Source organism: Marmota marmota, unplaced genomic scaffold (genome assembly GCF_001458135.2).
Source record: "Marmota marmota marmota unplaced genomic scaffold, marMar, whole genome shotgun sequence".
Lineage (NCBI taxonomy): Eukaryota > Metazoa > Chordata > Mammalia > Rodentia > Sciuridae > Marmota > Marmota marmota.
In genome coordinates, this window is record NW_025999998.1 from 8,137,485 (window position 1) to 8,281,663 (window position 144,179).

At 37.0% G+C, this 144,179-nt stretch overlaps 1 protein-coding gene and 1 non-coding gene across 2 annotated transcripts; both read left to right on the top strand.

Annotated features, from left to right (window-relative positions):
- Nucleotides 1-341: 341 nt before the first annotated feature.
- Nucleotides 342-414, top strand: Trnat-ugu. Its single transcript has one exon. It is a non-coding gene; the product is annotated as a tRNA-Thr (tRNA).
- A 42,512-nt stretch (nucleotides 415-42,926) lies between these two features.
- Pum3 (pumilio RNA binding family member 3) lies at nucleotides 42,927-79,223 on the top strand. Its single transcript, XM_015492879.2, has 18 exons — nucleotides 42,927-43,068; nucleotides 48,272-48,363; nucleotides 49,395-49,610; nucleotides 52,474-52,609; nucleotides 53,206-53,281; nucleotides 55,267-55,360; nucleotides 55,604-55,670; nucleotides 56,683-56,857; nucleotides 58,214-58,317; nucleotides 59,457-59,535; nucleotides 61,445-61,543; nucleotides 62,276-62,329; nucleotides 65,581-65,661; nucleotides 72,210-72,352; nucleotides 72,969-73,191; nucleotides 75,324-75,411; nucleotides 76,110-76,200; nucleotides 79,079-79,223. Exons 2-18 carry the CDS (start codon nucleotides 48,279-48,281, stop codon nucleotides 79,209-79,211), a joined length of 1,944 nt encoding a protein of 647 aa, XP_015348365.1. The 5' UTR covers nucleotides 42,927-43,068; nucleotides 48,272-48,278; the 3' UTR covers nucleotides 79,212-79,223.
- The last annotated feature ends 64,956 nt before the right edge of the window (nucleotides 79,224-144,179 follow it).

A 144,179-nucleotide genomic window follows, 5' to 3' on the forward strand; every position in this document is an offset into this window, starting at 1 on the left:
GATGTGATTCTGCAATTTGTATACGGGGTAAAAATGGGAGTTCTTAACCCACTTGAATCAAATTGTGAAATATGATATATTAAGAACTATGTAATGTTTTGAACAACCAACAATAAAAAAATTTAAAAAAAATAAAATAAAAATAAAAATAAAAGAAAAGCACCCCATAAATTAGTAACTTTTGAGTCCTACCTCCATTTGTTCATCCAAGAACAAGGTTTGTACCAGAAAACCACATGGAGACAAACCTGGCCAGGGCCAAACCCTGGTTTGCATAAAGGCACAAACAACAAGGTCTGAGGGAGGGCTTGTTGGAGGTCAAGTAATAATGTAAGGGGGCTGGGGTTGTAGCTCAGTTGGTCGAGTGCTTGCCTTGTATGCACAAGGCCCTGGGTTCAATCCCCAGCACCACCAAAAAAACAAAATTAAAAAATTCTGGGCTGGGGATGTGGCTCAAGCGGTAGCACGCTCGCCTGGCATGCGTGCGGCCCGGGTTCGATCCTCAGCACCACATACAAACAAAGATGTTGTGTCCGCCGAAAACTAAAATAAATAAATAAATATTTTTTAAAAAAAAAAGTAATAATGTAAGATGGTCAAGCCCTCCAGTCACGTGTGACAGGCTATGGAAGGAGGGGCAGATGACTTTCCTTTTTCTTTTCCTCCCAGTCAGCCACAACATTAATTAAGCAGAGGAGAGGGCTTAAACAGGTGATTCTCCTGTAGAGTCCAGATTCTATTTCTTTACTGGGCTCTTTCCTGGTGTCTGGGCTTCAGCATCCTAGTGGAGATGTCAAATAAATGACAGAATATTTAAAGAATTTGGCATAGAATGGATGCTCAAGTAAGTGTTTGATAATGGAATGCCCTATTTCCATCTCCCATTTCAACTTTAACTTCCTGTTGCAATAAGTGAGGTGTGTGTGTGTGTGTGTCTGTGTGTGTATTGGGAAGAAGAATAAAATAAGTGATGTTACCCATAGGAATTATTAGGAATGTAGCACCTAAGTACATTACTTTTTCTCAACTTGCTTTTTGTTCTGCCCATTTTTAGGACACCATTGGACCCTACTGAAAAACAAAAGCAGAAGACTCATTTTTTTTTTCTTTTGGTTCATCCCCGATACTATATGAGCATCAGTGACATAATAAATATATCTCAAGATCAACAAATTAATGAGTTACTAAAAATTAACATTCACCATTGCACAAAATATAAAAGTTTTTCTTCTATCCTTGGGTGGGGGGTGCTTTATTTTGAATATTAAGCATTTGAAAATAAAAAAAAAAGATCTAACAGTTGTTTCTAAAATTGTGCAAGAGAACAAAACCACTTCAACAGAAAGGGAAAGCTCTCAGGTAATTGGATTTTAGACCTCAGTCAGGCCCCCATGGTCTGTCACAGGATCTTGGGTCACATTATGCTAGGCAGCAGGAGTGTACCACTGACTGGGTCTGGGACAGTTGCTGCCTCTAGGAAGCTAACTCTGTAATGGGAGGAAATTGGGCACCAAACGGTTAACTGTCCAATTGAGGATATCATCATAATTGCAGCAAGTGACATGAAGAAGAGGTAGAGGGTGCTTGTAAAGTGTTACTGGGAGTCCCAATGCAGAGTTCATCTGTAAACTCCGCCAGTACCCCAAAGCCAGGAACAGCAGATGCAGCCTTGGAGCACCAGAAGGAAACTGGTGTCTCTTTTAAAGGAAGCGGAGGCACACAGCTTCCCATGGGGACTTGAAATCCTACATCAGTAAGAACCCTGGGTGGACTCCCCCTTTTATGCCACCTGGATAACTCCATTATTTGTCTGTGACCCCCCTCATACTTTATGTACAAGCATGCATTGTTCACAGTCCATGATAATGATAGGGCATAGACAGATGTGAGTGTTGGAAACATAGATTAAGAAAATAATTCTCTAAAATGGGCCCACTGTGTTGATCCCCACATGCTTTCACTCTTAAAAAGAAATTGACCTGTAGCCTTGCATGACTTAAGTCCACAGGATGCGTTACATTCCATAGCAAACTACAAGTTGTCTTCAGGAGAAATGTTGGCCCAAAATAATGTCAATAAGACCACAAGTTACCCTGAAGGGGAGACTTTTGTGACCCTTACACAGATCAGATCCCAGATCTCAGGGAGATAAGAATAATTCCCCCTGACCATAAACTCTGAAAGAACGGGTTCCAATTAGAATCTGCCAGCATGGGCCAAAGTGACCTAGAATGGTCATGGCAGTAGGGATTTGAAAGTCTGATGTCATACTGCTGTCACTCAAATAATCAAAAAGTGGACCTGGGCGGGACTCTGGAAACTTTGCTGGGACCCACAATAAAATTGGGGAGACATGTTGTCCCTTTCCTCTCTGAGAAGACCCACTCTTTCCTCTGAGAGTACTCCCTTTCCCCCTTTTCCCTTCCCATAAACTCATGCCTGTTACTCTGAGCAGCATATCTGAAATCTTTCTGACCTGATTGCAAGAGTTGGGCTTTGAAGTGGGGCAGGGGCTCTGTGCTGACTCAGTTTTATGGAAGGCCACAGCCCTGTAACAGTAACAGTGTTACAGAATGAGTGCTGGGTGACCATTTGATGAATGAGTGAGTCCTATGTAGTCCCACAGAGCTTATCATAGGTCCTAAATAACTAGGCTTATGATCAAACTGCCATAGTCAAAGATCATTTGTCTCCCACACCAGCATCACAAACCAATCCTCTGTCATGTTCACAGCTTTGTACAGAATAGTTGATCCTTCTTTCCCCAAATACTAAATTCTCTTGCTTTCCTCAACTTCAATATGTCTTAAATTCCTCCTTTTTTTCCCCAACAAATTTATTAGGTCTTTATCATGTGTCAGGCTCTGTTCTCAGTCCTGGAGAATAACAGAGAATGAAGTAGGAACAAGCTCCCTAATTTTATGTTTCAAGAGAGTCTCGTAGCAGACATCAAAACAGTAACCAAGTAAGGAAATAAGTTTTCTGAAAAAGGTAAACATAATAATATCTACCTGATTGCAAGCCTTCCTATAAAACAATAGTACTCAAGACCCTGCTTATACTAATAAACATCAGACACATGCATCAAGAGCATAGAGGTCAGAAGCAGACCCTAACGCAGATAGTCGATTGATTTTTGGCAAAGTTGCAAAGAGAATTCAATAGAATTCAGTGAAAATCTTCCAAAAATGATGTGAAAATCATTGATATCAGCATACAGTTTAGAGAGGAACTTCCATATCTCATAATATCTATAAAAATTGGCTTTAAAGAGATCATAGATTGAAACTAAAACTTCTAGAAGAAAACATCAGAGAAAATCTTTGTGGCCTCGATTTAGATGAGGAATCCTTAACTATGATCCCCAAAACTCTATGGAAAAGGGGGAAAAGATAAATTAGTTTTGATGGAATATAATTAATAACTTATAATCAAAATTGAGAAATTATAATATTTGAAAGACACATGAAAAGAATGAAAGCACAAGTTACACACTGGATGAAACTATTGTAAATGACAAATCTGAAAAAAAACAAAAAAAAAACTTATGCCCCAAATGTAAAAAGAACATGTGATGGAACACTTTCCCAAGAAGAAGAAAACAACTTAATGATTAAAAGGGAAGAGGATGAAAGATGTGGACAAAGATTGCACACAAAAAAATGACATAATAGTAAATAAGCACATGAACAGAGCTCAGGCCTATTAATCATTGTGCAAATGCAAGTTAAAACCACAATGAGATGCATTACATACCTATTAGAATGGCTAACAGTCTCTAAAAATCTGTCAATATAAAGTGCTGGTGAAGATATGGAGCTCTGGAATTCTGGTACAGCCACTTTGGAAACACTTTGACAGTTTTTTATGTAAATATTTACCATATGACCAAGGAATCTCACACCTAGGTCTTACACAGGTGGAATAAAAACTTACCTTCACACTAAACACTGTATTTGAAGTTTTGTGACAATTTTATTTGTAATCACCAAAAACTGGAAACAACTGAAATAACTTCTAAATGGAGAATGTTTGTGGAAGATTCATGTAATGGAATAACACAATGAAAAGGAATGAAGAACTGATACTTATAACAATATATATTCATTTCAAATACATTGTTCTCGGTGAAGGAAGCCAGATTCAAAAGACTCCATACTATCTGATTCCATTTATATGTAATTCTGAAAAAAGAAATGGTGGCATCCAAATAGAGAGTTGTAAGGAAAGAGGAGATATGCATGAAGAGACTTCTAGGAAAGAACAGTAAGAACAAGAGCCTAAGGCAAAAGAGCCCATTGACTAGCAAATATAAGTCATAGTTTATCTTTTGCTATAAACCTATAGAAAAGAAAAAGTTCTTTTATTTATTTATATATAACAGTGGAATGCATTACAATTCTTATTATACATATAGAGCACAATTTTTCATATTTTGGTTGTATACATAGTATATTCACACCAATTCGGGTCTTCATACCTGTACTTTGAATAATAATGACCCATCACATTCCACCATCATTAATTACCCCTTGCTCCCCCCTTCCCCTTCTACACCTCTGCCCTATCTAGAGTTCCTCTATTCCTCTGATGCTCTCTCTCCCTATCCCACTAGGAATCAGCCTCCTTATATCAAAGAAAACATTTGGCATTTGGTTTTTTGGGATTGACTAACTTCACTTAGCATTATCTTCTGTAACTCCATCCATTTATCTGCAAATGCCATGATTTTATTCTCTTTTATTGCTTAGTAATACTCCATTGTATATATATGCCACATTTTTTTATCCATTCATCTGTTGAAGGGCATCTAGGTTGGTTTCACAGTTTAGCTATTGTGAATTGTGCTGCTATAAACATTGATGTGGCTGTGTCCCTGTAGTATGCTGTTGTTAATTCCTTTGGGTATAGACTGAGGAGAGGGATATGTGGGTCAAATGGTGGTTCCATTCCCAATTTTCCAATAAATCTCCATACTGCTTTCCATATTGGCTGCACCAATTTGCAGTATCACCAGCAGTGTATGAGTGTACCTTTTTCCCCACATCCTCGCCAACACTTATTGTTGTTTGTATGCATAATAGCTGCCATTCTGACTGGAGTGAGATGAAATCTTAGAGTGGTTTTGATTTGCATTTCTCTAATTGCTAGTGATGATGAACATTTTTTCATGTTTGTTGATTGATTGTATATCATCTTCTGAGAAGTATCTCTTCGGGTCCTTGGCCAATTTATTGATTGGATTATTTGTTTTCCAGTGTCTAGCTTTTTGAGTTCTTTATATACCCTAGTGATTAGTGCTCTATCTGATGTGTGAGGGGTAAAGATTGCTCCCAAGATGTAGGCTCTCTATTCACCTCACAGATTTTTCTTTTGCTGAGAAGAAACTTTTTAGTTTGACTCCATCCCATTTATTGATTGTTGATTTTAATTCTTGTGCCTCAGGAGTCTTATTAAGAAAGTTGGGGCCTAATTCCACATGATGGAGATTAGGGCTTACTTTTTCTTCTATTAGTCTCAGGGTCTCTGCTTTTATTCCTAAATCCTTGATCCATTTTGAGTTGTTTTGTGCATGGTGAGAGATAGAGGCTTAATTTCATTTTGTTGTATATGTATTTCTGGTTTTTCCAGCACCATTTGTTGAAGAAGCTATCTTTTCTCCAATGCATGTTCTTGGCACCTTTGTCTAACATAAGATAACTGTAGTTTTGTGAGTTAGTTTCTGTGTCCTCTATTCTGTACCATTGGTCCACCAGTCTGTTTTGGTGCCAATACCAATCTGTTTTTGTTACTATTGCTCTGCAATATAGTTTAAGGTCTGGTATAGTGATGTCACCTGCTTTACTCTTCCTGCTAAGGATTGCTTTAGCTATTCTGAGTCTCTTATTTTTCCAGATGAATTTCATGATTGCTTTTTCTATTTCTATGAGGAATGCCATAGGGATTTTGATCAGAATTGCATTAAATCTGTATAGTGCTTTTAGTAGTATGGTCATTTTGATAATATTAATTCTGCCTATCCAAGAACAAGGTAGGTCTTTCCATCTTCTAATGTCTTCTTTGATTTCTTTCTTTAGGGTTCTGTAATTTTCATTATATAGATCTTTCACCTCTTTAATTAAGTTGATTCTAAGTTGGTTTTTTGTTTGTTTGTTTGGTTGGTTTTTTTGTTTTTTGGTTGTTTTTTTTTTTTTTTGAGGCTATTGAGAATGGGGTAGTTTTCCTCATTTTCCTTTCTCAGGATTTGTCACTGATTTACAGAAATGCCTTTGATTTATGGGTGTTGGTTTTATATCCTGCTACATTGCTGAATTCATTTACTAGTTCTAGCAGTTTTCTGGTGGAACTTTTAGGGTCTTCTAGGTATACAATCATATCATCAGCCAATAGTGCCAATTTGAGTCCTTCTTTTCCTATAGGTATCCCTTGAATTTCTTTTGTCTAATTGCTCTGGCCAGTGTTTCAAGAACTATATTAAATAGAAGTGGTGAAAGAGGGCATCCCTGTCTTGTTCCAGTTTTTAGAGGGAATGCCTTCAATTAAGAAAAAGTTCTTTCAGTGAACAAAAATCTGGATCATTGGCGCAGAACTGAATTTAAACTAGGCCCGATCAAACTTACTAAATATAGTGGATAAAAATAGATTTTAAGGCTGCCCATAAAAATCTCCAGGCAAGGTATTGGGGTGGGAATAGAGAAGGGAGGGGAAGAGAAAAGGAAAGAGAAGTGAAAGCTGACTTGCTTGCTTATAGCTTTGTCTCAGGTCGGAACTTCATTACTTCACTGTTATAGAGTCACCTTCTCTATTGTAGGTTTGCTTTGAAGACAGTAACAACCAAGCAATAAGTAAAAGGAATGTCTGTGAAGTCTGTCAGCCTCCAAGGTCATACTTCACCTTTTATGCATTCTAAACATTTCAAAGATGTTTATTCTTATTTATTTTTTGTTTTGTTTTATTTTATTGCTCCATAACTTTAAAATTTGCAACCTCACTTTTTATTGACAAACCTGTTTCTTGTGGATTCTTGGACTGGCTCTTTACAGCTTGATGCATTTGCCTGGAAAACATATTTGAGATTCTTTTCTCTTTACAGTAGCCCCTCCCTTATCTACAGAGGACCTGTTTCATAATCCCCAGAGGATGCCTGAAACTATGTATAGTTCCAAACCGTCTATATACTGTGGTATTTCTTTTACACACAAACCTATAAAAAGATTTAATTTATAACTTAGGCACCACAAGAGATTGACAACATAGCTAATAATAAAATAGAACAGTTGTAACAATACCCTATAGTAAAAGTTATGTGACCATGGTCTGTCTCTCCCTTTCTCTCAAAATATAGAATTTTACATTTCCAGACTACAGTTGACTATAGGTAACTGAAACCACAAACAGGAAAAGTGTAGCTAGAAGAGGACTGCTGTATCATTATTCTAGCGAATCCAAGAGCTTTGCTTTAATTTTTGAAGATTTTCAAAGAAATTTGACAAAATTCTACCTCACATCCGTATGTATGTATATAGAGATGATTGACATAAAAGCATGTTAGAAGTGAACTTCTATTTGCAATTTTAATATCGCTACTTTTGCCCATTTTTTCAACAAATAAAAGCTAGTTCCTAGCTGGGCAATGTGTTAAGAATTTTTGCCTTATTCGTGTAATGAAATAATACGATGTCAGAAATGTCCTTCAAATTGGCAACAGTTGATGGTTCTGTATGTTGTTAAAAATAAATAAATAAATAATAAGGCTTCGCCAGTTCTTCTTGGTTTACAGTCAAAATGTGCAGTGTGACTCCACTGAGGCTTCTCCTTTAAGACATTTGTTATGTTTCATACATCAAATGGGGATGAAAAATGATCTTTCCAAAGAGCAGGTTTTCCCCTGCCCAGACAACCCTTATGGAAATGGATATCACATGAGCACACAGTCTGATGAAAGCCACCAAGCAACCCGCTGGCTCTGTAAGGAGAGCTGGGATAAACAGTGGCTACCTATTGTCATCAGTGAGTCTGTCACCCAGAGCGTTCAGCTTCCACTCTGGTACTGAGCTCATTCTGATCACTCAGTTTGAAACAGTCTTCCCCTCTGTCCACACGGAAAGGCTGACAAAACTGCCAGGCTCCGGATCAGTATATACCTCTCCAGCACACTGTGCCGACCACCCCACACTCACTAAAAGTAGCTTTCCCATTTTAACATATCCTCAGACCCTTCTCATCTAGGCCTTTCTTGCCGTATTCTGTCACTTCATACCCTACACACGCACATCTTTTTCTATTACACTTAAACTCCCTTCATTTTTTAAATTTCCCACAATGCTAACCGTATGGATAATACATTGAAAGTACTCAATAAATGTACATTGATTAAACAAATAAGTTTACCCTGAAGTTGAGAGTAAGTAGAACTATGAAATCAGGCCTAACACTATTCAATTTGTCTTTCCAGTGTGGTAGGCAGAAAATATAAACCTTGAATTACAGAAATATAATATGGCTGTCACTGCTGCCTCTACCCACACCCAGGGCAGACATTCATAATCTAGCCCAGAACTTTTTTCCCACTGAACCCAGATGCCGCCTCAGCTCAACACTCTAGGAAGCCATTACCAGTTTATAAAAGTGGGCATAAGTGAAGAATCTACGGCATTTAAGGACCCCAAAAATGATATATTTTTTCTCTTTAAATAAACCTGAAAATATGTGATATTTATAGATTTTTAACTTTGCTGAAGCACAAATTTGATATATACTATAAGGCGGGGTAGCAGAATAACTGACTTTTTTGTTAATTACTCAAATGATGCATCTCCATATATGCAATAATTCTCCTAAACTATTTGTTTAAAATTGCTATTTGTGTTTTTTATCTAAGTTTTGAAAATTTAAGTAAGTTCCTAGTAAATGTTTGCATAAAATGATATAATTCTAGGGCAGAGTTTATTTCAGTAGGGTATTTAATAATTACTAATAATTTCAACTTTGTAGCTACAGAATTTGGAAACAATGGGGATTGATATTAAAGTGTTAATTTATTGTATTTTATGGGGAAAATTATGTTACTGTTCTAGCTGAAAATTAGTGACCTCGAAGCACATCTTTTTTGAGGGGGTTAATTTTGTGTCAACTTGACTGACTATACCAAGGGTTCCAGAATAACCATTATTTCTGGTTAGACCTGTGATGGTGTTTGCAGAGGAGATTAGCATTTGAACTGGTAGAGTCAGTAGACTGCCTTAAACATCATCCAGTCTGTTGAAGGTTTGAATAGAATAAGAAGGTGGAGGAATCCATCCCTTTTGCTTCCTGCCAGCCTTCTTGAGAAGGGACATGAGTCATCTCTTGCCCTTTTTCTAAGATTTATACCATTTGCTCTTCTGATTCCCAACCTTGGAGGTGAACTAGAATTATTATACCACTGGCTTTCCTGGGTCTGCAGCTTGCAGATAATAATGGGACTTCTCAGCCTCCATCACTGTGTGGGCCAATTCCTCATTATAAAGCTATTCTGTACAAACAGAGACACACCACACACACACACACACACACACACACACACACACACACATCCCTGCATATCCCCCACAGGACCTAGTGTAGAGACTTACACATAAAAAATGTTCAAGAAATATTTATTCATTGTAATTTAATTTTCACTCTCAAGTCCACTTAATTGGAGAGGTCAACAGTTTGCCATGCTCAAGGCAGGCAGATAATGCATTTCACATTGATCTTGTAATCAAATGAATTCCTAAAAACTTCCGTTGCCATGAAAAAAAAAGCATGAAATTACACATTAACATAGGTCATTCCAAAAGCTCAAACTTATTAAATTGTTGGTGTCTTGCACTCAGCACCCTTGGAGGTAACATTAATGTCACATTTTTATTATGACTTGACATTTCCACTATATTCAAAGAGACACTGCATTCAAAGAAATTCATCAAAGAGCCATAGAATAGTGCAGGCCCTATAATTTGCGAGACTTAGTTCAAAAAGAAGATGTGGATTTGCTGCTGGAGTGGGTAAGTCATGCTTCCCTTTCTGTATGCCTACTGCTGCCCTAAACTGCGTGGACAGGTGACCTTCCAAGAGATTGCAATCTCCCAGAGCCTGGATGGGGGTGGGCAAGAGGGCCCAACAGAGTTGCATATTGAACATATTGTAGTACTGCCAACCCCTACGGAGACTGGCATTGTCTTGCCACATCCTGTGATACAGCAGGACACCTGCCAACCCTGACTTTTCCTGTGCCTGTGCCCAGTACACCCACCCCACTGTGGGCAGAATACAGCAATAGATCTCCAGCTCCTTCACACAAAATGACCTGACTGCCACAGCAATCAAGGGGCAGGAAAAAGGAAAGGGAGCCAGACAGAGCCTAAGGTTTGACATGTGGATGAAACGCATTTTAGAAAGGTGGCACAGAGGCTGCACACTATGAGCCAAGGCTTAGACCCCTGGTTTGTGCTGCCCTGGCCCATCATACGTACAAACACAAATTCAAAGATAAAATTAAGGATTTTAAGACAGTGATGGCGGAGCATGAAACCACAAACCCTTCCAAGCTTGGGACCCTATGTTATTGTACTGATCATATGTCCTGGCTTGGGTGTGTGGTTTAAACCTTGTTTAAACTGAACAATACATTTGTGGAGAAGATAAACCCCATTTTAAGAAATGGTGTCACACAAAGGATAAGGTTAACTAATGGATAGGGGAGAAACTGGACAATGAGGAGGGTAGCTGCTCACTGTGTAAGTGCTCATCTCATGACTCCACTCAACCTTTCCTCCCCATGACATATGCCAAAGTGACTTTGGACTTCATCCTGCAGGCAGGTACCACAAAGCCATTGACTCCACTCAACCTTTCCTCCCCATGACATATGCCAAAGTGACTTTGGACTTCATCCTGCAGGCAGGTACCACAAAGCCATTTGGCATTTCTAAAATGGAGGAATGACATAATGGGGTTTGCATCACTGATAGATCTTTGTGGTGACAGTGTGGAGGTGGGAGTCAAGGAAATAGAGACTCCAGGCAGGCAAGTCATCTAAATTCTTGATCAACTATTGCTGAAAATGGCCTTATAACATGGTGGCTGAAGGATTGGGCTCTTTGGCTAGACACACCTGTGTTCGAATTCTCAATCTGCCATTTTCGAGTTGAGTGAATTTGGGTAAGTTGCTCACCTTCTCTATGCTTGGTTTCTTTATCTGCTGAAACAAAAAATAATAGGGTTCTTGTGAGGGTTGAGTGAAATAATACATAGGACTCTTGTGAGAACTGAATGAAATGATGTATATGAAGCATTTAGCACAGTGTCTGGCTCATTAAACTTTGCCTCTGTGATTATCATATGAAATGGATTATTTATTTCTCTTCCTAGTTCCACATTGATGCCCTTTCTAAAGCTGCTGTGCTTCCAAGATAGAGGAAGACAGACACGTGTTTGACCACCCCCATCACCAGTCTCTCCCTCCTTAAGAGTAGAAAGGGCAACCGTTTATTCCCTACTTTATAATCTCATTCTTCTACTTAGGGGCAGCTGCCTCAAAATCTAACTGTCAGATATAAAGTGACATCTGCTTGGCTGGTGGAGTCCCTAATAAGTGAAAAGAATTTGAAAAATCCACTTTTAGTCCATCATTTAATTATAAGTGTATTGTCTTACTAAAGAAATCTCATTCATTTCTTCATGCATTTGTCCTCTTTTGCCCTTGATCAAAAAGGATGTAGAAAGGAAGAACAAAGTGATGATTTAAGGAAGAAATAAAAATGCATTCATTTAATATTTGCAATATACAGTACTCATTGAAAAGAATTCATCACTGTTATTGTAACTTAATAAAGAAGGTAATTAATGGGTATTCTACTTACAGGTAACTTATCAGGATACAGTTTAGAGGAGAGAAAAAAAGGAAATTATTTATTGGAGGCTCCAGAGGCAGCTAGCACTGTGTCCCAGGTGTTGAGGAAACCTATAAATTAGAGTAAAAAAATATATTTATCAAGACAAAAAAAATCCAGGACCATGTTCAACCAAGAATGGAGACGTTAACAAATGTGAGATCTGAATCCCATGTTCCAAGTTTTCATGGGTATGAAGAAAGGGATGGGCAAGAATCAAATTGAAAACAATTGTGGAGAGCTGTTCTGGCCACTCGCATGGCCAGGCCCACTGAGTAATGGTCAGATGAGAAATGGGTGTGCTGCTCTTTCTGTTTGGTCCTCATGGTCAAAGAAGTTGATGTTCAACTAGGACAGGACATGGAGATTCCAGTGGTCCCTGGAGAGATACTACTTAAATTTTAATGTTCACAAGTCACTGGGAGATCTTATTAAAATACAGAGCATCACTCAGTAGGCCTGGGGTGTTTCTTGAGATTCTGCATTTCTAATAAGCTCCCTGATAATGCTGGACTACACTCAAAGTAGCAAGAAAATGTACTCTGTTGAAATATCCTGTTGGGACTCTCACTACAACTGACTTTTTAAAGTTGTCCTCTTTTACCAAAAGTCATTATCATATTCTTAAGCCTGAACCCCAGAGCTATAATTTCAAAACAGTATGGGCACAATTTTGATCTTGTTTAGCATATCAGCTTACCTATCAGCATATTGTTGACTGCCAAGCACTCTGTTCTGATGCAAGCCCTGGGAACACCAGGAAGACCTGGTTCCTTACCCTCAAAGGAACAAAAATCATCAGTCAATACTCACCAGCAATCATTTATTGAGCACCTTGTATCCTTAAGAGAAGAGATCACAGAGGGAAGACAAGAACCACTGAAACTTTGTTTATCCTAAGTCTAAATTTTATCATAAGTAAAGCTGGATAGTAATAAATAACTTACTTCAGGAACTAAATAAAATAAATCTAATGTCCCTTCTAGTCTCTCAGTTGGTGAAGAGTTGGCATACCCTTCATTATTAGAAAATGATGAACTCTATTAATAAGCTGGTAAATGGGATGTAGAATGCCTTGGAGGTTGGGATTTAAGCAGCGGTGCTCAGAGAAACATCACGGAAGTGCTCATACTTGCACTGATGAGGATCCAGCTTTAGAAAGGTTTATAGGAAAAGTACTCAGATGGAGAAAACAGTAATTTGAAAGTTTGAAGCAGAGGGTGATATGCTTAGATTTCTCCTGTGTACAATTCCCTCTGGTTACTTTTTCTAATTGGGCTGTACGTGGGCAAGGATGGAAACAGGAAAATCAGTTATGAGGCTGTTGCAATAGGACAAATGAGAGATAGGGCCTTGAGAAGAGGTTTTTAGTAGTGAAGATGCCAAGAAGTGATGAGATTCAGGATCTATTTTGGAGACAGTAATAGCAGTACTTACTGATAGATTGGCAGTCAATAGGAGAGGGAAAGAAGAATCAAGGTCAACTCCTGGGTTTTTGATCTGAGAAATTTGGTGCCATTTACTAAGATATAAAAGACTAGAGGAAGAGCATGCTTGGTAGGGATAATCAAGAGTCCAATTGTGAGCATTGGGGTTTGAGATGACCATTTGCCATCAGTGGGGCTATGGAGCAGACAGACATGTACATCTTGAACTTAGAAGATTTATCTGGAGAGTTGAGACCATACTGATGGCAATGAAAGCAAAGTCCTGCATGAGATTCCTTTGAAGATAGTGTAGAGAGCCAGGAGAAGAGAACTCTACCATTTAAAAGTTCAAAGTTGGGTCCAGTGTTGCATGCCTATAATCCCAGCAGCTCAGGATCAAGAGTTCAAAGCCAGCCTCAGTAAAAGTGAGGCACTAAGCAACTCACTGAGAACCTGTCTCTAAATAAAATACAAAATAAGGCTCAGGATGGGGTTCAGTGGTCCTTGACTCTGAGTTCAATTCTCACTAACCCCCCCTCAAAAAAAAAGTTAAAGAAAGGAGAAGGGATCAGCAAGAAAGACTGTTTTACCCAGTAAGGTGGGAGGCCTGCGTTGGCATGGAACAAAAGAAGAAACTGTTTCAATAAAGAGACACGAACAATTTGTGTTAGATGTTGCTTTGGGGTTAAATATTCTGGGTACAGAGATTTGATCATGGGAACAACTAACACAGAACTTATCAGTGACCTTAACAAGAGCCATATCAGGGCTTGTGACAAAGGGAAAAGATACATCGAGTTAGATCTAGATGGCTCTTCCTCAGAGTTTTGGTGTCAGGAACAGTAAGAAATGTGGTGTTGTAGCTGAGTCCCTGTATCAGAATCTCTGCCTCACAATGTGTGTGGCATCTCATGCTCTCCAACTCTGGCTGACTTAGGACCACAACTTGGTCCTTATAGACTATATGTGGGCTAACATCTATTCCTGAATCTGAACTCTAGGACTGGGATCACGACGAGTACAAACAAAAGGTGAAAGAAGATAAATAAATCTTTCTTCTAAAACCAGAAAGGCTCTATGCACCTGATAGCAGTCAATGACAATGCTGCCTCCCCAAACAGCATGACTATCATCAGGATGATGAGTGGTGATGATAAGAAAGTGAGAACCCTCACATCAATAACCCTCAAAAACAAGGTGACAGATGCTTGCAATGCTGGGAACCATTTAAATTTAATTTTTGAATTGTCAATGCAGTCACATGGTTCAAAATCCAAAAAAGTAAAAAGTATGAACAATGACATCTTGGTTAGACTCCCATTTCCCAGCCTTCCGGTTCACTTCCCTAGAGAAAACCACTGTATTTAGTTTCTTGTCCAGTCTTCCATGCATATATGCAAATGCATACATATCCGTCCCTCTCTCTATCTTTTGGCAAAATTGACTCTATGCCCTACATTCTACTCCACATCTACAGGAATTCAATAGCATGAAGAGAAGTGGATTTTTGTAACTTCACCTAAGAGTCACCAAATTAATGATACATATTTTGAGGAGAAAGCAGTTGTTTATTACATAGTAGTTGTGATAAATGGAGTCCAAATTGAGTCCTGATGGGTCTGGGAGTGCCTGTTGAGTGAGATTGACCTATGAGGTGGCAGAAGATATCTGGAAGAATAAAGGTAGGAGATTCAACACTTATGCCTAAGCATTCTTACTCAAGTTCCCAGGGATGCCACGGAACTTTGCCATCACCAATGTATTTGCTTGCCATCATCCCCTCCCTTCTAGCACTTCTGGGAAGGCCCTACTCTCCTGCCAGCATACCCACGGGTCTTTGACTGGCTGGCTCTGAAGTTAATCAGCTGCCAAGATCACCACCTGTCTCCTGTCAAAATTGGCTTCGTATTCCAAATGCCTCTCTCTTGGCTGACCATCCTTGCAATGCCTCCACCAGAGTTTGTCATGTCACCAGGTCCCCATGCTCCTGGTTTGAAGATTCACCCTTAGCTGCATGCCTGAGCCCCTCTCTAGGAGGGGTCATGTGCTTCTTGAATGTGAACCAATTCTAACATTAAAAAAAAATAGAACCCAGTTTTTTAAATGACCATCTGACATGCCAAGTGAAGTGAAACTCATTTTCAGATGATTCCCAGCTGTCATAACAGTGTTGCGCTTGAATGGCTCAGTCATCACAGAGGCAAGGAGGGCAATTTTATTTCACATTTGACCTGATAACAGGAATTGTGATTAGAAGTCATCTGGAGATACTTAGAACAGCTACTTGTAATTACACCAATTAACACGTGTACATTGCTTTATTGTTTGTGAAGCAATTTTGTGTGCGCTGTCAAAATATGTAAGACAATGAGTGTGGCTCCAAGGAGAGAACAAAAAACTGAAATATTTAACTACCTAAGCTTAGAAACAGGGAGGGAACAGACAGGTTTCCACAACAGAGGATGTCAAAGCAGACCACAGAGCTAAGCACAGAAGAGGAAGCATTACCAATGCCAAACCCAGAGGGGCGGAAATGAAAACTCTGCCAACTCAAGAATCTGAGATAGACTCTTCATGGGAGGAGGGTCAAGCCAAAATGAGGTCCTGGAGTATTCAAGACCGAGGACTGCTGAACCACTATTTGGCTAGAGTAGTTGTTTCTTCTTTTCATTTATAACATGGGTAATGCATAGCTAGCTTTGTGTTAAAATATAGCAACTGTGAATAAACCAAAAGAGAATGCCCAGTATCTTTTCTGGCCACATTCTTGGGAAAGTTGTCTGGCATTCATCTTGGCTGATTCCCTCATTTTTCTGCTTTTTCCCTTTTCCCCAAGGTGCTTAATGCTTCCTTCTCTGACCTGCTTCTTCTTCCAGTGGCTTAGGAATAAATATTTTCCTAACTATTGATGGCTCAGCAATGAACTTAACTAATGATACGTGCATTTGCTAAAGAGTCAGTACTCATAGTTGTCTTTTGTTTCAGAAGCTGAATCTCATGATACATCCATATACATTGTAAAAGAATTCAACCTGATTAATGTGATGGCATTGAATGCCATGCAAAATCAATCATGAGTCACCATATCTGGTGATTTTGTTTTGCCAAAATCTTGTGGTTTTTAATAAATCTTTTTATTTTGGTGCTGTGCCTAAAGAGTCTGCAGTGACTGGCTTGCATGTTTCAACTCTGTCACTCCATTTGCCAATTAGTTTCCTTGCATGCAGTAGATACTCAATACACATTTACAGAATGATAGTTCTCTTTCTTAGAATGTGGTAAAGCTCTACTGCGAAACTGGTGTTTCACATGAACCCTTTTAATATGAAGCCATGTTCAAATGACAAGAGCTTAATTGCTGAAGATTTTCTCCCCTTTGAAAGTAAACTTGTGAGAGCATGTGAGGGTTAATGGCATGACTGAAATGTGATTGTGCGGAGGTTTTGCATGTGTGCATTATTACTTTTATTCCTAGAGTGTTAGCCTTTCCCAGCATGGAACCCTATTCACCAGGGGCAAGCTCTTGGGATTCTTTCTTCTCTGACAGTCTTCCCCACAAGACTCCCAACCTCCAGAAGTTGTATCCATTTTAAAATGGTTGTATCCAAATGCCTTGGTGAACATTGGTCTCATTTCTCAGAGAAAACAAGACTCCTACCATCCTGGGCTGGACATAAGGTGGAGATGAATTTTCCAGAATGAAGACCGGGGTGAACAAGGAAAAGGAATGAGGGCAGGAACCATGACCAAGGAGATTAAGCCTGACCTAACATTTCTGAAACATGCTTAAGGAGATTCCTCTGGGAAGTTCTAATTATGTGAAGTCTGAAGTCACTCCAAGCCCTGTCCTTGACAGAGATGAGTTGAAAAGCAGAATGGGCACAGGAAGCAAGAGAGGAAAAGAGGTGTTGAATTAGAGGAAGAGCAAGAGGAGAGCAAAGAGGTGTTGAATTAGAGGAAGAGGAGAGGGAAATGGTAACTGGAATCAATGGAAATGGTAAAGATCTATCAATACCCTTTTACTCAGGTGGCTGAAAAGAGTATCACCCAACACTCTATCCATCCACCCATCCATCCATCCTATCCATTTACAAAAAGATTTAAACTAATTCCAAAGGATAAGTTATATATAGTTGTGTAGTACAAAATGTAATTGTGCAAAATAACACAGAAATACAATAATGAAGAAAAATGGATCTGACAGAGGCTGACCACACAAGTTGCTACGGCTAGAACACTGTGCCTACAGGACTGCCTAAAGCAATGAGAAGCACTGGCAGAGAGTGTCTTGCTACACCTGGGGTTTGGGTCTGCCTATGTCTTCCTGTCCAGATCTGCCTCTGGTTATGTCTTGCTTGGACTTGGTTGTACCGGTTGGGCCTTGTGGGGTGGCTTCTGTATGCAAGGAGGCAGAGGAAGCCAGATTGAATGTGTGTGTTTTTGAGTATTGTGTATGTTAAAACCCAAATGCAAAATTTGTTTCAGTTGCATAAGGCAAATTAACAGAAAGAACCTGCCTCACTATAGGGAGGAAAAAAAAAAAAACTTGTCAGAGGTTATAAAACAGCAGCATTAATCTTTTCAGAGCTCAAAAAAATAACAATTTTTAAAACCTTTCTTTTCAGAGTTTAAAGAAAAAACAGATTTAGAAGTATGTTGACAGAGCCTATGAGGCTCTTTTCTTATCTGACATCTCCCTCTACTGACAGTGCCTTCTCTCACATTTCCTTTGCAACCCAGCAGGGAACTCCTTTGAAAGTGACATGCCCGTGAAATGCCTTTGAGTCCTTACTCACAGATTGGAGAAGGGCCAAGTTTTGAGGGGAAGGATCATAGGTCCATCTGGGATGTGGGGAATTGGAGCCATCCAAGTTCAATCAGCAATAGGGTACACATATCTGCAGCTCAGGAGAGAGACCTCAGACAAAGATAGAAGGGAGAGAGTGGTCACTGGGAGTGGATGAAAGAAAAGAGAAGGAGGACAATGCTCTAACCTTGAGTCTCTAATGCATAGATGCTGGGCAGATGGGTAGGAGCAAAAACAACACAAATTCAGATCCATTCATTCCTTCCTCTGAATACCTTTCTTCAGCATTTCCTAGTGGGGGCCATTCATCTTTAACTGGTACAAGCCCAGTGGTAGGAAAAACACTCCTTCATTGTTGTTTGACGAGTCTTATTGTTAAAAAGCTATAATTTTTGTGAGTTGGAATCTGTTTCCCCACAATTCCCATGCTTTTTTCTCATTCTGCTGTTCAGAGTGATAAAGATAGAATCTGTCACCTCACACATTTACCCAATAGATGTTTCCCCCACAGGAATCCCAGGAAACAAATATGGTAAAATAGTTAAGTTCCCCAATTCAACACCTATTCCCTACACTTCCCCCACCCCACTAGAAGCCCTTGAGAACAAAAACTGTGTCTTATTCCCTTGCTCCCAGCCTCCAGCCACCCTTGAGGGAGGCTTTCTGATTGGTAATTGCATCTCAAGCATAAACTGTTTATTTGCATCGAGTGAATGAGCAAGATGCCATCATCATCTCCCTTTACAGATGAGAAACTGAGGTTCTTAGAGATATATCACTATACAAGGAAGGCCACATAGCCAGCGATGAGATAGGTCTTTCTGATATCAACGACTGTGCAGTGAAGTGAATGTGATTTTACCCCTTTTACTCCTAGACAGATGTAGGTATAGAAAAAGCCTACAGTAGTGTTCACTATACGGGATCAAATGGTAACAATACCTACTTGAAAACTGACAAATTGGGGTCAAGAACTTACAGAGAGAATAACTCAGGCCTCATCTCTAGACCCCAGCTTCTGTTCTTCCTTGTCTCAGTACCAGCTCTGGTAGAGCAGCCCTTCCCCAGCTTACTGCCTCAGCCTAGAAGTGCTGGCTATGACTCTTCCAACAGACTTCGCCTGTGGTCAGCCTCCTTCAGCCCTTAACACCAAGTGCATCACCCATACAAGACTCCTAGTCCCCAAGCTTTAGCCAGTACTTCCAGCTCCCATTATTCTGAATTTCCCTCCACGGGCAACAGACTCCTGACAGCTATGTTTTGGTACACTTGGATCCCCACTACCAGCTCTGGAATCTCAGGTAAGTTATTTAACTCTTTCAATCCCGAAGTTTCTTATCTTTAAAATAGGAGTGAGAAATTTGTTTGAAAGTATGTTATAAATTAGCTAAATGACCAACACATGGCCTGCCCTACACTATATCTACTCAAAAGTAATAGCTCTTATCTGTCTGTGGATAGAAACTGAAAACTCTGCTCCTGGAGAAGATAAACAATCAGACAAAATTGAGACAGGAGAGGAAGAAAGAAGTTACAGGGATAAGAGAGCAAATAAAATGCACAGAAGGCATAGGATAAAGATTCTCTTTAGTTCCTGTCTTCTAATGGATGGTCAAGAATCTCGGTCTTGCATTTGGCAAAGAGATGTGGGATTTGGGAGGCTTTTTTTCTTTAGAGAGGTGGGGATAGAGACAGATGGAGGAGATATAAGGAGTGCAAGGTCTTAAGGAAATGAAGGCAGTTGTTGATGACTAACTGTAAAGTTTGGAAAAGAAAAGAAAGCAGAGGAGAGGGGCACAATCTGAGAGTAATGAGTCAATGTCAAATAGGTGATAAATAAATGCTCACAGAAGCAATGGCTGAGCATCACAAGCCATCCATGGATTGCATGTGGGTCACCACACATTGAAGCCTAGTGGATAGAAACATCTGGCATCTGTGAATGACCAGTGGACAATTGCCCAGGGACATTGTGAATTTCTATCCGGCTCTGCCATGACCCACAGAGCACCCGAGATGGGTGTGACCTGCCAATATGACAATCAACCTGCTGACTATAAAACATCACAAAGCAAGACTCTGCCCTTGAAACCTTATCCCTGCCTTTGATGTACCCCCTTAAATAAACCACTGGATCCATCTTTCCTCTGTTTATTTCCAGCTCTTGTGTGAACTGGGTGTATCTGGGGCTTCACTTTTGTAAATACATTTCTCTTTGTATTTTGTTCTTCACTAATTATTTTAGACTTTAAGTTTTCAAGTGGCTTACACCCTCCTCGGCAGGAAGAAGATTCCCCCCCCCAGAGATACTGGCTGTAGCCCCAATTAGCTGAGGGAGCAAAGTGAAGATGGTTGGTGTTGGCTTAAGCATTTTTGATAATGTTGACATAGCTGGGTCTGATATCTATGAGCCTTGTCCATAACAATAGTGGAAGAAAAGTTGGAGAATTATACAGTGTTCAATCAATAACAAAGCACATCTGAGGGCTAAGAACATAAGGTAAAAACCCCAGTAGTGTGCACCTGTAATCCCAGCTATTTGGGAGGCTGAGGCAGGAGGATCATGAGTTCAAGGTCATCCTGGGCAATATAGCTCACCCTGCCTCAATTAAAACAAAAAAAAATTAAGTAAAAATCATTTTAACTGCTACCACCTATAGCTCACAAAACTGCCAAACTCTTTCTGTTTGTCCACTACTTATGCAAGATCTAAAACAAGATGTGTGTTAAAGAAGACCCAGGTAGACCAGTTTTGGAGTGGAGATGTACAATGCTGAGTCTGAGTATTTCAATCCACAGGGGAGCATCTCCTTAGATTCTCTCCCTTGAGTTAACTGGAGGCTGGATGGAAACCAATGCATCTGTTTCCTTCAGCCTGTTTCCTGGATTGAGACCTCCACTCACTCAGTACTGTTGATTGGATCAAAATAGCCTGTGCTCCTCAGGGGTGGGATAATGAGTACCTGACTGATCATTTACTCTAGAGTAGGACTTCCTACATTTTAATGTGCATGAGAATCATCTGGGGATCTTGTCCAAAACCAGACTTTCGCTAACTTGATGTGGGGCAGGGCCTGACAGGCTCTGTCTTGATGCTGAGCCTGCTGAGCCTGCTGAGCCAGAGTGCAATGAATTTACTGAAGGAGCAAGGTTGTAGCACATTGGACACTGTTGTGCCCATATCCACCAGATGACGTTTGGTGGGAAACTGAGACACTCTTGTTATCAACTCAACTTTAGGACTGATTTTTTCTCTTTCTCTAACTTCCCTGCGCTACCCCTCCCTGGGAAAATACAAAGAACAAGAAAATTTAGTATTAGCAGATGCTTGCAATTCTGAATTTATAGCTTAAAGGCATTTTTCCCCAGTTTTCTTTGGGGGGAAACTGTCTTTTGGCTCCCAGAAGCCATGAGTGGGTTTTTTTTTCTTTCTTTCTTTCTTTTTGACCTTCATGGTTTGGCACAAACCCACTTTTATGATTTGGCATTTCCTCTGTGGATAAACTTTCTGGTTTTGGAAAAAGCCTCCTTTTTTTATGAGGCACTTTTAACCTGCAGGATCTCCATTTAACTTAATTGGCATATTTATGTATTGAGATGGGTGCCTAGAGGGCTTGGGCCACAGCATCTTTTGTATGAATCGAAAAAAAATGAAATGAGCTGTTCACACAGTTGTGTGCCCTTCAGTCATGGAGTGCGCTAAAAGGCTCATCATTTACAGGCTGCGAAAGCTCAGGAAGATCAATAGGCATAATGCAACCTGCAGCCATTTAGAAAAGCAAAACTTGGGGTTTTCAAAGCCCAATTACTTCAGGAGCTTGGCCATTACCAATTCTCAGTTAAATCCTTCCTGGGCCTTCATTCTGGTGTTAAGGAATGGCCTCAACTCTGGATTAATCATCCTCCGAAGGCTAAGCCAAGAGCCTTCTCCTGAGGGTCGGACAATTTGTAAGCTCTGGGGAACTGACTGCTCCTGGCCAGCCCCCTCTGATCATAAGCTCAGCTGCAGACTGTCACTTTTCAGGTCACTTCTAAAGCCCAGCATGCTTTGAAGGCAAGTGTGGGAATTGATTCTTATTAGTTTAATGTAGCTATGGCTAATGGCTTATAGATTTTTATATACTCTGGCCCTGCTCAGCATGTCTATTAAGACTCTATTAAGGTTGACAGAAGAGAGAGAAGGTCAGAGGGCCCGGGACAAATTCATGGCTTTCTGCAAGTCAGGCTGAGAAATGTCTCCTTAACAAGAGTTCTTATGACCTCCTGGAGAATTTAAAGAGAAGAGGGGCCTTTTGGTGGGTACCAGGGGAATTTGTCACCCAAACTCAAGAATGCTTGTCTCACTAGGGCCAAAGGTAGTATTAGGATGCACAAATACCCTGCTGGGTTGAACTGATGAAAATAGAGACAGCTTCCTTTAGAGGTTTCAGCTCCTGCCAAGATGGCTGTAAAGTAGGTTGAATGGCAGTCCTGCAAAAGATGCATCCTGGAAACTGTGAAGGTGAACCTGTTCAGAAAAAGGATCTTTGCAGAGGTAATTGAGTTAAGGACCTCAAATGAGATCACCTTGGATTTTCTGCAAAGGCTGTATATCTGATGACAAATATCCTTACAAGACGACACTGACATAAGGAAAAAGGCAATGTGAAGACAGAGACAGAGATGGAAGCAAAACATCTGCAAGTGAAGGAGCACCAAGGATTACCAGCAAAGTCCAGAAACTAGTAGAGACAAAACCAGTACTGCTATCACCTTGATATTTGGACTTCTGACCTCAAAAACTGTAAGAGAATAAATTTCTGTTTTTTAAAGCCACCTAATTTCTGGCAATTTCTAACAGTCCTAGGAATCTAATATAACAATCAATTATTCAGGCTGCTGGCTCCTTCCTCTGTAATCAATCCTGGAGAAGTTCTGGAACCAAAAAGAAACATAGGCTCTAGAAATTAGCGATAAGAAAAGTACGAGGTACTCCTAAGGAGACAAAGCTGTGTTGATTTGTGCTAGCACAGATAAATGGCTGCAGCTCAGAGAGAGGGTGACCCGGGGCAATCGTGCAAAAAAAGTTGGAGGAAAGCTTATTAAATTCTGTACATGCCTCTCTCCTAGGTGATTTGGAGCAATCATTAACTGATCCTTTGCTGCAGAAATCCCTGCAATTGTCCAGATGTTCTCTGCCAATATCCAAAGAGTGATGGGCACAGTCACCACTGCCTGAAAGGGGCAGAGAATTGAATAAGAGGAGGCAGGGCTCTGCGCAGTCAGTTTCCACTCCTCTCCTCCTCTTCCAATCCCAGAACTGTTGCTGGCCTGCAACCTAGGGAGAAAAGCCTCCCCCGCCACACACACACAGAGCACTTCTCCCTAGGATTTTAAAGGTATGATCCTGACTAAGAGAATTGTCTGGTGAGATGGGAGCAAACCACAAAAACTAATGGTTGTCCTGTAAGAACCCAGGGACCATTTCTGGAACTCATCTCTCTCCCATATCCTCCGACTCATCTGAACTCACACTGATGAGCCCTTCATATTCCATTTAAAGCAGAATTGTGGGAACAAAAATTTAAAATACACATGAAAAAAAGTTTGTGATAAGGGAATATGTTAGGTATATGAACAAATAACAAGAAATCAAAAAAACAACATCATGGTTTAGATATGAGGTACCCCCTGAAAGGTCATGTGTGAGACAATACAGGAATGTTCAGAGGTGGTATGATTAGATTGTGAGAGTTGGAACATGGTCAGTGGATTAATCCATTTGACAGAGTAATAATTTAAATGGACTACTATACAGGGTTGTGACTATAGGCAGGTAGGCTGTGGCTAGAGGAAGTAGGTCCCTGGGGTTGTACCTTTGGAATTTATATTTTGTCCCTGGCAAACAGAGCTCTCTCGGTCTCTCTCTGATTCCTGGCTGTCATGAGCTGAGCAGCTTTCCTTCCCAAACTTTTCAGTCACGTTCTGCCTCTCCTCAGGCCCAAAGCTATGGAGTTGGCTGACCATGGACTGAATCTCTGAAACCATGAGACAAAAATAAACGTTTTCTCCTCTAAATTGTTCTCATCAGGTTTTTTTTTTTTTGTCTCAGCAAAGAAAAACTAACAGAAAGAACTAAATACAAGCTCTAATTCTTAAAATAGAGAATATAATACATGGAATAAATGTGGCACTGAGTGGTACCACTCTAGTAGTACCAGGAAGAACCCTGATTCCTCTAGATCATCTTCTGGCACCTAGGCTTCTTTCCAGGAATTGTGTCACTTTACTTAGATCCTTGCTGGGAAGGAGCTAGAAAGAAAAGGTTCTGGTTGACACAGGTACCCAGAAAGAATAAATTCATTACTAGAAACTACAATGTAGGTCTGAGGAATTTAGAAAGAACTGTACTTCTAATCAAAAGGAGGCAGCTCTGAGAATTCATGGTTATTAGCCTTACACGCTACTCAGACACCATCAATATATCATTAGTCACAACTTCCCCTGTGGGTCCTCCCCCCTCCTACCTCCTTGTTGCTAGGAATGTTTTCAAGATAGGTACATTAATATAATTTATATTTAAAGCTTTACTACTTGGGCTGGTGGGATTTCTTATGCTTAAGAGATTCCATTTTTGTCTTTGGGGACATTGTTTGAAAGAATAAGATGCTTAATCTCTAAATTTCTTCTATCTATCAATATTTCCTTGGGGATGCTCAAGTTATATGTTGAAGTGTAGCATTCTTACAAGTTGACTCAGAATAGCACAGACTTCTGCAAAATTTATCCCATTTTCCCTAATGCTAAGTAATGTCAATATTCTTATGTAAAGGTAGCATACATATATATATATTAGTTTATAAATGTTGATGATGGTTTAAATGAATTAGGAGAGTTGCAGGCTTTGTTAGCAATACGGATTTTACTTGAAATAGAGGCTTGATAGAAAACTGAAGAAGAAAAGATACAAAAGCACTGACTATATAGAGAAAAGAGACCAAATGTTAAAAGGGAAGGGAGGAAGTGTTGGGAGGAGAGAAGGAGGTCGTGACTAGGATCAACAAAGAAACTGAAGCTGATATTGGTGTGATAGAGATGAAGGCATGTTGGCAGTCTGTCACTCTGCTGTTTTATGTCATCTTATTTAAATCCACACAAAATGTAAAGTTAGTTTGAATGATTCATTGAGTTCATTTGTAAATGAGATGCTATGACATTGAGGATAGCTATTCTCTATTCTTTTACCATCAATTAGCTATGTAGAAAGATTATTTTTTAATGAAAGAAACTCAAGGGTAAATTTTTGAAAATTCAACTTGTCAGACCCTGAAAGTACAAGGAATTACACAAGCAAGTCTGTTATTATAAAATAGATTTGTATGAGGGCTTTTGACGAGCAAAAAATTAGTAGGAAGACAAAGGAGAGAAAGAAAAGAAACTAAGTGGATCTGTGTTTTCATTACTGAAGATTTGGTAGAAAATCAAAGGGCAAAGAGCAGTGTGGACACTCCTGAAGAACGATGGCAGAACTTGCTCTCTCCAATGTCAAGACTAATCAAACTGCTGAAGACACTGAGGCACAGAGGTGCTGCAAGGACGGACAGGTAGACCAAAGTGGTACAAAACAGAACACCCAGACGTAGCTTCACACACACAAATGACCACACAATTTATAACTAAAAAAATCACTACAAAGTCATAGAGAAACAATAGCCTTTTAAAATAAGTAGTGCTGTAACAACTTAAGAATATTTGTTCTTAAGTGAAAAAAAAAAGGAAGAAACAGTGGGAGGGAGGGAAAGAAGGGTGCATCTTGATTCCTACTTTGAACCCTATTCAAAAACCAATTTTAGAGGGTTAAGGATTTAAATATGAAAAGCAAAACAATGAATCACTTAGAAGACAACAGAGTGGCATATCTTTGTAATCTTGAGGTATAAAAATATTAAATAGATCACAGAGAGCACTAATGAACAGACTTTTAAAATATTAAAGCTTTTGTTCATCAAAGGACACCAATAAGGAATGAAAATGCAAACCATTAAATGAGAAAAATATTGTAGCACATGACACTAACAAAGGGCTTTTATTCAGAGTATATGAAGAATGCCTGTATACAAATAAAAAGATTACAGTTCAGCAGAAAAATGAATTTAAAAAAAAATATACAAAAGAGTTAAACACTTAACAAATGAGGGAATACAAATCAAAATGTGCTCATTTTCACTAACGTAGAGGGAAATAAAAAACCAAAGCCACAAGGAGATGTCGCTCTCCACTCTCTAGATTTGCTAAATTAAAATGTCTAAGAATATCAGATGGCACTGAGAAAATGGCGAAATTCGAGCTCTCACGAATCACTGATGGGGTATAAATTTGTATATGCATATCAGAAAATAATGTCATCAGTAAAGTTTTAGATATGTCTTCCTCTGGATTTAGCTATCTTTCTTCTAGAAAATATCAGAATAGGTTTACGAGGAGGAATGGAGAAGGATGTACAGAACAACATTCTCACAATGTGAAAGACTAGGAAAAATGATCAATGAGGAAAAATTGAGAAATAAATTATGGAAAATGTATATCATGTCATCCCATACAGCACTAAAAATCAACGAACAGCTATATACAACAATGTGCATAATTTTTAAATGTTGAGCAAAAGAAGTTAGAAAAAAAGTGATTCCTGTGATTTTATTTTCATAAAGGTCAGAAATGACAGAAACTGGATGAGGGACATATAGCTCAGTGGTCAAGCTACTTGCCTAGTACGCACAGGCCCTGGCTTCAATCCCCTCATCCCTGTTAAAAATGGCAAAAACTAAGGTATAGTGTTGAGGGATGCCTACTTACATGACACAAGTAAAGAAAAACAAGAAAGCCACGAGCATAAAAATGGGGAGGGAAGTACGTGATCAGGAAGGACCCATAAGGACTTCTCAGGTGCTGAAAATCTGTATTTCTTGACATAGGCATTAGTTACCCATGGATAGGAGGTCACATAAGCTATTCATTAAACTACATTAAAACACAAATTTATGTTTAACACATTTTTTGTTTGTGTGTCTAATTTATTTCCAAGGAACAATTAAAAGGAAAAAAATAAAACTACCGGACACTAAAAAAAAGAAGAGTCCCAATTTGGGCAGATGAATCTGAAGCAGAGGGGAGATGTGATAGATTGATAAATGACCTCTTCATACTTCAAATAACATACCTGATGCTTGTAGATAGTTGGTTTCTAGTTTTGTTAATAGGTTGAAAAAAATCGCATCATGGGTCCCTACTGGGCAATAATGGTTGTGGTGATTGTTTGTGGCAAAGACATTTGACTTTCACAAAAGTTGTATTTCACATTAAATATCCAACTTAGATCAATTCTTCTCTAGTCTACATGAAGAGACAGGAAATAGGCGGCTCAGGACAGCATTTTTTAAATAGCTAACTGGAAAATGTGTCCATCAAAGTTAAATTGATAGATTATGCTAAACTCTGCCTAAATTAGGCCACAAACTAGAAGCTGCACACAGCAATCTGGACCCCTCTCTTTTTCAAATGTTGAGTGAAAGAGGAGAGATACAAAAGGACATATTTTTCATGATTCTTTTTTTATTAGTGCATTATAGTAATACATATTATTGGGGTTCATTTTGACATAATCATACAAGCATGGAATGATTTGTTCTACTTCAGTTCCCAGCATTTCCCCTTTCCCTCTCTTCATCTCCACCCCAGTCTCCTTCTTCTATTCTATTGATCTTCCTTCTATTTATGTTTTTTTAAATTAGTGCTTTATCAATAGACACAAAGATGAAATTCACTGTGGTATATTTATACATGTACATAGGATAGTTTGGTCAATTTTATTCTACCATTTCTCTCTTTTCCTGTCCCTTCTTCCTATTCCTCAACCCCCTTCCTCTGCTCCATTGATCTCCCTTCTATTTTTCTGGGATTATCTTCACTTCTTCATTTCTTTATTTCAGGTTATTTTCCACATGTAAGAGAAAACATTCAACCTTTGTCTTTCTAAGTCTTGTTTAAGTCACCTAGCAGCATGTTCTCCAATTCCATCTATTTACCAGCAAATACCATAATTTCAATTCTTTTTTGTGGTTGAGTAAAACTCCATTGTGTACATATACCACATTTCCTTGATCCATTCATAACTGCTGAAGAATACTTGGGCTGGTTCCATAACTGAGCTATTGTGAATTGTGCTGCTATAAACATGGATGTGGCTATATTGCTATGGTATGCTGATTTTAGTCCTTTTGAATAAATACCAAGGAGTGGGATAACTGGATCATATAGTGATTCCATCTTTAGTTTCCTGAGGAATCTCCATACAGCTTTTCAAAGTAGTTGTACTAATTTGCAGTCCCACCAACAATGTATGGGTGTATTTTCCCCCCACACCCTTACCAGCATTTATTATTTGTATTCTTGATAATTGTCATTCTTACTAGAGTGAGATGAAACTTCAGTGTAGTCATGGTTCCATTTTTAAGAAGTCCAAATACATGCAAAACCTAAAATTTAGTGTTTAAGGGTACATATTTAATGATGAAAGTGTGAAAAAAAGCCAGAAATTGATAGTGAGTATATTATGGGTGGGCAAAGCAAACCAGAGCCTCACATGTGCTAACCCATTCTAGGATACTACCATAAATAACTATGCTGAATAATTTGATTCTAGACTCATAGCATCTCACGATTAAAGATCACTGAGCAGAACTTTGTTTTTTTTTTTAATTTCAAATTTTAGAAATGGCAAGAAGTAAATAGTATCAGAATAAAAAATAGTCCTTTTAATTGACTAAACTTGGATTCACAAATCATGTTACCTATATCTTTCTAGGGATTTAGTAAAAATTGTGTAATAGACTCTCACGAATGTGACAAATTTCTACCCCATCTACCACCCATCCAGTCCTTGAGTTTTCTTTCCTAAATCCATGAAAAGTGGTGCTAGTGGCTATCTATGCTTGAACATTTGGGGGAAATGAGAGTTCACTGCCTCCTAATAACATTTCTTTAGTTTTGAACACGTGACTGAACCTTCTGATCAGAAGGCTGAACCTAATTCCACTTGTTTCCCTTTTGCTTTTTGTTACTAGATGCAATTTACCTGCTGTCAAACCATGCAGTCTTCTGATTGTCAACTGCAGGATGTGAGCAACATACTTTTCCCCTTCCTCCCCCTGCTCCTCAAGCCTAAATACCCCAGGTCTTGTTTGCACTTTCTATACATATCATGTCCCACATCTTCAGCATCCTTGCCACTCTGACTATGGTGGTCCAGTTTGTCTGTATCTACTTTTAAAACATGATATTCTAAACTGAGCACAATTTTCCAGGCAGCCTGCCTAGCACAGAGGGAAGAGTAAACCCACCATCCATTTTATTCTAGACATTATACTTCTTTATTCAAAGTAGCCCAAAGTTGCCCAAATCAACCTTCCGATTCTTATTAACCCATTCAATGAAAACAAGTTTATACTCCACTGTGATCAAGACTGCTTGCTCATAGAAAGATGGGATGATGTAGCTTGTAAACTGATGATAGGACAGTATTTATTTTTTAAGTACTCTGAATGTACCTAATTTGCATTTAGGCTGTGTTATGGTTAGAAATTAAGTGTTGCCAAAAAGCTTATGTGTTAGATAATATAAAAAGGTTTAGAGGTGAAATGACTGGGCTATGAGAGCCTTAACATAATCAGTGAATTAATCCACTGATAGGGATTAACTGGGTGGTAACTGAAGGCAAGGAGGGTGTGGCTGGAGGAGATGGGTCATTGGGGGGCCTGCCTTTGGGGCATATATTTTGTCCTTGTTAAGCAGAGGAAGCAAAGGCGCTCTCTCTCTCTCTGTTGAGAGCCACAGTTTAGTCGGAATGATGCCTGGCATTTTGCTAGAGGGAATGGTTGAAAGGTGACCCTGCTCCAGGATTAGGGCGGCTTGGGAGGAATGGTTGAAAGGTGACCCTGCTCCAGGATTAGGGCGGCTTGGGATTCCGGGGATCCTGCTGCCTTGGGCACCCGCTAATTTGGAGTTCCGGTTGAGTTCTCTCTGGGTTCCGGGAGAATCGGTGCGCAGAGCCCGGTGGAGGGAGTGTGTTCCCGGGAAGTGTGTGTAGAGTGTCGGTGAGAGTTCGGGAATAAAGAGTTGCTGTTTGAACCTACAAGGCTTTGTGGCGGCTCGGTTATTTTGTGCCCAGCCAGACTGCGGCATCTCTCTCTCTCTCTCTCTCTCCCTCCCTCCTTCTGCTTACTGGAACCATGTCCCCAGCTTCTCTCCTCTGCCACACCCTTCTGCCATCATGTTCTGCCTCACCCCCAGCCTTTAGGAATGGTGTTTACTATCCAGGGTCTGAGACCTCTAAAACTGTGAGCCCCCAAATTAACTTTTACTCTTCTAAAATTATTCTTGTTTGGTCTTTTTGCCACTAGAAAAATAGCTGACTAAAACAGCCTGCATCTCTCCAATTGTCAGAAAGCATACCATTAGTGAAGTCCCCAAATATCTTTCAGAGGACTCACACAGGGTCTTGATATACTAAACTAGTCCAGTAAATTCTAGAGGGCAGAGAATGGGGCAGGATGCAGTAACTGTGCTGGGATTTGTTCTTGCTGGCTGCTCCATGGCTCCCTCTATTGATACCAGTATCCTGGTACCCAGTAGGTACCAGAAGTCCCACCAGCATCAGTTCAGTGATCTCATTTGCATGTTTCTTCAGTAAACTACACCTTGATTTGCCTGGGCCATGAGGCACAAAGGAAAAATAATTAAATATCCTTACTCATTTGTACATTGTAAGAAAGTAAGACAATTTATGAAAAATTAAATTATTAATAATAAAAATACCAATTTTCATCCGTACCAAGGAAAGTTAGTTAATTATATCTAGGTCTCTTACTCCATTCTATATTTATATTTATATATCATTTGTCATATTCTCTAGTAAGTTTAGCTAAGTATGTATATCTATTCTATTTAATATTTAATAGAAATTTACTCATAACCCACAAAAGCATTTTTCAAAGAGACAATATGAAATTCAGTTATTTTAATAATTCAAAAAGAGAAGGAAACATTTGTTTTCATTAAATGTTATCTAGTTTTCATAAAAAGGCAAACTGTATTTACAGAAAATTAAAATATGTATGCATCTTGAATTATTTGTACAATTGCCAAAGCTCATTTTCTATTTTCACTCTTCTAACTTTTAAGAAATAACCTTTACAGACTAACATTACACTCCATTGAAATCACCCCATGAAACCCACCCATGGTGATTTTGTACTTCTAGATTCAATGCAAGACAATAGAGGGAAAAAAAAAAGTCTGAAAAAGTGAAATTTGAGAATTATTGACATTACTGTTCCTTTTCAATCTGCTTCATTCCTTTAGTAAGTATTAATTCATCACCTACAACATTCCCAACTCTGTGCTAGGCACTAGGGAGACTGAAGCTAAAAAGCTAAATCCCTGTCTTATGAAGCTTGCGTGTTAGTGAGGGAAACAGAAAATAACAAGGTAAGTACACAAGTAAATAATGTCAGATAAAGAAAAGAGCTAAAAAGGAATAAAGCAGAGTAGGGGAGAGAAAGTAATGGGGGACAAAGAAGGATATTTTATCTGATGTAGAGATGCAGAAGCTCCATGTTTTCTATGACTCTAACTACTGGAGTTGGTTGGCTTTCAACAATGACCACATCTTCCATCTTTTTACTCCACCTCTGGAGGGATAATAAAGAAGAGAAGCAAAGGGCAAATGACTAGGCAGTATTCCTGAGACCGAGTGACTTTGGATAAAGCATAAATGGAGGAGCAAAGAGGTTCCAGGAAGTGGCTTTGGCTTCAGACAGAAAAGAAGAAAGGGGAGCCTCGAGGAAAAGAATGTGGGAAGGAAACCTTAGCACTTCAGAGGCATGACAAGAACAGAAGAGTGGGAGAGGAGGAGCTGTGGCTGTGAACAGGAGGGGTTGGGGCCCGAGAAGGATGGAGAGGGAAAGGATGTGTCACATCCCTCTAATTAAGCCATTCCAACCTGGCCAGCTTGAATGAGGCTTTGCTTCCTTCAACTGGCAAAATGAATGACAAATGTCTCAAAAGACAGAATTATAACAATTCTAGTTTAAAGGTCTTAAGTGGCTTTTATTTATGATTCTAGAATCCAGAAACTCTGGCAACTTGCACAGGTTTAAAGACTTACAGGGTGCCACATGGTCAGAGGGCATCAACAGACAGAAAACGGAAATGCCCTACAGGAAACAGAAGTGAGGTTGCCGGAGGCTTGCTGCGCTATAAAACAGCCTTTGCCTTATTTGAACAAGGGCCACCAGTTGATTACCTGTGCTGAATGAAGATTTGAGGCTGTTATTGGCTGAAGCTCAGCTACACATTACCCAAGTATGCTCACACCTAGGCTTTCATTTAGTTTACATATGAAGAAGTTAGGCTGAAGTTATTTAAGTAAGGACCTGTGTCCAGGCATTCTCAGGCCACATTTGATTTAACTGATCCATTAAAAGGCATTGAACGTAGGGTCTTGGAATATCCAAGAGGTCCAAAGACCGAATCCATGAACTGGACAGGGAAGGGAAGGAAGTAGAGAGACAGAGAGAGTGCAGAGAGAAGGGGGGAAAATGTCTTTATTTTTATTAAACTCTAACTAAAATGAAGCAGTTTATCAAATAAAATCATAGGCCACCAACATTATATAACAATTGTAGATATCTTGAAATCCTGTCAGAGTTATTTCAAAATTACAATGGACAGGAGGCCTACTCTTGGGTTTTATTAATTACTGCCTTAGTAAAGATGCACATATATTGCTGTTATCTCACATTTTCTTAAATATTCTAACAACCATGTTTCAGTATGTTTGGCTTTTTTTGTAATTCAATGCATTCTATTTTATGCATTTAAGAACACAAGGGTGAGAAGGACTTCAGAGGCCTCACCTGAGTGCCACAGGCCTTAGAACCCCTGTATTGAACTACTGAGGTGTGGAAAGAACAGAATCCTTCAAGTCATCCTTTGTGGGGGAATCCTGAGAACAGACAGAACTACACTCACCCCTTACCTCTGTGGCTGTAGGCACCTGGCTTTAGAAAAGATAATTATGCCTCACTTTGAATCCTGGGGTTCAGTACTATCAGACATTTCAGGGATAATACTGCCATCTGGTGGCCAATGGTCTTCTTCCTGGACATACTTCTGTTTGTTTTGCAATTAGAAACAGTCGCAGCAAATCACAGTGGCATTTCCAGGGTTGGTGAAGAGCTCTTCCCCATTTCTTCCTGCTGCTTGTGCTCAGTCTTGTCAATTTCCATATTTCACGGATTCACTGCGTGATATAATGCTCAAGCTGGGTTCTGTGGAAACACATTTTTTTTAAAAATTATTATTCGTTCTTAGAAATGTTCAGCAGGGGGCAGTGGTTGGCAGTATTTGAATTCTGATTATCACAGAATTCTATAATGGGGAAGGTCCCTCTTCCCTCAGAAGAGCATTTTGATTTGTGATGGTGCCTGAATAGTTTCAAAGGCAAGGTGTACACAGATAGGAAGGCTGTGGGGTGTCCATCTCTCTGCTCACTGGAGGCCTAAATGGGAGTTGATCCCAGTAAACGCTTGGAACTCCTAACACACAGATCACGGATTTTCTTTCACATTTTGCTCGACTTGCCCTTGATCGGTCAGCGCTGGTGCTGGTTCCTTACCTGGGCCCCACTAGTTTTCTGTCTCCTCTGGGCCATTTTTCACAACTTCTGTTTCCTCCTCCAGATCCAAGCCGCAAGCTTTTTCTCTCAGATTTTTTAAACAACCTCCTTTCCCTCTTCTTCCACCTTGCCCTCTTCACTTCATTCCACATGGCACTCAGAATTATCCTGTAAAAACACACTCAGATCATAAATTTCATATCTTCCTTGTCAGAGTAAAATTGAAATTCTTCATAGTATCCTACAAGACACTATGATCAAGCCTATGGGTAACTCTTTAATCTCGTTGCCTCCTACAGCAACATTGGCCTTCTTCATGTTCTTCAAACAAGTGGGACACACCTGTGCCTCAGGACATTTACACCTGTTCCTGCTGCCTAAAACACTGTTTCTCTAGGTACTAAAGGGCTCACTCTCTCAATTTTAGGCCCAGAGACTTTGCACCCCTTCCTTCCCAATTTAATTTTCTCTATAGTACTTAACACCATCTAACATATTATGTTTTTTACTTATTTTTTTGTTGTCTTCCTTCTGTTGCTAGAATATAACCTCCTTGAGATAGAGATTATTGTCTCTTCAGTTGGTTGTAGCATCCTTGGTGTCTAAAAAGGTGCTAAGTCACAGGGTAGAAAATAAAATGTCTGTTGGTTGAAAGGCTCATATATCCTGCCATCAGAAGATCATGCTCCACCTGTTGGGTAGACTGCTGTGAGCTCTGCCCTGCCCCCATGGACTCTCTTGGATCATTCTCAAGTATATCCTGGGCAATGTCAGGTTTATTTGATGCTTATAGTGTTAAAGAAAGACCCCCAAATCAAAGTGACCCAAATCTATTTCTCATGTGCAGTTTGAGCCAATCTTGGGATGCACCCAGGATCATCAAAGTGCAGTTTTGAGTATGAAGAAGTAACAATATACAAAATGACAACATTTCTATAGAATGTCTATAGTTTACCCTTGAGAAATTTTTTATTATTTCTGTAAAATATATTTTTATTTTTAATTGACACATAATTGTACAGTGAAACATTTCAATACATGTACATAATGTGTAGTGATCAGAGTAATTGGTATATCCATCACCTCAAACAATTTATTATTTTTATGTGTTTGGAATACCCAGAATCTTCTCTACCAACAATTTTAAATATACAATTAACTGTTGTCCACCATAGCCACCCGACTGTGTTATAGAATGTTGAAAGTTGTTCCTCCTATGAAACTGCAATCTGTACCCATTAACCCTCCATTCTCTTTCCCTCCTCCTCTCACCTTCTCAGCCTTTGGTAACCACTATCCTACTATCTATTTCTATGAGATCAACAGGTGGCATTTGTCTTTCTGTGCCTGACATTTCTTAACATAATGTCCTTGATATAATGTCCTCAGCTCCTCCGTGTTGCTACAAATGGCAGAATGTTTATAGCTGAATAATATTCCATTGTGTATATACACATTTTCTCTACCCAGCATTACATTGATGGACACCTTGGCTGATTCCATATCTTGGCTATTGTAAATAGTGCTTCAATGCACATGGGAGTGCAGATGTCTCTTCAGTGTACTAATTTCATTAATTTTGGACATAGACCTACTAGTGGGATTTCTGGATCATATAGTAGTTCTATTTTGAATTTTCTCAGGAAACTCCATACTGTTTTCAATAATGACTGCACAAATTTGCATTCCAACCAATGGTATGTTAGAGATCCCTTCATCCCACAACTGTGCCACCAGTTGTTATTTTTCATCTTTTTTATAATAGCCATTCTAACTGGGATGAGATGTTATCCCATTGGGGGGTTTCTTTTCCCTGATTATTTGAGATGTTGAGCATTTTTCACATACTTGTTGACTATTTGTATATCTTTTTTTTGAGAAATGGCTACTTAGGTCAGTAGCCCACTTTTCAATTAGAGAGTTGGCAGTAAGATGGGTTTTGAGAGTAGATTATTCCCCACCACCTAGAAAGGGGGACTATAATCCAAGTGTGGGTACATGAGACACACATGAGCCAAAGTGCAAAGTTGCTGCCTGTTGCTAAATTTTTCACCATTGATGGCCTGGAGAACATGGTAAAGGAACTGCTGTAAAGGAGCACTCTTGCCAGTGTGACAATTCAGGCATGTGAAAGTTACAGGGTGAGGGATTCAATACATTTAAGGGCAGTGGAAGTGGATGATTTTCTACACACCGATAATGAGAAGCAGGATGCAGTTTATGATTAAAGTCTAATGGGAGAGCCAGAGGCATTTTTAATAGTTTAGAAATGGGATCCTAACTCCTTCAAGGATAAAGGACAACATGAGGAGCAAGCACAAGATTTACAGTCATGAATCTCCAGTTTAAATGCTAAGCCAAAGTAATATGTTGCACTGAGATCAGCATCCTAATTGGGCAAACTTGAGACTGAAATAGGGAATAGAGAGAATATGGCTCCAATGACTGCCCTGAACACACAGAGCTTTCTCCTCCCTCCTTTACAAGATTTAGACTACCCCCAAATAGGAAGATGTTGCACAGGCTTCTCCCTACATTGTAAAGCCCTCCCCTGACCAGGTGTTGCCCCCATCAACTTTCCTGGCTGCCAGGCCAGTAACTAGGATTAAATCTCAGTGGCATGCTAGGACTGATGAGGGAGAAAGATATTATACCACAAAGGACTTTCAAGAATTGCCCAGCTTGCATTTTTAAAAGTAGAAGGGTACCCAGGGACTGGATTATAAGGGTGCTCTACCAAGGGTTTGGCAGGTAAAAGTGAACATTCAAGGATACATTGACTAGGGGTTATATTCTAAGGGCATGAACTTAGCACCCTAGGGAGGTCCCTGAAGGACAGGGCAAACACATTGTCATGTGGCTTCCAAAGTCTGATAAAAGCAGTGCCCCAGCGCTGAGCAAGGGTGAGATGCTCGAGTTGCCATCACAGATGGTAAAAGTGAATGAAAAAAAATAGATGGAAAATAAGATCAGAAACAGTTCACATTCCTTGGAATGAACAGCAATATTCATTTACAGTTTTTCACTAGGGCTATGTTAGTTCGCCCACCCTCTGTCTTAATATAGTCCAAAGAAATGTGGACCATCTGGACACCCCACAGCATATCACATTGATCTGTTACATCAATAAAGAGATGGCTGGGCTGCAAGAGACCTTGGTAAGAAACATGTGTTTTAGAGGGCAGGAGACAAACTCTATAAAGATTCAGGGATGGGCCACTTCAGTAAAGCTTCTAGGAGTCGTAAGAGAGTAGACACAAAACACAGACATTTTCACATGCTAACACCTATTGAGAAGCATTTGCTAAGGAGGAGACATTGAATAATTAAGCAGACAAGTCAGCCAGTTGGCGTTAGTGAGTCTTCAGAGTTGGGCATGATGGGTACATGAATGTAGTGACCACAATGGTACAAGCAGGGAATGAACAGCATAAACTTTCACTTTAACATATCAAATAAAATTGCTGCTTCCTCTAAATGTAGAAACTTCCAACCACAGAAAACAATGCTGAGCCCCTCATATGAAACTATTTTCCAAAGAGACCCACAGGCCACTTGGTGGAAAGTTAATGACATTGTACTCCTTTTGTTATGGAAAACACAGCAGTTTCTCCTTGTAGGAACCAAGTGCTGCAAGTGTAGGCTTGCCTTTTCTACCCTCAGAGTCTCCACCAGCATCAGTATACAGAAGCTCATGAAATACTTGATCCATAGACATAAAACTTCCAAAGAGGGGATATGCTCACAGCAGAGAAGGTGCAGGAGTGGCCCTATGGGCATAAGATTCACAGGTCATACCACATATTGCATCACCAGAGGCAGCCGGCCTGGTAGAGCATTGTAGTGGCCTGCTGAAAACACAGCTGAATTTTGAAGACAATAGTCTTCAAAAATGGGTACTATCTTCCAGAAAAGAATAAATAAATCAATATCAGAGGTGTCTTAATAAGCACGCATGGGTCTAGGAACTGAGGGATAGATGTGGGAATGGTCCCACTTGCCATCCTCAATTTGCTTGCCCAGCATAGATGGGAGGGGTGGACTCTGGCAGCCCTGGGTGTGACCTGCTCCAATCTCCTTTCAAGAGAGATCTGCTGTGAGAGGAACAGCTGACTGGCAGCTTCTACCTGCCATGACTTCCAGCTGCATGGCAGCACTGTACTGAAGCCATATCCTTCCTGGGTTCCTCCCCTCCAATGACTGTGCAGGGGCAGTAGAAGGAGGTCATTCCTAGCCAGTTTGAATATCCTCCTCTCAAAGGAAATCTTTACTCTGGAGTTCCAGGCTGGCCTAGCCAAGACCTTCTGAGAGTTTTACTGTAGTCTGAAGACTTTTTACCACATCTTCCTTCCATCTCTCCCTCCACAGTTGTCAGATGCATATCACAGTCTGAGACTCTCCCCACTGACTCCTTTCCCCTACCCACTTGTCCTTCATTCGTTTTTCTCACAATAAATCTCTGGGCCTCTTAATTCTGTCTTGGAATCTGCTTTCTGGAGAACTCAAACTGATAAAATGAGTTTGGATAACTCAGTTAATATTTTTCTTAATCTTAAAAGGAAGAAGTAGGGCCAGGGTTGTGGCCAATGGTAGAGTACTTACCTACCACGTGTCCATTGGGTTCAATCCCTAGCACCACATACAAATAAACAAATAAAATAAAGGTATTGTGTCCATCTACAACTGAAAAAACATTTTTTAAAAAAGGAAGAGGTAAGTTGAGTAGGTAAATAGGTAGGGTTAGGTCATTATGCTAATGACCAAATTAAAATTTCTATAGTTTACTTAAAAGCAAAATGGGAAGAATAATTAGAAAATACTGATTATTCTTTTCATATTTGAAAAGACAAGTTTCTTATTTGTTAGCCTAATAAAATATATGCTTAGTTATGCAGTCTTTATTGTTCATAAATTAAGGAAATCACAAGATAAAACTAATTGTTATTTTCCAAAGGAAATCGCTCATATTGAGCCTGAAAGTAAAATTTAAACAAAAAGGTAAGCTGTAAACATGTTAATTGTTCTTGTTCTAGATTACAAAAACAGCTTGTACTTGCCTACAACTTTACAAAACCACGATATGATATAAATGTTCTATGTATAAATGATAATTTGTGAACTTTAAGGGATATTAACTAATTTTTATTTTGTTTCTCTGTTACCTACAATCAGATAAACTCTTATCCTGGTCATACAATTTTTCTGCTGCTCTCAAGAGAGTCACCAAAGAAAGAGTATTAGGGTGAGGTTAATTTTGTGTTTACTAGACAGCAACCAGAACATTACGAATGCTCAATTAATGTTTAGACTATATTAGTGCATTTTTTAGCAAATTTATGGTATTGAAAGAGCATAATGTACCCTATTCAGAAGCAGTTCTTTTTTACTAAGAGAAAAATTGTTGGCAACTGCTCTGTTTCCATGGATTTATCATTCTAATAGATCCTGAAAATAAAACCCAATCTTTGCCAAAAACTTATTTATGCTTTATATCAACAACATGCCCTTTATCTGTGCTTATGCATTTGGGAATAGAAAAACAACCTCAATTAGTTAAAAATACACTAATTAGAACTGATTGTGGGGAGGGGAATATGTGGGAGCTGACACTAACATATTTTGTTTTTACAAAAAATAGAAAATTGCACAAAATTCTAAGGAATTGAAAAAAAGAAGCAAACATCTTCCAGAATATATTTGGAAGCATATATTTCAAATTTTCAATATCTAATAGTATTTCATCAATAGGAAACTATAAGCAACAAGAAAGATACAATTATGTCTGAGACATTATACTTACACAAACAAGTGTATTACACATTTAATTCTTAATTTTAGTGACTGCAATAAAAAGAGGGGTTGTGAGGTTGCAATATTTAATTCCCAAGTTAGTTATAAAATCAAATCAACAACTTTAACCCCATTTTTTAAACAAGTAGCTCTTAATTTTGGCTGCATATTAGCAAGACATGGGGAACTTCCCAAATTCTCAATACCAATACCAATATTTTTACAATCATAAAAATAATGAGAATTACTAATATCTTTATAAAAAGCATCTACAGGTGATTTGAGATGCTATCAAGATTGAGATCCATCACCTTGGATATTACAGTTATTTTAACTTTTAAACCATGTTTGCTTAAGTTACACATTAAATCTCTGCTGCTGTATGGAAGAATATTTACCAAATGACCTTTAATTTTATCAGAGTACTCTAAAAAGAATGTAATCCAAATTCTTGGTTAATATTATATCTGATGGTCTTTTTATCTTGGAAGTGGCCAGGTAAGACAGTTATAGGCACTGAAAGAGAAGGAGATCCCTGCTGGGTCTTTTCCTTCTGGAGTGAGGACAGAGCCATATTGGAGGACAAAAAGTAGATTTCATCCCTTTTCTCATTCGCTAGCCCCAATCTCTGATATAAATCCTGAAACTCAGGAGCACATCTGGCAGTCAGAAACCAACAGATGTGATAATGAAAAGTCAACATGTTGAGGATGGTAGCTGAAGATAGAAACTGCAAGATCTTGGGACTTTGATAACATTATTGAGTCACTGAATTAGATCAACTACCTTCAGAATTTTTGTTGTGTGAAGAAAGTAATTGCTCTAGCCACTATTAGCTGAACTTTCTATCACTTGTAGTCAAAAGCATTTCTAGTGGATATATCTTGATTCTCTCTACCATGAATCATTCAACATTTACTATTGACTAAGAATCTCATGTATATTATCACTTTGGGGCCATACAACAACCCAAAATATAAGCATTATTATATCCATTTTTATATATGCAAAAACTGAGGCCCATACAAGTCAACTCTATTTTCTGTTACCACACAAATTTAGAATTGTAAGTCAGATCCACTTGCCAATGCTCTTAATTGCATAGCACTAGTACTGTCACTAACTTCTTGGATGTGTATAAATCTAATTACTCTAAATCTAACTGTATTCCAATGCAAGAAGAGCATCTTATGCTTCTAGGAATCCACGTAGTGGATTTAGATCAGTAGATATTTGAATAATTGGTGGGCCTACTGGATTAAAATCAAAATTACAGGATACATCTTCTTTGTGCTTTTCTGTACACTGCAAGACACTTTCTGCTTGCTCCAAACAAACAAATTAACAACAACCTTACCCAAACCAAATTTTTGACAGCACAGAAGACTTGGTAAGAATCTTATTAATAACAACCTAGGGCTTTGGGTATATAACTTTTTCTTTTCCCTGGTGAAAGGCAAATAAAAAGTATGTTTTTGGTGTATTATTTTTAAGGGAGCCACTTGGGTGTGTCTATGAGGCTAAGGGTGGTACTTTCTGTAGAGTAGAAGACACAAATGTACCCCCTTCCCAGGATAATGATGTAGGGTGTATTTTGATTTTTAAAATTTTAAATTTGTTTTAATTAGTTATACATGACAGTACAATGCGTTTATGCACTTTGATATGTCATACATAGATGGGATATGATTTCTTATTTTTCTCAGTGTACATGTTGTAGACCAGAATTTGCTTATCAGAAGTTTCAAGGTATTTAATATCCCACACTATTACATTATTTACCCACAGGTACTGCTGGTGGATCTCCTGTAATTTTGTTCCATATTCTCTTCTCTTGAGCACTTACCAAAGAATTAATGGATTAGAAAACACAATCAAGAGGCAGCCATGTTCAGTTTAGTCAGGCTCACAGGATCAATGCTAGTGTTTCCCCTTTTCTCATGAGAAAAGACCTACTTCAAAAATTTTTTGATGAGACTTAAAGTGAAATATAAAGATACTTGTAACAAAGCAGACAATACGTACTTATTAAATATCTATTGCTAAGGAGTGGGATAGGTGCCTGGGAAGTAAGCATGACACCTGTCCTTGAAAGCAATCTTGGGGACTGCTTTCATTCAATCTCAAGCTAAATGAAAGGCAAAAAACAATGAATTGGAAGACAGCAAAATCTTGAGCTCTATACACCTGGGATCAAGTTCCAATGCTTCAATTTTCCAGAATTGAAGCATTGGAACTTGTAGTGAGTTGCATGGTCTCCAAAAGATAGGTCCATGTTTTAATCATAAGAACCTGTAAAAGTGGCCTTATTTGGAAAAAAAAATTTATCTTTATATTAAATACTTTATATTTATTTGTATATGAAATTAAGGACTGTGAGTTCATTCTGGATTATTCTGGTAGGCCCTAAATCCAATGAAAGTGTTCTTGCAATAGAACGAGAAGGCACATACACAGAAGAGCGGGCCATTTGAAGACAGAGGGAGATGGAGTCATACCACAAGCCAAGGAAACACCAGAAGCTGAAAGAAAGGATTCACCCCTAATCTTTTCAAAGGTACCTGGCCTCAACAGCTTGATTTCAGAATCCTAGCCTTCAGAATGTTAAGAGAATAAAGTTCTGTTAATTGATACGAATAAGTTCGTTATGTCCATTTCTTCGTCTGTAAAATAGGTGTAATATTCTGTTTTTTGAAGTAGAAAAGGGATATGCAGGATTCAGACACGAGAATATTTTTAAAATGGCAAGCATTTATAGAGAGCTTTTCAAGTTCATTCACTGTCTTAAGCGTCCTGCACGTGTGACGCATTTCTATTTTACTGATTAGGAAACCAAGCAAAAAAATTAATAATTCGCCCAGAGCCACACAGCTAGAGAACGGGGAAAAAGGGGGGGGGGATTACAATTCAAAGCCAACTCCTAAAATAGATTTTTTTTTATACTCGGCGTTGAACTACTCAAAAAAGATTAAATCAACACACTCTAAAGATTAGATACTTTAAGATTAGTTCAGACTACAGCATGGACCGCCTGTTCTCAACAGTGTCAGATCGCGTCTTCAACAATCTGTCAGCCCTCGCGAGAATCCCGTTTCTTCCCGGGTTACGGACGCAACGGGGTTAATAACGTCACTTTCGGGCTCCACTGACGCGCCCTCCGCCCGACGGATCCTTTCGAGGGCCAAAATCCGTGTGTGTGTGGCGCAGCCCTAGCTCCCGGAGATGAGCTGTAACGAAGATGGACCAATAAAGAGTCGGAATTTTCGTGTTTCTCGCTAAGCTCCACCCCTTAACCCCAGCGCCCAAAGCGGAAGAATACAATACAAAAAGCGGCCCAGGGGGTGGGGCAAGCCGAGGAACCGGAAACGACGGTCGGTAATTGACTAGGAGAGCTGCTTCAGCCCCACGTGCACGGTGAGTGTTGCCGACTCCCGAGTTCTTTTTAGGGGTAGGGGTTCACTTGCTCCGCGCTGGAGTCGGGAGGGTGTCCCTGGACACCTAGCGAGGGCACAGGTTGGTGACCTCTTGCCCGCTGAGCAGTTTTCTGTGACCCTTTTGTAGGCTGGGAGTTTGGGCATTGAAGAACTTGGAGAGGAGGGCAGGGCTACGAGCTGTCTTCCCACCACGTTACCCTGAGTGCTGATTTAGACTGAAGTAGTTTTAATTTAAAGTCATGGCCTGTGATATTTCCCGTCAGCCTTCCGTACCATGTTTGACAGACATCCATTCTGCATTCGATTAGTGCTGGGTGCTGAGGTTACAACCTGAATGTACCGTGGCCGGTTGTAGGCGCTGAGGGATAAGGGAGTCTCAAGAAGTTATCCTTAATCCGAGAACTAAAGCAGGACGGGAGACAGCCCTTAGATCTTAGAGTACTTTAAGCAGAGGCAATTACGGTCTGTCCCTAAATGAGAGCTAGAACAGTGAAACAAGATAAAGTTAGAGGAAGGGTGCATGAGCTTTTGCAAAGCTTTTGTTTCTATACTGTTTGTATCCTTGTGTGAATAAAACATTGAAAGCTTTAAAAAAGCGGGGGAAACATGACAAGCCTTGGTTTTCGTTAGAAAATGTATTTAATTTGGAAGTTCGTTAAGGACATTTTTGATGTTCTGCATTTAAGAGTAGTGGTAGCAGAGAGAAATCAGGAGTTAAAGGTATTTTAACGGGGAATTTAAGAGAACTTACTAATGGATTGTGAGTCCTCAGCATTGAAATCAAGGAGATTGGATGAAATCATCTGGGGTCAAGTGTGAAGATAGTGGGGTTCACGAGGACAAAAGACTTGAGGAATGCCAGTATGTAGAGTTTGGATATTAGATGTTTACCACTTTCAAAATACATTGCTGGGCCTGCTGAGGGCAGTGAAGAAAAGTAGGTCAGATATCCCTCTACCTCCTGGAAATCTCTGATACTTGGCTAAGGCAGAGGGCTCTCAGCCACTGGCTCCCTTAACACTTTGTATATAATTATATTGCAGCACTTTTAAATACATTGTGTGTTAGTTTTTTGCTTTTTGTCCATTAGATCACACTGTGGTCCCCCTGTCCCAGTATTTTTTTCAGCCCAACAGCTTTTTAGCAGTGGTTTGTAGGTATTCAGTAAGTTTCTGTAGAGGAAAAGTAGAACATCCATGAATAAATTTAAAGTGTTAAATTTTGAAAAGACCATAAAATGTATATCCATAGAATAAAAAGGAAAATGATAAAGGAAAGAGAGGAAACCATATGAAGAATGTATAAGTAAATGTCGTTTAAGCTGGATTTGTAGGATAGGTAGGGGATTCTGTTCATAGAAAAAATCGCATTTAAGTTCAGATCCTGAAAAAGAATTGGGTATAAGTTTGGTTCTTGTGTAGTATTTGGGGTGAATTAGAACCAAATTTTGAGTAGTTATGAATGCCAGTTTGAGACTTTTTTTCCTTGTAAGCAGTGGGAAATTTTCAAGCTATGCAAGTATTGAAATGTTATGAAATCAGTGTATTAGTGGAAGATTAATCAAGAAGCAGAGAGTGAATGTGGCAGATTGGATATAAGGGCAAAACAATATAAGCAAGAGAGAACAAAAGTCTAAATGGGATAATAGAGGGAAAGAGGAAAAGGCGCAATTATGAGAGACACTGGAATGTGATTGGTTATAAAGTACAACACTCTCAAATGTATTTTGCTAAATGAAAAAAGCAAGACCCAAAAGGTTACATATTATTTGATTTCATTTGTATGACATTTTAGAAAAGACAAAACAGATGAAGGACCAATTAGTAGCAGCCAAGGAAGGGGGCAGGTGTTGATTACAGAGTGGCTGTACAGGGCACTTTTATAGAGTGATGAAACTGTTCTGTATGGTACTGTGATGCATGGCTCTATCCATTTGTTAAAACCCCCAGAAATGTACACTAAAAAAGTGAACTTGAGGGCTGGTGTTGTAGCTCAGTGGTAGGGCGCTTACCTTCCATGCCTGAGGCCCTGGGTTTAGTTCCCAGCACCACATAAAAATAAACAAATAAAAATAAAGATATTGTGTCAATCTACAACTAAAAAAAAAAAGTGAACTTGACTATCTGGAGGGTTAACAAATCAACTGGTATTTCTTGGGTGGAATGCAGATAATGAGAAATGAATTTTATTATAAACCTATAATGTCACTGAAGACGGAGGGTGATTTAAAGACTTTAGAAAACAGTATTTATGAGGAAAAGACAAGAACTATACATCAACAGTGCAATAATTAGTATATTTTTTTAATTCATGGGATACAATTTAGCAATATTAAACCTACTTTACATTTATATTAGGGTTGAACAAATTTATAAATAAATTATAGATCCCGGGAAGCTGACTTCTTAGAGGAAGAAGTTAAAATTTAACAAAGGGGTGTACCAGAATAAAACTTCTGGTATTTGACCAGAGTTGGAAACATTAGTATGAACTTTACATTATTTTAACAAATATAGAAATATAGGTATATATGAATACATGAGTTAATAAATGCATATCTATTATCCAGCTTTGTATGCTGAGCTGAAAAGACCTAGAAGAAATGACCCCAGCAACGGCAAACACTTGGCAGTTAGTTCTTGGTTTTTAAATATCATTCATAATAAAAGGAACCAGAATTCAATAGAGAAATGGCTACTTTCAAGAAGGACAAAGAAAATATGAGTCTATAGCAAGTGCCAGGAAATAAAGACAGTCTTAAAAAGAAAAGGAAAGACAGACCATATTAGAAGGATAGAAGCAACCTGTAATACTTCCCATTGGCCAAAGCTGCAGCTATTTTTGAGCAATAAAATAATGTTGATATTGGGTTATACCTAAGGAATAGAATAAATATCTGAGACCATATTGATACGAATAAATAAGTAGCCGGGCGTGGTGGTACATGCATGTATAATCCCAGCAGCTTGGGAGGCTGAGACAGGAGGATGGCAAATTCAGTCAGCCTCAGCAAGGTGAGTTGCTAAGCAACTCAGTGAGACTCTGTCTCTAAATAAAATACAAAATAGGGCTGGGGATGTGGTTCAGTGGTCAAGTGCCCCTGCGTACCAATAAATAAATAGATGAAAAAGATAGGACAGATCTTCTCTTTAGGAGAATTTGAATTAATGAGGAAAACTAAAATTAGTGAACAAAATTTTAAGAAGACACAGACATTTGTATAGTTTCAAATATCTTGCCCAAAATATTAATTGCTGTAGTAGTTTAACATATGTCTATAAATTCTTTGCTATTCCTCTCTCAGAACTGGAGCTTAATTTCCTTCTCTTTAATTTCCTAGATGTAATGGCTTATAATAGAGTAAAGAAAGTGAAAGATAGTAACTTAACCTTAAAGAAACTTGGCAAACACTACTTGACAAAGTGGTCAAGGTTAACATGATCACTAATAAGTCATATTGATGTCTTGTACCTCTTGTTATGGTACTATGAAGAGAGTCCTTCTTTGTGAGGCTGAGGAAGGAGGACCACTAGGTTTAAGTCCAGGTTTAGACTGTTTCAAAAAAAGGGTTGAGGAAGAATCTTAGTGGTAGAACATTTATTTGCTTTGGTTCAATCCCCAATACTGGAGGTTGAGAGGGGATCGGTAAACTCGGCCTAATCATTAGAAAGCATCAGTCAAACCCAAATGAGGCATATTTTACAAAATACTAAAGGAGACATTATGGCTAAATTTAGTGTATCCTGGAACAGGATATTACAGAAAAATGGTGGAATACATAATTAGTAGTGTTTAGCTTAATTAGTAGTGTTAATGTTAATTTCTTAGTTTTGATAAATCATCACAGTAAAAAAATGTTAATTTAAGGTAAGCTGGACAAATGATAAGTGGGAACTCTTTTCAACTCTGTAAAACTAAAATTATTTAAAAATACAAATTAAAACAATACACAGGGAAAATGTGTAATGAATTTTTGGAAAACCACATGCACTTAAGAGCTAAGAAATGCTGGTATGGGTATGATGGTGATAGCCAAGTGATAGTGACCCTGCTGTCCTACATGCCCTGAGGAAGCTCTATAAGTCAGGAGCCATCCGTGTTTTTAGAATCTTATTTGTAAAATTTAGATTAGAACAGCATCTTCTACTCTTCTCTCAGAACTAGAGCATTCCCTGGAAACTTGCTGTTCTCTTAAGATGGCTCCAAGAAAAAGTGGTTCAACTAGGTTAGGAAAATGCTACATACTTTAGCTTTTACATGAACATGGATAGTATGTTACCAAATTAAAGAATCTGAAAAGCCTTTTCTTACAGACTTAATGTTTCTCAAATATATTTCAATCCAGAATGGGTTTTTCTTACACTATCAGTATCTTGAGAAATTAGTTCTTGATATTTGCAGGAACCTTGTCCTGTGCACTGTGAGATTTCCTTCACATGTTATCTGTTGGACATATTTTTTTTAAATGAAACATTAATAAATATTTTAACATAATCTTATTTTGGAGTTCACTGTAAGTTACTTAGGTGCCTCTAAAACAATCTCAAACATTGGTCAGTAACCTTTATTTTAACTACATTAGGAACATAGAGATCTTTCAGAGAATCATTTATTTTCTTTAATTATATTTGGATATGTGAAAAATACAGCCTGTTGTTTTTTCCGAAAGGGTAGAGACTAAGAAATCAAATGGTAATATTGCCAATAATTCATCACAAGTCTTCTCAGGTTATAAAATGCAGGTTATATTTAATGTTCTGTTTTTAACCAGTGCTGTTGCTAACTGTTGCTTGCAGATACATAAACAATAGCTAGGGTGTGTATTTTTAGACTTTATGTTGGTATCTTGTTGGTTGGTTGGTTTTGGTACTGGATACAGGGTCTTAAGTTGCTCGGGGTCTTGTTAAATTGCACAGGCTGACCTTAAACTTGTGATTATCTTGCTTCAGCTTCCAGAGTCATTGGGATTATAGGCATGCACCACTACTCCTGGCCTTTTGGTCATTTTTAAAGTCTTGGAAACAGTGATGGGTAATTGCTAGACTTGTGTGGGTACCTGTGTTTTATCTGGGTGATATTTATACTACATCTGAACTCAAGGACTAAATATGGCTATTACTACTTAAATGACTTTTATTTGATTATAAGCAATTCAGTGATTCATTCTGGTTTTTGTCTTCCAGAGTTGCTATGATGGAAGTCAAAAGGGAAAAAAAATTCACAGGAAAGGGTACAAAGGCATTGCAAGGAAAAAACAGATTTCATAAAACCAGAGGTAAGATAGCTGTACCAAAACATCCTTCTCATGTGGTTGTTTTGACCATTATAATTGAGGGGATGGAAGGATATGTAGCAGATTCCAATCTGCATTCATATACTAGAATTAGGATTGAAATAGGAAGAAATGGGTGTTATTGTTTATGAGTTAGCATGTTTCTCATGAAATTTAGAAATTATAAAATTGCAAGAATAATTGAGGAGTGCTTTACTCTTGAAAGACCCCTTCTCTCAGCTATTGTTGCTGTTGCTTCATTTTATGCACACTCGTTCACTATATATTTTATTTTAATGTTTGGTAAATTGAGGTTGGTTAATATGTACTGTTGACTAACCAAATACTTGAAGCTTCAGAATTGTGAATTGTGATGTCTTTCTTATTCCATCAGGTGTCAGTATTGGGAAATAGAAAAGTTAAGGGCTGTGAACTTAATGTTTGCTGAGAAGTCTTTTATTTCCTTGTAATAGTCTTAAGGCGTAGCTGTTGCTATTTGCATTTCACTTGATTGGTACTTAATTTGCAGGCTTTGTTGATTCCATGTTTGTATCGAATGATTTTATTATAGGTTTTAAGATTATTTTCCTCAGTGGAAACTAGAAATTTTGAGAAATTGACATTTTAAATTTTTTATTTATATGCTCTCTAAATTTCAAGCATGTTAATTTTATTCTTAGACACCTGTTATGTTATTGTACTATTGAAAATTATCTATAAAGATGAACACTAAGAAATATAACAAACCAACAGCAGTGGTTACCTCTCGGTAGTAGAAGTATAGATGGTTCTGATTGTACATTTCTCTACTTCCTAGGTTTTTATAATCAGAGAATGAAGTTTTCACATTTTGGTTTGATTATTTAAATCCTACTTTATTCAGAAGAGTAAATTTATATAAATGTATACTTGTGAGTAGGACAATTATGTTCCACTAGAGAGCATATAATTCTTTGTAGCAGATATAATACAGTAGATAAAAGAAATCTTGTCCCAGAATAATTAAGGTAATAATTATTTGTTGTCACCACTAGATTCTAGTTCTTCAAAGGCATTCCCCCAAAAAGGTAAGGATAGTGGACCTAAAATCATATCTAAGAACTTTGAGAAAAGTGCTACAAAACCTGGGAAAAAGGGTGTGAAACAATTCAAGAATAAACAACAAGGGGACAAAGGACCGAAGAACAAATTTCAGCAGGCAAATAAATTCAACAAAAAGAGAAAATTCCAGCCAGACAATAAAAGTGATGGTAAGCACCATTTCTTCTAGCAGTCCTTTTTATTTATTTTTATTTTATTTTATTTTTTGGTGCTGGGCATTTAACCCAGGGATGCTTTACCACTGAGCTGCATCCTAGCCCATTGAGTTTTATTTTGAGACAGGTTCTCACTAAGTTGCTGAGGGCCCTCTAGGTTATTGAGACTTGCTCAAACTTGTGATCCTCCAGTCTCTTCCTCCCAAGTCGCTGGGATTGTAGGCATGCATCACCACACCCAGCATCTAGCACAATCTTTGCAGAGCCTTTCCTTGCCAGAGGTAGCATCTGGACCATTGTGCACAGGGACTCTGGACAAGTTCTAGAGACCTTACTTCTTGCTCCTTAAGTGGAACCTTAAATAAAACATTCCTTTCTGTAGGCCAAAATTATTTTTTAAATTCATTTATTCATTCAACAAATATTTGAGTTTTTGATCTTTGTGCTAGGAGGTGGGGCAGAATGATCACCATCATCAGTAAAGATTCCCAACTAATCAAAAAAATTAGTCTTTAAGAACCAGTTGTGTCCTAGCTACGTGTCATCCTTGGCAAAAAGGCCTTGGTGAACAAGGGATTTATAGACTGCCCTTACAGAGCTTAGCCCAGTCTAATACAGTCAACCCATTAGATGGCCCAAGTCTAGTCGCAACTTCAGAGAGGGTGTAGTGCACACATGACATGATTTTAATTGGTTTAGGACGAGGTGTTCATTGTAGAAGTGTTGACAGGGCTTCTGTTTGTCATTAAAACAGACTACTAGTTTTTTTCCTCACTATTTTCAAGGGATCATTTCTGACCCAGGGCTTTGCTCTTTGTTGTACAACATGCCCATATTGTGCATTGTCCTGTGCTGGTTACATGTACAGACACATGCATACCTTCTTTGCACCTTTATGAGAATTTCTCTGGTGCATTTGAGTCTTTTTTCTCTAACACAAAATATATTCTAATATTGCTTATTTTCTGTGAGCTGAGATTACTGCCTTTTCAGGTCAGTTCTCTATCTTTGGACTTTGCTATTTATTCCCAAGGGCTGCTCATTAGAGAGACAGTTGTCTTAAGACAGGAAGGTGAGAAAGAAGAAGTGGAAGGAAATTTCATTGTTTCTCATCAGGCCTGCAGGTTCCTTTCCCACTCCAGCCTCTTTCTTTTCTATTTACCTTTCTTTGCATCTCCTCTACTCCCCGTAGTTCCTGTTCCATCTTCTTTTTCCTTTTTCCTTCTCTCTCCTAGCCTGGGTAGTAAGTCTGAAATCTTCCTCTCCTTAATAAAGTTCTTGATACCTGCATTTGAAATATATATACATTCATTTTTATGATTAAGATCTTGCTGTGCTATGGCCCTGTTTGAGGGACATATTCTTAATGTCTTAAAATGAAGTTCTTGATTTTATTTTCTCATATTTTTATATGAATAATAGAGATATGGGGTACTAGACATTTTCAGAATTTGTATATCTGTTGAAAACCCAGCATGGCATGTCAAGAGTACCCAAATGTTTGTGAAATTAAATTAGTAATTATCAGTAATTATCCTACTGTGTAGTACATGATGTCTTACTGTTAATTGTAAATATGCTTTCCATTGCCACTAATCTTCCATTACCAGACAGGGAATAAACAAATAGTAAAGGAAGTAATTAAATACATTGTAGTAAATTGTATATAGTCATTAAAAGTTAGGTTTTTGATGAATATTTAGTTTCATTGAAAAATGCTGAGAGTATAATGTTAAAACAGAAAGATTCTGAATTTTTAAAGATTTATTTAAATCATACATGGGAAAGGGGCAAGAAAGAATAAGCTGTTGTTTTACCTAGATTTTTAGCATTGCTGGGGATTTTTTTTTTTTATTTCCCAGATTTTTGTAATGAGTATATCAGAGAAAGATATTTATAATAACTAATTTCCAAAGTCTTATCTGTAGGATTTTCATGTAAATGATACCCATTTTGTTAAGATTTTTTTTGTTTATCCTTATTCAATTTTTGGTTCAATTGATAAGATACTCAAATTTTGAAGACCAAAGAAAAATCATCATAGAAAGAAAATTAAATTCGACATTTATAGCATCATTCTGTGTGTAGAAAAAGAAATTTTGATTATGCATTGTAATAAGTAAAAGGCAGTGAAGAGTTGTCTCTGGATTTGAATACTGTCTCTACCACTATGGTTGAATGGCCTTGGACACATAACATAATTAACTTTCTAAACCCTTTGTTTCCCCAACACAGAAGAGTGGGTATGGGGATAATAATTGTACCCATCTGGCAGTAGTGTTTTAAGAATTATGTTGACTTAATAAGCATTTGTGCTCAGAAGAGAGGTTGTTTGTTTGTATCGCTGGGGATTGAACACATAGCCTCACATACAGTAGGCAAGCACTCTACCACTAATCTACATCCCCAGCCCTTGAACAGTGAATTTTTTAGGTTTTTTCCTGTTTTATTTTGGACTAATTGTTTTTATTGAACTAATTTTGTTTCATGGAAACAATGTGTTCTCATTATAAAGTCCAATGAGATTAATGTTTTAAAGTAGAATTTTATTTTACAGTCAAAAAGATGTTAAAATTTACCAATTGTTTTTATAATCTTTTTAATATCCTTTTTTTTCTCTCACCAGGTACCCTATTAAGAATCAATAAAAAGCTATTAAATGATTGGTTTTAAAACATTTAAAATATACAAACTGCTCAAAAAATGCAGCAATAAATAAACAAATAAATATTTCCCCCCTTCTAGCTTCCATAATGAGTATCATCCTGATTAGTGATTGTCCTTTGTATCTAATTTGTATTTGTTTATGGTACTCAGAATGTTAAATGTAATTGGAAATAATTTCTATAACATCTAGAATCAGCAACTAAGAAACCTAAATGGGATGACTTCAAAAAGAAGAAGAAAGAACTGAAGCAGAGCAGGCAGCTCAGTGACAAAACCAACTATGATATTGTTGTTCGAGCAAAGCAGATTTGGGAGATCTTAAGAAGGTAATGTACCTAATAGCATCCTCATTAGTCCCTTTGAGACTATATGGAGAAGTAATAGCATGCCTTATAATTAGAAATGTCCTAAAATAAATGATGTAACACTTATGTTATTTGGGAGTACTAGTAACATTCCAGTAGGAGGCATCAGTGTTTGGGTGTCTGCTTATGCAGAAGTGTGTGGAGTCATTAGGACAGTGTCAGATACGTTTATGGGAATATATGAGAGTCAAAATGGATTTGACATCTTTCCTTGGTTTTCTGAGAAATGAAGGATACTTTCTTATTGGCTAGGTTTTGAGATACTTAAGTATTTGGTATCATAGACTTATTTTATTATTTTCTTCCCTTCTAAAAGTTCTGGTTGTTAAGATTTAGATTGATCCATAAAATTATACCTTGTGAGATGAGTTTCTGCCTCTGAGAAAATTACTTTTGTCTGACTGCTCTGGAATGGTAATTTTAATGTCAGAGGTTTGCTGCCTTCAAAAAGAAAATTATGTTAAACCTGATGAATGTATATTCGTATGGTGTTTAATTCTATATGTTTAAAATAAGTTCTTCATTTAACTGTGTGTTCTCCCTCTTCTCATTTATAGAAAAGATTGTGACAAAGAAAAAAGAGTAAAGTTGATGAGTGACTTGCAGAAGTTGATCCAAGGGAAAATTAAAACTGTAAGTAGTGCGTACTCATGCATGCAATTTTAAGCCATCAGAGTTGTCTCACTCTTAGGGAAGGGCAGTTAACCATTCATTACAGGGGAACTTTTCATTGTTTCCAGTTTATTTGGCTAAAAATTTCAACTGTCTTTCATAACACTGGCTAAATAAGAATTAATACAGGTTGCATAGCTCTTATCTGAAATGCTTAGAACCAGAATAATTTTGGATTAATTTTTTTCATATTTTGGAATTTGCATATACATAAGAAGATATCTTGGTGATGGAATCCAAGTCTGAATACAGAATTCATTTATGTTTCATTAGACACTTTATATATACATAGCCCAAAGGTAATTTTATGTAATATTTTTAGTGAGGCTGAGTTAATTGCAACCCATTGTCACTTGGGGTCTAAGTAGTTTTATATTGTTGCTCTTCAGTCCTGTTTTGTAATAAAGTTCCATTGATTCTTAGATTATAAGGCAATATATTTCAATAATTTGAGGGGAGACTGAAGGGATAGTCTTTGCCAACCCATATGCATAGGTCTAACATGCTATATTACAGCTTGAGGAAATGTTTTAAAATGTCTAGTCTTCAGCTGTTTCTTTCTTATTAATTCTGTAAGATCCATAGGATGGAATAGCCAGCCCCTCAGCTTTGTCTGTAGTCTTCTATCCTTAGTTTATAAATATTTTATACTCAGAATTCTTTGTCAAATACCCTTAAGTCATTGTAGCATGGTAATGTACTTGGGAGTTAGTCTGGTGCTCAAATTCCACCTCTGTTCATTGAACTATTTGTACCTTTGGACAGTAATAATAACCTATTTATCTATTATTTACTATGAGGAATTGTGCTAACACATGCACACATTGTTTCATTTAACTTAGTCATTATTCCTTTTGTACATTTGATACATATGGGTCTCAAAGTAGTTAGTTTTTTCCCCAAGGTCACAGGGGTGGGTAGCAAGTTCCTTAACTTCTTGTAACCTTACCTTTCTCATCTATAAAGTAGGAACAGCAGCTCATTCTTAAATTGCTTTGAGATCTAAATAAGAAAATATTATTAAAGCAATTGTATAGGTCAGATAGTAGATACTCAGTATATATAGTAAGGTAAACAACTTTATTTTTAAAAACAAGGTTTATTGTAAACAACTTTATTTTTAAAAACAAGGTTTATTAGAGATGTCTAAAATCTACCTTAAAGAAATTTTAAAATCTCTTGTCTATGTTGGAGATGTATCTCCATTGTTTAATTTTTTGACATTAAAAATTTTGATAGACAAAGTAAACAACACTTTGAAAATAGATTGCTAATGTAGCATATTCGAAACAGTCTTGCGTGACTGGTGTTTTGTGGATGTTATTGTGGAAAATTGATCAATGAATTCTTTAATGGCAATCTAATGTAGCCAATACCTGTAAGAAGGAATGGTTTGGAGAATGTGAAAATAGGATTAATTTTATAATGTGATTGCCTATATGTAGCAATGTTTTTACATCTTTTTATTTAGCAACACTTTTATATTGATCTTATATATCTACTTTTGGTTCCCAAAGCCAAACATTCTTAGATCACTTATGTAAAAATCATAAAATAGTAGAGTTTTTATACCGGAATATCCCTCTTTTAGGGAAGGTAACTGTCAGAAAAACAAAAACTATAATCTATATAATCCTTAGATGATTTTTATTTGGTGTAGATTTAATTATAATGCTAGGCATATTGCAAAATGGGTTAATTTATCATTGCCTCAGTTTCATTATTAATTATACTTATCAAGTACAATAGGCAACAAAACCTCAAATGATGTTTTGCATAATTAAAATAAGTATTTTTACGCCCAAATAGTCAAAAATTTGATTTAATCTGTGAATATGCTACTTTTTTCTAACAAGGAATTTTGATAGCAACAAAACAAATAATAAGAAAGAAATACAACTCTTCAGAGAGAATTAGTCTAAAGACTCCAACTGTTTTTCCTGCAGATTGCTTTTGCACATGATTCAACTCGTGTGATCCAGTGTTACATTCAGCATGGTAATGAAGAACAGAGAAAACAGGCCTTTGAAGAATTACGAGGTATTGGCTGTATATTGAAGTTATTTTTGTAAATAACTCACTTGTTTTCTCTTGGAATATCTAAGACTCCTAGAAAATAATTCTGTGGAGGTACCCTCTATAGGATCATTGTTGTTTTTATTTGTTCTTTGCCTGAGACAAACAGTTGTAGTCATAGAATTGTGCATTTATTTAGCTTTTCCCCTTGTTTTTGGAAAACTGAAATGAGGATATCAAATCATTATAGGGTATTTTGTTTTTCAGGTGACTTGGTTGAATTAAGTAAAGCCAAATATTCCAGAAATATTGTTAAGAAATTTCTCATGTATGGGTAAGTTGTGTTATTTATAAAATACGTTTTTTCTTATTTTTTACTGCGCTCAAGTGTTACTTATGAAGTCTGTGGTCATATTAATATCCCTCCACAAATGCCTTTGAAGTTTTACAGGTATACCACCTTAGAAACAGTTATTGAAATTAATGTGAAATTTTGGTATTGCTGTTCCTATTCTTAAGAGACTATTTTTGTGTCTTGAAGCTCCATTAGAAATGGAATAATTAACTTGTAATTAATCAGCAGTATTTAAAGGGTAGAGAGTTGGAGCAGCAAATGAGTAAACTCTTGAAATATGATAAGTGGGTTAGAAAATGTCAAGATAGGATTTCCTAAATTTAGGTGGAATTAGTGTTTGTCTTGGCCAATCATTTTGGGTGTAATAATGTCCCAGAATGTGGTAACCAATAAGAAAAAAGGTGTAACATGACAAATGTATTCCTGACTGATTCAAATGTATTCCTGACTGATTATCAGCAGCTTAATTGTATTAGGATAAGTCCTGTTTTAAAAGAGAATCCTAGAATATGTTTTGTTCCTATCTTTCTGCATCTTTGACTTACTGTTTCTTTTTTCCCCTACCCTACTTTTTTTCAAGTTCAACAATTTAATAGGAACTGACATTTATTGGGCACTTACAATGTGGTGCACACAGGGCTTGATGCTTCTTAGTTCATTTAATCCTTACAGCAGCATCATTTCACCTATATGAATGGAAAGGCTGAGGTTAAAGAATTTGTTCAGGATCTTTTGAGCCAGGTGTCAGTCCTAGAAAGTCTGGTTACTCAATCACTTAAAAGCCTGAAGTTGAAATACAAGGCAATTAGATTTTCCTGTCATAAGCTTTTTATTTATTTTTAATGAGATCCCTCCCCCCCACACACACACATACATAGAGTGATTAGTCAGCCTCAGGAGAAGTAAATTATATTTTATTGTCATCTAGCTTTTTCCTTTTATCTCATATACACACACACACACACATTATTTTTTCCCCCATGATTTTTAGGAGTAAACCGCAGATTGCTGAGATAATCAGAAGTTTTAAAGGCCATGTGAGAAAGATGCTGCGTCACGCAGAAGCATCTGCCATTGTGGAGTATGCATACAATGACAAAGCCATTTTGGAGCAGCGGAACATGCTGACCGAGGAACTCTATGGAAATACATTTCAGCTTTATAAGGTGATGTTTCCATAAGGCTTTTTCTTGTGTGTTTATTTGTTCTGTGTGTTGTCCTTAACTTCTAGTGCCTTGTTTTCAGAAGGCATTTTTACTTTGGATGCTCCTTTAATATACTGTCTCTTTTCTTGTAGATGATTTTGTCTCTAATATAGTGGACAAGTGATCACACTTAAATTTTTTTCTTCCAGATGTTATCTTTAAATCTCCTTCAAATGAAACTACTTTTGTTGCTCTATTCCTAATGCTCTGTGTGTAATGCTTAATTAAGTACTTTCATTTCTGAATCAGACTGAGGTCAAAGATTCTTAATAGTTAGCAAAGCTTTAGAACCACTCTCTATCCAGCTCTGGCTGAAGGGCATTGGACTCCCTGTTATTGCCTTCTCCCACCTTTCTTCATGATGTTGCATTACCCTTCTCCAGATGGTCTAGAGAAGGAGGGGAGTAGAGGTAGTCCACTTTGGATAGAGTGCAGGGACTGAATCTAAGACTAGGACAGCTAGAAGGTCTGTTGTAAACCATGGGACATTAATATATGTTTATCTGAGGGATATGGATTGATTACTGGTTTCCCTGCATTAGGCAATTATGTTCCTGAGTTGAACTTATTGTTGTTTTACTTTCGTAATACCTCACTTTAGGACTATGCAGCTGCTAAAAAACACAGGACAGCAAGATTTGTGATCTACTTGATCTTGTGATTAGACACGTTAGGTCTTAGCAAGTGTCTGTTGGCTGGTTGGCATGATTGATGGTTTAACGTGGCTCTTTGTATCTGTGGGTTCTGCATCCGAGTAATGAACCAGTCACAGAATGAAAATATTTTTTAAACGATGAATCTATACTAGATATACATAGATATTTTCCTTGTCATTATTCCCTAAACAATTGTAACAACCATTCATACAGCATTTACATTTTACATTGTATTAAGAATTATAAATAATCTGAAGATGATTTAAAGTATATAGGGATCCTCAAGGGTATTTATGTATTTTTATTTATATATATATATTTGTATATAAAATGTTACTACATATACATACGTGTGGGAGGGTTATAAACAAATACTATGCCATTTCATGAGATTTGAGCATCCTCAGTGTTTTGTGTCCACAGGGGTTTCTGGACCAATTCCTTATGGATACCAAAGATGACTAGACATTGGTAGTTGTGCAGTCTCTGAATCAGATCAAGAATTATTCCATGAGTGTGTATACAGGAAAGCTTGAGTTATGCACATATGGAACACCTTACATTTACTTTAAATTTATTGAAAATAGCTATAATTGTTTTTTTTGTTTGAAATGAAGAAACTTATTAATTTCAGAGGGGTTTGACTTTTCTTTTGTTACAGTCAGCAGATCACCCAACTCTGGACAAAGTATTGGAGGTACAGCCAGAAAAATTAGAGCTTATTATGGATGAAATGAAACAGATTCTAACTCCAATGGCCCAAAAGTAAGAAAGATGTTTTGTATTTTCTTAATACATTTGAAAAAGATATTTGAAGGAGGAAAGTTTTATATAACCCTTGCCCCCCAAAAGGTGGGTATTTCCCCTTTACTGTTATTAATCTGTCCTAAATTCAAGTTTAAAACTTTTGTTTGGAGCCTGTCTTAGTATGAAAGGGCATCATTTTTTCGGATATTACATCCTGTAAAAGGATAACATAATAATGGTTTATAAATTTTGTTTAAGCAACAAAACATTTATTCTCAAAAAACTGTTTTATGGAATATTATATGTTATATTGAATAGTTTCACAAACGTAATGTTATTTAAATTGGATTTTAAGACTTAGAGGCCTACGACATGACCTTCTTAGAATTGGTAACATAGCACAATGGTTGGGAGTGTAACTTGACTGCATGAGTGGCTCCTGCTGTCCCCTCCCCCACAAATACTAACTGTAACCTTAGACAGTTTAACCTCTCTGTGCGTATCCATATGGTCAAATTGGGATACTAATAGTATATATGTCATAAAATTTTATGAAGATTAAATGGGATAATATTTCCAAAGAACTCAAAACAGTTCTTTGCCCATAAAAGCAGAATAGTTTGTTATCTGTTTGGGTAAAGTATGTGAACTTACGTTTTTGGTGCCTGAACATCAACCTCCACTTTTACCTGAGTTCACCAAATGTCACACTATGGGGCATTGATAAAATATGGTTGTTGCTATTTCTCTCACTATTTGGTTCATTCAGGTTTCAGTTCTGCTAATATTTTGTGAAACTAATTTATTTTGAAGAGTGCTTTCAGAAAGAAAACAGCTTTAAAAAAAAAAAATAAAGGTCTAAATGTGGATTTCCAATCATGTTTCCAGAACTGAGGGAAATAGAGTTGTTATTTACAAAGGTAGAACAAATTTTGAACGGTGATATAATCTTTGTTGATAAAACACTAGAAATTTGTACTTAGGTCAATATTATAATTTTTTTTTTTTAAATCTTAGTACTGTTGAAACATACAATCAATTTCATATTTAGTAAAACCATCTTATTTAGATTATTTTAGTTTCAAGATTGCCTGTCTCTATTTGGCTTTTTGCCAGATCTGATGTTTTTTGTTTTTGTTTTTGTTTTCTGTTTTCAGAGAAGCTGTGATTAAGCACTCATTGGTTCATAAAGTATTCTTGGATTTTTTTACCTACGCACCCCCAAAACTCAGATCAGTAAGTTCTTGGGTTTTGTTTTTAAACCAAAGTGTAGAAAAAAAGTCATGTAGATATTTTAACACATTGCTTTGATATACACACTCCTTTGGAAATTTTAGAGTTGCTTTCTTATTTAGAATAGATGATTCACTAAACTTCCCTTGAATAAGCCTGCTAATTTGTTTTACTTTTTGTCTAGAAAAATGATAGAACTGACCCTAGTTTTATTAATACGATTGAATTTTTATATTTTAATTATAAACCAGAGGATATCCTCCAATAAAGTAACTTGGGAGGAATATTTTGCATTTAGGTAGTTTTTAAACTCAACTGTGCCGGTACCAAAAAAAAAAAAACTTGCTGACATTAAAAGGTTAGTTTTAATGTAAAACTAAATGGCCCATGAAAACCTGGACCTTAAATGATAGAAGGAGAAAGAACAGAGAGTGAAGGTAAATTGCACTGCCCTTCAAGTTAGTGAAGGGAATACAAATGAGAGTTCATTTAGTTTCCTGAATTTTGCTTGCCTCATCATTCGGTGAGCTCATTGTCCATTTTGTCCTCATTTTCAGTCACACGGGATAACTAAAATAATGAATCTGGCTTCTTTTAACAAATATGCCAGATTACATATTCATAGGAATTTTGACCCTGTCAATTAGCACGCAAAATAATTTCTCAACAGTAGGTACTCTCCTAAGCTCATTGTGAAGTGACCATAGCAGCATCTTCTCTTTGGGGGATTTCTGTTTCCCATAGAACACAGTATCTCACACTTGTGTGTTTTCTGAGATAGGACTGAATGTTCTGTCTGGCAAAATGATCATTTGAATATATTCAGTGCTGGAAAGCATTTATCTTTTTAGTGTTGAGTGTGTTTAAGGAACAAAAAAAATTGGAACGGGATATAAAGAAATGAATAAAGGATCTTTTCTGGCACCGGGGGCAGTTTTCAAATGAGAGACTTAAAAATATATCATTGGGGATATTGGAAGCATAACTGGAATATATATATGACTTTCCAACTTGATAGGTATGATGGATGAAATCTGTGTTCTAGAGGTTTATCCCGGGAAAGGATTGTAAGATAGTACAGAGTGAAATTGTTTGTTCCTTATTGATGAAATTAGGCAACTACCTTTCCATTTCCTGGCTCGAGGCTTTGTATTTTGTTTAAAGTTGGAATAGGCTAAAATGAGGCCCTGCAGCTGTTAGCTGCCAGATCTCATTTACAACTTGTGCATAGACTTTGAAGATATGAGTAAGAAGCTGTATACATTGAAAATGAATGCTAAAGATTAAATTAAGCTAAGCTACCTCATAAAAAAACTAAATGATTTTTCTACAAAAGTGTCGTTTATAGGTGAAGACCTAGCCTAAATTTTTATAATATAGAGATTAATTTTTCTTTGGGAAATGCTATTTGTTTATGATAAAGAATCAATATGATTTCTGGAGATAATCTAGTGATAAACTAAAAAAAAGGAAATGTCTTTGTTAGAATGAGTTTCGATTCTATTTATTACATACATGTCTCTTAGGGAAGAGCATTTTATTTATTTTCATTGTTCTGTTTGAAACTCCCTTATCGCTGCCACCTTCTAGACATTTTTTTCTTGGAAAATCATTTACAATATATTATGTTACCCATATTACCTGTAACATTTTTTTTTAAATAGACATTGGTAAAAGTCAGATATGTTGTTTAATAAAAATTGCTTGCCAGCAGTATTTGCTGCTTTGATAGAAAAGGATGTTTCTAGAATGAGGTTGTATTTTTGTCCGATTGTCTACAGAATTAAAAATTAAATTGTTTGCTACCTGTGCTCTCTTCCTTTTATTTTCTGTGCCTGACTGTTCTGTAGACAGATAAAACAGCAAAAAGAAGGAAAAATAAACCAATGCCCTGACAGCATTTGTTCCCTAGGAACTGATTGAAGCCATCCGCGAAGCAGTGGTATACTTGGCACACACACATGATGGTGCCCGAGTCGCCATGCACTCTCTGTGGCACGGCACACCCAAAGTAAGTGTTGTCAGTCAGGGCCATGTCTTACCTGCAGGCTGGACTTGCTTATTCATTGATTGTCAATCCCCTCTAGTCTTTCCCCAGTTATGCATAAGCATTTTATTATCAAGTTGTGTCTCAAGGCTTCACAGGTGTTTATCATCTTTAGGCCTAGTATTTCTTCTCTGCTTTAGTAGAAACCTTGAGCTTTGTTGAAGATAAGAAAGAGTCTGTCAAGCAAGTAAACACAAGAGGTTTTGGTATCTGTTAGACTCTCTCATTTAATGATCATATGTGATGGAGATAAGATAGTGAACAGTCACACTTGTGAGTGTTAAAACACTTTTACTGTGAGTGTTAAGTACTTTGAGAAAAAAGATAAAGATCCATATTACAGAATTTTAATGGAAATGACTTATTTATGCCTTCAAAAGAAATTGTATTATTCTATCTTTTCATTGAGATCTCTCAGGTCTTACTGTAAAAACTGGTTCATTAGGGTTGTGTTGTTTGCAACTTACATGTTTTGGGTTCCCTCTTTATGTCTAAATGGACTGTCAACTATAAGTCTAAGATTTACTCTGAAAGGAATTATGTATGTTGCAATTTTTCATTCTGTTTGCATAATTATTATTTTCATTAAAGAAGAGTATTCCACTCAAATGAAATCTTAATATATAAAAAATTTTAACTATGAAATAGGTTTAATCTATTACTAAAGGTTCATTGAGGCAATGTTTCCTTTTTAAGGACAGGAAAGTGATTGTGAAAACAATGAAGACTTATGTTGAAAAGGTGGCTAATGTAAGTACAATAAAAGTACATGTTTCTTTTAATTATTTTTAGTAGTAAAATGAATTTATGTCTTAAAGAAAAATTGAAAAATTAAAAAAATTTATCAAGAAAATTATTTTATTATAGTCTTTTTGTATGCATATTTTCAAATGATTATTTGTAAAAATTAGAATTCGAACCACATGTCTCTTTTCTCTCTCTCCTCTTTTTTTGTTTGTTTTGTTGTTGAAGTACAGGAGATTGAATAGAACCTTGAACATGCTTAGGCAGGGGCTCTTCACTGAACTGCATTCCCAGGTCCCTAAACCCCCAGCCCTCTTTTAAATTTAACATTGTATTGTGTCAGTTCCCCATTTTTACTAGATATTTTTTTTTAAGACTTGATGTTTACTAGGTCTCATTAATGAATTTGTTGAATCATGTTAATAAAATGTGAAAATTATTGCCTTGATTAAGGTATCTATGTTTATATCTATCTCAAGGTAAATAATGTCAGTTGCCATTCAGAAACTTAGTATCAGTGTTTGTTACCACCCCCAAAATTAAAATCATCTCCTTTTTTTCTTAGAATAAATTTGCAGTGTAGCCATGGTGGTTTTGCTCCTTAGAATCCCCTGGAGATGTAGTGACAACCTTCTAATGAAATTAGTGGACACAAAATAATTGCCTCAAAACTAGTGTTTGCATATATTTAGATATTTTCTGCATTGTTATTATAGAATGACACTATAACTAGAATTATGTGATAGTAAATATAATTTTAATTTTTGAGTTATATATTTAATGACTTAATTCATCAGTAAAATTCTAATTAAGTGGTGAATCAAAAATATTTCATGACCAACTACTTTTTTCAATGAAAAATCCAGTGGGAACTATAATGTGTGCTGACTTCATAATATAGCAAATCCTAATTCAAACATAAAGGTAATGCTTGGTGATTGTGTACTTACCTATTGTCTTCTATAGGGTTGGAGATTAGAAAAGTTAAGTTTGAAACCATTCAGAAGGCATTCTATATGGTATTCGCTCTCTTGAGCTATTTCTGCAATATGAGAGTATTTTCTGATTCCTCAGTCATTATTAAGTAATTTAATCTTCACATATGACATTTTAATTTGCATACTTAAATTAGAATTGAGTAAAAATAGAATGAATAGAAAGTTCTAAACTGTATTAGTAGTAGTAAGAGATTTTTAAGTAATCAAGTTAATTAGAATGTTTTAATTTTATAGTTTGGTTATTTTAGGTAATGCAACAATTAAGTTTTTTGAGAACCTAATCCTACTATGACATTGGGATATAATAGAAATTAATAATCCAATGTCTTTTAATCTCTTAGAATAACCTCTGAAATGATGATATGAGCTAATAATATAACTCATGGATTTGAACCATCCATTATTTGTAAATGTAATTTAATTTCTAAATATTGAGGATTTCTTGGTATTCTTTATTATTTTAATCCTTTAAATACATTGAGACTTGTTTAATTGTGTCTTAAAAAGAATTTATTTTGAAGTTGTTTGTGGTATTCTATAACTGTTAGATCAAGGTGGGTGATAGTGTTGTTCAGAATAATCAGTGTTTTTACTGGTTGCTATTTTCTTTTTTAGTTTTCTTAGCTACTGAGCAAAACATGTTAAAACCTCCAAATATGATTATGGAATTGCTTATTGCTCACTTATACTGTTAATATATATAACATCTATGCATATTAATCATATAATTTGAACAGAAATCATCATTGATCAATGTAATTCTGCCTTCAAAAGATAGTATGTCTGCCTTTTAAATTCAATGCTCTACAGACTTCTTCTGTATTTACCCAGAAATATTGGACTCTTGGTCAAGCTTATGGGTGTATGACTTCAGAAAGCTGAAACTAATGATTTTGTACCATGTCTTGTTGTCTCCTTCACTTAATTTGTCTTAGGGACCATCTTATTTCAGTATATGTGTATCTGTAGTTGTTACCTTTGTATTCCAAAGTTGAGCCACTTTGCATTCTCACCAACATAAAAGTGTGCCTGCTTTACCTCAACTTGTCTGTTATCAGAGGTTTTCAACATTGTCTATAGGATAAGTGGACAATGGTGTTTCCTTGTTTTAATTATTGACCTTAATTATTCCATTAAGGCATTATATTTTTTAAGCCATTCTGTGAAAGGACTTTCGTTTTTTGCTGTTTTAGTTGATTGTTGATCTTTAGATCGTAAATATGTTAGATCTTTGGTGTTTTTCTCCAGTTTGTTTTTACATCTGTGTATTTAGCAAATTCCTCATTGTTTCTAATTAAAACAATGTCATGTTCCTCAGATCTTGCTATGAATCTGTGCTGGCTATTATAAAAAATTGATTCTCCCTAATTAAAACAGACACATACAACATTGATATCATCATCCGTGATACTAACAAGAATATGCAACAAGCTTTTAAAACAGTGCTTTGTTTTGGTTTTATACATAAAGTAGGAGTTCTTTAAATGTTTGGAGGGCTATCAACATTGCAGAAATAATTGTATTATTTCAAGAGGAGATTGTTGTAAAAGCCACAATTGTGAATTTACATGGGTCTTGCTTCCATACTTCTTTTAAAGCAAAAAGTTTTGTCTTATTCTCATATCATTAAGTAAGTGTACCTTTATAGTTTGTTTTGTAGTTTACTTATATTCTAATTGTTGAGGATTATTTTAAGAAAATTTGTGATCTAAATACAATTGGAGAATACATGATTAAAAAGATTATAATCCTTTATCCCAGAGATGATTATTAGAGTATTTTGCCTTCTAGAATTTTCTGTCATGTATTATGAATTGTGTGTGTGTGTGCAATTACATGTAAGCTTATGTATTTTTGTGTGTGGTTTTAATATTCTCTGTGTGATAACTCCCCCCTCCCCAACACACACATAGTGTTAATCTTATCACTTGGACTTTCTTTTAAGTTTGATATTCAGATAGCTATTCATTAACAGGATACCTATTTAGACAGGTATTGTATCCTGGTTAGTCTGGAGCTCTTTGGCAATGAAGGATATGGTTTTCCGTTTCTTTTTTCTTTTTCTTTTTAATCAATCATTTCTTAAGAATGTAATTAACTAGGTCCTGATAAGAAAGAAAGTGCATTTGAATGGCTTTTATTCATGTTGTGTTAGGTAAATTGTCCCTGTTGGTAGCCTTTATATAATGACTCCATAGATGGAGTAAGAGGAAAAATCTTTGCATTTTTTTAAGTTTTACTACCTTTCAATTTTTACAGGGACAATACTCTCATTTGGTTTTACTGGCTGCATTTGATTGTATTGATGATACTAAGCTTGTGAAGCAGATAATCATCTCGGTAAGTAATTCTGATGGTCTTAGATTTAAGTTGCATTGATATACCAGTTGTGGGTATATAACTTTGATTTCACACGTGTAGTGTTAAACAGAGTTTTCACCTGTACTTCTGCCGGTATTTTTTTAGTTGTCTCAACTAAGTCTTATTTTGGAAATTTGCTCTTTTCCTATATGAATCATAATCTTGTAACTTGATATTAATACTGTTTAAAATATTTAAAAGACTGTGGTTAAGACTTGACTTTTGTTTTGGATTAGGGTAACAGGTTTTTTTTGTTGTTGTTGTATTTTAAGACTATATTAGAGATTAAAAAATGAAAAATCAACAAAGCAGTGCTTAGATTTGATCAGAAATTAGTTTTTGAGGTAATTTGTCAATTTAACACTCTCTTCCTATGGACGGACTGTCTCTCTACAATTATCCAGTTTACTAATACATCTGTTCTGGATTGATAGAGAAGAAAAATTCATAAAGCTCACTTAGTCTTGGTGCTTGTTAAAACTTTCATGGAAGCTTTTGTATAATTAGATTAAAAGTTAGGACTAAAATTAAAATATTAACTTCATTTTTACATTTCAGCAATTCCTCTAATCTGGCTTAATGACCATAAAGTGATTATGCTCAAGTACAGTTTATTAGCTCTAAACTTTAACATGCACATAAGAAAAACCAAACTGTTCTTTTCCAAAAGTAAAAGTTGAATTCTAAACTATTTTTATTCCTCTATTCTTCTTCTGACTTCTGCTTCTATGATCCTCTTGTATCTTCTTTTCCTTTATTTTTGGAATGCAGTTGATATTGAGTATATGGTATGATTGAGATGGGGATAAGAAATTACAACATTGGTAGCACTGACCAGACTTGGAAATGTTTTAAAAATAAAATAGTCTGTATAGACACAGGTTATTCATCTGAAAATTATACATACTTTTGTGTTTGGTACACATAAATGGGGATCTTGGAGAAATCCTGGGGACACATGGTACTCTTGGCAGAAGAGAAGAAGCACATGGATTATCTAGAGAGTTTACCTGTTGTCAGGTGGTGGTGCTGTGTCCTCTCTTAGTAGCCCATTTGCACCAGTAGAACTGGGTACAATAGAAAAAGTATATCAGCCACTGGAAAGGAAAGAGATTTTTTTTTTCTTAAATGCCAGCTCTAAGTCCCAGTGTGAATTTCTCATGCCCTTGCTGTCATTTTCCAACTTTGTTCTTGACTATTTTAAGATGGTGATGACTTTCTTTGAGATAGGATTGTGGGAAGAAACAAATTGGCAAGACTTTCATGTCACAGACTGAGTATTTTGACATGTTCCTTGTGGCTTTATTACCCTTTTGACTCCAATCAATAATGATTGTTTTTCATTCCTGTGACAGAAATGTGAGGCCATAGAATTGGCTAATGAATAAAGTTGTTTCACAAAAATGGAAACAGGCTGGGCTATTGAAAGTTTGCTTTTGTTTAATATTTTTACCACAACTAAAATTTGCATATCTGTTCCAAATGGATTTCAGGAGAAACCAGACTTCCTTCAGAATTTCCCAGAATCACCTCTTTAATTTTTTTTTCCAAAGATTAATCTCAAAGTTGCTATTAAAACAGTTTCAATTCCTTGTGCTTATCAGTCCAATTCCCACAACTATTTAATCCGCATTCTTGATGACTGTCCCTCTTAGGGCAGCTTTCCCTGCGTGGCTCGACTGCTGACTCTTGCTTCTAACTGACAAAAGCTCAACAGGCTCTGTGTATCATTAAACTGTGTAGCTGGTGATAAAACTGGAATGCTAATTGCTCTTGCATTTCTCCACCCCACCAATCATCACAAAACTTGTTGCAGAAGGCAGTGCTTTTTAAAAATAACCAAGAAAGCCAAGTGTTGTTAGGCACTCTATTCAAAGTACTCAGACTTCAGAAATGTCAGGTTGAAATCACGGCCTGGTCAGATAGCCTTCCACTTTTCAAAATGGATACAAACTGATTCTTACCTGCTTTGCCTTCTGAAACATACATATTTATTAAAACCTGAAGTCATTGGTATGACACACCTGGTGTTACAACAATATTCTGTGAAAAGGAAATAAGTACACTAGCCAGTTGCTGTTTAATGGCTGTAACTTAACTATTGTGAGTTTCATCAAGCCTTTTTTGTAAATGGCCAGATAGCGATTATTTTAGGCTTTATGGGTCTTATATGGTGTCTGTCTCATTTTCTTGTTTGATTCGGTTTTCCTTTTTAACAATCCTTTAAGGTGCAAAATCTAGTCTTTGCAGGATATACAGAAATAGGCTGCAAGGTGGATTTGAACAAGACCTGAATTTGCCCACCTTTGTCCTTGGTCATTTATTTTTCAATGCCAGGTAGTATTCTATCAATCATGGATATATGGGTAATTTTCTTTTTCTGGTGATAGATGTTTAGTTTTTTCTTTTTAATAAACTATTTTTAAATTCTTATTTATTTTTGCTAGTGCAGATAATTCCATTAATAATCATGTCTATTTTCTTGCATACGTTAAAAGTCTGTGAAGGCATTTACTTACCAGAATTGCTGAGTTGACAAATTTACTACAGATAGAGTGTTTTAGTATTTTCCACCCAGCCACTAAAAAAAAATCACTATATATTGTATTGTACAGTGTTTTTAAAAATAGCCAAGAAAGCTTAGTGTTGCTAAGCATTCTAGTTAGAGTGTCTGGATTTACTGAAATGTCACATCAAAATCATAGTCTGATAATCAATCCTTGTTTTCTGTTAAGATTAGATATCAGTCTTTGATCTCACAGCCAGATCTGGTCTGCCCATCCTGTCAACTACTATTTTCTTTGGTTTTTCTACCTATTCATTTAGTAGTTAATTGTGATCTGACACAGGGCTCACAACAGGAAAAATGTCCATTGACTAAACTGGTAAATGAATAAGGCAGACCAAGTATGAGAAAGAAGGTAGAGGACTGAGCGATGAGGAGATCACCTGCCCTGTCCAAAGTGATGGCAACCACTCACCTAAGCCTCTGATAATGAGAGCTCTAAGGTGATAGACCTTCCCAATTTTGTTTTTGTTTTCTTTGTAATTAAGATAAAATACACATAACACAAATGTGCCATCTAAGCATTTTAAGGATACAGTCAAGTAGTATAGAATATACTCGCATGGTCGTACAACCAGTCTCCGTGACTTTTTTGTGTTTCAGAACTGACTGAAACCCTATGCCCAATCACACAGGACCTGCTGTTTTTTTGGTTGTTTTTTGTCGTTGTTGTTTTGAGGGTAGCCAAACCATGAACTTTGATATAAAAACACGATTTTTTTGGTAACAAAACACTTAGACTGCCTGATAATACAACCTTCTCAACACTTCAGCTGGTATTCATTATTTAAGTTTATTTTGAATTCTATTAACTTTTTTTGCTTCTGCTAGATTTTAGCTTCTTATGGATAATGTAGCTTGCATTTCTATTTGTCTCCACACAGAAACATATACCAGCTTCTCAGTAATTTATGTCTTTTTGCATTTCTGTCCTTAACAGAAAATATTTGTATGCTCTAACTCTCCTTCCTGTGTGCATCTTTGATTTTGACCTTTACCCTTTCTCTTTAAAAGAGAATAGGCAAAACAAGAGTGCCAAGAAGTCTGGCAGGGGCCTAACACTTGGAGTTCAGACTGGCCAAAGGTGTCTTTGGGTAGAAATAGTTTTGGAACACAAGAAACTAGAACTTCAAGAAACAGGAGGGAGGTCTTTTGTTCTTTCCCGTGCTCTTTATTTTTTGAAGCATAAGAAAAATAAGTTACAAAAAGTGGTCCTTATTGTATTTTCTCTTAAGTTAACTCTTATAAAGCATAAGCTAAGCCAAAGTGAAAATCAAACTGTCATTGTTTTCATTTCTCTTTGAGAGTGAAAACCTTTGACTCCACTAGCTTTATTTAATCTCCATAGTTGGGGATGCTATATATTCAGTGGTGTGTTTTAAATATGAAAATAATTCTTTTATAGCAGATTGAATGGTGGGTTTTCTGTTTTGCTCATGGTAATAGCCCATGGGTCAGGGAGGTGGATCATTTCCTTTACAGATAAGGGAATTAATGGGCAGGGAGGTCAAAGGATTTGCCAAAGGCTTCCAACTTGACTTGAAGACTCCAGAGATCAAATTAAGCACACAATCAGCTATGCCGTAGCCATCTCTTACCTGTTTATCTGTGTTAAGGGTATTCTCCAGGCAATGATCTAGAAATCTCTGATTTGCAACACTCACATACTGTTTTCTTTGTATTTTTCAAATATGTATAATTTCAGAGGTAGGAAAAAGTATCATGAAGGCAAAATGGAGAATTAAATACTACATATTTAAGTAAATGTTTTGAGTTTCACAAAATTTTGTTATAAATATTACATATTTTCAAGATTTTAATTAAACATGAGTTTAAATTCTAAATTTCTTAATTACGAACCAAAAGGCAGTAAAGATCAGTGAATTCAGAGTCTAGTCCTTGAATATATTTTTGCGTGGATTTTATACGGTTCTTGAAGTCTAGCTTCTGTGTTCCAAAACTATTTCTGCCCAAGCCACATATATTAGGTCAGTCCAATAGTAACCATTATAGTTGTTTGTTGTATATCCCCATGCTTTGTTTTGACACTTATGTCACCCAAGTTTTAAAGGTATTAACTCTAGAGGTTTCTGTTATTTTTAAAGGACAGCAAAGGGTTGTTGTTTTTGTTAAGACTGTGGAAATTGACCCAACCATTGTATCATTCTTAACCCCTATCTTGAAATGAATTAACAGATTAAAGAGCAGATTTTTAAAAGACAAGTCTCCTTGTCTGAGTTGATGGAAGTTTAAAACAGATACCTGAGGATATACTAGAGGTCCCCCCTACCCGCCCACATGGGGCATCGAATGCCATCATCAAAAACACATATAAAAAAGCTCGCTATTCTACAATAAGTTTGGAAATTTTTTTGGTTCATCTTCCCTTGCATTATGGAAATTTTAAGTTCATTTTCTCAGGGTGATTGAAATTATATATCCATTTTGAGGTGGTTAGATTTATTGAATCTATTCTGAAAACTTGTATGTTTTATGTAGGAATCATTATGATGTGACTTAAACTTCTTGAGAAGTAGTTAGGAGAGCTAAGTGAGGATTGGAGTCATGTTAAACAGGCACTGTGGTGTGAATGTCATTTAACGTGATAGATGTACAGCTTTCAACAGTGTCTAGCTCCTAGTGGCACTTAACAAGTGTTAGCTACTATTACTAATTATCAGAAACATACTTTTATGCAAAAATATGAGGGAAGTTTGGGATTTTTTAAAAAAGGAACATAGTACATGGAAATCTGGAGTTTCATCATCAACCATGGAATCTTGACTTTTTCTGTATTGTGGCCTCATGGTTCATAACTTACTTGATTTAGTTTCCTTCTTGCACTAAAATTAGTAATTTTATCATAATAAACAGACATATTGGAAAAGAGCAGACCTGAATATGATTTTATAAATAAGTCCTCTTCAAAAAAGATTATATGATTTCTTTGAAGGAGACTAGATTTAGAGTCAGGGTACTAGGACTGATTAGGGCCCTAGTAATGATTCTACATGGCCTCTGGCAAGTCATATTTCTCCCTTCTGAGTGCCTCATCTGTAAACATGGCCAATGGAACTGAATTCTTCCTTTGGCCTCAGCCACTTCTAAGAATCTTTGGTACTGAGAAACGTGCATTTGCATATAAAGTTTATTACAAGAATGTTAAGGGTGGGGGAAAGCAGATGTTCTCTCTTTGTGTTTTCTCTATCAAGAATAAAGGAATTTTTAAACAGTGACTTTCTGTCTTTGAAAACATCAGCAGATTTGCGTAGGCCCTCAGTTGAGATGGGGCAACGTTGCTTTTGTCACTTCGATTGCAGCCACTAGAAAAGGAAGTTCCTGTGCCTGTGTATATTGACTGAAAATACTGTACAGGGTAATTTGTAACTACTCAGTGGAGTCTTTCTGGATTTACTTTCCCTTCCCACTCTGTTCTTGTTTTTCACTATAATAATTAAATAGCCTTCATTCACCATGAATGAGCAACCTAACTTTAAAGGCTTTTATCCATTTTTTTTTCTGTTTTACAGTTTTTGTATCTCCCTCATATAGTCTCAGCAGAGAAGTTCTGAGAAGGATGTTCTTCATTGAGGCTATGGTTAAGTGTAGCTACAAATTAACCATCTACTCAGTGACTCAAACAAGAACTGTCCCTAGGAATAGGCCTAAGAAATACTGGTCATAATGAATGAAGATAACTACTTTAAATATATGTTTTTAAGTCCTTGGTCTTGGTCAGTTAATATAAATGGATTGTTTAGTGATACTACTCACAGTAGAGAATTGACTCTGTGCTCCAAATGTGAATCTCTGTGTTTTAATGTGACAGTTCAGAACTCACTCCACATTTTCCATTAAATACACGGGAAAATAGTCATATGTCTATTCTTCATTACCATTCAAATCTCAACCTTAATTTATAGATATACATAAAGGTTTTTTTTAATTTATAATTTTATAGGAAATTATCAGTTCCTTGCCAAACATAGTAAATGACAAATATGGAAGGAAGGTCCTTTTGTATTTACTGAGTCCAAGAGATCCTGCACATACAGTACCAGAAATCATTGAAGTTCTGCAAAAAGGAGATGGTAATGCACACAGGTAAAAATTAGTAGAATGCTTTGAGTCCTTCTTTCCTTTCTTTGACTGTTCATGAAATCGGAGTAGTCTATGCTTCCAGAAATATATAGTCACACATCCATACCCTATCTTTTACTCTATCTCTTAAAAAAACCCAAAAGGTGAATTTTATTTTAATCCTGTAATTTTAACAGATTCTTAAAGTTCTTAACTTGACAAGGAAATAAAAGTGTCATGCCAAAAGAACACCTCTGAGCCCTGGCACATAGTGGGTATTCGGGTGCATGGTTTGTTTCTTGTTTTCTTTATTTTCAGAACTACTGTTACTCTGGTTTTGAGTACCCAAGGAGAGGAGTAGAGTCCATACAGTAGTCTTAAGCATGTGTTAGCTTATGGAATAATCCATTGTTGTCTGGGAGTTTGGGCTTTTGTTTGAGTGTTTTGTTGTTGTTGTATTGCATAAACTAAGCTTCCAGCCTCAAATCACCTGTTGTCTGTATGCTCAGTAGAATTGTCAACAGTTACAATAGATTGTGACACAGACTATGATAATTGCCTAAGGATTTTGTGATAATAAGATTACTATTTCCTTTGCTAATTTTCTTACCATAATACTTCATTCAACATATTCCTATAGTAAGAAAGACACAGAGATCCGCCGTCGCGAGCTCTTAGAATCCATTTCTCCAGCTTTGTTAAGCTACCTACAAGGACACGCCCAAGAGGTGGTGCTAGATAAGTCTGCATGTGTGTTGGTGTCCGATATTCTGGGATCTGCCACTGGAGATGTTCAGCCTGCCATGAATGCCATCGCCAGCTTGGCGGCAACAGAACTACATCCTGGTGGCAAGGACGGAGAGGTAATGTGCTATTGTAAGAGAGGCATGAAAGTTGCGGGGGCTATAAAAACTCAAGTCAGTTCATCACTACAAAGAGTTTTAACAACAATTAATCCTCCTCACACTGACAGTACATTTGAAAATTGGGAATTCAAAACGACATGCCTTTACAGTACTTGTATTTCTTAGAAATGTATAATGATTCATGTTAGCTGCAGAATAAAAACAAAATCTTAGTATTCTAAGTGAAAACTGTGAAGGACAACTACAGGTTTTAGGGAATTTTGTAAGAGCCACCTACTCCAAGAAGGTTTTCTGAAGGTAGGGAAAGCTAAGCTGAAACCTGAAGCTCATCAAGAATTAGTAGAAAGAAGATTCCAGGCTGAGGGAGCACAAGTGCAGCAGTTTGAAAACAGGAAGGTGGGGTAAGTAATGGAAATTATCAAGCAGAGGAAGAAGAAGGCAGAGGCCAGGACATACTGGGCCTATGTGTTGGGCTGGTTTATAAGCTCCCAAAGCTTCTAACATATTTATGGTAAACCTGTTTTGTGAGGCAGTGGCCTCTGCTGTCGCCTAGAGTTACAAATCCTTGATCTCAATCCTCACGGTGGCCTTCCATTATTATCCCTAGTATTACAGTTTTAAGATTAAAAAAAAAATAGATTACTTAAGTTCTTTGCTTTGAATAAATGCTTTAAAAGGTATTCAAAGATGAAATGACAGGGTCTTTGTCCTTAGAGCCTGGTGTCCATTGGTGAGACATATAAGCAAGGTGTTAAAGTAGTAAAAGTCAATTCTCATATTGAATTATGTTCAGGATGTGATGGGAACTAAATGTAACATCTGAATTTTAGTCTATGTCCAAGGACTTTTAACTAGTACTACGGGTAGTTGCTCTAGAAAGGAGTGTTTTGGCTTAAATGATAAGTTGCCTCTTGGTAGCAGTTAGATAGTTAATTACCTAATAAAAGTAGTGCCTCACAATGCCAGATTCCACCTTCCTGACTCACTCTAACATCTTTGCAGCTATTCTTGCATTGCATTTGCTAGCATTCACAATCTTAGCCCAAGTCCACACATCAGGGTCCCAAGCAGGAAGGAAAGAGCAAGAGCAATGAGTCTTCCTCTTGGGTCTGGCAAGTTCCTAGTCTTTCTTGACATTTTATTGGCTAGAACTAGATCACATTCATTTGTGGGCCAATCTCTGGCAGAAACAGTTTGGATGAACAGAACTGCTTCAGACCAGTCAGGAGGTATCCCCTGAAAGTAAAAAGGGAGCTTTAGAGAAGGTGGGTGGCTGGGTGAGGTGTTAGCAGGAAAGAAAGCTGACAAGGGAGGGGCTGTTGAGTGAACAGTTGAGATCCTTTTCCATAGCAGCAGTTATATTGTATTCAGCTTTAATTCCCTCTAATCATCTAGACCAAAGCCTGGCATTTGGAAATGTTTTGTACCAATATGTATTTGGTTCTGAATGAAAACGATGCCATGTATTTAGTGTATGTCATACTTCTGATGCATAGAATTGGGAAGGAGAAGTGCAGCCCTGGCCTTTGCCCTCCTGAAGCAGTTCATATTACCAAGTGGGAATGAGCAGTGTGTAGCGGAAGTTTCTCTGTAAGGAGATTGTGCCATTGTTTCCCATACTTCATACGCAGAGCCCCCAGATGGAAATGATTGGTGTGGCCCTTTAAAAGGAGTCATGTTGAGCTAAAACAGTTTTTCTTGACCTGCTCAGATCATTGTAGTCACATGTATTTAAACACCATTCATCATTCAAAATTAGGTTTCAGTGTTTCTGCTGTGGTATTCTGTTTCAGAGGTTTATTCTCACCTCAGAACTACGAATTGCCACTGGAGAGGTGATGAACATGAATTTAGATGAGTGTAGTAGTGGGTGGTGTGGTTTGGACTAGAATTCAGGAAGCCAAATGTGCCCTGCTCTGCAGGGGCTGCATTCTTGCATAACTAAGTTCATTTCAGCCTATCTCTGGTGCCTCTAGCTATAAGAATATTCTAGATAAAGACTTCTTAAGCCTTGTGGAACTTGAAACTTGACTTTATCCTTACCTACATGTAGTTGTATAGGTTGAATCTTGGGCCAAGGTGTGGGTGAAAACAGATGTTTGAATTAGCCTCTTCTTGATCCCCTGTAGCTTCATGTTGTAGAACATCCTGCAGGACATCTAGTTCTGAAATGGTTAATAGAACAAGATAAAAAGATGAAAGAAAATGGAAAAGAAGGTAAGCCATGCAACTTGTCCTTTTCTTGCATCTTATGTGGAATTTCTATAATTCCTCACATCCCTGAACTTTACACTGGCCCAGTAAGTTCATATGAAGTTTGTCAAGTGTTTAGAAATGATGTCTGTGAATAAAAACTTGTGTCTGAGAATCCTGTAGTTTTTTTTTTTTTCCTCATTCCCACCCTCCCTCATGCTTTCTCTCTTCCCTCCTCTACTACTTTAGATTTTTAACCAGACTTGGTCATTGCCCTGAATGCCATTCTGTTCCTGGCAGATAGTATAGCATTACCCCCAATGAAAAGGCCTAGTTTTTAATCTCTAGTTTTGAGAAAAGAATAAGCTGAAGAATATTATCCTCATCAGAGAATTTTGGACATCTGCCTGTTTATTTGGCATTGAATGTGTGTGACCAAAGGGCAAGCCAGTCCTTGGCACTTTTTAAATAAGCTTTATAGCTGCTTTGTAGAAACTCATCTATAAAGAGAACAGCATCTTGTATTTGAAATGTTGTATACTATTCCCCTCTTAGTCCTGTCTTTAACCTGACCTTTTGTACTGTATTCACATTCCATGTGGTATTTAAGCCACTTTTTCCCTACCAGATGAATAGTTTTGGCTATGAACTGTCTGAAAAAGGTGGTGTCGTGAATTAAGACGAAAAAGTGAAGTTCACTAAGTTTCAGTATATCTTTATAGGATGTTTTGCAAAAACACTGGTAGAACATGTTGGTATGAAGAACCTGAAGTCCTGGGCTAGTATAAATCGAGGTGCCATTATTCTTTCCAGGTAGGTATATCGTGTTTCTTCTGTGCTCAGGACCCAGTCATACAAAGGTACACTTCCTTCCCCTTTACCTCACAGCTCTAATACTTGTTCCTAGTAATCTGGCATTAGTCTTTACTAATTAGTCCATAGTCTAGACAAGTAGATCAAATATTAGAAAGCAAATGTTGCTTTTTCAGTTGTCCTTAGGATTTCTTTTACTGCCATCTTTTGGATATCAGAGATCATAAAATGATGACACTCACAAGGCATCATATGATGGTTTTGACCAAGACATAATTTATTTATTTATATGTATATATATAAACTTTGTAAGTAATTTGTGTCCCTTAGGAAGCAGTGACAAACCTGTTGTTTTTTAAGTCATGCCTAACTTTACATGTAATTTTCTTTGTTTTTAGTGATTCTAAATGGATTAGGAAAGCATTTGTTTCTAAAATCTGCATGCTAATTTTTTTTCTAATTTAAAATGAGAGAAAAATGATGATGCATGAATCTTGTGTATTATTCCCTGGATTTTGCTTAGTTTATAATTTACAGGTCATTGTTTTTCCAGGCTTTTTGTGCCCATATGAAACCCTCTGTTTAAAGCATTTGTTTTATAAGATTTGTGTGTTACTTTGAGGCAGTCACTGTTGATTTTTCCCCTGCTGTGCTGCCATGGTTTTGGAAAACAGATACTAATCCTAGATTGAATCTCCTACCATAATTCATTTGTACTCGCTTTGCAGTTTAACAATATTTTTTATAGATGTTAGGTTAAATGTTTCTTCAGTATATAATTTGATCTTGTGCACATATACTCTCAACACACACATTCATAAAAGCCTCCCTTTTTTTTTTTCTGGTTGATTAGTACCCCTAAGTACATGAGTGTTTCATGTAGATCATTTTGTTCATTTCTCATTAATGTTAGTTAATTTTCTAGTTGATGTTGAACGGTCAAAATTCACTACCTTAAACACGAACTTTTTGTTATTAATTTCTTTACCAGACATTTGGAAAGTTAACACCTACTGACACGTTCTTTTCGTTACTCTCAAATAAAAATTTCATTGATACTATGAAATTAATTTATAAAGGTACTTATTAGAGCTCCTCTTGAGTAGATTTCAAACATAAGAATACTACAGGTTTATCATGGGGTACTATTTGGAACTAATACAGGAAGACATGAAAGACTTGAGGTTCTAAACTGAAGTCGAACTATATGTAACTTAATTAATACAATTATTATTTTTCAATATTGCAGTATTTTATTTATTTGATAAAATCTCCTGCTTATTTATATTTTACTTAAAACTTGTGATTTGGAAATCTTGATGTGTTTCGTTGTTGTAGTTGTTTATTGATGTTTGTCTTTTTGGTGCTGTACCTTTTTATAGCAAATGAAAAAGACTTATTTTGAGTGGAAAGAGAGAATCAGCCTTGTATATTAGCAGAACAATAACTCAGGGAAGCTGACCTTCCCATCATGTAAGAGCTTTGGCTCTAGATAGGCTGCCTGGCCTCCAGACCCAGATTATAGGTAGCCTTGGGGAAAATATTGAACTTTTTTGGTTTTTCTTAATTGAAAATGAGATTACTAATAATTCTAAAGCTGTTATGAAAACCATGCATATAAAATGCCTGTCATTATGTTTACTGTGTTAAATGTTATCTTGTATTAGTGGTGTACATTATGTAACTATTTAGCCAATATGTATAAAATTAAAACACCAAATGAGTCACAAATCCATTAAAAGGGTACTTCACTTTTCATCATTTTCAATTTTTCAGATGGCAAGTAGATTGCTTGTCTCCCACCAGCAGTGGAATGCTGCTTAATGCTATTAACTGGCCCTCCTCTTTGCTGACATGATGAAAGTTATTGGGTTCTGGGACTTTTGAAAATACCAAGTAATTTCTTTCTAGACTATGTTTCAGAGGCTAGCATTTACATGTGGTCCTGAAGAAGCAGGGGAAGAACAGAAAACTTGGGCATGTGTTCTGTGGTGAGGTGCCTATAACTTGGCCCCAGTAAAAAGAATGGGCCTACTGCTACTAGTCTCCAAGCTCTATTCACTTTGGTGGCAGAGCACTTAAACAAGGTTTCAGATTATTTTATTGAGTGGATAACATTTATTGTTTGCTAAGTGCCAAGATAATTTGAGACTCAAAATAGAACCCTGTAGGGGTTTGGAGTGTAACACAGTGGTAGAGTGTGTACTGAGCATGTGCAAGACCCTGGGTTCTATTTCCACACCATAAAGAAACAACCAACTGAAAAGGGTGGGTTCTGTTGTTAATCCCATTCCACAGATCAGGAAACTGAATCCTAGAGAATTTAAATATCATGCTTTTGGTTGTGTAGTTATAACATTTCACCCTCAGGCATTGAAACTCTTTCTCCTTAACTGCATGTTCTAGAGCTCAGTGAGAAGGCTCACTGTCTCTTACCTTTCATGACCCCACTTAGGCTTCCTGTATACCCATTCAATTGGGTTAATTAATCTACTTATCTTTTCTTGGCCATAAAATTTAAAAAAGGAAAGAAAACACAGGGACTCTGCTCTTGAGCTTATAATATAGATAGGAAAGAAAAGATAGAAGGCATGAGAATAATTTAAGGCAGGATATAATCAAATCCTGTGATAATCAGAGTCATTTAAGTCTTTGCTTGAATGACTCTACCTGCAAGATTATAAAACATTCTTATATGGTTTTAGAATATATAGACTACTGGCCCTATTCATCTGGTGAACAAAAAAAATTTAGAGTGTATATAGTTAGAAGATTCAACTCAACATTAGTGAAATATTTTATACTGTGGGTACTGGTAGTATTGCAAATTATCTAGGGGTGAAATGTAACTATTGTTAATTTTTTCTTCTGTCTTCAGTCTTCTGCAGAGTTCTGACCAAGAAGTTGCAAACAAAGTCAAAGCCGGGTTGAAAAGCCTGATTCCCACGTTGGAAAAAAACAAAAGTAAAAGCAAAGGAATAGAAACTCTACTTGAGAAACTGACTACGTAGGTGGAAAGAGTTTAAAAAAAAAAAAAAAAACAATGGAATCATTTTTTCCCATTCTCTTTTCTCTTCCCAGCACAGAAAAGAATGGCAAGGGTCCACCTTTTTGTAATTTGGGAGCTCTGTACATTTGTTTGTTCTTTGTATAAGAATATGTTTATATAAAATTATTTCTAAAAATGGTCTTTATTTTTTAAATTGCAGTTCTCTCATTTTGAGTAGTAAGCAGATCACAATGTGTGGCAGTACTTAGAAAGTTTAGAAATCCTATGTGGTTATATGGTGGGACCAAATATGTATAAAGTGTGGTTGAATGAGTTGGTTCAGGGGAGAAGACACCTTCAATGAGCATGTACTTAGGCTTCCTGGAGCAGTTGAGACTTGAGAGGACCATTGGTGCCAAAGCAAACCAGAATATGGAAAAGAAGAGCCAAGGGTGTCTTTGGTGGGATCAGTTAGATGGGAATTAATGGTTTTGAACTGAAGTGTAGGAAGCCGTGGGGGACCCTTTAATGAGGCCATTCTAATTATTCTGTGGACTGAGTTCCATGTTAAGTTTCCTTTGAAAGCTACTTCGGTAAATTAAGCTCATTACAGGAAATGTGCTAGATGAATTAGAGGATCACAGTGGATAACAGTGTTAAGGTAAGGGTCACTGGGAATATTTCCCTGTCTCTGGATTTGGGTCTTATAAGTAAATAAGCTCCTTGTGATAAGACATTCTACCTTTGGATTGGCACTAAAATAGTCAAAAGTCTATACAGTAAAAGGCAAAAAGATACAAATTTGTTCTAGTGCAGAAGTCTGAGTGCAAATAGCATGTCTGAATGTTAATACTATAGTTGGCTCTGAACAGCAAAACTTACAAGGGCAGGTAGGTCAGTGGGGCTCATGGGGCTCATGTAGCCATGCTGCTTTCAGTACATGCCTTGATCCTGTCTCAAGTAGTCTGATAAAACAGGACACCCAGTCATGCCTGTCAACTGCAGTTTACACTGTTGGAGAAGTGAGTGCAGCTTTCCTGTCCAGACTGTGGGGTCCCAGTAGTGCTCCTAACATAAAGCTGCGTAGACTTCATTACCCTCTCTCCTGCCAGGGTTTATAAACCCTTCTCAAAGAACAGAAGAGCGGATACCTATAATTTTTCACACGAATTTCTTCCTGACTACCACCTTCTGAGTCTCAGGGTATGGGGTGGGGCAGCTGGGAGAATTGGGCATTGTGTGAGGAGGTGAATAGGGAGAAGGCTACATTACAGCTTGCCTTTTTCTAATATATTGTGATTTATGTTCATATACAGGGCCCATTCAGAGGCTGGGGGCAGGGCTATTTTTTTTTCATCTTTGAATGTAAAAATATAAAATAACAAATAATTTAAAAAGTACTTTTGTAAAACATAAAAAGTAGCCACCTCTTCCACCCCCTCCTCAATATCCCTGTCTTATCCTCTCCAGAATGATTTCTAGTTGTTATTAGCTGTGCCGTTTCTAAATATCGTATTTTTATAGTGTATATTTTTAATCTTTCAGTTTTAGATGTTGTCTTCTGGCTTCCTATGATAAAAAAATACAGATTAAGAACTTTACCACCACTAATCCTCCCCTTCCCCCTCACTTCCCAATAGAACTGCATCAGTCAGAAGATTTATGATATTACATCTACAAAAATTGTTAAATATTGAATCAAGCAGTGAACTTTCATTTCTTCTGCCATTTTATTTTTCCTAGAATAAATCATTGTCTCATTTGTTTTCATTTACATAATTTTGAATTTTTTTTTTATAACCAGAATCGCTTAAACTTCCCTCATAGGCTCCATTAGCAACTACAGGATGGCCATTTTCCTCTCTTCTTTAGCCTAGTGAGATGCCCTTGTTTCTATTTCTTTCCATGTGGATTAGCCATCCTGTTCCATGTTTCCCAACTAGTGTCTCAAGTGGGTTATAAATGTGAGATTACTTGCCCAACTATACACCTGTTCCCTTGTTTTGTGCAGAAAAGCACTGGTGTGAATTAATCCTGGGGCTGCATTCCTTAAGTCAGTGATTGATTTAGGAAGGAGCTCAGCCGGTTAATTGGGAAAGAGATGGTGTTCCTGGGAAAGGTTTCTAAGACCCTAGCCCCGTAGGAAGAGTCCCTTCAGTGCAACCAGTGCCTGAGCTGTTGCAACATCTTGCAACCGAGAGAAAAGAGAGCTAGAAACAGAGCAAGAGCTAGAAATAATCTAGAACTTTGATATTTAACTACTACATAAATCAACTGAAGCTGTGCTAGACGAAGATCTGGTTATATAAGAAAATAGACCCCCATTTTTCACCTAGGTAATTGTGAATTGGATCTTTAGAAACTTATGTCTAAAAGCATGCGATCTAACTGAATACTACATGTCAGTCAATTAACATTTCCACTTCCTGTTGGAGACCTGTCCCCCGCCCCTGCCCCCAGCTTTCTGGATGTCCTAAAGAACGGGCTATATGTCTAGCAGCATCTTCCCGCTCCTTGCCTTCATTTTCTCTGGTTTGTTTGATGCCATGCATTTTTCTTTCTTGCTCAATACATTTAATTGAATGGTCACAGGTTCTTACACATTCCAAATGCAGAAATACATGTGAGGTAACATTGTAAAGCCCTTCCAAGTCTAAAGGTATATTCTACTCTTTCATACCCAGATACCTAGTTTAGCTGGGTATAGAATTCTAGCTTTAAATTAATTTTTTTTAATAATTTGAAGCATTGGGTTTTTTGTGTGTGCAAATCTGCACACACAATGTGCAGAAATGCAGTACCATGTTATCAGTTTCATATGTGGCCTTTTGGGGAGGGATAGACTAATCTTGAAATTTACACTATTATTTTAAAAATCATCAGCCTTCTTATATTTCAAGATTGTGTGGTATGTCATGTATGTCTGCTTTTCATTCTTCATGCTGGGCCCTTGGTAAACTATTTTTAATTAGAAAAGCCAAGCACTTCTATCCTGGGAAATGATTTTGTATTGTTTCTTGGATTTTTCATACCTTTTCTCCCCAGTTTTCATTTGTCTTTGTTTCAGGAGTTCCTGTATTTGGATCTTGAATGGTGGTCTGAAGCTCCAGTTTTCCTCCTTTACTCCTATTTTTTTATTTCTTTGGTTTTTTTGTTTTGCTTTCTGGGTGAGGTGTTTATTTCTTCCCCTTTGTCTGCCAGCCCTTCCAGTAAAATGTCTTGTTTCTTGGATGTAGTCAGTATCTTTATGTCTCTGGGAATGTCATATTTTCTGATTGTTTTGTTTTACTTTGCTTTGCCCCTTTTCTGTTGTCTGCTCTTTTCTTTTTTCTTTTTTTGTCTTGGTGTTTGAGGCTTTGCGGGAGAGGTTTCTGGCTCTCCTTGTATGTTGTAGACACTTGAAACTGATGGGAAGGAGGCAGGCTTTTCTTGTTCTCTCTGTAGGCTATACTGTGTGGGTTTCTAGCTGTGGATCCTGCTGTTTTGCTGTAGTCCTCTAGATGTCAGTATTTGTACCCTCCTGAGAGCAAACCACCTGCAGCCCATGTTCCAGTTGCTTGGCACTCAAGTGTGCAAGTTTTAATGAATCAAGTTGCTTCCATTATAGTTTATAGTTTCTCTTACATTGTCTCATACGTGGAGTCCTCTTGTCTTGTGCAGTTGGACCAGCATAATTCCCCAAAATATGCCACCAGATTCTGTCAGTGTGGAGGGTCAAAGTTTGGACCAGCCCCCCAGATTCCTCCACCAGGATATGGCACATCTTGTACCTGGGATTCCGGGTGCATCGTCCTGAGAATTGACTTGCTTCTCTGCATGCACTGGTTATTCAGCTTTCCATTCTGCCACTTTCCCCAGTGCTTCCTGTTCTTCCAGATAACTGTTGCCATTGTTCACCTACTGATAGTTTCTTTCCTGTTTACTTTGTTCCTGTGAGTTTATATCATTTTAATTTTTTTAGTTATGTCTGATTCTTTCTGGAAGGAACAAATAAATTTAACAATATTCCATTTTTAAGCAACCGTCTAAAAATGACTTTTAACAAACTAAAAACAATAGAACTGGTTTGTTTGGGGGGCTTGTTTTCCAAGGAAGAGCTTATTGGATTTGAAATATTCTTAATTTGAAAACAGTTTATTATAGTCTTCACTTTGCATCAACTCCACTCTTTTTTTCCAAGGGTCAGATGTCTACAAGGAACGAAGGAAGGGAGATCCATTTTCCTGTAGGTCTGACATAATAAACATTCACATTGGAATAAGGACCCCTTGGAGGATATGATCCAAACTCAAAGGATTGGTGCTTTAAAATAGGAGATGGCACTTCTGTTTTTGTTCTCAGGGCAGTTTTGAAAAGTTATATCTTAATTTAGCAGATGAGTAAGCCTTGTAAGGATTAGGAGGTGTGTGTATTTGGAATAATGGTTAAGAGAACACAAGCTCTCAGAGCTGCTGCGCTTAGAAGAGAGCCAGTTAACAAAAGCTATTTCTAGACCAAAACTAATGAACTAAACAAACATAAAATACTACCACTTAAGCTCTTGTCGCCTCTCATATTGCTTAACTTAAGGAAACAAGCTTAAAATTATCTTCATTTTTTTCTAAATTTGAAACACCACCGAGGTACCCCAAATCTCCAAACTTTATTCTCTGATTTTTAAGATTTTCAGATGAACAGGGTCAAACAGGAGGTGCAGTGTGCTCATTGACTTACCTGTCTTTTGTGAATAGTAACTAGATGGCTGCTCTGCATTCCAAAGTGTGCAGACACTGCTGTGTACATGTTCTCAAAATGGTGCCTTGGAATACAATGCTAATGTCTCTCCTTCTGTCCCTATAAAAGAATGGTGTTTGGAGTCTTTCATAAAAATGAAAATGTTTCATTCATTTATAAAAATGTTTAATCCAATTGTAAGCTTGGACCGTGCCTTTGCTGAATGGAAATGGGTAGATAGAGCTGCAGAATGTGGGAAGGAGGAATTTTGGCCCAAGCTTCCCTGTTTTTAGGGAGTTAATCATAACTTGGTAGGAAATGATTAGCTCTTAGTAGTGCCTGATACGTGACAGCTACTTGAATGGAAGGTGATAGGAGTCTGGTGAGGTCATGAGAATCATCTGACTTTGTGCTCTTGATGGCTATAATTAAGCATAATGAGTATTTAAAAATTTAAATGACTTCCAGATGCTTGAAAACAGACTTTCCTTTTAGATAGAAATTCTGCATTGAAAACTCATTCAGATTGATACATCTAGCAGTGAAGACGTAACTGCCTTGTTGCTGCATTCAGCTGGAGGCAGTAATGGGAATCTTAAAGACCAGTATAACAGCAGGAAAGCATTTTTGAGGAAATAGACAAGATGTAGGTTTTTCTTACCAAAACAACTTTTCTGCCCTATCTATTGCTCAATATCTAAGTCTAGTTCTAAATATAGATCTGATCAAATTCACTCTGCTGGTAATAATAATTCAATAGACGTTTTTTTCTGGCTGGCACCCCTCTGGGGGTCGTTCTCCCACATTTCAACATTGATCTTATTTGGGGGAGACCTTTCAGCCCATGAATCATGACTCAGGTCTTCCTAATCTCAACACCATTCCTATAGCCACAGTGATTAGTTAATTTATGGTACTCTGATAAATAAATAGCATCAAATCAGGGTCTGGTGGGGAACTCCAACCAGAACATTGAGAGTTCTGGAACTTCTTTGATAAAAATAGTGAAAAATGTTGTTTCTTCTCCCAGAATCCCAAGCTCCTCAGACCCTGGTCTGGAGCAGCCTGCCTGTATATTTCTGCATTTCATCAAATTTGTTTCTGCCTATTTTTTTTCACATTTTAATAAATCAGGTTGTATATTAATGTGACATCAGTGGCATATTAACATGACCATTGTTTGATTGGCAACTTTTTTCGTTAGTGATACATAAAATAATTGTGGACCTTAGAGTTAAAAGTATATTTATAGTTGATAAAATACAATATTCTGCTTTCTCCTTCCTTTAAGTGTTTTCCAGGGTCTGTGTAAGCCTGCTTTGTTTTTCACCCCTCTAGAGTTTTTATTATTGAACCCTCCTTAGAGGTGAGCAAGGTTAGGATGAACTGTCTTCTGCAACACATTTGCACATGAATTACACTTCTTTGGAAGATGAATATCGGGTAAAATGAGAGGTAATATGGAACACAGTATGGTTTGAAGCCTCACTCTAGCCAGCTTCAGTAGGCAAGTTACATAACCTCTCTGCTTCAGTTTCCTCATTTATAAGATGAAGATAATATTTCACATCTTTGTAGATTAAACAAGTTTGTATGTAAGTACCTAAGCTGGGCCTGGCACAGTCAGGACTGCCTCTCAGGGCCAGACTTCCCTATGGGTAAGTAGAACCATGGGAGATTTGGGGGTTACCCCAAAGGCCCCTATGACAACTTATAAATCAAAATTCTGATCCTTCAAGTTTTTACTATTGAATATTTCCAAGGCTCCCACCCCTACACATACCACAGTCAAACATGAGCTAAGCTGTCATTTTTAGCTAGGATTAAGAAAGGTTTGGCCTGGCACAGTGGCACACGCCTGTAATCCCAGCAGCTTGGGAGGTGAGGCAGGAAGATCAGGAGTTCAAAGCCAACCTCAGCAAAAGCGTGGCACTAAGCAACTCAGTGAGACCCTGTCTCTAAATAAAATACAAAATAGGGCTGGGGATGTGGTCGAGTGCTCCAGTGTCTTTGAGTTCCATCCCTGATACCAAAAAAAAAAATGGTTTGCAGGCCCTTTGCAATCACTTCTGCCCGCAGGTTAGGAAGCAGAGGGTAAATATATTTGAGCCCAAATAGTTTCCTAAAATGCAAGTGACTGTGGCAGGAATAGCATCTTTAGCTGTTCCCTGCCATAAAACCTTCCTGTGAAGTCTCAGCTTGCTTGAGAAGACGGCAGAGAGCTAGACTTGAAAGAGGGAGGTTTTTTCCTTAGGAAGGAGAAAGGGATAAATTGAGGTCACTTACCTAGTCCAACAAGTTATGTACAGCAAAGAAGTGGGGGGCTTCCAGTTGTATACTGGTCGTGGCCTCCAGAGATTTGAGTCTGTGCCAGGAGAATGGACTAATTCGGTGGTTATTTTTAGGTGAAATAGCCTTGGACTCTTGGAGAATGTGAAAATTACTTGCGCTCTGCCAACTTGCTAGGCAGGTGATCTTGGTTTTCAGTTTCTTCATCTACAAAGCAAAGCATCTATGTTCCCTAATTTGCACAGGGTTTCCCTGCGGTGCGAGTGGTTAAGAGCAAGGTGAAAAACCCCTGGGGTTTGCTTTCAGAAGTTCTGATTTTGCAGCTTGGCCCAGGTTCTGACCAGGAATGTGGGCAAGTCCTAGTCTTCAGAAACTCCAGCTTCCTAATTGTGGAGGTAGGGATAATACCTAAAGTCTCAGGGCTGAGGTCAGAATCAAATAAGATTGTACATGTGAGGCAACTTGTAGAACTTCATAGGTTTTTGACTCTAGATGGATCAGATGTTCCCTGACTTTTTTTTTTTTAAGAGAGAATTTTTAATATTTATTTTTTAATTTTTGGCGGACATAACATCTTTATTTGTATGTGGTGCTGAGGATCAAACCCAGCGCTGCACGCATGCCAGGCTAACATGCTACCTCTTGAGCCACATCCCCAGCCCTTCCCTGACTTGTTTTGCTTTCACATTTCAGGGTTGTGGTTTATAGAGTAAAAACAAAAAGAACAACAAGCAAAAGCCTCTACTACTAGGTAAAATTATGTAAAATCCAAACAAAAAGATTTGCCCTATATAAAGACATCCTAAAGCACTATCTGCAGAGCCACAGGACAAGTTTCTTTGCAGGGAGGGGCTATAAGTTTTATCTTCCTGTGGAATATTACCTGGAGTTGATCTAAGTTTGACCTCGTACTCCTGTAGTCTATCTTTCATTGAATGTGTGAGTGTGTTTGTGTGTATAATTTTACTCTGCTGTATCTTCCTTTGAACTAGCTTTACCTTCCTTGTTTTCTCATTAATGAGTTGCATAAATCTTTATATTTGTACTTTTGACATTGGAAACTTGCTTTTTGTTTTTATATTGCACTTTAGATATAATTATGTTTTGTAAAGTTTTAGTACAATAAAACCCAGGAGATTTGTTCACTTCAACAGATAACATTAGGTGATGGATGCCTCTTTCGTTAGTAGGAAAGGCAGACTCTAGTTGCTATTTTGTTGTCACCTGCAATCATGATGTTACTATTCTGTGAAAAGCTATTTTGTTATGTTTAGATTGCATTTTCAAGTTTAGTTTGTCTTAAAAAAAAAAAAAAAGCTTTTGAGATGTACAATTTTAGTTACTGCATAACATTAAGGCCTCTTACCAGATTGAGAATTTTTAGTGAAATTTTATAATTAAGCAAAGTGAGAGACTGATGGAAGAACTTCCCCTCTAACTGGAAGACAGCATCAAGTAATTTTGCCCATAAACAGTTTTGTTGAGAATTGCTTGAATCAAGAAAAGCTGTGAAAGAAAAGGCAGACAACACAATAGGAAAGTTTTTTGCAAGTTGTAAGTGGGCAAAAAGTAGTGCTACTTCTGTGAAAATGAGCAGCAAGTTAAAAAGCTTCACAAGAAGCTTCCTAAAGCAAATTTCTGCCAAGATCAGAAATATAGTAAAAGACATGAAATTTCAGCAAGTGAAGAGGAATAAGTTTGCAGCCCATGTTTAAGTCATCAATAAAAATCAAATGCAGAAAATAACTATGTCCTTCATGTGTTATCTCTTTAAATCTGTTTTCTTTTTTTAATTTATTAGATATCATACTTCTCTATGCGTAATTTATAAATATAAAGTCAACTCTGTAGATGCAACTACGCAGGGATTCAAAAACAAGTGTTTATACTGAATATTACACAGATTTTTTTTTCTTGTCATTTTCCTCTGAATAGTACAATATAAGAATTTATATAGCATTTACTTTGCATTAGATGAGTAAACTAGAGGTGATTTAAAGTGTAACAGGGGATGCACTTTGTTATATGCAAATACTATTCCATTTTATGTAAGGAATTTGGGCATCTGTGGATTTTGTCATGATTTCCCCAGTGGGTCCTGGGAATTGGGGGATGGATGTATTTCACCTTCATGACCCCTTCAGTGGTACAGATGCACCCACTATCTTCATTCTGTCTCTTGCTTTCCCGTGGGTATGCCAAGAATTTGGCCAGTGGTGCAGGATGAACTAAGGAGACAAAGGATGGGCAGTTCAGGCCAGTATCCTCTGCTAATGAGAGCTGAAGGAGTATATACCCCTCTCCAACCTGGACTGCAAGGGTGAGAGAGATTTTCTGACTTTTCCCATAGCAGCAGGTAATACCATAATTTGAATCTGTCATACTATAGATACTACATTTGGGATAAAATGAGAGACAGCCTGATAAAAAGCTTATGAATCTGACTTGGGAATTTTGATATAGTGAACAGATCTATTCTAGTCATCACCTAGCCAATAAGCCAATGGTGACCCAAGACGAGATATTTAATCTTTCTTGGTCTTTATTCTATCCTCCATAAGAAGGAAAGCTTGGAAAATCTCAGGTGGTTCTTCACGTAAGAGACTTGAAGTCCCAGCTTTCCCCTAGGTGCAACAAGAGCTGCGTAGGGCAGAGCAGAGATCCATCACCTGGGCTCCAACTGAAGTGTCCCCAATTACATCTGTTTACTGTGTTCAGATTTAGAGGGAGACTTCGTTTTGTAACAGGGTTTTGCTGTTAAAAACAACAAATGGGGCTGGGGATGTGGCTCAAGCGGTAGCGCGCTCACCTGGCATGTGCGGGGTGCTGGGTTCGATCCTCAGCACCCCATGTAAAAATAAAAGATGTTTTGTCCACTGAAAACTAAAAAATAAATATTAAAAAATTCTCTCTCTCTCTCTCTCTCTCTTAAAAAAACGAAAGTAAGGAAACCTCCAGTGTTGTCCCTAGATGAAACAGTTCTCCATTGCCTGATTGCAGTGACCTGCATCCTGTCCTTGGTCCTTTTCCTTTCTGCCAACAGTACTGGAAAGGAAATGTTAGGCTGGAGGCAGATTTCCCATGATGCCAACAAGTCCTAAACATCATAGCCCCTCCCTTGCTGGGCATTCCAAAGCCCACTTTTTAATTTTTTAAAGAAAATTTATCTAAAAATTCAGTCCCCAGAAACCCTGGATTTTCCTTGCATTAACCCTGTGCTTCTTGATATGTAGGCTCCCTGCAGACCTGTTTAGTGATCTGAAAACACATCTTGGCAGCAACTCAGGAAGCTGAGACAGAGGGTCATAAGTTTGAGGTCAGCCTTAGCAACCCTGGCTCAAAATAAAAAGGACTAGAAGTGTAGCTTAGTGTAAAGCATCCCTTGGTTCAGTGTTCAATACAAGGAGGAAAAAAAAAGCTTTAAAATCCTATCATAGAATAAGCCAGCCATTTGAAGTGAAATGGGGGTGGTTTTGGAAGCTCACCTTTTCCAAGTGATGGTGAAACCAATTTTGTTTGTTCTTGCTAATGAGGACAGATATAAACTATCAGTCATTAGCAAAATGTTCATCTCCACCACCAACACTTTCATCAGAATGTCATACCCAAGAGTCCAAGAAATGCATGCTCTGGAGATAAAACTGCCTGTGTTGAAATTCTGCTCCATCACTTTCTATTTAGGTGACATTAGGTACACTAACCAACTTCTTCAAGTCCCAGATTTTTCATCTATAAAATGAGAATCAATCCCCCATAAAGTTGGAAAGGTGAAACAAAATAGTGTTGCATCATGCACTTAACACAGTACTAGACTCATAAAAAGCACTCACAAGTTAGTTTTCTGTATTATCATTGTTGGGTGATTAGTTAAGGCAGAAACTATTTCCTCAAAACCTCAGAAACAGAACCTTGATTTTTTTTCAGCTTTCTTCACAGAGAATGCTTTTTGCTAGTGAGATATAAGAGAAAGTATTGTGCTTTGCAGAAAGTCCTGCTAAAGGAGTCTGAATGCCTTTCTTTCTCCGTCGTCTTTTCAACCTGAATGTAATGGTTGGAACTCCAACAGCTATTGGATCCTGTGGATAGGTTTGTATCCTAGGGGTGAAAGTGGTGAGCAAACAGCTGGGTCCCTAACTTCATGGAATTGCTATACCAACCGTAGACTGTCTAGTTTTCAAATTATTTTAGGGTAGTGGTTCTTAAATCATTTGAAGGACTTGTTAAAACAGATTTCTGTACCCCCAAAGTTTCTGATTCAGTAGGTCTGGTTTGCAGCCCAAGATTTTACATTTTTTATAAGGTCCCTGGAGATGTGGATGTCCTGGTCCAAGACCACATTTTGAAAGTTGATGTTTTATGTCTTAGAGAAATAAACTGTCTTCTTTAAGTCATTACTATTTGGGGATTATCTGTTATTAAAAGATGAATTTAATACATTATTTAAGTTTTATAACTCACTCTCCCTGTTCTGGTAAGTGGTAAAAAGCAAAGTGGTTAAATGGTACTCAAAGTCAAGCAGAAAGCCAAGGTGAATTGCATATTGAATTGTAGTCCTCTGCACCATTCATTTAACAAATGAATATATAGTAGGCTCACCCTTACTATGTGGTAGGCATATACAAATATACTCATAACCAATGACTGCAAGAGAGAAGTAAGCCAATGATTTCCTTCAGTTTGGAAATGGGGAGAGGCACAAGAACACAGAATGGAGGTCCTTAGAGACCATTAAATGCAGTAGTGAGCAACCCTCCCTGCATATTAGAATGACCTGCAGAACTCTGAAATACTTCTACCTGGACATTGCCTCCAGAGATTTTTATCTCAGTGATCTTTTGCAGATCTGGCACAGGATTGTTAAAAGTTCCGTTGATGAATCTAAGATGCATCTAAGGTTGACTGATTTAGCCCAACCCAGAGAGGTTAGGTGGCTGCCCCAAAATGACTGACATAGAGGGTCAGAGGCAGGTCTGCTGCCCAGTGGAATGCTCTTCAGGTGCCCAGCTGATTCTCAACCTGCCTGAAGCTGGGTGTTTTGCCAGGTTAATTCTCCCTCACGTGTAATTATCAGTGACACGGGATGTGAGGTGCTGTGAGCCTGTGTCTGTGCTCAGCCCAGGGATAGCTCAGCTCAATGCAGCTCATCAGTTTCCCTAACAAGATTCTCCTTGGTGACAGCGAAACAGATCATTTTAATTAGCATTAGATAATGAATTTAAACTGCATTGCAGTAATTCCAGATTCTCCCTTAACTGCCCTAAATAACATCATGCAGGAGGTACTCTTGTGGGATTTATTGTTAAAAAATATCAGTAGTAAGAACACAACTGAAAAGCCTTTTGTGGGATTATTTTCCCTGACTTTTCTTTGAATGTACACTGTTGCAACTGCAGAGGCTTTGATGTTATCTGGCGTCTCTGCTCCTTGCCTTTGTGCACATCCTCTGATTGACTTGTCCCTGCTGGTACAGGAAGTGATCTGTCTCCTAAGGCACTCCATCCATTCTGAAGGTCTTTTCTTATGCTCAGCTGACAATGTCCCTGTACCTTCCACCTTTGTTCCCAATTCTGTTTTGAGAATTAATTCTCTGCCCTTCTGTGTCAAGGGAACAGGGAAACATCTCTGGGGGTACCAGGCAGGATTTGAATAGATGTTGTGTTTGGGATGAATACTGCTGCTGTTAGGGCTGTTTCTGAAGGAACTAGGAAAATAATGCATTGTCCCTGTGGCCCTGAAATATCTTGCAAATAGGTTCCCTTCTCCTGACATTTCTATGGAATTGGTAATGGATATTTTTGATTCATGTTTCTCTGAAAAAAAAAGAAAGGAAAGGAAAAATCTTGACCACTTTTAAGCCACTAGGCCATGAGCATGCTCATCTTATTGTGATTATCAGTGTCTCCCAGGCCATGTTCTGATTTAGTCAGGGGCTCTGCCTTCTTGTCCTACCCTGCCAAACCTCCCTGTGGACAAGCTGTTTCATCACTAGGCCTTGGTTAGTGATGGAATCCATGGTAACATAAGTTAGTAATATGAAATTGCATGAGCTCAAAAATTCTGGATTCCCATTTTGTTTCTTTTGAGCATAAATTTCATAAAGTGAGACAACGAAGGAGACAATCAATGGATAGCCTTGTTACCATAGTCTTAAGTCAGAGGCCTGACTCTAAGGTCCCAACAAACCACGTGTGGCCACTCCAAAAACCAAACAGAAAAGGTAATGGTGCAAAACAGGAAGAGAACTTTAATCTATATGACCATGCTGGGAAGACAAAGTTGGCAGCCACCATCTCAGCCCAAACTTCAAGGTGTTGACAGGAGTTTTTAAGGTTTAAATAGAGAAAAAACTGGGGCAAGGAGTGAGAGGTAGGCATAATAAGCAGTTTTGGTCAGACTGCTTTTCCAGTTGATCATTATTTCAGTTCTGATTCTACAAGGTAGCTCCAGAGAAGTGTTTATTGCTTGAGGGGGTTGATATTTCCACTTGCTGCTCAGGATATTTATCAGACCATGATCCTGGAAGGGGGAAATTCAGTTCTCATGAAATGACCACTTCTGCTTTGGGGCACAGTTTCATTATGGGGTGATTTATAGGAAGGTGTAGCACAACTCCTGAAGACTCCAGGTACCACTCCAGGGGTCTAAAACAGGATGCTATAAAAGCTGAGTCAAATGTCTCTGCAAATCTCTCAGTATTGAAGGGGGATGCGATAAGTTATGTAAATTCAGGGCTAATAAACCTTGTATTACTAGTTTTAAAATGAATATTCCTTAAATGTAGATGTTAACATGTCTACTGAAAAGCTGAGCAGGATCAGACCCAAAGTTTAAAGTAATAAAGGAGACAATTCGAGATGAAGTCACCCTTTCAGGGTACCGTTTCAGTTACCCATTTATATCTGCAGGCCTAAGTGAAAAATCATTGCATCTAGCAAAAGCAGCCTAAGTTCCTGTAATAACTTCTGTAAATGCCAAGATATAAGTATTAATTTTATCTAGTTCTTTGCTTTAAAAAATAAAAATTTTGAAGTTTGGAAATGCTATACAGTTGTATCCCATATTTCTTCAAGTTTGAGTGGCTCTGACGCCAACTGGTATATTATCAAACAAATTTGATGCTAATCACTCAAAGTAATTGTCAGACCCCACAGACTCAAGGTCATGACTACCAGCAAGACGCTCTGACTTCAGATGACAGCAATATCTGAATCTGGCTACAGTTTCAGAGATTTCCACAAAAAGTGATACCATATACCAGAGTTGGAGACTTCTGACGAGTGGCAATAGAAATGAAACCAAGCCAAAAAAGTACAAAACACAGGCAAAGCTTTAATGGGATGCGGTGGGGAGGAGTTACCTCAAGGAGAAGGGAGACAGACTAGGGAAAGAGATATGAAGTTGTTCCCCAGATAAAGGAAGGGACAAGGCTTTTATCAGGTTGCTGGTGTGGCCTATGGTCTGAGTAATTATTATCTCAATTTTAATATTGTCAGGTGGCTCTGGAGAAGTCCTATGGCTTGAGGGGACAATCTCCATTTTTAGTTTGCAGGGTTTTTATCAGACCCTTGATTCTGGATGGTTTGCAGTTTGGTTTCCTGAGGTGACTGCTCCTGCTTAGAATTGTAGTATCATAGGGTGAACTGCTTGTGAGGCTCTACTGTTCCTGAAAGGTGAAAGGTAAAACTGTGACTTTTAGGAGTTGCTCCAGCAGATCTGGAACAGGATGTTATAAAAGCTGAAAGTTCCTACAAATCTTGAAAATACCATAGTTACTCTTACCTGGGTTTTGGGGTTTTTCTGGGTCTGAAGAGGGGGGGTGCTAGATAAATTTAGAACTAGTAAAACAGAAGCATTCCAGGGACTCAGGAGGCTGAGGCAGGAGGAAGGTCAGCCTTAACAACTTAGCAAGAACTTATCTCAAAAAAAAAAAAAAATGGACTAGGGTTATAGCTCAGTGGTAAAGCACCCCTTTACCCAGTAACATAAAAAATCAAGCCTCAGCACCAGGAAAAAAAAAAAAAAGGCTAATAAACCTCATACTAGCAGTTTTTAACAGACATTCTGTAAGTGATTAGCATCCCTGTATGCTGAGTTGAATGGAAATCTGACCCAAAGTTTAAGGCAAAAGAGACAGTTGCAGATGAAGAAAAAAGATGTCAAGCCTTTATCCTATTAGTTACCTATCAGGCACCAGCAGATCAAATTGAAGTCAGAGCTTTTCATCAAAGGAAGTCTCTCTACATCCCTGCTATAATTGGTTTTTGTGGTATTTTAATGGGTAATAGGTCATGAGTTAAAGCCTTGGGAATGTATCTACCCTTTGTCCCTGTGGTCCCTGACTGTCTCAAAGGAATACACCTAGAGCGAGGTCTGAGAGGGTACCAAACATAGACTTCATACCACCCTGCTGTGGAGCCAAGGTGCATCATCATGCAGCACATTGATAGGTTAACCAACTAGCAAGTTCCACTCAGTTCAAGGTGCAGGCTTCTTACTGGGGTTTCAATATGTAGGCGGACTGATGGGATCATTGGCCATGTGACAGAATTCAGTCCCCAGCCTCTACTTTCCTGGAGATTAGGCCCAATATCCCATCCCTTTTATGTCAGAGATCTTTATGGTAATCAGCTTCCATCCAGAGTCACCTTATCTTTTCCCATAAATTCATGTGCTCCAAGTGGCTCATGACTAACAAAGACACTTCTATTGATTGGGAAATCCAAGTGTTTACCAGGAACTGCATACAAAAGCTAGCTAAATTCTTTATTAATGAGATCTTTCAATTAAATGTGCTTTGGAAAGAGTGAGGTGCTGTCAACAATGTATCTCCTGTTACACTCCATCAATATGTGCCCTTAAGTGAATGTGAAATAGGAGACTTGGACCAGTGCATACCCCATGCAACCTTTCACAGGGGTGTATGATGATAGTATTTAAAAGATTGCATTCATTTTTATATTGTTAATTATACATTTTTACATATATATCACATGACCCAAATCACAATTCATATACCATACTTAATAGGTAAGTTTCAAGGCAATTTTGGCCATAAGTGATTTTTGCCTTATTCTTTGACTTTGAAGTGTAACTTTCATGTAATATCCTCTTCCACTATATAATATCCCAAGCAGACTCTTCCAACATTCCAGAAGTTTTGACATCCAAACCTTATTTGAACATTTTTGGTGACAGAGAGTTCCCTGATTTAAGAGTCAACCCAACTACTGGGCATGGTGGCGCATGCCCCTAATGCCAGTAGCTGGGGAAGCTAAGGCAGTTGGATTGCAAGTACAAAGCCAGTTTCAGCAACATAGTGAGGACTTAAGCAACCAAGTAAGATGCTAACTCAAAATAAAAAATAAAAGGTCTAAGCGCCCCTGGGTTCAATCCCTGGTACCAAATAAAAAATTTTTTAAAAAGAGTCAACCCATCCCATTGTTGGGTAGCCCTCATGATTAAAGGGTAGTTTCTTATCTTGAGCCTAACTCTGCAAGTTGGTCCTGTGACTCTCCCATCTAAAGTCACACAGAGGATCTCTGTTAGAAGTGATCACTTTCAGTAATTGAAAACACAAATCCTATATCCTCTAAGTCTTCTCCAAAACAAACTTTCTCTTAGTTCTTCAACTGTTCTTCACAAAATCTTCTAATACGATTTTAAGAAACCCTCATCAGCCTTCTCTTGGATATTTAATATCCCTTGTAAAATACAACGGCAAGAACTGAATACAGTATTCCGGAAGTGGTAAAATGATTATAGCGTAGCTGCTGCATTTCTTAATTTTGTATTCTGTGTCCATTAATGTAATTATCCTAAGATTATACTTGTCAAGCTGGAATTCTAATTCCTCAATTGTTTTCACAGATCACGGAAATGCACTTGGTGGACACATGTTGTCTTTGCCCCCATTCTGATAATGGCATCATAATTTTTTTTCTTGGCCAGCCGCTTCCTTACTCTTAGTCTCTATATCCAGATATGGGAATGTGATCCAGGATTGAATAGTTAGAGCATTCTTTTCCCCTCACCAAAGTGACTGGATCTTTTGCTTAAACTATTGGGAAAGAGGGGTCCTTTTTCCAGGAGAGTTATAATGCTGCTGTGATGAAAGTTACTACAGAATGAAGCCAACATGAAGAAAACAGGAACATAGTAAAGGCAGGGAGAGGAACTGGGTTTTTTTGACATCATTCAAGCCTAACTTCCAACTGTTCCTGAAGCCAGATTTAACCTGGACTTTTCAGTTTGTCAAAAATCAAGTTAGAAAAATTAAAAAGCTTAATGTCATATAGTAAGAGAAAAAGTAAGCCTCAGTCTAGGCGACTTCAAAGCAAAAGTGATAATGAGCTCAGTGTGTAACAGTTCCAGAGCTGATAAAGCACAAATGGCAAAGTACATTCATTGTTCCTTGTCATGATTGACTACCTGAAGCTCACACTCCTTTTTGGGTAGCAATGCTACATAAGCTCACTTGTCTACAGCTGATTGGCTAGGAGTTTGAAGGCTCTCATTGACCTAGGAAAGATTTAATTTTGTTTATGGTCAGAACTTGCATTTCTCAGAGATAAGGACAGTTTTAAGTATGTGACTGAATGTTTGTTCTAGGGTCATCTTCAAACTTTGGTCTCTAAAATGTTTATCTTTAACAATCTCCCTGCTTTTGGTCATTTTCTCAGTTGAACTAAGAATGTAACTAACCATTGTTAGTCTCTGCATATATTTTCTTTTTCTGTGTTCCTCTAAAGATTTCATGCTAGAATTCTAGTGGTGGTTTTTCTGATGATTCAAGTTTATGTAGTTTCTTTCATTCAATTCTCAGGGAGATTATCTGATGAGCAAATGGCTTCTGACAAGCATTTAAGCCTCTTGCAGAATACAATTTAAAGGGATATTATCAAGATTACCAAGAGTATGAATAATACCCCAAGCCAAGATTCCCAGGAAACAAGTTTTAACCATTTAAACAGATCAGCCAATTGGGCTTTCCTTATTAGATGGAATATATGGATTTGACTTTTAAGGTTTCTGAGATTCAGGACTACATTTCCTGAATTATTGACATAAAACAGCATGTTTATTTAACAAAAACATGAAGCTCCTCTTTGTTGAGAACTCTTCTATTTTGGAGTATACCTGAAGCTAAATTGCTCACTTCAGACAGTATCACTTAAAGGGAATTTAAGGTATCATTAAAACTTTTTCTAGAGTTTCAGATATATTATTAAGAGATTTTTCTAATTCAGTGACTCAGTAGAGAGAAGAATGCTATAACAAAAGAATGAAATACAGAACTTCTTGAGTTTTGAAATACATGAGAACTTATTTATGGGTTGGTATTCTAGCTACAAATGATCCAAAATTAAAAATTTGACTAATATTTAGAAAGTTGTTATTTGGGGTAAGAGATAACCCATACCATAGTATTCAGACAATTTGGGTGGAAAACCTTTGTATATGTTATTACAGCATGAAATGAACAACCCAATATTGTAATAGAAGGGGTTAAGGTGAATCCCATTATCCCCAACCAAAAGTAATATGATCCCATTATCCCCAGCCAAAAGTAATATGAATATCACAATTATTTTCTTCATTTTGGCATCTGCACATTGCCATTTTGAATGATTGTACAGCAACATAAAAAAAATTTATGAGTTTGATAAGCAATTAATTCTATCAACCAAGATAAGATCTTTCCATATATATCATGAGTATTGATTTATCTAGTGTACAAAACTATTATCTACCTTATATAATGGCACCACATAGGCATTCCATTTACCCAGTTTCCACTGAACCAAAGTATGGTTTCAGTAAGTTTCTTAATGGCGTACATGATAGCATCATTGTCATTTTCTATTCATGATTCCATTTTGGATCTCCATTATCTGAATCAAACCAAAAGATCTGAGTACAGAGTTTGAGACCATACTGAAGATAGAATCCAGTACCATGAAGGTTTTCTGCACCTAGAGATAAGTTACCAGTAACAAAATTAATGAGCCATCCTTGGCTTCCAATATTTATCCTCAATACCAAACCAACTGGCCATAAGCATTAGTTGAATGACATACTTTGCAAAGGGAAGGCTGTCATACCTCTTTATAAAGCCATGGTCCTGAATTGATCACCCAGCTGTGTATGGGAACTGGCTCTAGCATTAATTGTGATTCTTTCCAAGCATTTAGATGGCTACAAAACTAGTAATTATCTTGGTTAATGAGGGAGGCTATGTTTTGGATAGTAGACAGTACAACTTGGGTAGTAAAAGTCCCTAACAGAAGTAAAAATATGAATTCAAATATTTCATGTTACTTTGTGAAGTAATAGGAAAACAATGACTACCGGAAGTCAGAATAAGTTCTGAAAATATGAAAGGGAGTCTAATGGTATGGTTGTGTGCTACTCAGCAAAAAATTGTCCATATCATGTTGTCTGTTCTCTGCTGCTAGGGAAAACTTTCCCTTGGATATTTTTAATTTAAAGTCTGTGATGGTTTGATAAATACAAGAGTCTTAGGGAGCTCTTTTCAGGTCACAAGTATGGGCCTACGGTTTGAAACTGTACTTTAACTGCTGTATAAGAGATTAAATGAACCTAATAAGGTCTTTTTCAACAAGGCTCAAGTACAGTTTTTTCATTGATATCTTTTCCAAAATACTCAGTCACTGGATTCTAATATGTGGGACACAAAGTCTTCATCAGATGGAGGTTCTTAGCTTCTTTACCTGTTATAAAATGGATGTTGAAATATTGAATTTGTGCTTCACAATATTAGGCCATATCAGAGTGTATAAGAACTAGATGAACATGCAGTTCTATCATTAAGTGCATGGATTCGTGCAGTAACAATTTTATAAGAAGTTAATTTATAGATAAAGGTTACACTTAGGCCAAGCTAATCTTGGGTTTCAGTTAGGTTTTCCCATTTTAATTTTTGAATGCTATACACACATTCAGCCTTTCATAAGAATGAATAGGAACAATGATAATGTCATAGTGTTTGAATAACATGTGTAATTATTTTGCAATTTTTCTAGTAAAGTGAGCTCTTCTATCACTGGAAATTTGGTTGGGATTCCCCAATCTTCTAATAATTTTTGATCAGTGCATTTTAGTTATATAGAATAATTGGTTCACCTTGTGGCATATTTGTATGTACGTATAGCATATTTTGATATTATCCCCCTTGTACCCTTCTTTCCCTGCCCTACCCTTCTTCTTTCCCAGTTCCCCTTCCTCTTCTCTAATATTCTCCCTTCCTCTTTCTTGTCATCTTTCTTTTCCCTTAGATTACACATAAGAGGGAAAACATGAGATTTTTTTTTCTTGAGTCTGGCTTATTTCACTTAAGATCATGATCGCTACTTTCATCATAACTTTTTTACTATAATAAGTGCATCAACCTTTGACCACAGAAAAGCTCCTATGTGTCCCCAAATACACATATTATTACAAGTACACATGGATAATCAGCTTTTTGTTCTGTGACCAAAACACCTGAAAAGAACAACTTCAAGGAGGAAGTTCATTTTCGCTCATGATTTCAGAGAGTTAGACCATTGTTGGCCAACTTCATTGCTCTGGGCCCACAGTAAAGCAGAGCATCATGGTGGAAGAGCATAGAAGAGGAGTAGTGCTCTGTTCATGCTGGTCAAGAATCAGAGAGGAAAAGGGAGGAGACAATGAGGCAAGATATAGTCTCCAGTGGCACACCTCCAGTGACCAACCAGCTCTAGCCATGCCCCACCTACCTAGAGTTATCACTCAATTTGTAGTCCTTTCAAATTATTAATCCATAAAATGGATTAATCTACTAATTAGGTTATAGCTCTTATATTATAATTAATTCACCTCTGAATATTCCTGCATTAACAGGAACTTTTGGGGGACATCTCATATTCAAACCATAACACCCACACTGATGAGTGAGTGAATGAAATCCATCTACAAATGTTCAAATTGTCCTACAAGTGGAAGAGTTTTTCTTGGGGGTCACTTAACCCAGAATTATGGGCTTAACAAGTCAGGTGTTGATTGTATTACCTGTCTAGCCACTTTGGCAATTATCTAGCAATAACCCTACCAATAAATATTGGTATATTTTTTTATTGTTTATATCATGATGTCAGTACCATGATGTACTACTGAATTCAAGAGTTTCAGGAAAGGAAGTTTTAAGGATTCTGGAAGTAACCAGTAGTCATCTAAGACTCTTCATCTTGAATTAAACCTATATCTTTTATTATGCAAATCTTATTTCATTTCAGGATCATCTCATTATTTATTAAACAAATTATCCTAAGTGATTGATTTGGACAAACTTTATGGAGTTCATTCATGTTACAGGGTTTTGGTATGTTAGATGCCTTTTCAGTTGTAGCCTTAGAATGAATATTAGCCCTAGCATTTTCTTGATATTCTGTTTGAGCTTCAACTTTTATGATAGCACTATGTGAAGGTCATATTAATACAGAAAGAAGATCAGCAACCTGAAGTCCATTTTTTTATAGGTATGCCATTTGGTGTTAAAAATCACTTATTCCATAACATATCAAAATCATACCAAAAGTTATACTTGCTATTGGTATAGATATAGTCTTTTCTGTTGCCAATAAACAGGCATGAGTGAGAGCAAATAAATCTGTAAGATGGTTTTAATTAAGGTGATTAAGCTCTTCTTTTTTTAATAAGTCATGCTGGGTTATGAAATCATACCCAGGTTGGTATTTTCCTTTAGAAGTTTTAGTATAGGCACAATGGAATATTACTCAGCATTAAAAGAGAATAAAATCATGACATTTGCAGGTAAATGGATGGAGTTGGAGAATAGCATGCTAAGTGAAGTAAGCCAATCCCAAAAAAACCAAAGGCCAAATGTTTTCTCTGATATGTGGTTGCTGATCCATAATGGGGAAGGGTGAGTGGGTGGGGGGACCATGGGAGGAATGGAGGAACTTTAGATAGGGCAAAGGGAGGGAGGGGAAGGGAGGAGGCATGGGGGTAGGAAAGATGGTGGGATGAGATGGACATCATTATTCTAAGTATATGTATGAAGACACAAATGGTATTACTCTACTTTGTGTACAACCAGAGACATGAAAAATTGTACTCTGTATGTGTACTATGAATTGAAATGCATTCTACTATCATGTATAACAAATTAGAATAAATAAATAAATTTTTTTAAAAGAAATTTTTGTATAGAAACCATAAATACAGAGTACCAAATCTGACTAGTCAATGGTGTTTCTTGTAAATCTAGTGTAATAGTCAAATTTTGGGAAACTAATTTGACACAGTGTGATACAATCCCTTTATTGAGCAAACCTAAAAATTTAGTAGCATTCAGGTAATTACAGTAATAATATATATAATAAAAATATAACGTGATTTTTAAGAGATTGAAGCAGAATCTCTTAAGATGTTAGTCTGCTAGTTAAAAAAATATTAGTTACTTTCATTATGTAATAGTTTTCTACAACATAAGGCAGCTACAGACATAAAGTATTTCACTAAGTGCATTTCAGGGAGGATTCTACAATTTTAGCAGCCAAAGCTACTGTTCTTAGACAATATATATATGCTCTCTACTGGGTCCAATTATATAAACCTAAAGGTCTATTTTTTCCTCCATATTCTCAAATAAGGATACCTAAAACCTGATTGTTTCTTTCATAAACAAACACTATGGAAGGTTTAGAATAATTTGGAGGTCCTAATGTGGGAGGTGTTTTCGTCAGCTTTAACCATGAACAAAAAACCTGTCAAGAACAATTTTAAAAGAGTAAAATTTATTTGGCATTCATGGTTTTAGGGTTCTCAGTTCATAGACGGCCAATTCCATTACTCTACATCTGAGGTGAGACAGAGCATCATGGTAGAAGGGCAAGGAGAAGGAAAGCAGCTCAGGACATGGCAATTAGAAAGTGCTCTGCTGCTCACCAGGGACGAAATATAAATCCCAAAGACATGTCCCCAGTTACCTACCTGCTCTAGTCACATCCTATCTCTGCCTCTAGTTACTACACAGTTAATCCATTTTGGTGGAATAATCTACTGATTAGGGTAAAGATTAAGCATACTTGCTATTGGTGTATAGTCTTATAACCTAATCATTTCACCTCTGAAAATTATTGCATTGTTTAACCCATGCACTTTTGGAGGACACTGCATATCCATAACATTCTGTCCCTAGCCCCCTGAAAACACATCTCACAATGCAAAATACATTTGGTCCATTCCCCAGAGTCCCAGTAGTTAATAGTTTCTGTTAACTAAAGTGCAAGTCCAAAATCTCTTCTGATAATCAAGGTGAATTTTCATTTGTGAGAATCAAGATCACAAGCAAGTTACAAATGTCCAATATATAATGGCCAGAGTAAACATTTCCATTCCAAAAGTTAGAAATAGGGGCATAGAAAGAAGGGATGGGAACAAAGGAAGATCAAAATTCAGCTGGACCAATAAGTCCTAAATCTCCGTGTAGGCACATGGTATGGTGATATTTTCTCTAAAGAGCTTATGTAGCTCTGCTCCTGTGACCTTGCTGGTTGAAACCTACATTGCCTCCCTCTTGGCTTATTTCTGATTGAATTCCTGCAACTTTCTTTGGCAGATGTCCTACATTACTGCATCTCTTAATCTTGGGAGTCTCCACTGAAGCTTTGCCTTCCTTCTAACATTTTTGCATGTCACCCTCTCAAGGACAGCCTTCAGGGACTCTGATCATGCTGCAGTTTGTCTGGTCTCCCAGACCTTCCTTTGAAATCTTGGTGGAAGCCTCAGTGACCCCCTAATTCTAGCATCCTGCAATCCTGCAGAACCAGCACCACAGTGTTGCTGCCAAGGTCCACCACAATCTTGAGCAGTAGCCAAGCCTCCTATGACCATGGTTGCAGCTGACCCTGAGTGCTTAGGTGGCTAAGAATGGTGAAAAAACTTCCTATGCCCCATGTGCAAGCAGGGTGCCCCCACAATCTCTTCTCAAAGGAATTTTTACTTTTACAGCCTTGAGCCAGAGATGGGTGTGCCTTGCAATCCATGAGATGCCCTCAAGCCATCTTTCCTATTGTTTCTGGGTAAAGTACTCAGCCTTTCTTGAGTGACTCTAATCTCTTTAACAAACACAACTTCCTTAGCTCCAGTTTTCCTTGTAATTTTCTGGCCAAACTCCAAGTTTTTCACTTTTTATACTTTGCCTTTTACTCCTGGTTATTACAGTAAACTTGACTAAAAGGCACCAGCAATATCCAAGCCACCACCTGAATTCTGTGCTGCCTGGTATTTCCCCCACCAGATTAATTAGTCCATCACCTTTAAATTTAGCCTTACAGAAAGTATCAGAACATGGGGAAAATAATGCAGACAACTTCTTGCCAGAATGCAACATGAATGATTTCTAGTCCAGTTTCCAGTAGAATCCTCCTTTTCCTCTGAAACCTCATAGGCCTACTCTTTACCTTTCACAGATCTATCAATATTCTGGTCTTTAAAGATCTCACCAGAATTGCCCATTAAATTCCATTTACAACATTCTAAAGCTTTCATTTCTAAATTTTTTCAAAATTCATCCCATCATGAACCAGCTCCAAAGGCTTCTGAACCACATGGTTAGGTTAGTGTAAAGGATGATGAAAAAGCTCCATAAACTCAACAAGCCAAAACAACCATTTACCTGTCCAAGATTTTATTAGCAGGACCATAGAGGCCAGTCGCAGAAGAGAAGGGGTGGGGGGAGAGAGGGAGGGGGGGAGAGAGAGGGGAGAGAGAGGGAGAGGGGAAGGGAGAGAGGAGAGGAGGAGAGAGAGTAAGAGAGTAAGAGTAAGAGAGTAAGAGTAAGGGGGGAGGGGGAGAGTAAGAGAGGTAGAGAGAGGGTGAGAGGAGGAGAGAGTAAGAGAAGGAACAGGATGTTGATATTTATGGGCTTAACACAGGATGAGGAGGAGTAAGGCGAGTGTGCTGTTACTTCTTCATTGACTGATTATTCGACCACTTCAGGGATTGGAGGTGCGCCATTCAAAGTTCGCGCCATTCACAGGGATTGGAGGTGATGGTTCGCGCGCCATTCAGTGCCTCATGGAACTGAGCTCCCGGAAGAGAAGCAGTCTGGGCGCCATCTTTACCAACAATTAGTCACAGTAATAACCCCACTACTTGGTACAAATTTGTTTTAGTCAGCTTTTCCATCTCTGTAAACAAATGACTTGACAAAAACAATTTTAGAGGGTGAAAAGATTATTTGGAGCTCACAGTCTCAGAGGTCTCAGTCCATTGATGGCTGACTCCATTGCTTTGGGAACAAGGTAAGGCAGAACATAATGGTGGAAAGGCCTACAGGAAAAATGCAGTTCAGAACATGGCATTCAGGCAACAAAGAGAGAACTTTGCTCACCAGGGACAAAATATAAACAGGAAAGGCATCCCCCTGGTGACCTGTCTCCTCCAGCCACACCCTAACTGCCTATAGTTACTTCCCAGTTAATCCATATCAGCGAATTAATCCACTGATTAGATTAATGCTCTCCATTTACCTCTGAAAATTCTTGCATTATCTAACCCATGAGCTTTGGGGGGAAGATTTTGTAAAACAGTTTTAAGTTTAGTAAAGGCTTTCTCATGTTTGTTTTCCAAGGAAGAGGTTCCTGAGTGCTATTTTTAGTTAGTTCATAGAGCAGAGGGGTCAATAAAGGAAATTTGGATACAAGGTTCCTTCAAGTTTGGGGATCTCTTATAGTCACTAGTTTAGAATAATCTTGAGTAGCATTATTCATTCCTCAGACATAAAGATTCCTGTTATGGAAAAATCATGATCTCAGTGATGCACCTCTTCCTGTAAGAGTTGATATTTATCTCAGGAAGCTTTATAGCCCCTAAAAGTCAATTGTTGCAGTAATATATTAGATCAATTTTTGAGCTCTTTTTTCATGAAAGGCAAAGAATCAAGTCATCTACATCTTGAGTCAGGATGGAATTTCTGGGAAATTGCAGAGTTTTAAAATTTTGATATAAAACCTATGAAAAGTGTCAAGGAGTCTCAGTAAATGTCTGGGGTGCTAATGTTCAAGTTTATTGTTGATTTTTTTTTCCAAATAAATCCTGATATTTGATCAGGAATGCTAATGAGAACAGAACCTCAGTCCTCTACTGCAAACCATTTGGATTCAGCTAGTATGTTTGCCAGTAGAGTATTTTGCATCAGATACTATAAGAAGTTTTGGAATGACCATTTTATTTATAGCTTCAAGAACTGACACAAATTTTCATCCTTGTTTTATTTATTTATTTATTTTATTTATTTAAACAAGCAGAATAGCAGTATTGGAAAGATTGGTACAAGGAATAATAAGCCTCTAATTAATTTAAATCTTCTACAATAGGAGTGAGCCCTCATGGCTTTGGGTTTTAAGGAGTATTGAGAAAGCATAAGAGTTGGTTTTAAAAGATCAATCTTTTTGTTGTTCTAGGAATTGAATCCAGTAAGCTACATTCTTTTTATTTTGTATTTTGAGACAGGTTTTTGCTAAGTTGCTTAGGGCCTCACTAAGTTGCTGAGATTGGCTCTGAGCTTGCAATCCTCCTGCTTCAACTTCCTGAGCTGCTGGGATGATAGGCATGCACCACTGTGCATGGCTCAATCTAAATTTTAACAAGTTTAGCATTTAAAAATGTTTTCCACATCTGTAAAAGAGGTCTGTAGAGTATCAGGGATTTCAAAGAGATTTATAATATTTATATTTTTATGGAATTTAAGATTCATCAGCATTATAAATTTGGACCTGAAGAACACATAATGCTTCAATGTCTGATGAATCTGGAATTTCTACGTATTTCTTCTAAGGAAAATGTTATTTGACATTCTAGTTTAGAAAACAGGTCTCTAGATCTAGGAGATGTCCTCGGCACTGTCATATCACAAAAACATGACTTTCAGAGGTAGGATAAAAGTGACAGTTACGAGTTCCAGCAAAGGAACTCTTAATGTTTTTTTTTTATCAATTCCCACCACTGATTTTTTATTTTTATTATTCTGAGGCTGTTATGGATGTATTATAGTAAGGTTTGGTATAAAGTGTGTTACTTAGTATCAACCAATACAAAGTACAAATTTGGAGTTATTATCAACTTGCTGATTTAAACCAATTATTTGAAGTAGTTTCCTTGGAGTTTTCTTAGAGGTCCATCAACACTGACAGTTCCTAGGGGAGGTGGGAGGTCGAGAGCCTCCCATTTGTGGCCAGTCACATAGTTCAAACTTTTAATAATAAGAAGGAATCCATTTTCCAGTGTCCTGTTTCCAAAACAAGAGGTACCTTTACCCTATGAGTTATAGGTAAGGGTCTTTTAAATTTAGGAAAAGTATCTTGGAATTGTGGTAAGTTCAATTGATGGTTTCTTTTCTGTTCTAGTGCTCTCTGCAAATGTTCTACTAAATGTTGTAATTCCTAGGGAATCATTCCCATCCTAGTTTATATTTCTTCAATAAATAACTTATCTCTATAAGTAGTCTATTAACAAAATGAGATGACAAGGCCACTTTATCATATCAGCTACCAAGACCAGAGTGCTATGTAACTATTTCTTCTAAGTGCATATGATATAGTATGCAGATTTTTTTTTTTCTGTTTTCAACACTGGATTATGACCCAGTCTACTCTTGAAGGAAAATCTCAATGATGATTTCAAGAAGTATTTTTCCTATTTTTCTACCTCTTTTTATTCTTTCCTTAGAGATATATTTGGTAGGATCAAAATCTCTGGTGGGTTCTTCCACTCTATTTTTAAAGTAATTTTTTTTTAGTACAACCAGCATTGACTCTCTGTGTAGACAGATTGATGCAAATTAGGGATTCTGGGAGCATAAGCATTAAAAAGGACATAAAATTCATTTGTAAATTTAGTTTGATTATTTTAGGATCTGAAAAATCTTTTTCAATGACTTAAAGTTTGCCTTGAGACCAAGTTTAAGTTTTGATGCATGGTGTTCATTACATTTTATTCTGTGTGTGTGTGTGTGTGTGTGTATGAGAGAGAGAGAGAGAGAGAGAGAGAGAGAGAGAGAGAGAGAGAGAGAGCACAAGGAAGAGGGAGATAGAGGGGCAGAAAAAGAGAGGGAGAGAGAGAGTTGACTGGGCACTGAACTCAGGGCCTTGCACATGTTAGGCAAGCACTCTACCACTGAACTATATCCGCTGCACTTAAATATCATCTTAAAGGACATCTACTTCTGAAGAAGTTAAGAAAGGCCCAAGGATCAAAAGTGTTACTGTATTCAAAATAATCAGGCAATAAAATGTAGAGAGGAACAGAGGGATTAGCAAGGGTATCCAATGAATCAGTCTGAATTTTAACCTTTAACTTCTCATTAGTGCACTTTGAAGATTCTTTTAGGAAGAGTTATAGAATTATTTTGTCTTTTAGAAGCCTCTATTAGTAATCAAATAATGCATGCTATGATTTTGGAGAGGCTTGCTAGCCTCTTTCCTATGATGGACTTGTCCCTTTCTATGATGAGTGGTCCCTGAAGTTTACAAGAGGGCACAAAATCTTCATCTATAATTTTTAAAAATGTAAGCAGCCAGAGTTCCAAATATAGGACTTACAGATGCTTTAGACTTGGAAGAACCCATCCTAACCTTTAGTTTCCTAAAATTCCAAGTTATGAGAAGTCTGGCCAAAGAAGCCACTGTTGTGGGACCCAGGAAAACCCAGATGCCTTCCCACTTTGTTGTCCAGAGAAGGGAAACTTATCTAAACTTCAACAAATAGAAATTATAGAAATTAGCAGAATATCATTTTTATGTATAACTAATAGATCTCAAACAGATAGAGTAGAGCTTGACCCTGAAAAATACTTATCCTAGAACTCCAGGCTAGCAATGAAGCAAATGAGCTCTGTGGGTACCAGTATCTGATTTCTCATTGACTTTGAGACTTCTCATGGATAAGTTTGTGCATCCCACTTCTGACACTAAAACTATATTTAAAAAAATAAAGTTATTGTCACACAATAAGAGAAAGTACAGGTTTCAATACAAGAAACTCAGTTCAGAGAAGTTACATCACAAGTTATAAAGCATGAATGATGAAGTACATTATTCCTGTCATGATTGACTACTGGAAGCTTACTCTCATTTTAGGGTAGCAGTGGTACATACACTTAATTGTTTGTAGCATGTTGACTAGGAATTTTTAGGTCATGTTGACCTGGAAAATCTTGAATTTTGTTTGTGATTAGAGGTTGTTTTCTGGGAGCTAAGGATAGTCTTAAGTTTTGGTTATGTGGCTATAGATGTTTATTCTAGGGATTTATTCAAATCATATCCTCTCCAAAAGGTTTGTATTTTACAACTTACTTGAAGCAACAAATCTCTGGGCTTTTGTTTGTTTAAACTAATTTTAGTTTTGGTCAAAAAAATCCCAACTAGCATGCCTGTTTTCTATGAAGTGGTATGCTAGTAAATGTTTATTGATCAGTTGTTGATGTGAGGGGAAAGGAAAATCCCTGGTTTGTAGTGTTTTTTAATTTCTGTAGCCTAAATCCTTCCATCATGACAATACAAACTATTAACATGATGTCTACTTGCTTGCAAACTTTCCGAAAATGTAAACATTAGCTCTTACAAGCCAGCTTCAACACACCACTGCTTCTCTGGCTTTGTTCAAGTTATTATTAATAATTTTTTAATTTTTTGAGACTGGACTTAGAACCAAACCCAGAAACACCAATGAGAGAACTATCCCCTGTTATAAAGTTATCGTGCCTACATAAATCAGAATTCTCTGGGGAAGTCCAATAAGCTACAAATTTAATTCTTTATACTAATATCCAACCCCTGTTTCTACTTTGTCTGATATAATAAGAGTATGTCAGAATCTAATGGCAAGTCTTCGGCATCCTTCTTCTCTGTCAATTCAGTCACCATGTCACAAGAAGAAATAAGGTAACTTTGTCCTGTCTTGCTCTTAGGCTGGCTCTAAAATATCTGCTTTCCATTCTAAATGGCAAACCACTATATAGATACTCCCAGAATTTTTTTTTGGGGGGGGGGTAGCAATGATCTCTAATTTCTGTGCTTCCCCACTCTGTTGAAATTTTAACATTACCTGTATCCTGTCTTTGTTAACTTTCAGAGATTATTTTGCATATATATTATGGAAGAGATCAGGAACAATTGCATTTGGAATTTTGTCTAACCTTTGTGGTTTTCATTTTTTATAACTTTGCCAATATCCATTTTCCCTCTAACTGATTTGCAGTTTCTTATGGGTCTAGAGACCTGCCTTATTTAAATAAACAGTTCTTTTCTAATCTTCCTCAATCTTAAGATGTATGTCTCTCAATATTTTCTGCAGCTTTTCTGATAAAAAATATCTGCCACAGTAAGAATTTGTTTATATTTCCTTGTTCTTCACCCAAATGCCCTTTCTTGTCAGTCTGTTTCAGCCCATAGATTTTCTAATAAGATTACACCTTCTTAATATTTCATACAACTCCCCTTTTTTCTATCAGATATTTCTCGTGAATGATTCAGCTTTCTACCTGGTGACATTTTAGATGAGACCCTCAACCCACCCACTCTCCTGAATAAGACTGGGATTCTCTCCTTGGATTAAAATTTCATGTGTACTATGATTATTCCTACTCTTTGTGCATGAATACATAGGCCTCTGAGATCATATGCACCTCTAGTTAAACCCATTCTCAATGAATTCTTAGTAGGAAATATTCCCATTTTATTTAGTCATTCTTTATTCTTTCAACTTTCAATTTAAGGAACTCTGTCTCAGGTTTGAAGTCATGAACTGGCAAATTCAATCTGGTAGCTTTTCTGTAGCCCTGATAGTCAATATCCTGTTCATGAGCATCATCTTCGTGGCTAGTTCTTCACTTTACAAATCTTCTTATTCTGACTGTCTTTGGGGAAAAGAACACGAAAGTAAGACTTATGCACCCAAATCTCTGAGTTGTCAAACCAGGAAACAGTATGGCTATAGCATTCAAAGGGGAGTCATTGCTTGTTATGGTTTGGATGAGATATTCTCTAAAAGCTCATGTGTGAGACAAAATGCAGGAATGTTGAGAGCTGAAATGATTAGATATGAGAGCTATAATCTAATCAGTGGATTGGTCCATTTGATGGGTTAATAATTTCAAAGGACTACTGTACTAGGTAGTAACTGTTGGCAGTAGGATGTGGTTAGCAGAACTAGATCACTGAAGATGTGTCTTTAGGATTTATATTTTGTCCCTGGTGCCTACCTTTTTCTTTCTACTTCCTGGCTTCCAGGAGTTGAGCAGTTTTTCTCTGCCGTGCCCTGCTGCCATGATGTTCTGCCTCACCTCAGACCCAGACAATGGAGTTGGTAGACCATGGACTGAAACCATGAGCTCAAAATAAACTTTTCTTCTTTTTAATTTTTCTTGTCGGGTATTTTCATTACAGCAACAAAGAGCTCACTAACCCATTGTGGCCTTTGATTTTCTTATTTGGTAGGTAGAAAGAGTATGCCTTCCTTAGCTATATCTCAAGAGTTATGTTCAGAATGAAATGAGATGTACATAAAAGTGTGAGTTGAGTTTTGCATCCAGGTGCCATGTGTTAACTACATTACCAAATCTTGTAAAATATGGCATGTGAAATTGATCCAGATTTGTAGAATTCCAACATATCATCATCCATACATGACTGGAAGGTCTTACTTCTCTGATTCAACATCACAATGGAAAGAGAAAGAAGACTAGTTAGTTTACTGAACTCATTGAGCTTCATTTGGTCTTTACTTGACAACTTTTCCTAGTGAAGATATTCAGCTAACTACAGTACGGGACTGGTGGAATCATTTTCACTTTTAGACAAGCCTAAATGAAACAGTGCCTACTGATAAACACTGCAATTAATTGCTTCCCTATCACTTTAAACAAACCTTTCTCTCTATTCCTTGCATCTGGGGAAAGGAAGGGAGGACGGAGAGATAAAAATATTGGCTTGTTTTCCTGTTGGTAATTTAACGTTAGTAATTTGCAACTGATAAAATTAATTGCTGACCTTATCAGTGGGTTGTCTGGAAAGTGGCTTAGAATCCACTGGTTATTCATAAAGTCTCAAGGAAAGAAAAGGTGTGACTTCTGGACCAGCCTATTCCATAATTCCTCCCCAATTTGAAATAAAATTTTGGAATATAGGGTTTTTACAAGGTATTTTCAAGTTAAAACAAAGTATTTAAAAGTTATTGATTACAGGTGAATAATATTAGGAAGCTATATGATCATCAAAAAAAAATCACCATGTGTGTGTATCTGTATGTGTGAAATACATAGAACCCTCTCCCTACCTCCAAGGCAGGAGTACTTCAATGCCTTTGAACTTGTTTGACCATGGATCTGTCATCAGATCTTCACCACTCCCAGATTTTTTCTAAAATTCCACAAGAGATTAGGGAAACTTTCCTCTGAAAATATGTATGGGCAAACACACAATGACATGCACACATATGTAATTTGACATAAAGATGTAATTGTCAACCAGTCATGGTGGTGCTTGCCTGCAATTCCAGCTATTTTTGAGGCTGAGGCAGGGAGATTGCAAGTTCAAGGGCAGCCTGAGCAACTTAGCAACTTAGCGAGACCCTGAATCAAAATAAAATTTAAAGAGGTAAAGATGTAGAGCATAGTGGTCGTGCACTTAGCTAGCAAGATCTGAGTTCAGTCCCAGGCACTGACAGGATGGGGGAGGTATCTAATTGGGTTATATTGTGCTTGGTTTTTAAAAAGGTACTGTCTGGTTTTCTTTCTCTTATATTCTCTGATTTGTTTTTATGTTATTAAAGTAGATTATAATATGCTTTCTTCCATCTTGCTATTTTATTCAATAATACTTCAAATAATATTTTTCCCAGACAGTGGTGTAGCTCAATCATGTCCTTGCTGATGAGCACTCATCATTCATTCTCTCTCACAAACTACGGTTTATTTCTAGTAGCAGCAAGAATGATCCCGTTAGACAAATCAGATCATGTGGCTTCAGACCCTGCAGTTACTCCATATTTTACCACCAAATAAAAAGCCCAAGACTTTCAATGGTCCCACATCTTACATACAACCTTTGTGCCCACAACCCATTTCTTCTCTCACTTCATCCTGCTCTCCCACTTAACTCACTCTGTCCCTTCAGTGCTGTACTCGTCTCTTGGATGTTCCTTGACCTTGGAGCCTTGCACTGGGTGTGCCTCTCCCAGCAAGCTCTTTACCCAAAATGTCCCTCAACTCCTTCAAGCATTGGCTTAACTATCTTCTCAGTGAGGCCTTCTGCTATGAGATGTTTATATCCCTCCAATATTTCCATGAAACTCTAATTCTGATGTGATGGGATACAGAGGTGGGGCCTATGGGAAGTAATTAGATTATAAATGGGCACCCACATGATGGGAATAGTGCCCTTTTGAGAAGAGATTGGAAGGAGTGTGCTTCTTCTCTCTGTCCACCATGTGAGAACACAAAAAGACAGCCTTCTGGGCTGAGGCTGTAGCTCAGTGGCAGAGCGCTTGCCTAGCATGCGTGAGGCACCAAATTCAATCCTGGGAGCCACATAAACAAACAAACAAACAAACAAAAAAGCATTCTGTCCATCTACAAAACTACAAAAAAACTTTAAAAAAAGATAGCCTTCTGCAAATCAGGAAGTGAAATCAACTGGTCTTGATCTTGGACTTTCCAGTCTCCAGAACTGTGAGAAATGATTGTTGTTTTTTAAGCTACCCAGTACATAATTTGTTATAGCAGCCTAAACTGACTCATCTATCCACCTATTTCAACTTTTAGCTCACATCCCTGCTCTCCCATATTAGCACTCCTGACTCCTCTTACCCTTATCTGCTCTACTCTTGGTTGTTTTTTAAGCACATATTTTTTCTAATATACCCACCAACTTTATTTATTTATTAAAATTATTTATTGTCCATGTCACCCAATAATATTTACATAAGAATCTCTAGCTTTTTTATTATTTTTTAGCTCCTAAAAACGTGTCAGGCATCAGTGAAATTCAACATATCATGTATAGCCACAAAAATGGGAAGTTATACTTCATGTATGCATAATATGTCAAAATACATTCTGTTGTCATGTGTAACTAAAAAGAACAAATAGTTTGAATCCATTCCGTTTATTGATTCTTGATTTTACTTGTTGCTCTTTAGGAATCTTTTTAAAGCATTAAATCTGTATAATGTTTGTGGTAGTAGGGCCATTTTGACAATATTAATTCTGCCTATCGAAGAATATGGGAGATCTTTTCATCTTCTAAGTTCTTCTTTAATTTCTTTGTTTAGTGTTCTGTAGTTTTCATTTTAGTAAAATCAAGAATCAATAAATGGGATGGATTCAAACTAAAAAGCTTCTCAGCAAAGGAAACAATAATGTGAAGAGAGAGCCTACAGAATGGGAGAAAATTTTTTCACATGCAACTCAAATAGAGTATTAATCTCCAGGATATATAAAGAACTCAAAAAACTTAACACCAAGAAGATAAATAACATAATCAATGAATGGGCTAAGGAACTGAACAGATACTTCACAGAAGAAATACAAATGGTCAAAAATTATATATGAAAAAAATATTAAACATCTCTAGCAATTGGAGAAATGCAAATTAAACTAAGATTTCATCTCACTCCAGTTTGAATGGCAATTATCAAAAATACAAGCAACAATAAATGTCGGTGAGGATGTGAGAAAAAAGGTTCATTCATACATTGTTGGTGGGACTGCAAACTGATGCAACCACTGCAGAAAGCAGTATGGAGATTCCTTAGAAAACTTGGAATAGAACCAACATTTGACCCATTTATCCCAATCCTCAGTCTACAGCCAAAGGACTTAAAATCAGCATACTATAGTGACACAGCCACATCAATGTTTATAGCAGTTCAATTCACAATAGCTAAACTATGGAACCAACCTAGGTGCTCTTCAACAAATGAGTGGATTAAGAAACTGTGGTATATATACACAATAGAATATTACTGAGCCTTAAAGAAGAATGGAATTATGGCATTTTCAGATAAATGGATGGAACTGGAGACTATCATGCTAAGAAAAATAAGTCAACCCCCCAAAACCAAAGGCTGAATGTTTTCTCTGATATGCAAATGCTAATTCAAAATAAGGGGGGTGGTGAAGGAAGAATAGAGGTACTTTGGATTTGGCAGAGTAGAGGCAAGGGAGCGGAGGGGCACAAGGGTAGAAAGGATAGTAGAAAGAATCAAGCTTATTACCCTATGTGCATATATCATTACATGACCAGTATGATTCTACATTATGTAAATCAGAAGAATGAGAAGTGATCCTCCATTTATGTATGTTGTCTCAACATGCTTTTCACTGTCATGTATAACTAATTAGAACAAATAAAAAGAAGAAGAAAAGAACAAATGAAACATTTTAAAGAAGAGTGTCAGGCATAAAGTAACTGCAGAATGAAATTTGTTGTATAAATAAATGCTGCAGTAAACCACTTTATGTGCCCCTTCACACCAGTGGTTTTATTTAGATGGGACAGAATCCCACAAGTACAGTTATTGGACCAAAGGAATGTATGTTTAATTTTTAGTGGAAGTTCCCAGATTGCTTTCCAAATATTCAGAAACAACTCATGTTTTTTTTTAGAAAAATATAAATATGAGTTCCATTTTCCAACACCTCTGCTAGCAATGGATGGAATTGCTTTTTGTCAGTCTGACAAATGTAAAGTGAAATATTACTGCTTATTATTTTTGCATGTCCTTTACTTTGAGCATTTTCCCATATGTTTTGTTCAGGTGCTTTTCTCTGAATGGACTATTTTGCTTCCTATTTTTCTCTCGGGTTATTTGTCTTTTTTTTCTTTTTTTTTTCTGATATTAGGAATTGAACCCAGAGGTGTTCTACCACTGAGCTATATCCTCAGTCCTCTTTATTTTTTGAGACAGAATCTTGTTAAGTTGTCCAAGCTGGCCCCAAATTCTGGATCCTCTTGCCTCAGCCTCTTAAGTAACTGAGATTATAAGTAGGTACCACTGTGCCCAACATTTTTTTTAAAACAATGTGAAGGACTCATTGTGTAGGATTCACTTGAGATACTTGTTTTACCTGGTGAGCATTATAAACATATTTTCTTAAAATACTAATCTTATCATATGTTATCTTAAAAAGTTTATCTATTCTCTTTGAGTATTAAGATTTAAATTTTGATTGAGAGCATTATCTATCTCTAAATTATACATGTAGTCATTCTGACATTTTTGCAAGGTTTTGTATCAAACAATTTATCATAAATTTATTTACTCAACAAATATTTAAGTTAGGTATTTAATCTTTTGGTACTGAGTGTTCTCTCTCTGGGTGTATAGGCATGCACTAGGGAGTTTACTTTTCTTCTCTTCCAAATAGATGACCAGTTATGCCAGTACTGATTATTTAATCATCCATGATTTTCTCATTGAACTGAATCACTAATTGTATCATGTTAGATTTCCATATAAACCTGGCTCTATTTCTCAAGTCTCTGTTCAATTCCACCGATATGTTTCTTTATTATCCTGTAAATACTTTAAATTTGATTACATAATCTGCCCCTTTTAACATTATTCTATTTTTCCTACTTATATTCCTTGACTATATTCAAGCAATTATTTTTCCATATGAATGTTGTGCTCATTTTATTTAACTGTGGAACATTTTGAGATTAAATTTTCCTAATACTAGCAACTATACAGAGAGACAATTGGAGTAAATGCAAAAAATATAGGTCAAATTAACTTTTCTGAGCAATATTCTCTCATCAATAAAATAGATACACTAACTCTTCCCTTTCTACCTACTTACCTAACTTCCTACCTCAGGTTTGCATAAAGATTCTCCAATATGTAATGTGATGAGGGATTTAAATTCCACTAGTCCAGTGGGACTCTGTGTGTATATCTGTGTGTATGCATGTACATGTGTGCGTGTGAAAAGTAGTTAAGGTAATAGACCCTTTCTAGTATTTTCTATTTTGGAGAGGGGGGGGATAGGTACCAGAGATTAAACTCATGGGCGCTCCGCTACTGAGCCACATCCCCAGTCCTATTTTCTATTTTATTTAGAGACAGGATCTCACTGAGTTGTTTAGCACTTCGCTTTTGCTATCTTCGAACTTGTGATCCTCCTGCCTCAGCCTCCTGAGCCGCTGGGATTACAGGCTTATGCCACCACACCTTGGCCCTTCCTAGTTTTTATTAGTTGAAATAATTGGTTGCAAGTAGTAGGAACTTAAGTAACTTAGTTTGCATATACAACAATGTAGGAAAATATGTGTGAGTTTATGACTCCTGGTATTCAAGAGGACTTATTTCTCTGGGCTTCAGAGAAATAAGGCCCTGATCATAACTCCTACCTGTGACCACTTTGGAGTTTGTCACTTCCTGTTTATGATTTTTTAGATGAACACAACTCTCTAATGAAAAATACTTTGTCAGCTACAAAGTGCCTGACATCTGTTAGTCAAAACAATTCTTTGTGTTTCCTGTGCCTCAATTTCTCTTGAGTAGCAGAGGTGTATTTCTCAGTGACTCTCATCTGCTGTAAAAAGAGCTTCCAAGTATGACTCAAAGTCAATGTCAAGCAGTGTTAGGATGATAGTTGAGACTCTAATAAAAACAGCTGAGAATATGAACACATTGTCCTTCTTGATGGAACCCCCAGGTGATATCTGTCTTCAGTGACCATGTTCACAGGGGATTTGGGGATTATTCCAACTCCATGTGTTACTTGTGCTTTAATAGACCTGAGGAAGTGTTTGCAGTACCCATGCCAGGTGTTTTCTGTCTTCTTAATCCTGTTTTCCTGGGAACAGCAGGTTGAGATACGGGTTTGCAATGTTTTTGGATTTTTTTTTAAAGAGACAAACAGAGCATACCATAGCAAGTTGCCCAGTCACATATTATTTTGAATCTTAGGGTCCTTAGAGATGAACTAGCCTGTGCAACCACAGATTATATGCACAGTTTTATATTTAAAAGTGTGCAATATTACCATGTTGGTCTTTGTCTTAAGGCTCTTTTAGTATAGAGAGTTAAGTAATATGTATTATTTTAGAAAAAATATATCATCAATTTACATATAGCATATAGGGTTTATCTTAACATCATATTATAAATTTGTATATCTTTTTACTTGTAAGGAAAATTTTTGTTCTTGATGTCTTTGATATAATTTCTTATCTGTTTTTTCCCTACAAGTATATATGTAATAGTTCCAGAATAACAATGTCAATATTATCACTAATTGTATGATTACTGAAAAAATTTTAAATCTTTTTGTAATTATTTTTGTCCTTCAGATATATTTCACTAAGAGTGTGCAATCAAATTACAGTGATTTACACCAGAAGAAAATAACCCAATCAATAAATGGGCTAAGGAACTGGACTTCTTCTATGAAGAAGAAAAACTAATGTTTAAAAAATATATGAAAAAATTCAACATCTCTAGCAATTAGAGAAATACAAATTAAACTACAGTGCAATTTCATCTAACTCCAGTAATAATGGCAATTATCAAAAATACAAGCAACAATAAATGTCAGCGAGGATGTGAGAAAAAAATGTTCGTTCATACATTGTTGGTGGAACTGCAAATTGGTGCAACCACTACAGAAAGCAGTAGGGAGATTCCTTAGAAAATTCCTTGGAATGGAACCACCATTTGACCCAGTTATCCTAATCCTCAGTCTATACCCAAAGGACTTCAAATCAGCTTACTATAGTGACACAACCACATCAATGTTTATAGAAGCTCAACTCAAAATAGCCAAGCTATGGAAACAACGTAGGTGTCCTTCAATGGATGAATGAATAAAGAAAATGTGGTATATATACACAATGGAATATTACTCAGCCATAAGAAGAATTAAATTATGGCATTTTCAGGTAAATGGATGAAACTGGAGACTATTGTGCTAAGTGAAATAAGTCAATCCCCAAAACCAAAGGCTGAATGTTCTCTCTGATTTGTGGATGCTATCCCAAAACAAGAGAGGTTAAGAAGGGGAATAATAGAAATAGATTTGACTAGACAAACAGTAATGCAGGGAGGGGAATAGGAAAGACAGTAGAATTAATTGGTCATGACTTTCCTAGCCTTGTATTTGTATACACGACCAGGGTAACTCTGCATCATGTATGACCACAAGAGTGGGAAGCTAATAGAATAAGATATAGTTTATGTATGTATATTCTGTGAAAATACATTCTACTGTCATCTATAACTAAAAATAAAAAAATAAATAAAAACAAAACAAATTACTGTGTTTCTGTGCTACTGAAAATAATTATTTTCAGGGATTATGATACCAACTAGATACATAGATTTATATTATTTTGGTTTTAAGTTTTAAAATTTTTAGTTCTAATTTTGAGCTACTTTGGCCTAAAATTATATAAAATATTTAAATGGATAAAGCTAAACCTTCAGCAAGGTACATGCATTTTTGTCTTCACTTTATAAGTAACCATTCAAAAAACTGATTTATTCTTCTGCTATTCTCTTTTGATGTGTTTGTCCATATCTATAATTCCCCTCCCTTTCTTATATAAATGGTAGCATATCAGGCATACTTTTCTTATTTTTGCTCTTTTTCAGTTAACCATATACAATAAAGATTATATATACAATGTTTCTCTTTCTGATTCACAGTGCATAGTGCTTCATTTAGTGGTTGTATCATGGTCCTAATCAATCACTACCTTATGGGTGAACATTTATTATTTCCATTCTTTGGTCTTCACAAATAGTGTTGTAATAAGTGGCCTGATGGCTATGTTTGTAGTTTTGTCTCTTAGATAGATTCCTAGAAGCAGAATTTCTGGACCCAAGTGTAAATGCTTATATTATTTTTCCAGATATTCCAACATTTAAAAAGTACAAAAATATTAAAGCAAATGTGGAAAAGGGAAAACCATCTATAGTCCTACCAAATTAACACACCCTTTCAGTTCTTGCTCATATGCATAGATATTTCCTATTTGGTGAAAATAAATGGGAGCAACACTGTAAGAAAAAAAATTCCTAGATAAGCTGAACCTATTGTCAGAGTAGATAAGAAGCCTAATGCCTAAGTCATTATTAGGGCTGTGACCTCCAACCCATGATTCGACACAAGAATCCTTAGTAAAGCTGGTGCCAGGTGATAGAAGGAGCCTGGTTGTAGATCTGTGGTGGTCACTGTCGTTGCCAGTGGTGCTGTGTTGAGCCTGATTATCTGTCATTTGATAGGAGCTCCTCCTTGGAGGATGCAGGGAGGCCATCTCATTGGTTGCACTCTGACTTTAATGCTGCATGCTTAGATCCCATGTGCTGTAAGTATCCTGCAGGTATCCTCCATTAGGACCTGTGAGTGTAAGTAGTGACTACCAGAAACACTGGATTTGTACTCTCTTCCTAGGCTCAGGAAGTGTTCTCTCTCCCGCAGATGATGATGCCATTTTTACCTTTTCAACTCAAAGCACCAGCTTTCATCTTCTTCTTTTGTTCTCAGTATAATCACACTTCTTCCACTTCCAAATTAAAAAAAAAAAAAAAAAAACAAAGAAACAAACCCTGTATGGTAAAGTCCTCTGATAATTCTTGATTTTGTTTCTGTAATACCAAAGTCACATAAGTAACCCACTGAGTGAGGGAACCAAATGTTGCAACTCCAAGAAGCAACAACAAAGAATGTGGTACAGACTACCTTTCACCTTCTAGGAGCCTCCTACTTCAGCAAAGATAAATAAAAATTATCAAAATAAATAATTCTGTCCTAAACTGTTGTAGTCAGCTTTTTGTGGCTGAGACCAAAAGAACTGGAAAAAACAATTAGAGGAGGAAATGTTTATTTGGGGGCTCACAGTTTCAGAGATCTCAGTCCAAAAAAGGCTGGCTCTACACCTTTGGGGCTCGAGGTGAGGCAGAACTTCTCGACAGAAGAGTGTGGTGGAGGGAAGTGGCTCAGGACATTGCACCAAGATATATAGAGAGACTCCACTCTTCAGGAACAAGAAGCCCCCCCGCCATGCCCTCAGACCTACCTCCTTAAGGCCACACTCTACCTGCCTTCAGTTACCACTCAGTTATATCAGGGGGTTAATTTACTGATTTAGGTTAAGGATCTCATAAACCAATCTCACCTCTAAACCTTGAATCGTCTCACACATGAGCTTTTGGGGACACTTAATATTTAAACCATAATATATACAAGGAAGTACAAATAAAGTAAACATAGCACATTGGTTCTGTGCCTAGCAGTTTGAGAAATGCTCTATGGAAGGACATCAGCTTGTGATTAATTCTGGGCTCCAGGGAGACATAACCTTGGCCATGTCATGAAATGTCATGGATTGTTGACTTTGTAAACTGTGAGTCATAATTTTGTCACATCCAGATGGTCATTCTCTCTGAGATGAGGGAGAGAGCCTGAGACTGACAACCAAGTCCATGGAGCCCAGTGCATAAACCACATGGCAATTTACTGATCTATATTATGAATCTAACTTTCAAGCAGACAAAATCTTGGGTTCACTCCCTTAGTAAAGATGCATCAAGAGTCTGCTACACATTAGATGTGAATACAGCAGTGAATAGAACAAACCTGTTCTCTTTCCTTGCACGATTAGTATTTGTTGGTCTGTTCATCCTCTCCATAGGAAAATCACATAAAAAATCTTATTTATGCTTTAAAAAAACCCTTGCTTTTTAAGCCTTAAATCAAAGACAAAACTTAGTGAGGTATCTGACCTTAAACAGATGGTGGCATCCTGTGGTCCATGAAGGTACACCTGTCCAGATAGGGGTCTCTGTGTTCAGACCTTTACTAATGAAAAATGCTGGAAATGGCCACTGATTTGGGGTCCCAAATCTCTTTTTCTTAACTCTTTCCAGATATTTCATTTAAAATTTTTTAAATTAAAAATTTAAAGAATAAAATGATAATCATCCACATTCCTGCCACCCAGATTTATCATTGATAACATTTTAGTTCATTTGTTTCCTGACATTTCTTCTTTTTAAAGGAAAAATCATTTTTTATTGTTTTGATTTTTTTAAAAAAGTGTGCTCATTTTAGAGAATGCAAATAATTCATAGAAGTGTGAAGACTAATGTTACAAGTCTTCTCTTCAAATATGCCACCCAGAAATATGCATTGTTGATATTAATACTCAAAATACATACATGTTCAGTTTGAAGAAAAGATAGATAAACCAACTGGTAAGAATGCTTTTGTAAAAAAAAGAAGTGACATCATGCTCTATGTGTTCTTTTTAGATGAAAAAGGTTAAAGTGTAAGTAAATCAACAGAAGAATGGGAATAAGTTGAAATAAAGAAATATCAGAATTCAGGATAATTTTATTTTCATTTTCAAGAGATAATATTTCTGAACAATTATGTTTTATAAAGGAATTATGATTAATATTAGAGTTTCAGAGGTATTTTTATAGTTCATGTCAATTGCCTTTCTATTATAAAACGTAACCTTTGAACACCTGTTCTTCCTGTCTCCCCTTTTCCAAACTTTGGGGTTTTGTTAGGTCTGTTTATGTAGGTCTGTGTATTTGTATGAATGTGTGCATATGTATATTTACTGACTAGCTTTTTAACATTCATATTTTGTCTGTAACCATTATTCCCACAGCTATTTATAATTAGCTCTGTATTTAATTGGATTCCATTTTTAATCCTTTTATTTTTGCAGCTTCATTTCTGAGTTCTTTCTTCTAAATTCTTTCTTCATTAGTTGGATGCTAATACAGGTAATTACTGTGTTACCGTATGCTGGTACATTTTCTGAGATCTTTCATATATTAAGATATCTTTATTTTTGTCTTTATATTTGAATAATATCCTGGCTGGATATAATACTCCTGGGTCACACATTCTTCTTAAATTTTGTAAAACCTCTTTCCTGTCTTCCAGCATGAAAACTGTTCTGTTAAGAAGTCTGAAGCCAGGCTGAATATCAGCCGTTGTAGATGATTCATTTTTCCATCTACATGCTTGATTTTTTTTTTGTTTTGGTACCAGGGGTTGAACTCAGGGGCACTCAACCACTGAGCCACATCCCCAGCCCTATTTTGTATTTTTTAGAGACAGGGTTTCACTGAGTTACTTAGCTCCTCACTGTTGCTGAGGCTGGCTTTGAACTTTCTATCCTCCTGCCTCCACCTCCTGAAAATATAGGCATGTGCCACTGTGCCCAGCTTCTATGCTTGCTTTTTTGAGTTTTGATAACTTAAGTAGACCAAGTCCAGAATTTCCTTAATTATGGTATACCCCACTGGTCCAAAGAATCTTTTTTATGTATTTTGTATATCTGTTATATATTTTTTGCTCTATGTATTAGAATTTTCCATTTCAGGGAACCAATTATATTAATAATTGATTATCATTGTCTAATTTTATATCAGTAGTTTCTCTCTAATTGGTTTAGTATCTTTCTCTTAATACATATCCACTGTGATTATCCCGTCTTTCCTTTTACTTTCAGTATTGTTTGGTTCCTTGCTACCCTTACTTTATTAGTTCTATAGTTGGTTTGGTTCCTAATGTGTTTATACTCTTATTGCTTATCCTTACAATATTTCTTTTAATCTCATTCTTCTAATTTTTGGACTCTTACTTAGGGACTCTTACCTAAATGAATAAATGTCCATGTTGTTACTCTGCAGGGAAAATAAATCATGAGGAATTTCCTTTGGCTTATTAGGGGACCCACAGGATGGAAATAATATTCAATGCTGCCTCCCTCTCTTTTTTAGTTTTGCTTCCTCTTTCTCACTTCATGTGGTTTTCTTTGGTTTTTCAAGGAGTTCTTTTCTCTCTGCTTTGTTCACATGTGCAGATATTCTGTGTCTCTAGTGTGGGTCTAGGTTACATCTTGGCTTCTTCCTAGAGGGTACAAGACCAAGTTTTATACTCATTCAAGTTAAATCTTGAATGCTGATTATTATTATTATTATCACTTTTCTGAGCCTGAATGAATGGGCAGAATGGAAGAGCCATGGTTTTATAGAGGGCATAGCAGTCATGAGTGGGAAGTACTTAACTGAGGCAACAGGTGGCCTTTTTAGAGTATATGAGCAGGACAGATCTCATGTATTGTAAGAAAGGCTGAATGCAGAGATTCACCTGCCTTGGTAAAGATATGTCCCAATCTATGGGATGATCCCTTCTGGCTCCAAATCTTTTGCTCCTTCACTTTTAGCAGAGGGCATCCCTGCCCTTTGACTCAGTTTGGTTGTTCACCTTTACACATTCCTACTTTTAGCCAATATACTAACCTTCAATTAGAAGAGGAAAGTGATGAGATCTAATTGTGATAGTCAGAATATCATCCCCCCCCCACCCACACCAAGATATCCATGGTCTAATCGGTAGAACTTATGGTAATTAAAAAAAAATTATTTGTTCTTTTTAGTTATACATGACAGTAGAATGGATTTTGATATATATACACAAAGTTTAGCCCATTTTTGTGCTTGTATATAATGTGGAGTTATACTGGTTGTGTACTCATATATGAACATAAGAAAGTTATGTCTGATTGATTCTATTGTTTTTACCATTCCTATTTACCCTTGCTTCTCCATCACACCACCCTGTCCAATCTGGTGAGGCTCCCCTCCCTCCCCCAATCTATTGTGAGTCAACATCCACATATCAGAGAGAACATTTGGACTTTGGTTTTGGGGGATTGGCTTATTTCAATCAGCATGATAGCCTCCAGTTCCATCTGTTTACTGGCAAATGCCATAATTTTATTCTTCTCTATGGCTGAGTAATATTCCTTTGTGTGTGTGCATATGTATATGTGTGTGTGTGTATCATATTTTCTTTATCCATTCATTTGTTGAAGGGAACCTAGACTAATTCCATAGTTTAGCTATTGTGAATTCAGCTACTATGAACATTGATGTGACTGCATCACTACAGTATGCTGATTTTAAGTCCTCTGATTATATGCTGAGGAGTGGGATAGCTGGGTCATATGGTGGTTCCATTCCAAGTTTTCTGAAGAATCTCCATACTACTTTCCATAGAGGTTACACCAACTTGCAGTTCTACCAACAATGTATGAGTGTACTTTTTCCCCCCACATACTTGCCAACATTTATTGTTACTTGTGTTCTTAATAATTGCCATTCTGAATGAAGTAAGGAGAAATCTCAGTGTAGTTTTAATTTGCATTTCTCTAATGCTAGTGATGTTAAAACATTTTCCCATATATTTGTTGACTATTTATATTTCGTCTTCTGTGAAGTGTCTGTTCAGTTTTTTTTGTCCATTCATTGATTGGGTTATTTGGTTTATTGTTTGTTTTGGTGTTAGGTTTTTTGGTTCTGCATATATCATGGAGATTAATGCACTGAGGGTCAAGTGGCAAAGATTTTTTCCCATTCTGTAGGTTCTGTCTTCACATTCTTGATTGTTTCCTTTGTTGTGAAGAAGCATTTTAGTTTGATACCCATTTATGGATTCTTGATTTTACTTCTTATGCTTTAGGAGTCTTGTTGAGGAATGTTGTTTCTAGGCTGACATGATGGAGTGTTGGGTCACTACTTTTTCTTCTTGTAGGCACAAGGTCTCTGGCCCAATACTTAGGTCCTTGATCTGCTATGAGTTTTGTGCAGGGTGAGAAATACAGACCTAATTTCATTTTTTTCCATATGGATTTTCAGTTTTCCTAGCACCATTTGTTGAAGAGTCTATCTTTTCTTCCATATATGTCTAGGGTGCCTCTGTCTAGGATGAGATACTGTATTTATATGAGTTTGTCTCTGTATCATCTATTCTGTACCATTGGTCTTTATGTTAGTTTTGGTGCCAATACCATGCCTTTTTCCCCCCTAACTATAACCTTGTAGTATAATTTAAGATCTGCTATTGTGATGCCTCCTGCTTAACTTTTCTCAGTGAGGATTTTTTTTGGGCTATTCTGGGCCTCTTATTTTTCCAAATGAATTTCATGACTGCTTTTTCTATTTATATGAAAAACATCATCAGCACCTTAATAGGAATTGCATTTAATCTGTATAATGCTTTTGGTAGTATAAACATTTTGACAATATTCATTCTGCTGATTCAAGAACATGGGAGAACTTTCCATCCTCTAAGATCTTCTTTAAGTTCTTTCTTCAGTGTTCTGTTGTTTTCATTGTAGAGGTCTTTCACCTCTTTTATTAGATTGATTCCCAAATATTTTTTTCTTGAAGCTATTGTGAATGGGATAGTTTTCCTACTTTCTCTTTCAGTTGATTCATCATTGATGTGTAGGAATGCAATTGATTTGTGGGTGTTAATTTTACATACTGCTACTTTGATGAATTCATTTATGAGTTCTACAAGTTTCTAGTGGAGTTTTTTGGGTCTTCTAAATACAGAATCATGTAATCAAATAACAATAGTTTTGAATTCTTCTTTGTATCCCTTTAATTTGTATCCCCTTCTTATTTGTATCCCTTTTATTTCTTTGTTCCAATTGCTCTGGCTAGAGTTTCCAGGCCTGTATTGAATAGAAGTGGTGAAAGAAGGCATCCTTGTCTTGTTCCAGTTTTTAGAGGGAATGCTTTCAGTTTTTCTCCATTTAAAATAATGTTGGCCTTGGGTTAGCAATATATAGCTTTTACAACATTGAGGTATGTTCCTACTATCCCTAGTTTTTCTAGTGTTTTGAATGTGAAATGGTGCTATATTTTGTCAAATGTTTTTTCTGCATCTATTGAAATAATCATGTGATTCTTGTACTTAAGTTCATTGATGTTATGAATTAAATTTATTAATTTCCATATGTTGAACCAACCTTGCATCCCTGGGATGAACCCCACTTGATCATAGTGCACTATCTTTTAAATATGTTTTTGTGTGCATTTTGCCAAGATTTTATTAAGAATTTTTGCATCTGTGTTCATCAGGGTAATTGGTCTGAAATTTTCTTTCCTTTGTGTGTCTTTGTCTGGTTTTGGTATCAGGATGAAACTAGCTTCATAGACCATGTTTGGAAGGGTTCCCTATTTTGCTATTACATGGAATAATTTGTGGAGGAATTATGTTATCTCTTCTTTGAGGATCTGGTAGAACTCAGCTGAGAATCCATTTGGTCCTAGGCTTTTCTTTTTTTGGTAGGCTTTTGATACCATCTTCAATTTCATTGTATGAAAGTGATATGTTTAAATTTTCAATGTCCTCCTAATTCAGTTTGAGTAGGTCATGTCTCTAGAAATTTGTTGATGTCTTCAAGATTTTCTATTTTATTAGAGTATAAATTTTCAAAATAGTTTATGATTGTGGTCTGTATTTTATTAGTGTCCATTGTAATATTTCCTTTTTCATTGTGAATTTTAATAATTTGAGTTTTCTCTCTGTTATGTTGACTAAGGGTTTCTCAATTTTATTTATATTTTCAAAGAATCTACTTTTGTTTTGTTGACTTTTTGAATTGTTTGTTTCAATTTCATTGATTTCAGTTCTGATTTTAATTATTTCCTGTCTTTTACTGATTTTGGTATTGATTTGTTCTTCTTTTTCTAAAGCTTTGAGATGTAATGTTAGGCTATTTATTTGTTGACTTTCTATTCTTTTAAAGAAGAGCTCAATGCAATGAACTTTCCTCTTAGCACTGCTTTCATAGTGTCTCAGAGATTTTGATATGTTGTATTGTATCACTATTCTCATTTACTTCTAAGTATTTTTTATTTCACCTCTGATTTCCTGTGCTCTCTATTGATCATTCAATGCTCTTTCAGAACCTTGTATATATTATTCCAAGAGCTTGGTATATATTACTCTTAGCTTTAATGGTCTGGATTGAGAAATCAACTGAGATCGGGATTGATTTCCCTCTAAATGTTACCTGTTATTTTTCTCTAGCAGCCTTTAAGTCTATGGTTATTCTGTATGTTAGGCATTTTCATAATAATGTTCCTTGGTGTGGGACAGTTGTAATTTTGTATATTTGGGGTCCTATAAGTCTCCTGTATTTTATTTTCTATTTCATTCTTTAGGCTTGGAAAAATTTTCTGAGATTATTTTCTTGAAAGAAATGCATTTCTTTGGTTTGTATCTCCAAGCCTTCATCTATCCCCCCAAATTTTCTTTTTAAATTTGTTATATATTATAGCACAATGTATTACAATTCATATTGCACATATAGAGCATAATTTTTCATATCTCTCGCTGTACCCAATATCCCAATAAATCTTAAATTTCGTCTTTTCATGTTATCCCATAATTCTTGGCAGTTCTATTCATGGTCTTTTACCATCTTTTCTCCACAGTCAACTTTGTTTTCAAGACTATGTATTTTGTTTTTATTGCCCAAAACTCTGTCTTTCAAGTGATCTAGTCTGTTAATGATGGTTTTAATTGAATTTTCAATTTGGCTTAATAATTCCTTCATTTTGAAGATTTCTAATTGATTTTTTTTCAGAATCTCCACGTCTTCATTGATGTGCTCTTTCACGTCCTGTATTTTCTCTCTGATTTCACTTCTTGTATCATCCTTTACCTTGAAGATCAATTTAACTATGTATATTTTAAACTTCTTCTCAGACATTTTTTCTACTTGTGGTGTTGGTGGATTCTGTTATTGAAGTATCTTTGTTCATTTGGGGTGATATGTTCCCTTGCTTTCTCATGCTGTTTTTGTGTCTACCCATCTAACAATATGGATCTAAGGCAGTAGAATTTCTACCCTGTGGATTTATAGTGTCTCTGAAAATTCCAGCACCTCACCATTTAGGGGAAGGCAAACAATAGCAACAACTAATGCAAACAATATACAGCATTAAACCACATGGTTCCTGCTATGATGTCTACAATCTTAATTGTCACAATAAATAGAAATGATATGATCAGTTATTGCCTACAATAAAAACAGTACATGTTTTAAAGGGTTTATAATTTCAAATGGTGAACAGGGAGAGAAAAGAAATGATATAGAATGTAATGATTATGAGGGAGGAGAAGATAGAAGTAAAAAAAGGAAGAGTGAAAGAGAAAACAGTAGAGATTAGCCATTAGCAGAAGAAAAGAGAGAAAGCAAATCAAGGAAATTGGGTGAGAGAAAAAATATATCTGAAGTAAAATTTTAAAAAACTTAAAAATAAAAATTAAAGACTAAAAATCAAAACTGAAATATACTAATCAAATATTCTTGTCCTCAAAAACTGATTCATAAAAAATAATTGGCTTCAAAAATGTTAGAAATGAGAAAAAAGTATGAGTTTGTGTAAATGTCCATGAGCCATTAAGGTTACAGAGAAAAGAAAAAAAGAAAGAAGAATATATATATATATATATATATATATATATATATATAATATAGAGAGAGAAGAATATATATATATATATATATATATATATANTGTAAAAATAAGAGGCCCAGAATAGCCCAAAAAAAATCCTCACTGAGAAAAGTTAAAGAATTGTTTCCACTGGAGTTCAAAAGATTCTCAGCTTCTCTTCTCAGCAATGTTAGGTGGGGTCATCTGGAATGTGATGCCCCAACCTCTGGGTGCATTACTGGAGTGAGGTAATCCCATTGGTGGAAATTCTTGGGGAGGGAGTTAGGCTTATGTGGGCTCCAGGTTTTTTGCTGAATGCCAATTGGTCTGGAGATTTTAAATCAGTACACCTCCAGGGCCCAGCAATTGCTAGTCCTTGCTGGAGGACTGCTCCCTTGGAATCTCCCCTTGGTTCCACTCATGTGGTGAAGGAACAAATTCTTAGTCCCCTAGGCCACCTGTGGACTCCACATTTACTGGTCTTCAGATCAGTCTCCATCTTAATCTCTCCTGTCCTTTCCCTTTCAAATTCTTGTCCTGAAAGCAGCCAAACTGGAGGGGTTGGGTGAGAGCGGGGTGGGTTTCTGCAACCAGTTGTCCCCTGTGTAAACCTCTCTTCACTTTTGATTTTATTCTGGTCACTTAGGTACACTCTATGTCTTGCAGTGTGGGTTTTCCAAGCCTATATTGTGGGCCAAACTTGGGGTTGCCAGGAATCAGCTTCCTCAGCTGCTGGCCCCCACACCATGGCTGCAAAATGGTTCCTCTGTCTGCAGGCTGCTGGGAGAGATAGTGGCTTCTTTCCTGCCCAAGGATATTGTGCAGTTTGCCTTTCAGTTTAGTTGGGCAGTATCTTCAATCTCTAAACTCTCCTTACCAGACACACATCCGACCTTCTAAAAATGTGGGTTACTTTAATTCCTTTTTCCCTCTACTTTGCTTGTGGAGGTACCACTCTGGTGCCTCTGGCTGCAGTAGAGGCTGTTGTTTTAGGAATTCTTCCTTATTATATCCAACCATATGAGTCCCCAATCTGCTTTGAATGTCAAGTTTTAAATTCCAGTAAGGTCCCCCCACATTTTTTTCCCCGCCTTGTTGAGAAGCTGCCTGTCTACTTTCTTGGTTTCATGCCACAGAGCAGCCAAGGAAGCAACCCTCTCTATTCAGCCATTTTGAAAGTCCCCCAAACTTGTGGTAATTTTAAGGCTCTTTAAATCCTAGATTATCTATGGGGACCCCAGGTAATGACAAGGGTTCGTGGAAGTGAAAGAGGAAGACAGGAGGCAGAAACGTTTGAATATACAATGTCACTGGCTTTGGAGGTGGAGAAGGAACCAGGAGCCAGCTATTGTGTTTAGGCATTCTAGATGGTCCTACTTAGTCAACTACACCAGGGTTGACTTTTACCCTTTGGTCCAATTCATGTCAAGAAGTCTTAGGCCCTGTGTGATACTCAAGCAGCTCATTCTAGCAGTGGTCTAAGGAGATGGATAGTGGGAGCAAGTTGGTATCCTGGGCCAGATACAGGAGGTCTGACAGGGTGTCAGAGATTAAGGGTTGCTTTATACTTTGTACTTTTTTACACCTCTATTCAGACCAGATAAGTTAGCAGATGTTTCTTTTATGAAGGTAGCTTATGCTATCCTAAGGATAAACTTTGTTGTAAGATTTATAAAAATTATAACCATTCTGGAAATCCCAAGAGCAGGTTCTGTAGCACTGCTAAGTAACATGGAGTATCTGCCTTATAAGACACCTGGGTGGGCCTCTGGCCATCAGCATCCATGATATGTCTCTTATAGTATGCTACACCAAGAAAAACAGGTGGCTTCCAGAACCTGGCAATGCTGAGGAACTGGATTCTTCCCTGGATCCTCCAGAAGGAATGCAGCACTGAGGATACTTTGCTTTTTGCCTAGCAAAACCAATTCCAGACATCTTTATTCCCGTAACTGCAAGATATAAAGTTTGTGTTATTTCAAGCTACTAAATCTGTGACTTTTTTTAGTCATTAGTAACTAGATATTAATATGTCACTCATTTGCTTCTCTCCATATTTTAGAGTATTTCTGAGAAGTTTCAGGATTTTGTAAATTCTTCACTAAAGCTTTTGGGATAAAAAGGTCTGGGATAAGAGTTGATCTCTTCTGAACTTTTCCATCTGGCAGCATGCTCTTGACTCCTGGTTTTTAAAGGTTTAATTCTGTTTTCTTTAGCTAAGTAGTATTATGGCCATGGTTAATGGTGCTGAACTTCAGGAGTTTAATTTCTCTCTTATTTTTATTCAAACAGAGATACCTTCAGCCTAATAATTTGAACAAGGCCTATAAATGAGAACCACCTGGATATTCTGAGATGGGGAAATAGTTGCTAGATAGAAATGATTTGAATTCAGTAGCTCCCTCTAGCAGATAACTACCATTTCCCACCTCTGTTTGGTTCCCCAAACAGCAGCAGAAGTCCTGGGTATTCTGCCACACTTTACCCAAGTAATCATAAAATTGGTTCTCCTAGTGACCAGGAAGCAAACTTCACTCCTTTACCTCATTCGATTTAGGATGAGAAACTCAAAAGCAACGGATTGTACCTACTCTGGGAGCTACAGAGGCAGTAGGGAAAAAAAGAGTGGAGACTTGAAGATAATGGTTATCTGGAAGTGTGAATATTAAAATCCCATGAAGTGAACAAAACATCCAAGAGTTTCTATGTTGACAGCTTGCCAATGAATCCTAGAACCTTAGAGACCTAATCCACATTAATGCAGATTAGAAAATCAGAGGTCTAGAATGGCAAATTCTAACCCATGATGTCGGTAACTGCTAGTTGAATGTGAGGATTATAACCAAGTTTTCCCACTTTAGGAGCAGTTTTTCAGCCACCAGAGTTTCAGAGCAGAGTAAGGAAAGCAGAAGAAATAAGAACAGCGGTATTTGTGGTGTGTTTTGCAGGAAGGGAGAGGATATATGCTTTTAAACTTAAAGTTGCAAGAATAGTTTATACATTCTTCATCCATATTCACCAATATTTGATCTGTTTGCTTTGTCATTCTCCAAACTGATTTATGTGTATGCACTGATTATGTTTATGCATGTATTTCAGAATTAGTTGTAGAGATTGCCCCTTTATCTCTAAATATTTCCAGGTGTATTTCCTTAAATCAAGGACATTATTTCACATAATAATAGTACATTTCTCAAAATCAGGAGATTTAACATGAATATGATATTACTTTGTAATCTACAGTCCATATTCCAATTGTCTCAATGTCCTTTAAATCTTTTTTTTTCTAGTTCAGGATCACATATTACAGTTAGTTGTTATGTTTCTGTCTTATGTCATTTATGCTACTTTAATAAAATGCCAGACTAGCTAGTTCATAAAAGACAGAAATATAGTACTGGGGGCCAGGATCCAGTCCAGGATTGAGGTACTAGCAGAATTGGTGTCAATGGAGAATCCTCATCTTGATTTCATTGTGTCCTTTCAAGGTAGAAGGAGTGAGAGATATCCCCTGGGTTTCTTTTACAGGGGCAATAATTCTATTCATGAGGACTCTACTCTCATGACCTAATTACTTTCCAAAGATGCTACCACTTAACACCATCATCTTGGGGTAAGAATTTCAACATATAAGTTTTGGGGGAACATTGAACATTCAGATCAGAGCACACTGTTAGTTTCCATTAATCCAGGAGAGTTGTTGAGCATTTCTTTGCCATTCTTGACCTTGGTATTTTTGAAGATCACAGACCAGTTGTTCTAGAATGTCCCTCAACTTGAGTTTGCCCAATAAAATTCAGAGTTTGCATTTTGGACTGGAATAGCACATAAGGGCTTCTGTTTCCTCAGTGTCTCAGGAGGCACTAGCTTTCAATCTGGTTGTATTATTGGTAATGCTAACTTTGACCATTTGGTGAAGGAGGGCCTGCCTCCTCAACTTTAAAGCTACTTCCTTTTCTTTCTTTTTAAGTTAGTAACTCATTTAGAGAACATACTGTGAGATTATATAATATTATGTTTATCATAAAACTGTTGCCCCTAGTTTTAGCAATGATTGATGACTTTCTACCACCACGATTAGGAGGAGATGATGCTTACATATAGCAAGATAATATTTGAAATATTCCATGATGCATTTTTCCTTTTCAATTACTACTTTTATCTTATGTATTTATTTTTATGTGGTGCTGAGGACCAAACCTGGTGCCTCACACATGCGAGGCAAGTGCTCTACCACTGAGCCACAACCCCAACCCATAATAACTGCTTTTAGTTTTTCATTCTTTCCGCTGCTGGGACTAAGGCCAAGTCTCACTGCCCTGGGGAAGTGCAGATACTGGGTTCTTTTAAGAATGAATTAAAATTCTTGGCCTGGAGTTCCAAAATCAGATCTTGAAAGGCATAGATATCATATTAAAAGACTGACACTTTTATAGGAAGAGGAGCGTTTTTCTTCTTATTCTTTCTTTTCATTTTCCTTTTAATTTCAAAGCTTGGTTTTGATGATTAGTAGCAAACCTCACTTCCCTGTAACAATTAAGTCAGGGAAAGACTATCAATGGATGCTAAAGTCTTTTTGGGAATAGGCTATTTGTTTGATGTCAAAAGGATCATACCTCAGATTTCTTGCAATTTAAAAGCATGCTATAACTTTATAAGAGAGATCTTGGTGTCAGTAATTCCTAGTCGAATGTGAGGATTATAACTAAGTTTTCCCACTTTAGGAGCAGTTTCCTAGCCACTAGAGTTTCAGAGCAGAGTAAGAAAGCAGAATAAATAAGAACAGCTGGGGCTGGAATTGTGGCTCAGCAGCAGAGCGCTCGCCTAGGACGGGCGGGACCCGCGTTTGATTCTCAGGACCACATAAAAATAAAGGCATTGTGTTGTGTCCGCCGAATACTAAAAAATAAATATTAAAAAAATTCTCTCTCTCTCTCTTTAAAAAAAAAACCCACAAAATGCATAAACCAATATGACTTAACTAAGAGAGGTGGTCANAAAAAAAAAAAAAAAAAAGATTCATATTCTCTCTCTCTCTCTCTCTCTCTCTCTCTCTAAAAAAAATAAGAACAGCTGTATCTGTGGTGGGTTTTGCAGGAAAGGATAGGATATATGCTTTTAAACTTAAAGTTGCAAGAATAGTTTATGCATCCTTCACCCATATTCACCAATATTTGCTCTGTTTGCTTTGTCATTCTCCAAACTGATTTATGTGTATGCACTGATTATGTTTATGCATGTATTTCAGGATTAGTTGTAGAGATAGGAAGAGGAGCCTTTTTCTTTTTTCTTGGCCTCTTTAACCAAGTAATCAAACTTAGTATCATTAGTAGCAAGGCAACCTGCCATTGAATATCTCCTGTTATGATACTCTTACACTTAACATGCACATCACCTATAAATTATTTTATTTAAACTGAATCCGAACTAGTATCTATATTCAATTTCCAATTTATCAGAAACACATGTGAGAGAGGAGTAGGTTAAATGATGTCATAAGAAAGCTATCAGACAAATTCAGAATGTAGGGCTTTTTTTTTTCTTTTTAGTGTAAAGGATCTGTTTGGGACAAATAGAAACTGAAGCAGAGCATAGATTTGCAAGGATGAAAGGCATCCTTCCCCTGTCAATGAGGCAGAGTATGGGTTCACCACTGGGACAGCTTAAAATGTTCATTGGCCTCCACATCTTATGAATGTAATATGGGGAAACTGCAAATGCAAATGACAGTGAGATATCACCAGACACCTTCTGGAGTTTCTATAATCAAAAACTCCAAGAACACCAAATGTTGGCAAGGATGGGAAGCAATAGGAACTTATTCATCACTGTTGGGCATGAAAAGTGTACAGTTGCTTTGGAAGACAGTGTGGCACTTTCTTAAAAAGCTAAGGACAGTCTTAACATTACCATCCAGCCATCATATAAGTATTTACTTAACCTAGTTCAAGATTTTGTTCACACAAAAATCTACACTCAAAAACTTACAGCAGTTTATTCCTAATTGCCAAACTGGAAGCAACCAAGGTGTCCTTCAATACATGAATGAATATGGTACATCCATACAATAGGATATTTTTCATTCATAAAAACTAATATTCTAGCAAGCCATAGAAAGATTTGGAGGAAATTTAAATGCATATTGCTTAGTCAGTGAAGCCATTCTGAAAGGCTACATATTATGTTTTTCCAATGATATAACATTCTGGGGAAAAAATTAAACTATAGAGATGAAAAATATCTGTGCTTGCTAGATAGGGAGAGTAGGGAAATGATTAAATGGAGCACAGAGATTTTGGAAGGCAATGATTCTATTCAGTATGGTACTCTAATGGTGGATGCATGGCATTGTATATTTGTCAAAACACATAAAATTATATAAAACAAAGAGTAAATGAACCCCAGTAAGCTATGGATTTCAGTTAATAAGGTATCAATATTGGCTTATCAATTGCAACAAATGTACAACGCCAAATGTAAATGTTAGTGATAGGAAAAAATTGTGGACTGAGTGGGGTGAAGGGATATATAGGAACTTTGTAGGTTCTGCTAAATTTTTATGTGAATCTAAGACTTTACATTTTTAAAAAAGAAAGAAAAAAGTAATGTGCCCACACATGAGAAAAAAGAGTGTGAGAGTGCCCTAAAGACAAAGGTAGCAAAATGTTGACAGGTGTTGAATGGAAGTGGAGGACGTGCAGACTTCCATTTTACTGTTCTTTCTACTCTTCTCTTTGCTTTTCCTTATTAAATAAGAGGAGTTGAGGCCAGGTCCCCAGAACTCAGAAAACAGCTGGTGCCCATGAGGAAATATGTGATGATTTAAAATTAGGTTTTCTGCAAAACAGAGGATTAGAATGTGGGAACCAAAATAGCTCTCCCCAAAATATGAAGGATTACTCAGCTGAAGACAAGAAGCAGATGCAGGAGATCCCTTTTCCCTCCCCCTCTGTTTCCTAAAAGAAGGACATAGATTTACAAGTAGAAAAGGTAATCAGACCATCACTTTACCAGGGAGAACAAGGTTAACAAAGAGAGCTTAAGATCCTCATTGACCTTGGAAATGGTACCAGAGGAATCCACATCAATAGCTATCATTAGCTTTTATCCTATAATTATTTGCCTTTTCTCCAAGTTGCCGCTCGTAGAGACTCAAAGTCTTTTTCCTTTGTTAATCGAATGCAGTGAGTTCACTCTTGTTGAGGGTAAACACAAACAATAAACACAACCAGGAGTAAAGAAGTAAAGCAAGGTTTACTACTTGCAGCAAGTTAAGGATAGAGATGGAGATGATTCCCAAAGCAGTGTCTGCTCAGATAAAGAAAGCAAGGGGCTTTTATTAAGAAACCTTATACATGTTCATATAAGAAAGCAGGTCATTGCATATAGAGGTGATCATACTCCTGAGCATTAAGCATGCTACACTTTACATGTTCAAAAATAGTGCAGAGGATCACCTCCTAGGCAGAGGATTAGTGTGATAAATGACCAAAATTTGCTCTGGGTCACCTAAAAAGAGTGAGTCAGAACAACTAGGTGATTTGGTTGGTCCCCTACAAGTTTCTATGAAGGACCTTTTCTGAAACAACAAAAACCAACTTTGAAGGAGTGTTAATACTCATTTGAAGGGGCATCAGCTATTCCCCGGCCCCTGCTAGCATGTGTGATTGTTTTTAGGGGCTTGTTAGTGGCTAACATATTGTTTTGTCACTTCCTAAAAATTTACTATTCTTTGTGAATGATGTTACATCGACTCAAATTCACAGCCACCTCATGGAGAATTACTCATTCTCTGGGTGTCTCCCACGTATATATGAGAAATACCTGGTAATACTTTTCTATAGTTTTTCTCTTGTTAATCCATCTTTTTGACAGGGCTCCATTCCAACCAAGACCTATGAAAGTCATTATTTTTACCTTTCAGTAGATACTCTTTCTCATCTAGGGTCAGGTAGGATGATTCAACAGGTTTTCATGAGGGAGGTCAGGGTTAGCAACTGCTGCAGGTTCTTGAAGAGGAAATCAACATTCTCTCTACTAGGCTGGGTGGAAACTTCCTAACAAGTAGGTTGAAGGGGGAATTGACACCTTTATAGGTGTCAATTTTCCTTATAAAAAGAAAACTTATGATGTTTTCAGAAAACTGATGATCTCTGAGGACAGGAAACATCTCAATTTCTGTTGTATATTTGAAGAAGGCTGCAAATGTATCAGGTGTGAGGGCACTGGTCAAAGCAGAATGGAGATAGTGACATATTTAGACAAAAGGAGCCTAATTCTGTACCCTTGATCCAATCTCCCATAATGCTATGAGGGTGTGAGACAGCAGCCAAAATGAGTATGAACTGCCCAAAAGGCCCTGTGGTGGGCATGAAGAAGCACAGAGCAGCCCATGTTAACCAGACTGGAGCTCTGAGGACAAGGGCACCTGAGCAGTGAATCCCTTCAGACAGGAGATGAGGAGCAAAGAACAGATGGGATGAGTCACTTTGCAGAGGATGTTATTGGAGAAAGAACCACAGGGCTGGATGCCCACCCGATCCCTCACCGCTGCTGAAGGGGAGGAACATATTGTTTCCCTCTATCCTATAAATTCTCAGCTTGGGCCTCTGTTACAAAAGTTAGATTAACAAGAGAGAAAAACAAAAGATTATTAACATGTATATTTCATACACACCTAGGAAAAATACAGAAAGTAAATAGCCCCAAGAAATAGCTTAGAATTCAGGCCTAAATATCATCTTCAGCTAAATAAAAGGAAAAAAAGATGGAGGGAGGCAAGATCATGTGGAAGTTACTAGAAAAAGCACGTAAGCAAGAATAAGGTCAGTTATGGGGATTTAAGTTGTTGTCTTTTCCATTAATAAGATGATATTGTGATTAGAGTCATCTTCTCTTTCTGGTTCAGAAATGGAGATCTTCTTACAAATGGAGTTTTTCTTTATAGGTGTCAATTTTCCTTATAAAAAGAAAACTTATGATGTTTTCAGAGCTTCTCCTATGTCTGATATTTCTTAAAATAATCAATTCCAAATAATCCTTATGCCAAAGAAGCACGTTTGAGCTCGTATATTCTGGTCTCTTACAATGTCATGATGTGATACAAACCTCTCCTGAGCTTAGATATCGCTTTTAGGATAAAAGAGATAAGGGAGATGAACAAAATTAACTAGTATTTTTCTATATAAGACTATTGCATCAAATTAAGTTGCTAATGTGGTGATTAAAGGATACATATTAGTTAGCTTGACTCTGTGCTGAAAAGATATTAAATTTGTTATAGAAAAAATGCTAAATTCATATTGGGTCCACCTCTCTAGACCACAAAGTTTTTTCAAGAACAAAAACTCCTAAAACATTACACATTAAGTGAATAAAATAAAATTTTATGACTGTTTCTGTTTGTTCGAATAGCTGTTATAGACTGAATGTTTGTGTCCTCAAAAATTCCAGAGTTGAAACTCTAATTCCCATTGTGGCTATTCATTGTGAAATATGCAATATATTTTCTTACAGACTTTTCCCTCATTAATTATTTTGGTTGTTAAACTAGTTATAAAGAGACACCAAATAGTTCACTGTCTACACACACAAAGTAAAGCCATATGAGGACATAATGAGAAAGACTGCAAATCAGGGAGAGAGCCCTTACCAGAAACCAACTCTACTAACACTTTGATCCTGAACTTTGAGCCTTCAGAATTATGAGAAAATAAATTTGTCTAGTTTAAGCTGACTAGTCTGTAGTGTCTGTTATAGATGCCTGAATTAAAAGCAACCACTCATCTGATAGCCTTGGAAGACATATACATTTCCTATATATTTTCCTGGGGGAACAGCAAAGGGAGGATAGAACACAGCAAAACTTTAAAAATTTCTCCTATACTTGTTCCATCTTCCCAAATCCAGGCACCTCTTGGCAGCTCCCAAAATCTCTCTTCTCCCCTTTCTAATCTGTACTATTTAATACAATGGCAACTAGCCATACATGGATAGTGAGCACTTGGAATGTAGTCACTTTTATTTAGCCTTGATTAAAATAAAATTTAAATTTAATAAAATTTTGAAATTATATTTAGTTTTAATTAATTTAAATTTATGAACAGAAGCAGTGTTAATTTCCCTATTAAGCACAAATGCATCGTTTTAGTAGGGTTTAATTGTAACATTGCTTAATATATGGTTGTTGGATTGTAGTGTGTGGGCTAGGCCCTATTGTTTTCTGGCATAGCCCTTCAAACCATCCCTGAACCAGTCAGTATCAGTAGCTTGCTTCAGTTCAGTTTTTTTTCTATGTATTGAGTATAGCAATGCAGGTTATTTGTATATTTTATGTAATCAGCAAGAAATGGAATGATACTTATGTGAATTATGATTGGGAATTTTTATGGTTTGGATCTGGAATGTCCCAAAAGGCTTGGTCTAGAAGGCTTGTCTCGAAGGCTTAGTCCCCACTCTAGCAATGTTTAGAGGTAGTGCTTTCAGGAAGTGATTGGATTTTGAGGGCTCTGACCTTATCAATTGATTAATTGATTGATAGGTTTTTTTTCAGTATTAGTGATTGAACCAAGGGGTGCTTTAGCACTAAGCTACATCCCCAGTCCTTTTTTATTTTTACATTTTGAGACATGGTCTTGCTAAGTTTCTGTGGGTCTCCCTAAGTTGCTGAGGCTAGCTTTAGATTTGCAATACTCCTGCCTCAGACTCCCAAGTCATTGGGATTACAGATGTTGCCACAGCAACCAACTTGATAGATTAATAATTTGATGGCACCATGGGAAGTGGTGTAAGCTGCAGGAAGTGAGGCCTAGTTGGAGGAAGTCACTGGGGGAATGCCTTGGAAGGGTATGGCGTGTCTCCAGCCTCTTCCTCCCAACTTTCTCTCTGCTTCCGGGCTACCATAGGTGAGCAGCTCCACTTCACCTTGCCCTCTCTGCCACGGTGGTGCTCTGCCTCACCTCAGGCCCTTAGCAATGGAACCAGTCAACCATGGACTGAAACCAAAATAAATCTTTCCTCCTTTAAGTTATTGTTTTCAGGTATTTTGGTCATGTCAACAAAAAGATGACTAACACAGGATTAATTTGTAAAACTTATTATCTTATTGAATCTAGGGCTTGCACATGCAAGGCAAGGGCTTTGACACTGATCTACATACCCAACTAGTTTTCCTTATTTTTATTATAATAAAATTTAATAAAAATTTAATAAAAATCCGTTTTCTAGTTAAACAGATACACATACATATAGCCACATGCATATTTTTTAATTTAAAATTAAGGCATACAATTGATGCAGGATTAGGTGAAGATGCAGAAATTAGTCCTACAACCAAAGCAGTTAATAAAAAATAATACTGTTTAAAGGTATGCTGCAAATTTCACAATGAATGGAAATTGCACTTTGCTTAACAGAGAAAAATGAAAAGAGTATTTATTATGTAAAAAGTTGAGGCATTTTAAGCAAGTAGTAGTAAAAGTTTCTTTTTATCTGTCAATAAAAGATTTGATGGAATTAATCATCCGATATTAGCATTGTTTAACAGAAAATATTGTAGATGATTTGTAATAGAATTTGACTTCATAATTTTGTTTTGAATTCTCACACATGTACTCATACATACACAGGTATACACACAATTATTTTTAGATTGAGAGATGGTAAAAAGCATTTCACTTATGGAAAACTTGTTTGAAAACTATAAGACTAAAAATATTTCATAAAAGGTAAAGTTCTCAAATTAAGCAAACTGTTGCCTAAAGAATACAAGACATTCTAATATAACAAAAAAGCATGTTTTTCACCCCTCGATAAATACAAAGCCTAAAAGCAAAACCAGGAGATATAAACTTAAGACAAGTTTATTACTTACAGCAAGTAAGTACAACACTGGGAATAAGTCCTAAAGCAATCTGTCTCCCTGAACAAAGAAAGCAAAGGGCTTTTATTGGGAAACTCATTCATGTAGAGGTGGTCAGACTCTTTTTAAACTTTTTTTTATCAATGAATAATAATTATAATTATACAGAATATCATATTTCATTGTGGCTTATTTCTATATGCACAGTACATAATTTGATTGATTTTATTCTCCAGTACCTCCTCGCTTCCTCCTCCCTGCCCCGACTCCTTCCTCTACCTGACTTGTCTGCATTCTATTTTCATGATTTCCCCACCATTCCCCTTTTTTCTGCTAGCTTCCACATGTAGGAGAAAACATATGACCCTTGAGTTTCTGAATCTGACTTATTTTCCTTAGCCTGATGTTCTCCAATTCCATACACTTTCCTGTAAATAACATAATTTCATTATTCTGGGCAAATCTCCATTGTGAACATATCACATTTTCTGTAACAATTCATCTGTTGGTAGACATCTAGGCTGGTTTCATAACTTGGCTATTATAAATTGTGCTGCTATAAACACAGGTGTGCATATATTGCTATAGCATGTTGACTTTAGTTTTTTTTTCTGTAAATACCAAGGATTGGTTATAGCTGAATCATATGTTGGGTCCATTTTTAGTTTTTTGAGGAACCTCTACATTGATGTCCACCGTGACTATATACTAATCTATAATCTTGAGTTAGGTATTCTTAAGCATGCTCAGTTTGAAGTCATATATCAAATTTTCAAAACTAGTGATTAAGAATGCTTCTGGGCAGAGAATTTAGTATTATAATGGGCAAAATGTACTATGGGTCAACCAAAAGCTGTGAGTCAGAGTGATGGCAATTTTGGTTGGATCCTTCTAAATTTCTCTGGGGGTCCTTATCCGAAACAACAACTTTAGAGGAATTAATACTTTCTGTAGACTTTATATCAAAGGACTTCCAAATTTGTGGAGAAATGCTGTTGTGATGGTTAATCTTGGTTGTCAACTTGACTGGATTGAAAGATGCCTAGGAAATTGGTAATTCACATGTCTGGATGTGACAGTGAAGGTGTGTTTTAGTTAGCTTTGATTCACAATGACCAAAATACCCAATAAGAACAACATAGAAGAGGAAAAGTTTATTTCAGCTCATGATTTCAAAGGTTAAGTCCATGGTCATCCAACTCCATAGCTCTGGACCTGAGGCAACCAGAAAGACAAAGAGGGAGAGGAAGAGAAGGAGGGAACGGGAGAGGAAGAGGGAGGAAGTGAGAGAGAGGGAGACAGAGTTCATTTTGGGGACAAGATATAAATACCATACGCACACCCCCAGTGACCTATTTCTTCCAGCCATACTTACCTGCCTATAGTTACCTCCCAATTCATTCATATCAATGAATCTATTCTGTCATAATCTAATCATTTCACCCCTGAATATTCTTACTTTATCTCATAAATGAGCCTTTGGGGGGCACCTCATATCTAAGCCCCAACAGGGTGTTTCCAGAGATGACTGGTATGTGGGTCAGCAAACCCAGCGTGGAAAGACCCACCCAGAATGTGGGTGGCACTGTTCCATAGGCTGGGAACCCCAGTCGTTCTTGAATGGGTGCAATGTTTGCTGCTGCCATTGCTGGTGTGGATATCAGTCTTCACATTCTTCAGTCTTTGAATGTGAACTGTCCCAGCAACTCTCTGGAACTCCCGGGTCTTCAGCTTTGGACTGGGTCTGCATCATCGGACTCCAGCTCCTGCAGACTGGTCAGTAACTTGGCTCTCCAGCCTGCAGACAAGCACTGTGGGACTATCCAGTTTCTGATTCTGTGAGACAATCTAGTAAATCCCCCCTTATAACTGTATGTACACTCTGTGGTTCTGCTTCTCTGGAGAACCCACATTAATAGAGTTGTCAGCTCATGATATAGCTATTTTAAAATCTTTTATATCTTTCAAAAAGAATTTCTTCCCAGTAAAGATTAGTATTTATCATGATAGACAGTGTTCCAGCTATATTAGGTTAAAAAATCTAGAGTTTTGGGAATTTTAAAATAAGAAAGGGATGTTTCCCTTATTGCTTCATTCTGTTTGTTTGTGTTGAACTTCATCTGAGCCCTGTGTTCCTGTAAAAGACCTGCTCTCACATATTCTAAGAGGCCTCACTGATACCCTGCCTCAGTTGTATAATTCTCTGTTTAGAGACTGTATTCCCAGATCCCCTTTCCTTCAAAGGAAAAAAATGGCCTTTTAAAAATATTATTATAGAAAAGTTTTGAAGCACTACAGGAACTTGCTAATAGGTACAAAACTGGTCAATATCCACAGCATAAAAATAACCAACTGGGTCTTTATCCAATAAAGACTGAATTTCTATTAACGAAAGTCACTAGAATCTTGTCAGACCTCCAGAAGTTAACTTCTGTCTCTGTCTCTACAATTTTGCAAAATAGTCAAAGACAGTGAAAGGTATAGACCCCTTTAGAATTTGGTAACCCTGGAAGAGTTCTTTAAATCCCTAGAATTCTATTAAAATGATGCTCAATAACCTTTTGGTCCGTTAGAAACTTTTTCACATTTCTTCCTAGCATATTTTAATATTATAATATAAAAATCTGTAAGAAAAAAAAAATCTGTACACTAAAACCTTGACAGAGAATATAATCAGCAATGATATACTATCGTACTGGTTATGCATGAAATATTATCCTTCATCTTTCTATCTCTATGTATACATGTTAATACACATTCTAAAAAGAAGTATATATGTATATGAAATATACACATATATGTACATATTCTTACATACAGGCACATGTACATGTAAATGGAGGTACTTAGAAAGATGCATTCCATCCATTTTTTTCTTGAAGAAAAAGAACCTATACTTTAGCTTTAAAGCAAGATGTGCACACCCTAGAGAGCTAGGTGTTTGGGACACAGTGCTTTGACCTTCATAGAAAATGCATCTACTAACTTATGTCCTTTGCTCACTAGAGACACCATAAGAAACCCTGAAGAACTGAAATTATGTGACTTGTAATTAGGGCCTCTGCTATAATGCACACTTGAGCCCAACTGCCACTCCCTCAACCACCCTGGAAATGTAAACAGAAGGTTCTCACCCATCTCTCTGAAGGCTTCCACACAGGGAAGACATGTTCTTCTTGTTCCTTATGTCTTTCCTGGAGTTCTTAATCTCTGAGAATAGGACCCAGCATCAGTAAGTTTAAGGCTCCTAGATGTTCTAATTTGCACTGAAGCTTGAATTACCCTGCATTAAGTTTTCACAATTCTTCTGAGAGCTAAGGTTTCTTTTAAAGTTCTTTGTAATCCTAAAAGTGAACATACCTTCTGTGAAAGCTGTGATTTGATCTTGGAGAAAGTTATAGACTGTTAGAATTAAAAGGGATTAGTGGCTCAGAAACGAGAAGGAACTTGTCCAGAGTTACTCATCCATTTGTTGGCAGAGCCAGGGATAGAACCCTGTATGTAAAGCAGAATTTTAAGATGATCTCATGACCTTCAACCCCTGTTGGGAATGACATGTTACCTTTACAAGGAGCCTGTCCTTGACCAAACTCCAGTGAGGCTCCTTTGAGCTTGATCTTGGGCCATGTCCTACAAAGACTGATTTAAACAAGAATTCTGCTAAGTCAATTAGCTAGAATCTCCTACCATTGATATCTGATCATCTACAAATCTGACCAAATTTCTCACCTTCTACTATCCCCTGAGTAATGTCTGACCTCCCTGGTCCGCCTTCAGAAGAATCCTGTTAGG

Coding starts and splice junctions, on each gene's coding strand:
- Pum3 (XM_015492879.2), top strand. CDS start 48,279: ATGATGGAAGTCAAAAGGGAAAAAAAATTCACAGGAAAGGGTACAAAG. Junction 55,361..55,603: donor GGCCTTTGAAGAATTACGAG/GTATTGGCTGTA, acceptor TTTGTTTTTCAG/GTGACTTGGTTGAATTAAGT. Junction 73,192..75,323: donor CTGGTGGCAAGGACGGAGAG/GTAATGTGCTAT, acceptor GATCCCCTGTAG/CTTCATGTTGTAGAACATCC.